The sequence below is a fragment of the Cataglyphis hispanica genome, chromosome 4 (assembly GCF_021464435.1).
Source record: "Cataglyphis hispanica isolate Lineage 1 chromosome 4, ULB_Chis1_1.0, whole genome shotgun sequence".
NCBI classification, from domain to species: Eukaryota; Metazoa; Arthropoda; class Insecta; order Hymenoptera; family Formicidae; genus Cataglyphis; species Cataglyphis hispanica.
Window position 1 is genome coordinate 6,134,957 of NC_065957.1, and position 144,179 is coordinate 6,279,135.

Genomic DNA, 144,179 nt, shown 5'->3' on the forward strand with positions numbered 1-144,179 from the left:
TATTTAAAGATATATTCGTAAAGATAGATAGAGAGAGAGAGAGAGAGAGAGAGAGAGAGAGAGAGAAAATATTTGCATAAAAATATTTATATATTTAAAAACTAATTACACTATTTTAATGATATATCAAAACTGCTACCATTAAATACAGAAGATGTATAGATATTTCTTATATATTTAAATAACATTTTACTTTAACATTTTTTTCTAACAATAAGTTTATAATCTTATTTTAATTTTCTTATATATCTGGCACAATATGATTCTATTTTTATTCATTTACATGCGTGTAAGAAAATGTTTAATATTAGATATCGGAATTTAATCTGGTATGTTATTTTTTCCAATATCGGTTATTTTTATTACTAATGTGTGTATTAAGTTTAGATTATATTTAGATTAAGAAAGTCTGTTTCGGTCTTGTTAGTATTATGCTTTATAGTTACTCTAGCAGATTCTATTAAGGTCTTTATCTTTACTATACTCATCAATAATCAACTATAAACAAATTAGATCTATCACTCGTTAGAGCATATCGATCTATTAGTTACATTTTCTATATAGTTTTTTATTTTTTATCAAGTATTCGGTTTATTATTATGAATAAAAAGAAGGCAATTTGTAAGGCAATTTAAGATTGTTTAAATGTTGATGTTATTTATTTTTTCTTTTTGATACAATAAAAATGATAGCTAAACAGAGATAAGTTATTAAAGTACAAAAAATATATTTAATAGATAAATGTCATTTCTTAAAGGATCAATAGAATATCTTATTTATTAATAATAGCAAATCAAATATGATTATATATCATATGATTACTTATCCATTACCAATAATATTTCAATTAAAAAATTTATTATAATTATAATATGTCTTTTCTAATCATTAAAGCAATATAAAAATTAATTAAATATTAAACATTGAAATTTTCTTTTATTTACTTATATTACTCTTATGACTTTCTCATTATTACTTAAATTATATATATATCTAACTTTTAATTGTTTTTTTCCAAATTTTTTGTAAAGATTCTCGGAATATATAATTATGTATGTAAGTAACATTTTTATTTTTTTAATGCTTTTTAAATATATTATATATATTTTTTATAAAACTTTATAGAGTATTATACGGGGAATTATAAATTAAATATTGCATCAATAATTTGATTGATTTTGTAAATAATATTTATTAGATAATGTGTGTGCTTACGAGTATTAGGTAACATAATGTACTCTAGGGTCCTTCATAGAAGGCGTACAAATCATTGTTCCAGCAATGTCTTCTAGATATAACGTAGATAAAATTGTCGCCGTTGCGATCGTCTTCGTCCTTGCGAAATCCGCTTTGTTACGCAAAGTAACAATTTTTTTTTTTAACGATTGGCATCTAAAATCGAATCTCTTCTTCGTCAAGGTGTCACAGATCACTTTTCGCATTTATCGGCTAAAGTTTGCAAGATTATCTATTTGTTCTAAACTTGATCTATACGCCGTAAAATAGCGTAATAATTCGTGTTACTTGCAAGCTTCATTCTTTCACGCGCGCACAAAATGTTTTTTTAAATACATTTTTTTTTAAACGCTTATCTTTTTTACTTGTAACGATCTTTACTTGTATATGTATATATTGCTAAAAATTCAATAATCATCTATTAGTAATAAGAAATCGAGAAATGTTGCTGATTATTGCTAAAATGCTTTATAATACTTGTAAAATTGAATTTCATAGCAGAATAAGAATGTCTAATTAATGTAATGCAAGCCGCTTAATTGCAGAAAGCGAATTACGATATATGATTCGACAAGTCAATGCGCAAGATTAAGAGAAAATTCTTTTTGCAAACTGCCGTTTGTCGCGATAAGGGTCTGATTTTATCATCCACGGACATGAGATCGTGGATTAATTGATACGATTCGATTTTATTGCCGCAATTTACGATCTACATGATGTACACGACGATCGACTCGACGCTCTTCCGGATCATTTCTAACATCAAACCAACCGAAATGTCTAAAATTAGTTTATACACGATCTAAATTTACTTTTCTCACTCTCTAACTAAAACTGCTCTCAAGTAAATGTATCACTTATAAATATTTCCCTAAGTTTGTGAGAGCCGGCGAGCGTGCGCTCGAAAAACGCGGCCCGACTTTTTTTAAAAAATTCTCAATTAGTTTATTCCTATCCTCTTTACATTCTCGCGCGAGTTGTTTCTCATTTAAACATTCACACACTTTTTTCTTTCTCTCTTTTGTTATATAGGATGCACCAGAACTACTGCCACTCTTTTTCTATAAGAATTTTTTGATCAATTTATTTTATCAATATTCCAGTTTTAAAATCAAAATATCAAAGCATTAATAATTTTTCATACAGTTATATGTATAAGGTTAAAAAAATGAGAAGCTTTTTTGTTAATATTTAATATTAAAATCTTATTTTTTTTACTTTATTTTGAGATTTATTATTTTATTTATTATATTACTTTAATAATCTTAATCTCTCTCTCTCTCTCTCTCTCTCTCATATATATATATATATATATATATATATATATATATATATATATATATATATGATATTTACTAATATCAAAATATCTAATCAAAATATTCTTTACAGTCTTTAATAGTAAAAAAGTTTAAAAGAGAGAGAATATAAGCTCAAAAATAATCAAAAAATCGTAAATAAAAAGAATGGCAATAGTTTTTTACCTGGACATCCTATGTATATATAGTATATATTTATCTGTTCTCATATAGATAATAGCAAGTGAGTTAGTCTCATGCACGTTTTACGTCCGCAAGTACATCGATGCCTAAATCTGCATAGATATTAATGTAATCACGCACATATCAGTATATATTTAAAATTATTTCATAGGATGCCATGTACATGTGTGTTTATGTTTCTCTCTTTTTTTTTTTTTACTTTCTCCTTTTTCCTCTCTTTCTTCCTCTGTTGCTTTCCTTCTCTCTTTATCTTTCTTCTTTCATCACTCTTGTGTAGATGTGTATATTCGCGTATATATATATATATATATATGCTATGTCTCTTAGGTAATAGGTATCAATAGTGTCTCTTGTTTATAGCGTTAAGAATTAATTTATTAAAACTTTCTCTATCATCTTCATTTTCATAGTCTCTTTAATTATTTCTGGCCATGCATTAATTTTTGCAATGTATTTTTACCGCACGGATCTTACAAATCTTTCTTTTCGCTTACTCTCTTTTGTTCTCTCGCTTTCTCTCTTTCTCACTCTCTCTCTCTCTCTCTCTCTCTCTCTCTCTCTCTCGCCCCGTCATATAGTTAAATTTTTCTAAAAACTTTTACACGCTGTATATAGTCACATCGAACAGCTCGAGGCATCCTGCTGATTGTACTTGTATTTGTTGATAATGAGATTTCCATTAAACGCCTCCCACTCCACCTTTCGTACCCGAGTTTTCGCAACGATAAACATTCTCCCGAACGGCGTTTCCAAAGTGCTCTAACTCGTAATCGTCACTTTTTTCTAGGATTCATCTCGAGCGTTCAACAAAGTGATAAATCGAGAATGCGAGCGGTCGAAAGTTTCTCGTCGTATCTTCTTGGAAGTTTACTGTAGAAATTTACAGCTATCCCCTCTTGGATCAACTTGTACGACTTTTCGGTATCGATTCGACTCTGCTGTTTATGTCGGTAACAATTTTGCGTCATTTCATCTCGAGAATCTTGATGCCAGGAGAATCTTTTATAAACTGAAATTATTTTATAATACTTAATAAAATGTTAGATTAGGATAAACTTGGCTAACTAAAAAATAGTCTTTATAATGACAAAGTCTCTGTGAAAAATAGAAAATGCATTTAATAATTTAGCGTTATAGAAACTGATTTTTCTTGCATTATTGAAGTGTCAAAAGATGCAGAGAGGAAGATCTGTGAGACATTCAGCTTTTTAGATTAATAACTTCGCCGAGATAATCGGTTAAGTAGCAGAGACTCATCGACATTTGTCTTGCTCGCATTGCTCGATGTATCGACGTTCGACCGCAAAACTTTTTTCGCGATGAGTAGTTGGGAATACATAATTCTCGCCAGATGAAGTGAAAAATCGTAGCTACGGTCAGAAACGTATTATGGTCTCTCGAGTACAGTTACGATTACTTATTCGCTCTTTCTGTCTGTTATACGGGATATCTCAAAACTACCAGTACTTCGATTGCGACTTTATTGTATTGCAGAGCTGATTTTTAGCGAAAATCTCACGAAATACAATTTTTTCAATTTTATAACATGTTGTGATAATTAAAATTTTATTGAGATAAAATCGGTTTAAATATTAAACAATAAGATTTTATCATCACTTTAATTTTGAAACTTTACTTCTCAATAATTATAGTTTTTGTATAGATCTTATAATGATGATTAAACTAATATTAAAATTACGAATATTTTTCATCTTTTTTCTCAACTTGCACGTGTGCGTGCGTATGTGTTGCCTCTGATATCTATTATTGAAAAATATTCCGGATAATTTTGAGATACTCTGTACGTACATTTCCACACATAATCATGATTGGATATATTCTATTTACATGCACGTCTTGTCTTATTAAACTCGCCCGTTGTTGTGCGTTTAGACATGTCATTATTAATTATATATAATATAATAAGTATAATATTATATATTAATCTGAGTTTCTAGGCAGTTGTGTGTTTTATGGTATATATGTTAAGGTTTATATAGCTAAGATTTTTCTTTTACTCTTCTCGCCATTGTCTTCCTCCTTCTGTCTTTTTCTCTGATTTTCCTTCGATTAAGTCATGTTAGAAAAAATTACTACATATATGGGTGATTGATCATCCTACATGTTAGGTTTTACAAAATGAACACGTTGATCTATCGAAAGAATAATGAGCGAGCTGTTCGAGAAAACAACGTTTACATTTCCATCTTTTTCAATTTGATTTTTTCATATCTCAAGTAAGTAATTGTATGATCATAAAACAAAATCTATATTTCAAGGCAAAACAAACTCGATGATTATAGATTATCGAAATGATACGAGGTACGGATATATTGATGAAATTGATTTCGCGCGCAAATAATTGACATTATTCGGATACAATTTTTGCGTTCTTCTCGAAGCGCTCGAAATTATTCCGGTCCTTTAATAATACATCTTTTCTCTTCTGTCTCGCTCACAAGTGACTTACTGATTCATACACATTCGAAATAGTTATCTATTATCTTGATTCAAGTCGATTTTCAGTATTTATCTCGGCATCTGCTCGCGTTTACGCGCGCGAGAAGGAAAGATCTCATAAATTATTTATAAAGAATAATTGTGACAGTCGCATTTGTTCATCTAAATGTGATAAATTACGAGGGTTTATATTACGAAAATGCTATGGAAAGAACATTATGTATGTGTCTCCTCTCCCCCTGATGTCCTAATTGGTGGTATTGAGCAAAGTGCCGTAATTACGTACTCATTAAACTTACTCCGTACGAATTAGAAATTATGCGTATCCTCCTATTGGTCGTTTATGCTATTTATCAGTAGACTATCTGGCGATTACTTGCGTTATTACTGCTAAAAAGGGAGCTGCGTCTCGCTAATATCGATTAAAATTGTAAATTTTTTTTTAATAATTTTTAAAATTGTATTCGCTAGATCTCTCTTGGGATAAATGCATGCTGATAGCTTTATTTCGAGAAAAAAACGGATTTTTTTTTTGCTGAATCGAGATTTAAATACAACCGCGGGGAAGAGTACAGCCAACGATATATTTTTAATTAATGACTAAGCATTTTAAATTCTTCTAATGTTGCAAAAACATGTTTCTCGTCAAGACTTTAGTTCTTTGACAGTTCGTGCGGACGAAAATTCCATTGCTCGTAAAATAACGCCGCGAGTCATCGAAGGCATCAATCGTTTTGCGCAATACATAATTGTGTATGCTTGTGCATCAAGAATATTCAGTAAAGCATTTACGTATGGAGAAGTTTCTCTCGTAGATGTACGGTCCACGATAGATTAAGCTATGTTTCTCGTCGTCTTCGCTACGAATCTATCCTTTGCTATCATTTAACGCAATATTACAAAGTCGTAATTTGAAGATTTCGGCGCATCTAAACTACTAAATGCACACGCTTCTCTTCTTGCATTGTCTCGCAATTCGTTCAATTAAAATGATATGATGATCGGTTAAGCTTATACTTTTTTCTATAAATTTTTTGTACAATTATACAAGCAGATTTATGGTTTGTAACAGAATACATGCGTGCGAAATAAAAAATTTTAGCACTTTTTTCTTAGACTTTGGAAATATTTCTGAAATATCTTCTACAAACTATTTTTTTCCGATTTCCTATTATATGTAAAAAGCATTTTTTTTTTTCATACGTAGTTAAACCGACTATTATATCAATTTAATGAATCATTGATCGTAACGTACCTATATCTTCGACTCGTAATAATTGTACATACGCGATTTTTTTCCACGATACGTTTTCTCCCTTCAGCGACGCGTTCCCGATTTGTTTAGGTGGAAGCACGAAATGTTTCACGAGGCCCGCGGAAAATATCACAGTCCTGAGGAAAGTCACGAAACTATTCGCGACGCATCCAGGAGTTGTTGGTCGTATAGTTATTTTGAAAGTAGCACGAGTCCAAGTTTGACGCGTCCTAAATTCTGAAATACAAATTCATGCAATGTACCTTCGTAAGTTCTTCTGAAAATTCTTCCACGCAATTTTCAATATTAACAGCTTACGTAACACAACTTGCGAAGAATATAGGTCGCGTTACGCGTTGCATGAGATTTGTAAAACCGATTTTGTTCTCAAAGCACTTATGGCTGTAGGACGATTCAAAATGACGGTTCGTGCAATCGGTGCAGCGAGTGAGCGGTGGAACTCGAGCAAAATGTAATGGCGTAACACCCACAATCCATTATGTTTTGATAAACCTGTCTCCGTAAATATATAAAAACATTTTGGTTGCAAATCATAGTTGGCAATTCTTTTATTGCAATTATTGAGATGTCAAAAAAAAAAAAAAATGTGTTGCTATATTTTTGAAACTGAAAATAATGTGTCATACATGCAAATCAAAGTCTTCGTAAAGTTCAGTATAAGCGTGGCTCGGCAGTGTTTAATATCGGCAACAAATTATGTTATGTATATATTTGTAAGCGTAATCATAAACAGCATGAAATTATGATACGAGCTGCGTGTTGAACAGATTTCGGAAATAGTCGACATTCTTTGGCAAATTGATTCAGCTGAAAGTGTCAAATGTCTCTACAATAGCATAGTATTATCTGGAATGTTAACTTTAACTTATTTTTTTTTATCTTTGACACAGTAAAAGTTAGTTTAGTCAGTTAATTTTTGTGCAAAAGGTGAAAATATAGAACTGATGCAAAATTAGTACGAAAATGCGATTCATTGCATTGCTATCAATTACAGAAGCTTGTTATAAAACTAGATTTGTATTTTTTTTATTGATACGTGGAAGCTATTTTCGGAATTTTTAGTTTATCACTTGGTATCTGTCTCATATTCTTAATTTTTTCCTTGGAGATTTCGTTATATTCGCACATTATAAGTGCACTTGACTAGATCATTATATATTATATAGAGCATTTTAAAACTGTACTGACAAATGCCATTGATAGCGAATTCATTGACAAACCTGGAGTTATTTTCTCCTTAAAAACTAATATCAATAATTTCTCAATTATAAGTAATTGGATATATAAGTAATTTTTTGTATATTATTTTCGAAGAGTACAAACAGGTATAACGAAATTTTTTTTTATTCAATATTTAATTTTAAACGAACTTTATATAAGAAGAATTTTTACTTAATATTTATTTAATGTTGCAAATTGAAAAAATTTAAGAAGTTTTTTATCTTTTATGTTTGATGTGTGATGGTAATGCTGTTTAAATTTGTTCTCAAATCAAGTTATAAAGAATAACAACAGCTGCAATGATAATTGTGCTGCATTCAAATACGTACTTCGTTTTAATGCCAGGAATTTTATACGATTAATCACGTATAGTTGTCACGTATAATCTGTCCATATCCTTGCATATTTAATACTATATATGACTGTCTGATTCTATTTCATTAATCTAATATGTGGAAATGCGTGTATTGCGTGTGCTGTAAACGCATGATATGAGAATCAGGCAGCCATAATTGATAAGTGTGCGCTGCAAAGTAGTTAGTCTTTATCTCTTTCAAGGAGAAATTTTTGAAGATTTTTCCAACCGCCTTGCGATTCAAAAAGTAACTCGAATATAAGCTGTATGTCTTTGTGAATTTATCTTGTTGCGTCAAAACAATGTAATTTATAAAGCAAAAGGAAATCGTGATTCATGCTTTTATTTCTGTATGTTTTCTGATTATTATTTATTTTAAGTTAGGTTATATAGTACGGCATATATAAAAAGCATGTGTGCTTTAATGCTCGTGATGCAAATTGCGAAATGATGAATACGTATTCGAATTATTAAGTTAAGTTTGAAGTCTGGACGGAAATGCCTGACAAATAATCGCAAAATCATGCTGAATAATTTATAAGCGTGCAAGAAGTACGGATTTAAAAAACAGTCATTAATCTTTCTTTAACATTAGGATGTTACTGCGCTTGTCCAATATTACAAAATTAAGTGACGTTTATAAGAGGCGGCTAATTATTTTTCAAATGTGACCGCAATTTACATTATCGTGAATGGCGTTGATCTTGACATCTTCTTTCCAAATGAGGTCGCAGGCGAACAAAAAGCTTGTTGTTTCAAAAATGATTTTTTTCCGAAGAATCCTCTCGACGTCATAATTTCGAAGGACCAATCGCGTTTTCACGCTGGATCTTCGTCTCTTCGTTAAGGCGCGATGGAGTCCCTGAAGTAGAAGTCGGCAGTTCTTTCGGTAGTAGATTAGTTGGTCGTTTCCGTTGGAAATATCCGTGGAACTCTTTTCATAGAATGATCTTTTGACGATTCAGAACACGCGTCCTCACAGACTCCAGTAATGCCACGGCACTCGTAAGATCCTCGGCGATCGCGCAAAGTCGAGAAATCCCGGCACGAACGTCCTCAAAGAGGATCAGGACGCGCCATAGACGCAGGCCGAGTTGTCTGGTGGACTGATCTTCTCTACGGGTAATACCGCCGCTCTGTGCCACTCGTCACGAACCTGTTTCCCGGAAATGATAATGATTGCATACTGTAGCAAGATAAGGGAGCGATGAAGGACGGAATCGATCTCGGTCAATATTATTCGTATATTTTCGGACTTCTTTTCTAAGATTATGAGGAAAACAAGTTTTTTGGCAAAAATATTATTGTTTGGTTGCTATAAAACTTTTAATTTTTATCTGCAACAATAGTTACAGTAATGCTTACGCATTATTTTATTATTATAATTTTTTATTTGTATCTTTTTCATCAATTTAAAAAATTTTTCATTTTGCCTATATTTAATTTGTTTAAAAAATCAATTCTTGTTGTTTTTATCTTTTTTATATAAGTTTATCTCTTTTATTTTGAATATAAAAACAATTTCAACAAAATAATAAATTGCAAAAGTAAAAGCAGCATTAAGTCATAATGCGCTCAATTAGCTCGGTAGGAGTACAAAGAGTGCTAAAACTTTAACAATTGTCCGATAAATTTAACATGCGCATGATTAATCTCAGACAGTATCCCGAATTATGAATTGTGTCGCTGCAACTCATCGTAATGTAGGATTACGTATTTTGTTGGAACAAGTAATTAAAACGCTTTTTATTTACAACTGTCGTAAACGGTGATTGTAAAAAATGCAGTCTATATCCGATTGAAAACGAGTCGCACCTGTTCAACTTTCGCAAATACTCTCAGTAAATTGAGACCGGCCAGTTTCTTGATGTCGTCCTCCGTCCATGCTGGATCTTCCAGCAGAGTGGCCAATAGTTGTGGATATCTCGAGACATCCTCTAAGCCTGTGGGAGTGCTACGGAAGGAATAAAAAGCTTGTGTGAGGTTTAAACGATTTATTTCGTTGAGTCGAGAGATATTCAGAGAACGAGGTTAAATTGAAATCATTATAGCAGTTGATGCGTTGTTTCCATTTTTGAAATAACGTGATTATTATGTAATAAACAATTTCATCGTTTATTTATATATTTATTTTTAATATATATATAAAGCTGGTCTTGAATATTTTTAATTCTCTTTTTAGTATTACTTATACAAATTTCTCACATTTATTGATTTAAATTTAAATTAATAACATAAACTATCGTGACTTTATATTAATTCTGTGAACAGTCTTCTTATTATAACTAAGCATTGAGCTCGAATACAGAAATATTGACTTTGTAAAATTAGTTTAATGTGAAACGTATATTAATTCAATTATAATAAAGCATTTGCATTAAACTTATGATTTTATTTGATAATGAATTTTGATAATGAATTTTTAAAATAATATGTAAGAAAAATATAAATTAAATTTCTTTGTGTCTAATATAATAAAGTTTAACATTTAAACATTTAAGTACCATGAGACAGAATAGAGAAAAGTTTATATTAACAGCGATATATTTTGTAATATACATTATGAGAATCATCATAAGTACTTTATGAAAGTTTCATGGCTATAGAACAAAAGCTGCTCCTTCGTCATTGTTTCATGCGTCCCCCGTAAAATTAACCTCCCGGGACTCTTCATACCCTTTTCAAAACAAGCAAAGCAATTATTCCGAGTGTTGTAAAAGAGTGGAACTCTGTGGGTTAAATACATATTTACGCGAGACCGTAGATTTATTGCGTGCGATTCGTATCTTTCAACAAGATTAATCATAAATATTATTGAATTGAGTTATATGACAACGCGTCCCGTCTCTGAATATCTCTGCCCCTTGTGTGTAGAAATATAGTAGAAAGAATAATTACAAATTTATCCCGTCGAAACCTGCTCCGATACCGACGTGATCGATCCCCGCCACCTTTCGAATATGATTGATGTGTGCTGAAACAGTGCAGAAGAACCTTAATCATTCCCCGTCATGGCTGGCGCGTAAAGCGTCACATAAAATATTTTATTATATTTTAATATAAATGCATATGCGCGCGTTTACCCGAGGGAATAAAATGTGACTGGGGAATAACGCGCGGTTATGAAGTAACGCGCTTATGTTTGTCACGCATGCACGCGTAAAATAAAATCCCTTTTTATTATCGTGACAACGAATTTTTCAAATATTTGCAAGAATTAAAATGGCAAATATATATTTCCTGTAAAAAGAAACTAAATGATTAAGATGAATTATAGTATTTTTATAAAATTGAGATTAATGCTCGTTTGAAGAATATATGGGAATCTTTTTTCCTAAAAGTGACTTTGAAAATGAGATTTACAATGAAGAAATTTTTTTGATATAAAATAAGACGAGTATGATAATTGCGTCTATCACATGCAATATTGAAACTGCAAATTTACATACCAATAACATCTTTTATAGTCGCGGTGTTGTTGCACGTTATGAAGTAGGTATAAAAAGGGACCATTGCTACGCCGCCGTTCTTAGCCTGCAAATAAATGCATTGATATCAAATATATTATGACTGTATTTCTTTCAATTCTTAAATGATAATAGAGAATATGTTGTAGAGCATCGCGCGTAAATTATGATATATTGTATTATGGATTATTCTACTATAATATACAGAACACACTTATGAGACATTATGGATTATTCGAGATTTTATTTTTAATAAAGCCACGCTTTAAAAATATTATATGATCTAAAATCTGAACAATAATTTAAAATGCATTTAAAGATTTATATGAACGATATATAATTGCATCAAGAAAATTAACAATAAATTATCATGGTTATAATAAACATTATTAGAAATAAAGTAAATATATGGATAAATCGAAGAATATTAAACTTTATTCAAGATAAAGTTATCTTTGTGTATCGGCGGAAGTCATCAAGTATTTTAAGAGACATAGTACGCAATTGTCTATTTGATACCTAACTTCGCTTAAACTACATGGGCAATGTTAATTAGGGTAGCAGGACGGCACGGTTAATAACACGTTACCGGGCAAGCCATCCGGCTTAGATCGTTGTTACTCATCCTCTCGTTCTGCGGGTATAATTAAGGGAATATTGATCGTCCGTGGATGAGAGGATGGAGTTTGTGCGAAGATGTTATACTGACTTCTCAAGAAACTGAAGAAAATGTCGGTTAATTAATTAGGTACTATCTTCTTTCTTGGAAATGTCGAATAAACCTTTATTTGTATTGTATTTTCAGTTGAAGACGCGTTTCAAAAAGGTAAGCATTCATGAGAGAAGAGAGAGTAATAAGCTTTAAAAAAGTGATATTAGTCTAGTAATAGTATCGTCTAAATTATCTTTTTATTATATCGTTTTTAAAATTAAATATAATTTTTTTTTTTAAATGATTATTAATAGCGGATTACTAAATGCAATAGATGCTTATCTAAATACTTAACAAATGGAGGGGAAGGGCAAGATATCTAACAATAAAATATGTGAAATATAAATGTGTCCGTCATTCTATATATCATCGATCTCATTGTTTTTTCGCTATTTTTATAATATATCGATTCTTATTTTTATATAATTTTAAATTGTTTCTGAAGAAGATAATAAAAAATTTATAAAAAATTTATAAAAAATTACTTCTCAATTAATTTTTTATATAATTATATTAGAATCTATTTTTCTTTTTCTTTCTATAAATTAAACTTTGATTAAGATAATGTATCGTTCTGATGATGTTGATGAATGACGATATGCTACATCACTATAGAATGTATTATAAAGCTTAAAATTTGCATTGTATACCTTTTGCGATAAAGTGTCGAAGTGTTGATCTAATCGGCAATAAGTTGAATTTAATTTCGCTAACTTAAAGCCTTCCCTGAGTTTAATCGTCAGTTCGTCAATCGTTAATCGACAGCCACGCGCCACGAGAATGAGATGAAATTTTAATGAAGCGTCGTTTAAGTCTTCGCTCAGCCAACTGTTACACGATTAATGAGACGTCAATTATTATACCGCGTTTATGCTTCCCGCGAATTTAATGGCCGAGGAAAAATTTCGATGTCGCGATCGAAAGAGAGAGAGAGAGACAGAGTGAACGAGATTAGCGCCAATTGGATTAACGCCAATCGTTGGTAATGGGTGTGCGCAGAATTACCGATAATAACGTGGATTAAGCTTCAAACTTCTAACACACTCGTGCTATTTTGGCGCGTTGTTTCCGGGGTCACCGCCGCTCGAAATCATTTTGACATATCTCTTCCGAACCTGGTTCCATCGGTTACGAATAGTTTGCGATTATCTCATTACTCGAACAATTTGAACACCCGATACTTTGTATGTTAATATAGATTCTGCGTTTCTCTTGTATGCTTTCACATGTACACATAAATACATGAACACACACACACACACACACACACACACACACACACACACACTTACGTATTGCCCCGCGTACGCTTTACAACTTTGTGGATTACAAACTATTCTCCTATCGCATTCGATTCGCACACACGGTTGGCTTCACTTTGCTTGCACTCGACGAATTTAATTTTGACGTTACGCATCTCGCTTTCAGAGATATCAGATCTGTCGATAAAACTTGTGTTTAATCACCAATACAGCGCGTATATCTTTCGTTTTGCTTTCACATCGTTTTTATTTCTTTTTACATACGTTCAAACGATTACGATATAAAAAAATAATATAAAAAAAAACAGTTGCCGGCAGTTATTTATTTTTGCACATTTTGTACGTTTTATTTCTTCTCATATTTGTGAATATTTACATCTTAGCTGTATCATATTTTGCTGTATCTTTACTTTTCATTATATCATTATTTTAATAGATTTCATTTTTTTTCTAATTATACAACTTTGCCAGATATAATACATTGTAATATAGTAACTTTGTCAATAAATTCTTAATGAGGCTATTTCGTGTTATTATAAAATTGACAATTGCATCCTGATTGTATTCTTTACATGCAGCTGCCGATTTTGGATTTATTTTTTTTTTTGTTTATATTAATTTCGCGGTTTTGTAGGCAAGTCTAGTGCCTTAATATTAACTTTTATTAAAATCGAGCTTTGATCTAGTTAGTTCGTAACAAATGTGTGCATATATTATCGGTTCCAAATTAAATAATTGCGATGAAATCAAATAATCAAAGAAAGATTGCATCGCGGCGGCGAGTAACTTCTGCACGCGCCGATTTACACTCTTAAGAACACGCTTTGATTTCTTTTTATCTGTCACTCGTTCCGCTTGTACCAAAGAGATATTTATTTATTTTTTCTGTTCACTCATACTCTGTAGTGTTTTCTAACTAAACCTTCGACGTGCATAGAGTGTCGAAAAAGATCCGAATAAATAAAAAAATAAATAAATCTGTCTGCATACACGTATTGTAGTCAACGTAATGTTTTTTTGCGACTGCACATTTTGCTATCTGTGTTCAGAAAATGTGCAATATTAGCATCAACGGAATGATCAAACTGATTTGTTTTTCTATTTTTTTTTTTTTGCGTGTTTAATTATATTTCTATATTTTTGTCTACGTGAAAAACTCACCAGATTTCTGAGCACGTCGTCCGGCACGTTTCTGGTAGAATTGCATAGCGCTCTGGCAGCGCTATGCGAGAAGATCACCGGCGCCCTCGTAGTCTGTAGAGCCGCTCTCATCGTTCTTGTCGAGACATGCGAGAGATCGACCAACATGCCCAGCCTGTTCAATTCTCTGACAACTGCCTGGAGAATAATGAAGCACGTTAAATCTCTTCCTTCTTTTATCTATATATAGATAATCTTTTATCTATCAAAAGATAATCAAGTATATTATTTAAAAAAAGATAGAATAAAGCTATGTGAATTGAAGGATTACATTAAATTTATGTCAATATTATATTAAATCGCATAACTCTTTTTTGCAAAAGATAAATTAAATTTAAATAAAAACAGTATAGATAGATAGATTTAAATATAAATGGAAAATATACAGTTCTTTTAGATTTTTGCCTATATTTTTCGTTTGTTGTCTTTGAAATATCGTTTTCTAAGCAACAAATCGATAGTGAAAATGCTCAATAAGGAAAAGTATCGAAACAATTCAAATATTGTAAGTGTTCCTAAACTCGAAGTGATTGAATTAAAATATCGGATGACGTGCTAGATTTGAGACGAAGTGCCTTTATTATGGCGCGAAAGCACATGGAAAGGATCGACCGGGAAGGGCGAGAGAAAAGTAGCACGAGAAACGATGGAAAGGCCGGCGGTTTCAGCGAGCGAACATTAGTCGGGAACGCAAGCAACCGCCCATTCCATCGTGCGATAGCAGTAAAAAGCTTCGACGTATTGGTGGTAATGCGCAGGATCGAGCTTCGCGTATTTGTGTGGCCTTCGGCTTTGATAAACACGTAAATTTTCACTTGCATCAATTATCTTAAGAGCGAAGTAAATTTGATTGTTTGTGAAACATTGCGAATTTCAACGACATATAAATTGCGGTGCGTTGATTTTGATCAATTACCCTCGAAACTTGATCGATTTTACTTTCATAATTAATAAATTATTATTTATTAATTAACCCTGCGCAAGATTGCTGAAAATAGTCAAATAACAAACAAATCAATATAAATCAATATAATAATAAATCAATAAATATAAAACAATTGACAATTTCTCTTCTATTATTTTTTTTTATCGTTTAAAATTTAATTAGATATAATAATCTCTGTTATTTTATAAAAGACAAAAAGTTACTAATGCGAAAAACTGTTAAATGTCAATATTTAAAAGAATAATATGAAAAATATTTCACTGATATTTATAAATATTATTATCTGATATTTAATTATTATTTTAAAGATTACGTTTGAATGTTGTGCGTGAATTTTCTACAGATATAACGGGCAAATTTTGATAAAGACAGCTCTGTCGACGCGAGCGGAAAAGGAAATGGAGGAAGGTGGGTGGAAGAACGAATCACAATGGTCCCGTTTTTCCGGCTTTAAGAGTGAGGGTAGCTTTTCTCGGCGCGCACGATTTCATCCGAACGATGCGAGTCTCATGCGTCGATAGCAGAAACGACGTGCATTGTTTTTGTGGAGAAACAGTCTTTGCATGTCGTTTTAGAGACGGATGATTACGCGATATAAAGAGGCTCTTTCTTATCAGCAGCATTAACAAGTGACAGGCAAGAAGAAACATCATTTGTATGAAATAAAAACATGCAAATAAAGTCACCAGTAGTGAAAATCAACGGGTAAATAGTGGATAAATAATATGAAATTTTGTTACAAATTATTTTTATTAATAAATAAAAATATACATCAGCAGATTATTTGAGAAAGAATTTGGCATATCGTATAACTAAAAATAAGCTATTTAAATATTACATGCTAATCTTTTCATCAATGTTTTAACTGTGATATTTTTTAAATTAATAGTATCATGCAATATTATTCATCAACATCGCACTCGATATCGTATACACATTCTTGCGAAAATCGAAAGAGAGAAACCAAATTTTAGAGTTGTCTGTATCCCGTATCGGATGAATGGTGAATTTTCGCGTGTAATCCGATGCCTGTTGCTGGGTATCGAGCGCGACGAGGCTAGACGAAACTAATCGTCACATCCAGAAGCCGCAATAAAATCAAGCCCACGTTGAAACCGTGACAAATACTACGCCGCGAGCTATCGCCATAATTCCACGATATATCACCGCGACGCGTTAACGGTGATTCGAAATGTAGGTGTGCGTGTGCGTGATGGGCGCGCTTGTATCGTACACGCGCGTATTCGCGCACCTGGTGAACGATGCCGGAAAATATGGGGCTCATTCGATAGAAATAACAGGATGAAGGAACAAGAGAGTAAAATGCAAAAATTTCGAATTGCGCGCGTTTGTGCAGAAACGTACACGCAGATTCGCATCGTCGCAGTTGCACGCCAGAAGTGTGCATGTCGCATTTACAATGGTAGGACATCACGATATATATATATATATATATATATATATATATATACACACGCCAAGGGATACGAGAACAATTTTCAGATTATTCCATCTATCTTTTTAAATAAGCCGTAGAGACGCGATGTTTCTCTTTGAAATGGCGTGCGAAATCTACTGTGCGAACGTACAAATGGATATCTTTAATATACTTACACTTTGATATATTGTAATTTAGAAAATTATATGTTAAAGTTAAAAATTTAGAAAATTATTATATCAAAGTCGTTTACGATTTTGTTATATTTTGTTTCTTTTTTTTAATTTGTATTTTAAGATTTAGAAAGTATAATGTGCAAGAATGAAAAGATCTTTATTAGAATCAATTTTTGTTCAAGACTAAACTCTAACACGCGTATAAAATATTTGCTAAAAATATTTCGATATCATAGACGGGGGAAATGATATTACTTTCTCGTAAATTATCGCAATTTTGTGGTAAAAATATAAAAATATTTCGCCAGTACTACTATGCCATCAGCAATAACATTTTTGTACCGCCGGTGTTTCGATATAGCCAACAGTATGCTGGAATAATCGAGGCAAGCCAGATTTTTCGCGCAGCAAATAATACAAGACAAGATTGATATTGTATTTCACGAGTGGAACATTCTTTTGTACAATTTATTGGCAATATGGCTGGGGACTCCATTCATTTTAGTAATTAATTAACCAACATATCCTGGAATGATATACAGGAGAATAATTTTGACAACATCTAAACGTTAATTCTCGTTTCTGTCTTTGATTTGTAGCAAAAAAATAAAAAATTAATATACATAAATAATGCACTAAATAAAGCACTAAATGATGCACTAAAATAAGATACACTAATTATAGAAAACAGCTTATTACAGTTAAATATATAATATGTAAAAATGAGAAATTAATGTTTAAAGAGATATAATATTTGGAAAGACATTATGGCGACAGTGAATTATTTCAAAGATTTAATTGTTGAAAAATTTCAGATGGTTAGAATATCTATTTAGCATTTTACGACAACGAACATCAGTGATAAACTATGGAGCATTTAGCGACGCGCATCGAATTTTTCTCTGGAAAACTTGTCATTTATTAATGCGAGATTTAGCCGTTGCAAGGGGTGCGAGATAACGGAGGTGGACCGTTTGATTTACGTCCTCACGCGCTTCCCTCGTCCGTTTTCCTTTTCCTTCTTCCTCGTATCTGTTCCTCCCATTAAGCTTTTCGTTTTTCCCACTTTTTAAATCAGAAGCTGCTATTGCCACGAGAGAACGAATTTTGACAAAAAAATTTAATCGGTGCGAAATGATCCGATGCGGATAGGATTCGTTTTTTTTCTTTCGTTTCATTTTTTTTTCTTTTTTTCGACGGATATCGGGATTCACGTAATGTCAGAAGGCGCGCGTGGTAGAAATCCATCCTGACGTAATCGTCGAACTTGTGCGTTAATACTCGAAATCCCTCGACGAATTCCACGCGTTAAAGTGGGTCGAGATATAATTTGATGAACGCGGCGGAGCGACGAGAGTGATAAACGGAATGTAGGTCGGACGCGATCGGTTGCGCGTTTGTTGACGATCATTTTCCCGGTTACGTAGTGGAAAAATAATTCGAGCAATCGGAATGGTGAAATCGCAAACTAAATCCTGCCACAAGAATTGAAAAGATCCCCGACATAATATGCGCGTCGTATCATCTTGTTTATTTAAATATTGGAAAACGTTAACGTACAAAGCTGAGACATAATAAACAGTTCTTATCGATGTATTATACACAGTAGTAACTAGAGTTTATATTTTGTGAACTTTTCTCTTGATTTTGGAATACAAAATTAATTTGAAACATTTCGCGCGTAAATACAGTAAAAAGAAATTATTTTTTAAATAAGAAATTTTGAATATTAATTTAATACAATAGAGCATATTATTGCGTATTATTAATGAGAATTATTATTCAATACGCGACTGTTATGGATGTACTTTATACAAATTTTGATCAGCGGCTTATCTCTCTCTTGTATTCCGTGTGCTGATATTATTATTTCCCTGCAGAAACCTCGTACTTGGCAAAAAAGTTGCAAACTTATAATGCAAAATACTCACTGCATTATATATTATAAACTAAACTGTCGCGCGGTCGTTTCGCGAAATAATAGCGGAGCGAGTCTTGGCCGGAAGTCTGCAGTATTATTTTTCTGCAGGATGTGTGGCGTAAAACCCCGTCCGCGATTGTAAAACGGAAACTCTTTCGGAAGCGTGTATGTGCACGTGGGTATTTTTTGCGAACACGATATTTCTCTGTTCGCCGAAAAAGGTGAATCCGCAGGCGGAGTTAGTACATAATGTAAATGTTGACTCACTTTCCCAAATTCACTGAGACCCGGTGTGGAGTCCTGAGTGTTGTTCGTCTCGCCAACGGAACAGACTGCCCTGCCAAGAAAAGATCTGTTAGAACATCGGTTTGCTTGCGAGAATCCAGCGGTCGCACTGCGCGTTCGCGTTTACTTGCTTTCTCTTTACATGAGCTTTAGACGAGCTTTTATGTGTAGAACGAATAATATTTTCTAAAGTAAAAAGTCATCTTGTGTAAACATCAAATAATACGCGGATATTTATTTTATCAAATTTTTGACATGAAATAAAGAAATATCCACAATGACGTTACAAATTATTGATCATGGAGGTTTATATATCATTAATTAAAAAAAAAAAATCGATTATCACAAGCGATATCCAGATTTAAAAATATCGAGACTGAATTAGATTTTTGTATTCTTAGTTCGTTAATGATTTAGATATGGCTTGAACTAGATACTCGAATAGGAGCGAGTGGTCTTGATCAAATGATTTAGGTCAGATCTACGTAAACTCTGCTTTTGCAATTGCGTGATTTGTTATTTTTTAGCATCATTAAAAGCTTTTCTTCAAGTTTATCCAAATTTTTCAAAAATAACGCCTACTTTTATTTACCTATTTATCGTAACTAGTTCTTGCTGTTTGTTAAATATAAATTAATTACTAGTAAAGACAGCAAGTCTCGCGAGGTATCTTTAAAAATTGCTTCTGTAAGTGCGAATGTGTAATGATCAATAAAATATTTTATTTAAAATATAATATTTTAAAATCATATTAATGGTAGATTTTTTATTGTTGCTGAGTATAATAGATTTGAAATTAAAAAAAAAAAAACTGTCATTTATCTATTACTTAGACAGTTCTCTTTAATTTTGCTCTATAAATGTCTCAGCAATCATATTTTATAATAAATTTTTAAAGTAATTATATTACCTGAAATTAATCAAGCTGTAATAACTCGTTATCTATTTATACTTTTGATACTTAATTGTCACTGTTTAACATCTGCATTTGATCTCTAATCTTTGCAAAGTAAAATATGCATTTTTATGTAAAAGTTCAAAGAAACTATCGAGATATTTTCCGATCATAATTTGATATATTGTGCCTTATTTTTTTTTTTCTTATGAAAAAGCGAAAGACATACAAAATATCGATAGAATAAAAGTGAAGATTAGAAAACAAGTGATATAAAGGCGCAAATGATATCGAGAATTTTCCATTTGCTCTCACACGAGATGGAAACGTCAGAGATGATTTGGAATTATCATCTAGAACTGTAGAAAATTCAATCGGGTCGACAATCTCGCGTCCCTGGAGGAAGAGAGAGAGAGAGAGAGAATGGCACGCGACCGAAACAGAAGAGCGATGATAAGAGATGAGAGAGAATAGGGTCAGAGACTGACATTAAGTCGCGGGTACACGTCGGAAAGCAATTCGGATATTGTCCCAATAAAAGCACGCTTTTCCTCATGTGGATGCCGGAAATCTCGGACCTCAGAGATGAAACCGCATTTTTATGACGAGTTTTCTTCAGATGCTCTATATGTTATAGTTTACACTTTCATAGGCATGCACTTTTCTGGATGCTCCAAATCACTTTGTTGTTCGAGCAACTACTATCATATGTATTTACTTTTGGTTCTCTTCTATAGGAATGCGTAAAGATATTTTTATGAAAAAAAATTACTTAGATTTAATGTAATTAATTTTAAAATAAAATTATGATCTCTGAAAGTTTTTATAATATTAATAACTGAGAGAAAAAGACAGGGAGAGATTGCGAGGAAATTCACTTTCTCAATTTTTAATATATTATATGTTTTCAATTTTCCAATTTTTGCTCGTTGTAGAAAGTTTTATGATGACATACATAATAATATCTCTTTTATTCACATTATATTACTTGATTACACAATTTATTTGTGAATAATAAATAAAAAAAACATTTGATCTCTTCTTCCTTTATCTCGAGAAAACTTGACCCCATGCCGAGAAAAGACTATCTCCCGTGTCGTGTGTTGAGCAAGACAACATTGGCGTAAATTAGGGAGTCAGACGAGAGAAATATGTATTGTACTATATCCGAAGAGAGATTTGCACGTGAGAACCCGACGTGACTCCGATTCTTATTTACTGTGGTAAGCATCCTAGTGTCGAGGGAGACATAAAGCAGGTGAAGATCGAAAAGTGCACGGCAAACCAGGTCGGTGCCCATTGTCGTATAATACTTCGACCTTAAAACGGCGTTAGAGTTAGTGACATCGGCGGTCACTATTGTAATTTACATCCCGAGAGCCAGCGAGTGAGGTATCTAGCGCCGTTCCTCCAGGTGTAAATCCTATTTCGTGTGGTAGGCCACAGAGGGTGAAGATTATTATGGTTCGAGCATGAGTCCCTTCCCTCGTAAAAGATACAGTGAGCGATGGATTCTCAGTGAGCAAAGGATGAGTGCGGTTGGTATTCTCCAAAGTTCTGATCAAAGAAAGAAATACAATACGGTAGCTGAAAAAAATAAAAAAGAATTGCGATTGTGTGCTGCGAGAGGTATACTTCTGAATTTGATATTTGTTTGCATTATCTCGATAACATCGGTGTCAGCATAATAATGATCGTTTTGTAAAGAAAAAGTAACGCAAATGTGTTCCAAATGTGTTCTTTCAGTTATCTTTCCGTTATGATTATTATTATGTCGGAAGGATAATGGGAAGTTTTGAGAAAGTAGAAAAACTCGAACGAAATTGTTTTACATGGTTGCGAATAAAATTACTTTTGACGAGGAAAAATTTGTAAAGCGACCACGACTTTGTGTGTACTAATTTATTGAATACAAAGACACAGGGGAGTCGAACGTCGTTGTTTTTGCGCTCGTATCTATGGCTCGCGCAGCTCACAAATAACGTACGTTGGATTTACCACAAAAAGGCGACTCGTCGCGGGTCACGTGATTCAGGATCGAATGGATACATAAAAGCGGGGTCTTTATTTACAACTCCATGCGGCACTCGGCATCAGGGGATGCATAAACTTCGAGTTAAGAATCGATGTTTGAGGCAAAAGAGGAGAAGCGCTTTTATTCTCCTACCCCCTCCCTCCCTCCCTCCCTCCCCCACAGTGTTGTTCCTCTCACAGTCACGGAGATGCGAGCGAGCATGTATAATAATATACTGCGCTACTTGCATATTTTTAAATTTTGATTATACCATTGAGAATTGAATAACTTTTTCAGTATTTTCTATTGATATATTGCTGCGAAAAGAAATATGGAGTTTTTCATTCTAAAATTGTAATAAATAAATGACGCCTTTAGAGAGCAATAGTATATAAAATAACATAAAAACAGGAACCAACCAAATTTATTGCTTTTATACATGAAGATTCAATATAAAAAAGATGCAAGTGCGAGAAAAAAGTCTTATTTAATTATAAATATTTTATTTTGAAAAAATGTGCAAAAGAATATTCTCTCCTTTTATGTGTACGAGCATCGATTTTTTAAATATTTTTGTAACTAATAAGTTATTTAGAAATTATATAATATTAATATAATAGGCTCAATTAAGCAAGTAGATAATTAGAAATCAACAAATGATAGAATAGATCAAGTGAAGTCAGATAAAGCTTGGCAAAATTCGAAAAGAAAGTCAGAGCAATGTAAAAAAGATGCCTTTGCGATAATAGATTAAGGAAATGAAATTAAGTAAGTTGATTTCTAGGCAATGTGGAGATCGGTTTTCTTGATAAGGATGCTATTGCTCTCACTTTCTCTCTGCGAAACGAATTTCTTCTTCCGCTATTTTTTTTTCGGATGCACTAGGAAATAGATGGTGGCTTTGGGGTGCTTCCGAAATTACTGAAAAGAACTTCCGAGCGTCGAGATTTCAGGCTCTCGGTTAAGCCGATCAACCGTGGAATTGGTTTGCCTCTAAGAGTAGATCGTGATACGAAGCACAACGAGTCCTGAGTAAAAAAACTGGATGCTCGATGAACGAGCGGCTTGTATATCGAGAAACTTCTTGGGCGCGAGGTAAGAGGCGATAAGAACGATGTCGAAAAAACGTAACATCCTGCAGAGTTTTGATGATCTCGTGAATGAGAAACTGCAGTGTCCTAACTTTAATGAAACGTACATCAGCACGAATATAATAGTATCGAAGATTACATTAAAATGCGTTTTATAATAAAGCTCAAGATTTAGGTAGAGGTAAATAATTTAGATAATTTAAAAAAAATTATATGAATTTTTAATTTCTATTAAGTTTGACGATTTAAATCGAAAATAATATGTATTTTATATATACAAATATGTATGTATATAAATATTTTTTATTTTAAGTATCATTTCTTTTTCAATATAAAAGTGCTATAATCTACATATCTATAATACATAGTCAATTATATGCGCAATGTAGAAAATAACATAAGAACATATTAGTTTTTATTATTACTTTAGTTTTGCTGATAAAGAATAATTTTATTACAGTGAGATAATTCTTTATTATCATGTTAATATTATAATGATAATTCTTTATTTTTGCGCGCCATGTAATCGGCTTGTTATAAGACTATTATTTCTTGTTGTGATTTAAAAAATTGTGCCAAGTTAATTACGTAATTTTCAAAAAAGATTCTTATACACTCATGATTCATACTCACCAGGAGGTGTCGCACGCATGTGTCAGGGTAAGATATCGCGCTCCCAGACCATAAAACGTCCTGAGAACACCCAAGGAATTTCCCAGGGAGTGACCCCCTTCTACTCCGATTAGACTTGCGATTTTTCCTTCTCTATGAGCCTCAATGAGACCTATACACATATATGTCATGATGTAAATACTTGTTGCTGACACTGATAATAAGCATGATATACAACTTTTCAAAGAAAGAAATTATTTGATAAATAATAGAAATTTTTTATTTCTATCATTTTTTTTTCTCGAGATGATACATTGCAGTAATTATGTAAAAATATTTTAGGACTCAATAATATTGATATATAACATCATATTCGACTTTTAAACATAATTTAAATCGCATTTATAAATACAATTGTATTGAGACTAATTTTATTAATAACATTTTATTACTCGTTATATTATTCGTGGATATAATAATATTTATATTATTATTATTTTAATAACTTATCAAACGTCATACTTTTACAATATGTTCTGGAGTGTATTATTGTTTTTTTATTTTACATAGCTATTCTACGGTTGTATAGAAAGTGGGTCATATGTTTTAGCGATTAAACGTTGTAAGTACAACACTAAAAATTGCGATAGTATAGTATTGACAATGAAATTGCCGAGAATACTTGAACCTCGGGGAACACCTAAGTACACGAGTTATTTGAGGCTCATCCTCTCTCGTAAAACTACGAATCATCTTCGGTGAACTTTGCTCTCGGCCGAATTATGCTTCTTCCGTGAATCAGCGAAGTCTCGTCTGTTTTTTCGTCGTGCCCCGTCGGCGCGAGTTTTATAATTCCTTTTTTCATCCGGCTGAGATTAAAGTGACACTTTATGAGATTAAGCGGGACCTCTCGGGTTCGGGGAATTATGGTGTTCATAGATTATTTACGATCTTCGTCGGTGAAGAGATCGGATGAAATCTCGGAAAGTCGATCTCTCTCCGGGCCGTTTTGAAAAAGTGAATGAAAAGATCGGTAAAAATCAGCTTTTAGATCCGCTTTCGAAAGTACTTTCAGGAGTGCTGTCGATCGTCTCATTGAAACTTTCAGGCGGCATTGAAACGACGACGTTGGGTATTAAATCGCCTGATTTATCGTATTTTACATCGAACATATCGATCCGTGCGAATTATTTATTTAATCGTACATCCTGGATTTAAAGTTTATTTTGCGCTGCGGTATTAACGATATATGTATGTATATCTATAATTCCAGAGATTAATGATAAATTCGTCAGATACGTAAACTTCTTCATCATCCTGTTGCTTTTCATTCACTCGCTCAATAAAACTTTTCACGCTGTACTTCTTATTACAGAACCCATGCTATTCACGTAGTTTTGTTTATCTCTTTGCACAACTGTCGGTAGATTATTATTGATGTGTTAGTTAATAAAATTGATATAATTGAATTTGCAGACCGTACGAGAGAGTGGGATAAATTTTTAAAACAATTTCAAAGATATGAATATCTCTCTCTCTCTCTCTCTCTCTCTCTCTCTCTCTTTCTCTCTTTTTTTTTTACAAGATTGATCTAGTTTTGATAAGTTTTCTGAATTTAATCTTTTATTTTAATTGCAATATGTTGTAAAACGTTTTATAATTTTAAGTAGAATTTAATTTTTTATTTGTATTGTTGAAAGAAGAAGTCAATTAATATGACTCAATTGCAGAATCTCTTAATTAATGTAAGAATGTTGAATTAATGTTATAGAATGTTCACGACATAAAAACTGTGAATATAATTTGAGAATATCGAATAATTCTGCAAAAAGGTGCAGAACAATTAATATTAATTTAAAGTTTTTACATGCGTTTGTTTTTTATTCAATCTTTTATCATAGTAGAGTACACTTTATATAGCATTTAATATGATTTAATATCTTTTATCTCGATACAAGAACGCTGTCTATCGAGAAACGCGCCACTGATCTCGAAAATTAAAAAGCTGGTAATCTCCTCTTGTAACTGCTCTCTGCTTTTGCTGCTTTGAAAGAAGCTCGCGCGGAAGCAGCTTGTTTCTACTGAAAAATAAAACGGATTTAAATGAACATACCTAGTGCTTTAACGAGATTCCCATTTTCATTATTAATTACTATATCTCCAACCGAGTCTTCTACCACACACGACGGTGTATGAGTATAATATAACTTCTAAGAGCCGGTTTGCCTAAAACAATTATATTCTACATTACATGTTTAAAAGCTGTGGTAAAATGTTAAAATATAGTAAAAAAAAATTTATATCATTAATACAAGTCATTAATTTATCGATACATTTTTAATTGGATTACTAATTATATTAACTTAATAATTTTGTTGCTGTATTTTTTCCTCTATGAACTAAAAGTAATCAGACAGTCTGCTGTACAGTATATTGTTGATTATTAATTTAAAAAATTTTAAATTTGTAGCCTTTTTTGTAGTGAATTTCTAAATTCTGTATAGCGAGTTGACGACATTGCGGTTTTGACCACATCCAGCCATTTGTGGTACAGGTTCGTGTGCATAAGTCGCTGGCTTTTTCACCTTTTGCCTTCTTCATGCCACGACCTCCTTTTCACTTCCCACTTGGCGAAGTTTCTTCGAGCTTATGAAAATGGCTGACAGCTTTCCAGACTGGGTTACTCGCAGTAAGTTCCATTGCAAGGCTTTCGTTTGCAAGGCAGTGCTCCAGTCGCATTTCTTCGCTCGCTCTTCATATCTCTTTCATATTTCAGCGGCGTGCAACTTGATTTTGAATACACAATGCATGTCTAACCGATTATCCATTTACATAGGTGTAACTATCGCAAAAAAATTACATTTTCCTTTGTCAAAAAATTATAGTCATCAGTCATAAAAAAATCTATGCCGTATAGTCGATTGTATATATATTGTGTATTCGTAATCAAATTACATTAGTAATAGTGCATTCAAATACTTTAATAATTTTATTAAAACAATTTTTTTAATAAAAAGTCGACTAACAATTCCTCTCAAAAGATTGCGCCCTTATAGTTTGAATCTAATCTTAATTTTTCTAGATGGATTATTTATGCAACGTTTGCAAAAGTTTCCGTTATATTCTTATCTCTCTTTCACGCGACCTCGATTTGATTTCAACAAGCTTATGAAAATGGCAGTTCGGATTTCCGAAGCAAGTTACTTGTCGCAAAAACTTTCACAAGCTTTCGCGTATCTTTCTTGCCATCCTCTCCTGTTTGGCATTTTCTTTTCTTTCAGATTGTGTGCACAGTTTGTTCTTTATTTTTGTGCTGATGTTATTCCGATATTTTTTTTTTTTTCATAAATATATCTCTTTCTCTCGTAAAAAAACTATTGCATATTCGATGAATTTTATCCTCCATTAGTTGGTTCCACCAACATTCCGCAAATTTTCATTAACAGACGATAGATTGACCCATCAATTTAAAAAAAAATTTTGTAATCAATTTTCGTTAAAAATAGAGAAGTTCAATAGTCATCGGCGTGAATGCGTGTGTTCGTGAAACAAAAAAAAATTTGCATGCAATGTTTTATGCAATCTTTTTATCTTTTTTCTGTATTGAAATAAAATTTCAATATAGTGGTTTATATATATATATATATATATATATATATATATATATATATATATATATATATATAACATATATACATATAATATATATATAAAATTTATATATATATAAAAATTTCTAGAAATTTGAAACAATAAAAATATTTACAGTAAAAAAAAATATTTTTAAAAATTTTTATAAAATATGAATATATACATATGTGAAGTGTAGCGTTTTATATGTTTCACGTTGTATGTAGTATGACAGAAATTGATTACTACATTAAGCAAGAAATTGATTACTGCATTTAGCCCGATAACATTAAAATTTTAATAACATATTGTTCTATTAATGTATCAAGATTAGTTTAAATTAAGGAATAAAGATTCGAAGATACAATGTGGATTAAATCTTTTTTAAAAGTGTAAGACTCTTAATATCCTTATAATAACTATAATATATTTGAATATTATAGAGTCAGATCTCGTATTATCTTATGAATCAGTAAGAATCTTCATCGCTATGGATAGCTTCAGCGATAGCTTCATCACTTTTGTCCACTGACGATAAATCTTCCACAATACAAAGTTATGCCATCGAATCGAATCCAATAATGACTTTCCTCTTCAACTTCAGAGAAGTCGAGCAATTAATAGCGACCCTTTATCCTCTTGAATCGTCTCGATGAGAAACTTTCTCTAAGACGTCGCTCTCATATCTATTGGTACTGGTGGCTAGCGCGTTACATTTAATAACGTAATACGACGGTCACAAGAATTCTTTCGGTTACAAAAGATGCTCCTCAAGTTAACCGGATTGCCGAAGGACAATGGAAATTCCTGGATAATACTTATATACCAAATTCATTATATGCGCTTTGCTATTGTTGAAGCTTCTGTTCAAGCTCGTAAATAATTTTATTTTTCATTTTATCTTGTACACATATCATATTATTTTTATAATATATGAATTAAGCGTTATCATTTCTTTATAATCTTAAAATTAATTTTATTATAATTTTATTATAATTTTATTATATACGAATTATGGCATTAAATATATTTTATATCAAAGTAAAAAGAGAGAAAGAATATTTTTACGCTTGTAAAGGAATGGAAAATAAATACATATATTTTACAATAAAAAATACATAGGTGTCAGGCTGTTTAGAATAAACTTTTTATAGTTTCTATTATACTGATATTAGAAAAAAGAAAAAATGCATTAATGTGTTTACATAATAGTACGAAAAAAAAATTATGACGGTAATTCTATCGTGTAATATGCGGTGGGATTACAAAATTATTACAAAAACATTGTATGTGGATCAATGTTAATGTATGTTACTCACCTTTGACAGAAGTAACCAGAGTTAAGTGTTGAGCATTCATTTCGGCGAGTCGACGAATCACGTCGATCTGTTCCAGCGAGAGTTGGACTGCGTTTAATTGAGCTGCACCGCAAGGAACGTAGGCGGACCAAAACTGAAAACAAACGTATCATATCGTATTAGATTGTTTCGAAATAGTCGATCATTATTTTTAAAAAATTTAAAAGGATACAAATGAAACTTTTTTTTTTTCTTTTCACATAAAAAATAGAAAAACACAAATAAATAAAACTGATTTTATATGATTCCAAACATTAATATATAATACTTAATAAAAGAAAAAAAAATAAATATTAAAAGATACATTAAAAATATTATTCATTATTAAACGATAAAAGAGAAAACAATATTGCTAATTGATATTAAAAAATTTAAAGCGCGTGCAGTACTATTCAGTAAAAATTCATTTATTATCGACATTTATAATTTTGATATCTATTTGTAATGCAATTTTAAAAATGTTTTATTGTAAAATGTTTACAAAATAAAAATCTTATAAATCTAAAAAATCGATTTTATATGGAATATATCTTTTAAACTATTTCTTTCGTAAATATATAATATTGATTAATTAAAAATGTTGAAAAGGACTGAAAAAAAGAGGAAGTAAGGAAAATTAATAAGTTCAAATGTTGATATAAATTAATCATATCAAAAGTAAACGCATTTGGCAAAGTTATGTAGAAAACTTTTTTTATGAAGAGGAAATCCATCTACGTGAAATTATGCATTCCTCTGTTTAACATTTCATTCAGCTTTGGAGTTAGCAATGGTAGTAAAGCATCGCGATAGAGTATTTTAAACGGAGGATTATTAACCTGCCGCATATTCGCGTGACTTTGATATAGCGTGACTTCATATTATAATGTAGTATTGTCACGTTCGTAATTGTTCACACCATTTTGCAATTGCCGAGCAAGATAAATATTTGTCTAACACTTCACATTAAATAATCCAGGTTTGATTTTCACGAAATACCTGTTTTATGAAAAAGATCGATATAGTTCTTTATCAATAAGAATACATTATATATATGTTTTTATATTTTAATTATTCCTTTAAATAATAGATTAAGTAGCTAATATTATTCTACTCATGTTCTACACCAATACTTTTTTTCCTGCGTTATATATCGGAAACATGAATTAATTGAATTAATCAAAAATTTTAATATCTAATGTCAGAAATTTCAAAATCTAGAAAATTAATTAGGATAGAGGAGAGAACTTTTAAAATCTCTGTTTCATATCTTTTAATTTATATTAAAAAAAACAGAAAAATTGGTAAATTGATGTAAAAATGTAAAAATTTTGATATCCATGATCGAATATCGATCAAGGAAAAAACTTAATATTTTGCAGAAGTTGAGATATTCGGATATGTAAGATTTCTAATTACTTCTTGCGATTAAATTGGCATAAAATATATTTTTGAAACTCGTATTCTCACACTTGATTTTAATTTTTATTCATACTTGGCGTAATGTAATGTAATCTCTAAATATGTTTATCTATTCGCAGTTTATGTTACGCAGCCGCTCGCGGCGTTGAGTTAAACGCTCGCGGTACTCAGCGAATGTTGAATTTCCCAGATCGGTCGAGCATCCGACGTGCGTCGTCGAGTAATCGAACGTCCATATCGTCCCAACGAGCGGAGAGATGCGTAGCACGCAGCCTAGTTGCGGCTATACGGTATTCGGCCCGAATTTCACTGCGCTCTCCCGGCTTTGAGAGAGCTAGCGTTACCAATTACTCGGTGGTCTAATTAACGCCGAGTTGCCGCGCGCTGGCGTAAATATTGAATTTCGGTTCCGGGTATAGTCTAACGCGATTGGCATCCTCGATTCTCGCGCCGCCGGTCTTCTCTTTCTACGTCAACGTTATTATACTAATCGCATGACGACGTATAGGATGGATGGGATGATATGTCGGGACACCGCGACGGACAAAAGGGAAAGAACATATGTGAGGAAAAACGTCAGGTCAGAGAGAAAGAAAGAGATGAGCAGGAAGGGAAGCAGGAAAGATGGGAGATGGAAACATTATTCCACCATCGTAGCGTTTCACGAACAGTTTATTTTTTTTATACCTACCCCTCTCGCATAATCGCGCGTTATCGTATATACATTTTTTTTTTTTGATAATGTTTAATAATGCGAGTAAAGGCATATTTATATGACACAGTCATTTCAATCGCGCGATTACAGATATTTTTATATCTGTACATGTATGAATACCACATCGTATTTTTTTTTCCGAATAAATTGGGAAATTATGGCAAATGTCACAAATTCTCGCGCGACATTCTCGTATAATCCACGAACCTAAATGCATACGATTTATTGCCCTCGGTAGTAACGAGCTGCAAATTCAAATAATCCGCAGTATTTTGCGCGCAGTAATTTACACGAGTGCGGATGTGCGTGACGCGCGTGTAGACATCTTTCCGGTACATCGCGCGACAGAGAGAGAAAGAGATATAGAGATTCGCGCGATAGGGGGTTATTCGTCATGGCGAAATAGACGCGCGGGGATGCTAATAATCTGACGCCGTTAACTGATGGAGTTAGCATCGCGAGCAGAGCGAGCGGAGAGCGGATCTGATGTTTCCCATCTTCCGGACAACCCCCTCCCCTCTCCCCCTCCCCCGCTGCGGCAGTTTGCGCAAACGATCGTATGGTGGAATCGCAGTTAATAATGATATCAAGGGGTGGGAGGGGGCAGGGGGTATGACAGATAAAGCCGTCCGACCGGAAAGCTACGTGCCTTCTTGCAGAAGGAAAGCAGATAACACCGACGAGGCACGAGTTCAAAACATGCGACGGCTGCCAACGGAATATCCGCTCGATAGCGGCGCGACGTTTCGAGAAATCCGGGGGCGGAAACGTTATTTATCGAAGAAAACGTATCTTGAGAGCGTCAGCATAAACTGGATAAACAACGATGCGGATTAAATACAAGCCGCTTCGTCGTCGCTTCGCGGAATAATGTCAAATCTTGTAATTGCGTTAATAAACGCCAAGATACTTGAATTTATGGGTAGCTGAGAGAAGCGCAAAGGGTGCATGTGCATCTTCGGCTATCTGTGACATTATACGCCTACGTGTAAGGAGTCAACTAAATGTAAAATATTATATTTTATTTGTGAAAACACAATCGTATTTTATTTGAGATATAAATGAAATATTCACATTTTCTTTTGTAGATTTTTTCTTTAAAGTTTACGGTTATTAAATATTAAATGATATCTGGAATTATAGTTTATATTTTTTTTTAGTCGAAGCTTTCGGAACTTGCCGGAACTCAATGAATGTATATTATCTGTGTTGTTCATATAGGGAGAATTACAATATATATTTTCTTTGCTAAGGCAAAGTCGCGCAATGGAGAAGAGCTCTCGAAAACAAAGCTTTGATGCGTTTTGCGCGCAAGTGCATCCGCAGTAAGAGTTCTCTTGTTTTGTATTCCCTCGAAACGGCTTTTTCCCGACAAGAAAATCACTTTCTTACAGCCTGTGCCAACGGGTATTTTCAGGAGGAAAGTCGTAGAGAGACAGGTGGTAGGGTAGAGAGTAAATACAACGGTGAGACGGGATTGTTGGTCCAGCGTGGCCGACTTCGCGGATGAAGCTACCAACCTCGCTGATTATCTTTTATCGCAATTGTCTTGCTGCAAAACTTCGGCAATCATTTCGCGGTCACGGTACTTTCTCCGCGTTGTCGTCGGCAGTTAAAGGATAGAGGGAGGATGGTAAAGATCGAACGAAGGAGTAAGCAGGTCAGGAACTCGCTTTCCGTCTCTGTATATGCATCCCAACGAACTGAAAAGATACGAAATTTCGTCGCGCATCCGCTACAGCGAAATTTCTTCGTAAACAGAATTGTCATTGTTAAGGATATTGACCTACCTACGTAAAGTACATACGCGCAGCGAAGTTTCAGTGGCTTGATTCGAGAAACAAAAACCGAATTTGTTGTCGTCTTCGACTTATGAATGCATCTCGATACACTCCCGCGAATTACAGAATTTTTTCTTGTTTTGTTATATCGCTTTTATAATCACACTTTTTCCACGATAATTCGAGCGGCGGCAGAACGAACAAAATGGCTGTATATTTTTTTAACACGATCTTCATGCGTATTTTTGTAGAATTAAACAGAGTAAATTTCCTTGAGAAACTCACAAATATTTATTTAGGAAATAAATGTTATTTCTGCTGTAATTTTGCGATAAACATTATGCTGCATATTAACTAACTCTGCGTATAATATAATGTATATCGATAAAGATTTTATTCGCGATACAATACGCAACTGATTTTAAATTGTACGTAATTAAGGCCATATTTTTATTACCACAAATTGAGAAAACATATATCGCAAAAATAATAATATAATAACGTTATATTCAATTTTTTATTTATTATATTTTATTCCCCTGAATTATTATTTTTATGTTATTATTGTTTAATTGTGAAGATGCTAAACAATTTATCGATCATTTTATTACAGTTTTAAATGCATAACGCATTTTCGTTCATCGTAATCGTATATACTACATTGCAGATAAAATTTATTATATTAATTTCTAATGACAAATGCTATATGTTATGCTCCATTCCTTTTTATTTAATCTTCTGGCATTATCGGTGAAATCATACTGACGATAGATATTCTTGAGCCAAGAAATAATTAATTAATTTTTATTAATAAAATAATGTGAGAGAACATTTTAGCGAAATATATTAAATTCAAAATACCTCGTTAATTCATGAATCGAAACGTCCGAATTGATCCATTTGTTAACACTTTATATATTATTAATAATAATATTATATGTTATAAGCCGCATGTTACATACATATATGTGTCAATCACAACACGGTCTTTATTTATTTATTATTCATATCAATATTTATTAGAAATCATACTATGTGATTACTCAAAGATTAATTTTGAATTCATAATTACGTTATATCATATGTGTATATAAACACATCTTTCTCTTCTATTATTTATATGTTTACATCGTTTTATTGCAAAATTAATATATATTTATAATATATTATTAATGTATTATTGTGATTATTTTCTTAAAAGTACTCCCAGAAAAATTGTATAATGAAAAAAAGCTTTTAAAATATTTTCTGATACATACACGATTCTCACCATATATATATATATATATATATATATATATATATATATATATATATTTTTACATTCTCTGTGTTATAAATTCATCTTGTTTCCATTATACCAGTTTTTCTCTCGTTCAGTTTTGAAACAAAAATTACTAATTTGTCACGCAGTGTGCAGCAACCTCTGTCCTTCGTAAAAAAAAGTAGATCAATCATGTCTCATCAAAACGCAGTTAGTAAAATTTCCGCCGCTGGCGAAAACTTTTGTGCCAACTACTTCGCGATTCCCGGACGCTTTTCTTGTGTGCCGCTTCTAGTTCGCGGCGCTTTTTCATAACGTTTTCTTCGGCTTGCCACAGAAAACGTGCGAAAACCATTTTGCCACCAAACTCCGCTCGCCATTCTCTCTCAGCGTGCTTTTATCTATGCATAAGTACCCGCCTTGAGCCTTGAACTTTGCCGCGGATGCGGATTTTCATCGCGCGTTAATGCACCTTCGATTCGTTCCCGAGTTGTTTCGTTGTAAACGCGAAATGAAAGCGAACATCCGTGCGGTATGATAAATTGATTTTGTAAAGTAAAATGATTTGAGCTATTTTCTAGAGAAAATTTAATGCGCGGTTCTTTGATGCTTTGAGGATAATGTAATGTTGGAGAAATTACCGTGATAAAAATTATGTGAAATAAAATATTATGCAAAAATATTATAACAATAATAAAGCAAAATACTTAAGCGTTTTATCTTGATAATCGTTTTCAAAAAGTTTTAAAAACGAGTATCTATAGGAAATCAATTTTATGTTAGAGAGTACAATATTCAACTACGAGAGTTTTATTATCGATGGTTGCACTTACATAGTGGCCATCAAGATTATGGGTTTTATCATTGAAAGTTACTCTTACAGGATGGTAAAATCCTCAAGCGAACATCCATCGAAAATCAGTCTCAGGAAATAAAACTGTCAAGTGAGTTTTATTGATAGTCGCTCTTGTAAAGCAAAACTCTCTCTCTCTCTCTCTCTCTCTCTCTCTCTTATATGAACAATCATCGAGAGTCTCACTTATCATTAAAGTCTACATCTACCGCACACTTTTATCAGAAGGAATCGCTTTTGAGTGGACATATGCTTACATTAGTAATATTGATTTATAATGAAGAAAATATGAGTTTTTCCGCAGTTACAGTCTCTCCACGCTTTTATCGAGTTTCGAGGAAGAGGCGGAGGCGGAGGGGACACGATTCCGCATTCAGTTTTCGAGCTTTCTCTTTCCCTCTCCATTTTCTGAGCAGGCTTTTATCTGCGGGTGAGCACTCAGGGGGAACGAAGTTCGTCCGTATGGACGTGCTTACCGTTTCACCCGGGGCCGCCATTAAGGGCGAACTCCTGCTTTAACCCTCGATGGATTTGTCGTAGGGTTTGCGCGACTAGCGGCGCGTTATTTATATTTCTGCCGGTCGTAAAATTGCTAAATAAATCGCGTCGTCCGTAGATACTGCAGTAAATCATAGTTGACAAGTGCGATGCGACAGGACTGTAACGTGAACGATTGTGCGTAAAATTTATATTGGGTAACGTCAACGCGTATATCTGCAAGGGACTCCACGGCGCGGATCGATACGCTCTAGATGGCGCATTGTTGTTTGATAAATATTAATGGTTCAAAAGCGCGTATCGCTTTTTATACAGAAAAAAAACCGCGTTCCTGAAATTGATACGCAAATGGTACCCGTTCTTTTTACATCGCCACGTTTTCTTCCATCTTGGGGAATAATAACGCTTGGAACTCGCAACATTTCTCTGCTGCTCTTGTAATTGTTTTACATTTTCATCTCTTTTAGTTTCTTTTGTACAAACGCTTTTTATCTTCTTGCTTAAATGAATGGCAAAGTTGCTTATTAATTCCTTTCATTTATTTTTAGGTAAGAATTGTAATTTTCATATATTATTTTTTTTTTATTTATTAATTTATATATTTTTATATATCTTATATATTTTATAAATTCCCGGGAAGAAAGTCCATTTTTATAAAAGGATTTTTTAACTATGATGAATTAAATATGTGATGAATACAAAGCATGCTTAATTCTTGATTTTTTAAATTGATATCCTCATATTTAAGAAGTAAAATCACAGTTTCAGTTTTAACTTGAAATGTTTAAGTGATACACATGTATATGTTTTTAATATCATATTAAAATCTTTTACATTAAATCAGTTAACATCAGCATCATTTATGTTTTATATTTATTGTTAGTTTAAATAATTTATTCGTTTACTTAGTTTCTTTCGCAACTCTTTGTTGCCAAGCTTTATTTGGACGTTTCAGTCTGATTTACAAACGAGGCCGAAGAGCGCAAGGGACGAAGTTTTCTTTTACCAAGCTTTAATATTTATTTGAGTCTAGAAGAGAGTGAAAGGGCTTAGACAAGCAGTCTTGGGAACTAAAAAATTGAATTTCACGAGCGCCGCTGCTTCGTGTCGGTGACAATGGTCGCACCTTTTGTCGAGATTGTTTCGATAATTGAATTAGAAGTCGCCAGTATCTCTGGTAGGGGTTACCAGAAAAACAGATAGAGAGAAGCTTTCGCCACCCTTTCATAACGTGCCCGGAATTCTAAATCCGATTGTTCGCATTGTATTTCCTTCCAGGTTTTCTTTAGTTTTCTTCTTTTGTAGTCTTCGACCATTAATATGGCCTAGTACTCGCGAGAATTTTCACTTAATCCTCAAAATAATCCGACGATTATTTACAAATATATACTTAAATTTTTACATAAATACGCTTATATAAACTATATTTATATATGTGTTACACATCTATATTTATATATTAAACCGATTAAATTATATATATTTATTTATTTTGTAATTTTGCTTAAAATAATATTAGAGAAAGTTTCAAAAAAGAAATTTTATTTTTTTTATTACTAAGTTTCTCTGCATTCTTTATTGAGAAAATAATAAATGCAGTCAATCAGCGACATAATGCATAAAAAGGGTAATTAAACTGTGTACTGAAATCATGTATGAAATGAAGATTGATTATATGCGCCGAATATGCATGTTAAGTCCACTCTGCAATATGTTAACATTGTAGCCTATAATAGTGATACATATAATTTACAATAGCATTGCTGGAGTGCGTTGTCATTGGAAAGGATCAATAGTCCGAAACTTTGAAAAGATACACTCCAATATTTAGCATATATCTCCCAATATTTATCATGTTCAATCAATCCATTTTTATTCATCACTGTAACAGTTTATCTGACTCCAAAAAACATCAGTTTTGCATAACATTTAAATATCTTGCTTAGTTTTATTTTTTTTTGCTTTATCAGGCTTAATTCTAAAAAATAAATAATGCATAAAATAAATTTTTTGATATTCAGAATTGTTCCGATTAAAGTTGCTTATAAATAAACATAATTTAAAATAAGATTGTTATATATCCAAGTTTTATATACATTTGCATATTATAAATTTGCATATATATTATAACACTATAAATTTATTATTAATTAATAAGTATACGAATGTAATATACAACAAAATAAAAGTTATATAAAATTCAGCTCATTAGTAACTTTCAATATTTATTTTACAGAAAAATATTAGGACTTTTTGTAATCGCGCACAGGGTTTTAATTTGTAACATGATTTAAAAAATGATATTTCTTATTTCTGTATCATTTGCTTTGCAGCACGACAGCACAAGATTTGCCTTTTACTCTTATGTGTGTATTTCTAGTGAAGTTTTTTATTTTCTGAGTCTCTCTTTTTCTGAAAATATTGTTTTAATTTTTTTCGAACTGTCTATACACACACATACATATATTTCTGTCTTATATTACTCGATTTCGAGAAAAGAAAAATTCTCAACGCATGTTCAGTCTCATTGTCATAGAGAAACCACCGTCAATTTGTCAGAACATCGCGAGTTGAACATCGATGGTAGGAACGAGACATAAAACTTCCGCGCGCAATAAAAGAATGACGGCATGAGGATAAAAAGGTGATGCGGAGATCACAAATGATACGTCGCTGCAAACGAATCAGATTATGGTGCAACCGCGTTTTATTCGACGTCGTACGACGAATCATGATGAGCGCGATTATCCTTTGTCTTTTCCATTCCATTTCTCTTATTGGTTTTATACGCATGTCATTTCTGTTAGACATTTTTCCGTTAACGAAAGAAAGAAGGTAGCTCGACTATTACATCACATCAAAATTTTGTGATAAATAATTAATATTTTTTTACCAATTGGCGAATTTATTGGATTCACATATTAGCTTGCGAATATATATATATATAAAAGTCTCGCTATAGAATCGATATTTCTAAAATATATACATATATATAATTTACACTCTTGTTTATTTTTGTTATTGTTGATATACGTAATATGAGTAATGATATTATTGGTGTAAAATATATACGTATGTACATCCCAATTTTTTTATTCAATATTATCATATTAATACTAATATTATCAGATTAAATTTACGGAACAATTTGAAAGACTTTTTATAAAATTTAAATTAAATATGAATTTTTAAAATATATTTTAAAGAAAATAAATTTAATTAAAGAAAATAAATAAGCGATTAAAATATATATATAAAGTAAATTATATATATCTTAATCGCTTATTTATTTTCTTTATATCATGGCATTAAATCATTCAAAATAGCTTTCAGTGCTTTGACGATATAAATCGTGCAAAACATAGGACCTCTCAGCTATGAAACAAACGAGCGATTATCATCGCTGCGGCGAGCCTTCGGCTTCATCTATCGTTCTTCTTCTCCTGTTCGATGGTGTAATTGAACGCGAATGATTCATATCGTATATCAAACGCTTTTTGTTTTCAGCGTCGCTCGATAGTCAGATGGAGAGAGAGGGGAGGCAAGGTTATGCATCAAACTATAAAAAATACCTTTGCCTAGCTATAGCTAACAAAGCGAGTGTAAAGTTATTAAACCAATAAATGGAGAACCACAATTGTTAGTATAATATGAGATACGTATTTCTTATACATATATTATATTTAAGATTGTAATAAAATAATAGATATGATAAACATCAAAAACTGCGAGTAAGTAAATTTTGTTAGATTTTTAGAGAGAAAAGGTAGTGTGTATGTGTGTGTGTGTGTGTGTGTGTGTGTGCAAGAGGACGAAAAAAAAATGAATAAAGTCATGCATTTCTCGCGAATTTTTGCACGATATTTCGACTTGATTCTAATCTCGAAAATAGAACTATATATAATTTTTCTCTTTTCTTTGGGATGTTTATGATATTAAATTACTTTCATTTTTATTTCAAATTATTATCGATATTTCGTGAATCGATATCTCGTTGCAATTTGTAAGAGCATCACATTTAGATCCATAATCAAATAATTTTTCTCTCGATATATTGTCTGAAATATTAAAATTTGAAAAGTTATGCTACATTTTTTTACATCATCTATATAGCAACTCCATTCTTGCATATACTTTGTATGCTAGATGCATCTGCGTTTGATGCACCAGCGAGTCTATCGTGTCTGGATGCATTCATGCGATCATACATTGTAGTATGTATTCCGAAGCTACAAGAAAGCAATTTTTCGATACTAGGAAGAAAGCGCAATTTTCCAATGCTGAATTTTCGATATTGAAAAGAAAGTCCGTTCTATGCTCTGATGCATCGTTTTCGACATTAAATACGCAATATTATATAATATGCATGGTGTATATTAAATATATTTTATATCATATAACATAATTTTTGCATGTACACACATATAACACACGTAGAACATATTCGGAATTGATTAGAATTATGTCAATTTCGGTGAAGTCTCTTTAATGAATTAGCTTTAATTTATTCATACAAAATAATAGCAAATATATCTGAAATGTAAATTATATATTGACGCGCTTAATAGAATGATTTGTAATTTCTGGCTTGGTAAATAGACAATTCGAAAGCGAATGACGCGCACCTGTTTCCATATATACGGTGAATCTCCCAATTTCGGATTTCCTTCCTAGCAAGATCGCGCAAATACCGATTCGCTTAGTTCGTTTCGTAAAATGATAGTATGCACACTGTATTATGAATTACGCTACGGAGATGAAAGTGGATTATATGAATTGAATATTCGAGAGGAAATCCGAAATTCAGATTGCAAACTCAAACTGTATAATTGTTATTGTTTAACAAAGTAAATTACTTGAATTTCAGAGAAATTGTATAATTAAAACAAAATTCACATTTGGAATATTTTGGACGCAAAATAATTTAAAGCAATTTTTTTTGACAAGCTTTATTTAAATTACTTGTTCATTTTATGATTATAATTATTATCGTTATCGTTAATATAATATCGAATTATATTATTGCAGTAACTTGATGCTGATTGTGAGAGACATTGATGCAAAAATTGTTTTGTAAATATATAGATATTTAAAGATAGATATTTATATATAAAGGTATTTAAGAATTAATTAATTATAAACATTTATTATGTTTTGTAAATTACATTCGGTATGAAGAATTATTTTGTTAATAGAGAATGAATGTAATCATTATTATATATTTTTACAAAACGAGACAAATTTTTTTTGATTAAATTTCGATGTCACACAGAAAAATGACTCTTGTACAATTTTTATGTAACAAATTGCTTAAAAAAAAATCTCTAAATTTTGTGTTACTAATATATGATTTACATAAAGTACGGGTTTGTAGAGAAAATTTTGTATTCATAATCTTCCACATGTGTATCACGTGGTATAAATATTTCTATAAGTTTAGTTATTTATTAGGCGATATCTAACTGGGGTTTTAGTTTGAGGAGGCAGTGTTCATAACTGACGAGTGAAAAACCAGCGGATTTCATATAAATAAATTCACAGAGAGATATACCATCAGAGGTATATAACCCTCGGTGGGAGTTTGAAGACTGCTATCCCTTTTTGCGAACTTATCCTTCCGACCATGTTTCCTCTGCTCCTTATTCCGTAATACAAACATTGAAATGAGTACCCATCGTATTCTGCATGCGTAGAGAATTCTATATGAGTATACTATCCGAATGGTACTCACGCGAGTAATAATCGTCCAAAATATAAGCATACAAAACAAACTGACATTTCTGATATTTTTTGAAATGCGTTTCTGTAACCACGAAAGCGTTAGAGAAATTATTGATGAATAAAATCACTTAGTATGCGTCGTATGATTTTAATTAAACAAAAGTAAAATAATTTAGATATTTATAATTGTTGAGAAAATGATATTTTTTTGGCTCTTGCGGGATTTGGTCGAGTACTCTTTTAAATTAGTAGGAGGAGAATTAGAAATGCTGATCTATATTTCTTAGGTTCTGTCTCGACGTCTTCTTGTTATCCCAGCACAAGAAATCGAAAATCGAATTTTACCAGCACGCGAAATTTTATTTGCGACTTTAAAGCGAATGGTTTCAGTGCCAAGTTACAGATCGAGGTAAACAACGATTTGGCTTGTTCTTAATAGGCAAGAGAAATAATAGCGTAATAATCTTTCTCTCTCTCTTTTTCTCTTTTGCGTTTTAATGCGAGGAAAGTGAGGGAATCTTTTCACTGCTGTTATTCCAAGTTTATGCAAAGAGATCGAGCCATTTCATGTTCAAAAAATGTCTTGTGTCCCTTCCGATGTCATGTACCCGGTCAGTTAAAAAAGCGATCGATATAAGTCGTCATCTTTCGCGTGATAGAGGAAATGAAGTTTTTGGCAGAAAGCCTGGACAATCGATACTTTTTAGAAACGGCGCGCAATAAAATACACGGCTTGTTATTAGCACGGCGCGTTTTATGGTCGGGAAATAGGAAGAACAACGGAAAAATAGCCGGTAGCTTCGATCAGTTTCACAGACGAGGGGAAAGAGGAAGTTGATACGCTTCGCTAATTCGCCGATAATAGTACATTCGAACTCGGGATGGTCTAAATGAAACAGCTTTTTGCCCGAGCATCATTCTTTGCTCATTTATGGACATTCACAAATAACGTTCTTCCTCGATACTTGAGTATTGGTCCTTACAATCCGATCAATTATAACGTCATTTGTTTATTAATGTTACGTGGCAATATGTTCCTCAAATTTAATTGTGATTAAACGAAAACTTTAGTAAAATGAAATGTTTTCCCGTTAAGTTAAACTTTAAGAAATTAAAATATATAACGCCAATATATATTATAGGTATAACATATATATGTATCTATAACATAGAATAAACACATATAAATATTTATGTATAAGTTATAATATAATATAAGGCACACCAATAGAGCAGCGGATTTTATCTTTCGTAAATTAAATATCGACTTTTTCACTTTTAAAAAAATATTAATTTATCTTCTGTTTAATTCTAATTACCAATCGTCTATGAACGCAAATTAAGCGAGGGATGCAGCCGACTGGCTCGTTGATCTAATATGCATCTTTTCGGGAATACCTCCGGGAGATCTACATAGGTCTCTTCTCCGTTGGAATGATCAGGTGTGGCATTATTATCCAATATGACCTAATTATGATAGTGGTACACCGACCGAGTGCTTTGCGTCCACTATAAATGGAGGCGCGTAAACCAGTCCTGCGTGTACCAGCACACCGACTATAATACCCGTCTCGTAATAACGGCCAATTCGCGTCCTCCTCCTCCTCCCATTCCCCTCATATACGCGACGTTCCTCATTGGCTGAGGACGCGTATGCCGAATCCTATCGATTTAATAAATTGATTGACATATCGACACCTGTCGCCACCGATTTTCGTAAAACTTCGCGATCACGCCGGATCACAATCGATCGGACCGGCAATCGGAAAAATATCTCCTCTTCTCTTCCTGCACGTTGCGATATATAAATGTCTTTAATTTTTATTAATATAGAAAATAAGAGAGATTAAAAAACTTTTAATATAAAAAATATTTATTAAAAATGATTAAAATGATATCAATATTATATGCTTACGCGTGCGCATAAAAATTAAAAATTTGTTAAATAATGATAAAATAATATCACTAATGATAATTAACTGCATATTTATTTTTGCCAATAATTATAACGTATCATATAACTTTGATGTAATTTAACAATGAGAATAAAATATATCGTGTGTATTGCTCGAAGACTATTGTTTGTCAAAGATAGTCGATCTATATAATGCTGGAGTTTCTCCTCCGTAGAAACCAAAGGTGACATGAGCTAAAGTCTGATGATTTTCAAAAGTGATTGACATATCGACATCTGCCATCCGGTTGATATCGTCGATTTTTGTGCTTTGCGCGAATTGGATTGTTACAAAAAGTCGGTGAAGCAAACAATTTTTCCATTGCTCTTATAATCAAATTAGCGAAACCAATTAAGACTTAATAACACGTCACTATATTTAACAGATTACGTTGTAATTGAAAAGAACGGGTCACTCACGGTAATGGCTATGAAGATTTAATTTAACTGCAGTTGCGAAATATAATAGAATTTATTCATTTATTGCGTTTAAAATCTCAATAAATAGAATACAGTGTAGCATCACACGATTTGGATAATAATGAATGTGATGCAGCCGCAGGTAAATGTACAAAGTCAAATGAGAGACAGATGACAAGAGAAACAAGCGATAGGTCGGCTGTCATTTTTGTCTCTGTAATCGAATATTTGAGAGAGACAGATGTATCGACATTTTTGACAGAACTGAACTATTTTTATCTACATTGATTTGTTTAGTTTCTCTGATTTTATTAATCAGAATTTAACATCAACAATTTCAGGTTTTAATTTTTTGCGACGCTAGTATAGCGTCAAATTCCATAATTAATAGAATAAAAATTTATCTTTTTCTCATGTGTTACATGTTCTTGATAAAGATAAATTAAGTTAAGTCTTAAGCGATGCATCGAGAAAAATAAAGAATTTTTATACGAGATTATAAACTCTGACTTTACAACGAAAATTTCATTTCACAACTTAACATTCTTTAATCATAAAGCTGTCTCTTTCTTCTCGAACAAGCTTATCAAACTTTTTGTTGATGTTTAAAATTTTATCCAAGAAGAAAGAATATCGTCAATAATCAAATTTTAAAGTTTTTAATTATATCACTTACTAATTCTTCGTAAATCACTAATAATATTTTGTCAAAGCGCGAATGATTCACGATTAATCCACCATAAGTTATACGAACAAGAAAATTAATAATAAAAAAGATGGTAGCAATAATCGATAGTCGATTTCTACAAAGTGAAGCTTCCTTTACATTTTAATAGCAAGAAAAATTGTGATAAAATTAAGACGAAAGTGGGCAATAAATGGGATCTGATTAAAAGTCGTCACGTGGAGTCACGAAGTGACTCTTTAGCATGATTGTAATATCAATAATATTTAAAAAAGTAAGTATTTGTATCACTAAAATTTTTAAACTTATAGCGAAATTTTCTACCTATATATAATTTAGCCTTATGTTATGAAAGTACTTAAAAATAAAAAAAGTTACATTTGTTGCAACTACTTTAAATGTAGACAAAGAGAGAGAGAGAGAGAGAGAGAGAGAGAGAGAGAGAGAATTTAGTAAATATATACGCACAATTTGTTCCATTTAATATTTTTGATAACAGCAAAAAAGATAAATATAAGAATTTTTGTTGAAATTTTATTCTGGGCCATTTTTGTGAATTTTAATATTTTTCGAAATCTAGTTTTGATTACATTTGTTATCAAAATTCGGACGCATTTTCTCTCTTTCTGTAGGTTAATAACAAATTTTAATAACTTGAGTTCTCGACGTGAGGCGCGAGTCGGCGTAATTAGCGTTTCGATAATCGAAGCCTAAAGTTTCCCCACGACCTTACCGGCCCATTGACACTGGCAACACCGTTACCAAGTTCGCCAACGAACACCTATCCCCCTTTTCACGACGCCCAAATAGTGTCGGTGCAAACTTGTCCGAGTTCCGACTGCAGCTCGAGTTAAGCAGAATACGTAATGAGTACGTGGGTTCTTGACTTCGGACTATTATACGAGCCGGGCCATTATGACTAATCGTTTGGTATGCCTCGAGTCTCAGCTAGATACTCGTCTGGTGAATGAAATTCGTACGTGTAAGAATCACAGTTGCAATCGTTACCGTAAATTTACATCTAAACAAATGTGATAACGTTTGTTCAAAACAAATGTGATAACGTTTGTCCAAAAAATGCTTTTTATTTCCGACTAATAAAAATCTTACATAATTATGAAATTGCATAATATATAAAAATGAGTTAACCATAATGAGGAAATCACCAATAAATGAATTTTAATTGCAAGTTATTGAAAATAATATATGAAATATAATGACAGTAATAATTTTATTTGTTTAAAATATTTATTATTATAATTATATATTTCAAATAGCAGTTTAATTAACGTACAAATAAATTATTATTATTAATATATGTTAAATTTAGTAAAAGAAAGATATTTCATAAATATTTTTATTGTCCATTTCAAATACTATTCAATTCACCTTTCGAGAAATAATTAATACTTAAATATATTTTTCATCTTTATATTTTTATCATTAGTATATATAGGTAATATATATAGGATATATCCTACAACCGTTCCGACTATCGAACATTCAATTCGAGTATGCTCGGATCAAGCTCTTACTTTACTACTTGACGTCGCTCATCATGAAACGCTTCTCGCACGATCGGAGATCGAAGATTTCTAGATAATTTCCCGTCACGCGATCGTGAAGTGGCCACTCACTCGGGCGCGACGGCGTGCGATCTAATTTCTGACTTAATCTCGAAGGCGGGTGCGGTCCAGCGATAGGGAACGATGCGAATGCGGTTGGTCATACGCGCAATCAGGATGCGAGAGAGGATGATGCGAGGAGATAGAGAGCATACGGCAGGAGGAAGGGGTAGTTTAGATATCGGCGGCTCTATAGCGACTCTATAGCTTATAGAGCCCGCGATTGCCGCCAGCAATCTCAGCCTAAGTGAATGGCTCAGCCGAGGGCCTTTGCTGATTATGATGTCGCCATTGATCCAGATCGAAATTGGCCTGCCTCTGTCATGGAACGCGCCCAGAGGGCCATTAATATCCTCCGCGGGCCAAGAGCGAACGTGCGCGACGCCCGTATTGATGAGCAGGAGAAGAGACGAGCTAATCGCAAATATAGCTGCAGTTCGAGGTGCGAAGCCTCTCTCTCGTCGCTCTCGGGATATGTCAACTCTTCGATAAGTTAAATAATCAGCATTCCATCATTTTTTGTATCTCTAGCAAGATTTTTTTTACAATTCTAGACATAATTAAGGATTTAAACTACAAAATAAATATGTCCAAAAAAATTAAATTTTTGATAAAAGAAATACTTAAGCGAGAATAATATTTTATGGGAAAAGCAAATGAAAAATATTTTTTTTAATTCTGTATTATAAAAAATATTCTCTATATAGCATTCTAAGATATATATCGCATAATCTTTTAATTTTTTTTTTAAGACTTTAAAAAAAATAGGAATGCTTTATTAATAATAAAGAAATTATGCTCTGATTTTAATGAAATATATAATTACATAAAATGTATTCTCCACACATATTAAAATTTTAATCAACATCATAGCAATCCCGGCATTCAATTACGAAGAAAATAGGGCAACTCTGATTCATCTCATTATAAGACTGCTAAATGAAAATTATTTATGAGGGACCGAACTTCTCTCTGACAGTAATCGATTCTTTGGCATTAAGCAGTCGGCTAATGATAAAAGAAGCTTTTCGATTTATATAAATCCATGATTAGGAGAATATCGGCCCGCTATTTGTCTACCTATCAGCACGATTAATAAATTGTCAGGATTAAAAAGGGCTCACAATCAATAACAAACGTAGATTTCCCGCTCCCGGAGATTGGATTCGACATAAATCGATGAAATTGAAGCATAATTCTCGCTCACTCTCCATCGCATCTCGAACGTGTTCGTTCACATTTCCTTTCACTTAATCGGTTTGTCGCCTGATTAACGAAGATTAAAACAATTTATAAAAGATGCTTCGTATTTGATAGCACGAAGTAATAAAATTACATCAAAGTATAAAATTTATGGATCAATTATAGCGTCTCACGCGATACAGATAACAGATTATAAATATCGGATTGGATACAAATGCCGTCTTTTATTTTTCCATAAAATTTTCCGATATAGATAAATTATATAGCATCGGAAATATGCCAATAATAGCAATGGATTAATTTAGATCATTTAAGGGCATTTATTACAAACTTTTACGTCAATTATTACTCTTTTTACGAAGAAAAACTTATTTGTGGCATAAATATTCTTTAACTTTATCTTTATCCAATGTAATAAAGAGAAAAAAATTTTAAATTTTCGCAATTCAAAACAAAGAAAATTGTATAAAATTATTCTAGGGATCAGATTATCTTCTATTATTGATAGTATTCAAATGTGTTTTACTTTTTGTATCTCACAGAAATTTAGGCTGACATTAAAATAAAATATGCCGTATAATAATATGCATATTAATTAACTTTTGTCATTTTATTGCAATCTATAAAGTTTAATAATTTATTAAAAACTTTCAAACTTGCATTTATATAAAACTATAAACTATATATATATATATGTTTATAATTCATATAAATGTATTATATATTTATATAAATTTCATGTTCACGAATGAATTGAAAGATGGAAAAAAGAATTATTAACATATAATAATAAAATATATAAACGCGTTATTAATCTGTGACCTACTTTATTTTAATTATTGGTTTTTTTAATATCGATTTATTAAATTAAATTGGAATTTGATAGAACACTGAAGCGCGATCTTTCGACTGCAACAGAATTATGTGGATAATGACATGCCTCTCACGCGAAGAATTCCGAACACAAAAAGTAAATGATATTACTTTTGACAGTTGATTTCGTTCTCGCTTTTCAAGTTATGATACGGCTTTGTGAGACTTTATCAGCTAATTGCAGATTGCAAGGATATTTGTTCGCTGGATTGGATTAAAAACTGACAATGAATAGTTTTTGGAGATCAAAGAAATCTATTTTCTGCTGCTCAAATAAAAATATTGCAACGGCAAAGTTTATACTAATCGGCAGTGCGATTGATGTAAAAAATTACTATATACATATATGTCTGTCAGATTTGTTGTCTTCTTTTAATTCGTATAAATCGGCAATCGATTTTTCCGCATTGAAAAAGATGAAGGGAGACGGTCATTATTTTTTAATTTACATCTTTATCTTTTGATGGAATTGAATATAAAATTAAATTTTTCAACAAATAAAAAAAAATCATAGAAACTAACGCACACACGTGGAGTACATACATGAATTCTTATTGAGATCGATATATATATATATATTTTTTCAGAACATTTCATAGACGCGGTGATGAAGATTCGAAGTAGATAGATGATAGATGATCGTTCTTCCGTCTGTCTTTGTCGATTGCGTCATATCTCGACAAGACGGCAAGAGTCGGCGGGATCGAACAGGCGGGATTCCTGGTTTTGATAAGAGTCAGTGCTCACTTGTTTACCCGTTTCAATGATCGTAACTTATCAAGATACAAGACCGGCGATTGAGAGCAACGACGTGAGGCCAGATGCTGAGAGTTTCGGATTTATCGAAAGGTTTTAATATATATATATATATATATATATATATATATATATATATATATATATATATATATATGAAACGTCGCTTGCACGTGATCGCATGAAGCTTTTCACGGCAATGTGAGCGATCGATCGTGCAATATCGACGCGGTCCCGCGATTTTCAGGAGGATCAGCTGATTGATATGACAATTCTCGATTCGTTAAAAATTCACGCACAATTGAACGTTGTCGTGTTTCATCGACAATCGTCGATAGTAAATTGAGTATACGCGGTTAATTGACTGTTAATGATATCTGATTCGTCCACAATTATCACAGCAAATCGAGAGAGTCTACGATCGATCGTTTGGCGGTTTTCGACAGCGATCCACGTAAAGCCATTAGTTAGTTACAGATCAACCACTTCAAGTGGCATTACGAGCGAGTAAATTTTCTGTTTTATCGAGTGCATGCAAATCACCCTAGAAAGGCATTTCGACACACCGTTTGGCACGATCTGATTGGATTGCCTGTAGTGGAGTAGAATTACAGACGCGGGATATGCCGATCAATGGCGATTCGTTACAATGGATAGCTATAGATGAAATTGATAATGAATTGGAATTGTTTATGTACTACATAGCCATTTTAGCAACAACACGAATAGCTATTTCGCGCGCGTAGTGACCCCGTTTGTATATAATATGTTTCGATAATTGGCAGCTTTTGCGCCCTGGTTCGATTGAGATATGTTTCTACGTTGATAGAAATGGGTCTATTCGTTATCGATAAGATTGCTCTGCTGTAGATGAGATGCCATATGCCGCGGCGAGCGTCTTTGTCTAAGTTGGATTGCTTTCCGCTCGTATCTAATTGCTAGCAGTTGGATCAGAGCAATCACAAGCATAAACTCGCTGCACCAAATAGTTTCAGTTCTGTTGAAACTTTCGTTCATCAAATGACGTGTCGTGTGTTGATTTCTTAATCTTCCCACCTTCCCCGTATTTTTTGGTGTTTGTTTCATAAACGTAGATAATATAAATGAAACATAAAAAACATAAATGAACATAAAAAAATTGTGTGTCTAAATATCTAAATTATTATAATAGGCAAGAGTAAAGTCTGTAATAGGTAGATTTTCAGTAGAAAAGCGAGATAAAAGTAACTATCGACGAAGAGAAAGAGTAGAGAAATTTAATGAATGCCATGTTGGGCTTACCTGTGCACCGACGAGGCCAGCGCGTAATCTAGGAATGTCCGTGTGACTCCAGTCTGATCTGGCCCAAGGGTCGACCCTGCCGAGGTCGCTGCTCAGGTTGACCTCGCCAAGTTGATTGTGTACGAACTTTCTGACGTTCCAGGGCAAATCGTTGTGCCTGCGAAATCGAGATACGAGTTATATAAATCAATATTATATATCTTACAAACAGTGCAAGATTATTTATTAATTTTTGAATTTAATGATTAATTTTTGAATTTGAATTTTATTTTATAATATGTACTTTAGACTAAGATATTTTTCATTCAAGTATTGATTATACAATATTATATAATTTATTATTATTAATTATATACTTGAGTAGAGTACGCAAAATGCATTATTTATATGTATGTGTGTGTGTATGTATAAATATTTTAATCTGCAAATTATAATGTAACTGGAGATGAGTAAACATTGAATCGAAACAGATTCATCTTGTATCGAAACAAAAGAAAGAAAGAAAGTATCCATATTATTATGCAAAATACGACATTTTGCAACAATTATTTGATATTAATGAGATGATACACATGTTCTGGGAAATTATACAAAACTGTGTAGTTAGAAAACTTAAAAAAAATTCATATCTTTTTAATATTTTTATCTACAGAAATTTTGTTTTATTATTAATGCATTTATTATTATGTGCAAATTTTTATCATCGCTTACACTCACCCATCGATCAGAGGCACTTCAGTGAGGATCCTCCTGATCACGTCCAGCCTCTGCTGGTGCGTGGCAGGCGCGGATTGAAGTAGAAACGGCAGACAGAGGCCTCCGAGGAGCAGGACGGCCACTAAGAACAGGACAGGCGCTAACAGCCGACATCTCCTGCGAGGACTCTCGTCTCTGCGATCCTTGCTGCTGCCGCTGCTGGGCGAATCCTCGCACGGCGGCGGTAGCCGTACGGTGCCGTTGCACGGCGCCACATCTGGCAGTTCTGTTAGGCACGTGGTCTGAAAAAAAGCCATATCATAAATGTAGTGTTCTATTTTGCTCTTTACTTCTATCGATCTCGATAAATTATCAATCTTGTCGCGAAGATCGTTGTTATAATTGAATAATCGAAAAGTTAGAAATATGATTGTATATTTTAACAATATATTTTAACAGTGTTAAATATATCACAAGTTACTCGGTTTTTTTTTAGATTTTTGATAACAGTATTATTTTAAAAAATTGTTAAAATTACATATGTATAGCCTTTTTTATAGACTTCTTTTAATAATTTAATTATTAGCATAGTTTTAATTCTAGAATTTTCTGTTTTATTGCTTTGACTTATTAGGACAATAATTTTCAAATATCTTTGTATATCAATTTTTCAATATTATATTTTATTTTAGCTTTAATAAGTACATAGTTATGCAGTTGGATTTTATTTTCTCTTCTCAAATTTATATATATATACATATTATACGCGTAGATAATATGTCTAGAAATCAAGTTTGATTAACAAATCTCGATCCATGTATCAAAGAGAGCTTTTTAAGTTAATTTAGTATATTGTACATATGTTTGAAATATTTGCTTAGTGAATTAATTAATCTAGTTAATAGCTGCTGCAGAGATTATACACTATCCAGTGACCGCATACGCTTAATCAATAATTATTCATCTGCATAATTTCGTACGTTGTAAAGGACGAAAAAATAATTTTTTTTTGTTAATTAAAATTGAACACAAATTATTACGATAGAAAGAAAAAAAGCAATCGAGTATTGTAAAAAAATTTGATTAAATATACCTAAATATATGTCATAGAACAAATTTGATTTTATAGTTAAAAAAGGTTTATTTTTTGTATCGTACAGTTATAAATTGATATTAAATTGATATTATCTGTGCCAGATGCATTTCTTTTTTGTTAATCAATATTTGTATTTAAATCTATATTTTTAAAGATATATTTATAAACATTTATTTGATCAAAATTTTTTTATATATATAGTATATTTTTATTCATTTTTTTACATCTTTTTGCAGTTACTTGTTTCTTTTATATCTTTTTGCGTTGATATTTGCAACATTGTTCTAACTCACATTTCAAACGTTGCTAATATGAACTTTGTAATTAAAAGAGATGTTAATCTTCTTGTTTCGCACACGTGTACATAAGACTTTTCGATGCGGGTGAACACATCCGGGTGAAGTTAGACAATCGCGTGTGTTAACGACTATTTAAGCGTCTCTTAGAAAGTGCATTACTAGTAGTGCATGTAGCGGAAACGAACGGTACGGTGGCTGCAACCTGTCCGCGGAAAATTACAACCAGCGCGGATGGAAGTGCAAGCTCTCGAGGAGGGTTGGAAGGAACGAGAGCTCCTTCGCGATGTCACTGCGACGTTCTGCAGGCAACTCGGCAAACTTTTGTTTGTCCTCCTTTCGACCACCATAAAACACGTTAACGCCTGGGTAAGTAAGATTTTCCGCTTATATATAGTGTGGAGCAGTTTCAACCGAAAGACACAGAGATACTTGGCGAGCCTTTGGGATTTTCTTAGCTTCTACAGTTGTCATAAACAACTCGTCCAAGTCACATCTCTCATGTGTATCTCTTCGTGATACTCATCAGATTTCATGCGATTTTATGATACAGTAAATCAAATAAAATCACAATTTTTCGATATGATCCATACTGTTCATGATAAGAGAAACTATAACGAAAAATGTGATTTTTTTTTATGTATAATTATTTAATTTCAATTAAATTTACTAACACTTATTTATTATTATTTTAATTAGTCATTTAAAGAAATTAAAAAATTGAGAATTTTGAGACATTTGACATAATAAAACATTAAGGCAAACAGTAATAATCAAAGACAGAAAATTGAGGACTAATGTTTTATTATCACAGATTAAAGTTAAAAAATAACTGGAAAAGCAATTAAAAAATATAATTGCAGTGATAGCTACAGAAAAATTTTGAAAGACACGTCGGCATATATCAGCTCCTCAATACCTACTTCTGCGAAACGTACATTGTTCTGATATCTCTTTTCCTGCGTACGACGGCGACGAGTTTCGCATATTTATGATGCATAATAATGCGAATACGAAGTTTTGTAAGAAGCTCGTACGCGGAGGAAGAAACTCGAACAAGAACGTCGGATGAAGCCGGATGAAGCGAATTCTACGGTGAGCAACGAGTTAAATCGCGAAAGTTATCGTCGGCATTACTGACGATTCGCAAAAGAAACGGCGGTATGCGTTATCGTCGAAGCGCGAAACGGCGAAACGCGATTCTCATTTCTAGCCGTTTGCCCGTTTTCTCGTTCGCGACTCCGCTCAGTGAGAATCGATTGTCGATACCGCGGATAATTAATAGCTGCCAGGAGATAATGAAACTGAAAGCTATGGTTTCGCCACGTTTTCGCGCATATAACTGACAAAGAGAAGAATTTTCGCGACAATACTCATAATTCATTGTTTAAAATCAAGATTGGTGATTATATAATGTAATAGTGATTAAATCTCTGTTTTTTTCTATCTTATCCTTTTTCAATATATTTACATTTCTGAACGATTTTCACTTTGTTCATTAAATATAAAAAAAAAATGAAATGTATAAAATATAAAATTGAACTTAACTTGCAACATTGGTGACGTAAGAAAACAATTTATTTTTTAAAATTTGTTTAATAAGTTTACACAGTGTAAAGAGAATAATTCCAAACTCCTGATTTTCCTCGCGCAAGCAATTGCCGACAAATTAATTCGTACTTTAGCACACTCCGGCAACGTTAAGATAATTATTGTCGCTCATGATAGTAATAATGGGCGACTGCCTTTTAGCACTGCTTCTCTGGAATTTAACGAAAAAGCGAATTCGACGTACTTTTATAACCGCGCTAAAAGTTTTTACCGCGAGCATAAACGTATTAATTAAGCGCGTTAATTGAATGCGTTTAAAAATGTAACGATACGTAAAATGATTATGAGAAATATGCATTGTCTTAGAATAAACAAAAATTTTTTATTAGTACAAAAGAGATCGGAGTATTTCTGAAAATATATTTCTCGCATTATTTTTGAACCTTTAAAAATAATTTTTACACAATTTATTTCTCGGAGAAAATAAAATATCATTTAATATGTCAATCATAAGAATTCTTTGCGGGATTAGGAAGAAAAGATAAGTTTATATTATATATATATATATATATATATATATATATATATATATATTTTATGGAGAACTCGAGAAATAACATTATTTATTTTCTTCAAAAAAATTTGTTTAATATTTTCAATTCTCGAGTTTTGATATTTTCGGCAATATTTTTGCAATGTTATTGCATGTTTATTTATAAATGCTGGATAAAATAGTAAAAGTGACAAATAATATGAATAAAAGATCTTGTGATTTCCATATTTGAACTGAATGATATATAGTCTTCCTATTTTGCAAATGAAAAAAACATCGTGATGTCACATGTACGCACTTGTCGCGATTACATAGTTTCACTCTGTATAGCTTGTACCACTCTAAAACTATAATAGAACTTCTTCCACATCTGACGTGTTCTTACGCGATTAAGTCTCAACCCGACTTCTCGAGGAGACGCGAATTGCGGGATTCGTAGTTGGCTCTTTAGGTACGCGCCAGGAAACCTTGGGGTGAACGCCGTCGCTGATTCTGTCTGGTTAATGGAACTAAGAAGCTCGTAAACGTATTAACTGCTACAAAGGACATTGGCTTTGATCCGTCAGTGACGGGCGGTTGCCTTTGTCTCCCCAGCCTTTGAAATATCACGATCGACGAACACGAATAACTCACATTTGAAAAGCTGCTTTTTTATATAAAATTATCGCATATATATATTTTTTTATTTTATTTTAATATATGTATAATATATAGTATAATAAGTAAGTATATATAGTAAGTATAATAAATGTTTCTGGATTGATAAGAAGTTTCTTACGAATTAATAACAGAAAAATATTATAAAATGATAGTATAAATCCTGATTTGAATTATGAGATGCATCTTTCTGGAATGATGATAGCAACTATATATATATATATATATATATATATATATATATATACATACTAAATATTGCATATTGATACCAGAATGATTTATTTAAACGGAGGAGCGCGTGCATAATTAATTTCTTTATGCTAATTTAATTCTTTTATTTTTAAAGAAGAAAAGATATTATATGTGATTATATAATTTTCTCTTTATAATATAAACTAATTATAATATATGAGAGATAGAAGTCTCTCAGGAAGAAAATATAATGCAATGTGAGGATGGACATTCTCTTCTATTTAACAAAAAAGTAAAAACATTTGCAGAAGATGAATCAAAAATTTATCCTGTCCGAGAGACAAGAGACTTCTCGTAGAGAGTCCTCTCTACGGGATGCATTCTCGTTAAATGAGTCCTATAACGAGGCTTCTCGCCAAACTTCTCTAACAAGGTCTTCCAGTTTTCTTGAACCGCGCCAAATTTTACATTTCGCTATAATGACGACGGGAGATAAAAGCGGGAGTTTGGGCAGAGACGCTTATCTCGCTGTTCATAATTTCGAAAATCGGACAAGTGGGACGCGGCTGCTAGAATGATTAGTTTTAAGCTGTAAAGTCCTCGCGGAGTTTACTCATCGTTAATAGCGCCGTTGCGGCGTTGTGGATCAAAATGGGAATAGAGGAAGAACTCCAATAAAACGAATATAATTTATAGTCGCGGTCGAAGTCGCGCGCCAAACATCATCCGCGAGCTTTTCCGCTAAGTTGAAGACGCTCTCCACCCTTCTTTATACGCGCATGTGTGTGTGTGTGTGTGTGTGTGTGTGCACGAAAGCACGTCGGAGAGGGAGAAAGGATAGGTGGGTGAGAAAAGGACTCGAGAGGCGGCGGGGCCACAGACCGAAAGCATTGTCAAGTTTTCGTATAAATTTCTCCTCGACGTGAATTCAAAGAATACCGCGGGAAGAGGGCGAAAGAGGGGATAAGGGAAGCTTGTATAAAACCGAGCCGGAAGGAGTAGTCAAGAGGAAACGAGAGCGGAGGTTTGGCCTAAAGAGGAGGTAGCATTTGAGTCTGTGTATTTCCTTATGTTCCCCTGCTTCTTGCCTTTATCTTGGCTCTTTCCTTGTTCTCTTAATTCCGGTGCGATTAACGGTCAGCGCTGTCGAGGATTACTCTCTCTTATTTCTGTCCTTTATTTTTTTCTCTCTTTTTTACTCCCTCTCATATCTCTACTACATCTTGATAGTTTCTATTCTTTCTTTCTTCTCTTCTCCAACTTTTTCATTCGTTTTTAAATGGAGGAAGTCTTCATCGTTGAATTCAATTTTATCTTTTCTGATTTCTTTCTTTTATAGATATAATTATATTAGGTACTCTTATCAATGCGTTAATATGTTAATAGTGGTATTCTGTAGGTGCATAGTCAAGGGATTGGCACGTGACCTCTTTTATTTTATGCGCGATAAAGTTTGCGCTGTATTTATTTTGCAACGAGAGCAGCGTCTCGATGCGGGTTTTATGTTAATTAGTTTAATCGAGTGATGCTGTAACGCTGTCAAGTGCGTATGTGTATGTGTGTGTACGTGTAATGTTGAATCGGCCGAATGAACCGTGAACAAAAGCAATTTTCTGGACGTTAAACAACGGTTCGTTCTTTAAGAAGAAAGTTCTAATTTGCCGGAAATTCGATTATCACCATCCACGGCACTTCGCACCACATGATTGGAAGGAAATACTCGATTTGAAATTTTATAATTATTAAAAGAATTGTGTGTCGGAATCATCAACGCGTTTGTCATCGCGCAAACTTTGCTCGTTTATTATCATTGCGTTTTCGAAACGCTTGTATTCCCTCGACTCTTTTAATCCCTTCCTCCCGGATCGAAATTTTATTTATCGAAATTTCGCTATTCTATCTTCGATCGTGTAAGCCGGTCGTTAAATCTAAATTTTCCGTGTGCGACAACAAGAGAGAATGACAGTCGTGCGCGCGGATTAGACTTAATGAATTTACGCCATTTCGGCGGTCCGAATGTCGACGATGTGCGCTAACATACGGGACATTTAGTCGGAATTAAGGACGACCTTTGTTCTCGCGCGAGCCGTCGCGAATATCATCCGCGAATTCGCACGTCTACATACATTTTGTTTTGAGTAATGAGCGCGTGCCGCAATTGGCACAAGCATTAACGTGAGACGGAGAGGAAATGGAACGAAAGAGCTTTTGTCTCTAGACGGAAAATGGCAGTGCTTCGTCTGTCAAGTAGCCAGACAATAATGTATGTCGTTGAAAATGCAGACGAGAGTAGTCGTTGACATATTGCACATGATATAATAAACGATGTATACATATATATATATATATATTTGTCTCTAATCTACCGCGATACATTTTAATGCTTTTTCTTTAAATTTAGAGTCGATTTCTTTCCATGTGTCAATAAACAAAAATTTGGATTAAAGTTGATATTGAGCAATTCTTAGTTTCGGCGTACATAGGATGTTTCTTTTTTTTTATATTATTAATATCTAATTTTTACTTGAAATTCGATCGCAAATGCATGATAGAAATTTTTGTTTCAAATAATTTCTTTTAGTTTTTTACGCACTTATACATATAACATAAACACACATTGGCTCTTGCTTGTCTTTTAGGTCACTTCCTTTAATGACAGTTTCTTCAATGCTTTTAGTTAATTAACAATTATAGGACTTTGGCGAATGAACAAATTGCCTTTGTAAAAAAAAGCTCGTCGAAGGAAGAGAGAGAGAGAGAGAGAGAGAGAGAGAGAGAGAGAGAGTCGTTTCTTATTGGAATTAAATAATTTAATGCCTTGCGTAATTCTGCGAGCTCTTCTGGAAATTCCAGCAAACTCTGTTCAGCATTTAAATTGAAACTTTGGCCTTTCGCGACGAAACAAACTAATGTGCATTGTTGAATTAACTTTAAAATATTATGATGCTTTTTCTACAGTCGCATTGCTCGACATTTCTTGTTTCTCATTTGTCTATTATTTCCATAATCCGATTAAAATTTTATAACTTTGACCGTCACGTTATTCCGACAGGCTATATTATATAATTAAATATATAATTTATATATATATATATATAATTATATAATTAATTATATAATTAAATCTATTTATTTCGCGCATTGTTTTATTCTAACGTCGATAGATATTTTATCGATTTTTATCGATAGATATTTTATTAAATAAATAAACAATAAAAACCATTTATCTTTTTAATTAAGAAAAAAAATATTGCAGAATAATTAATTATTTTTTTGATATTGTATAGGTTTTGTAAATCTGAATCAGAATAATAACTTAATCAAAAGCGTTTTATAATACAATGATTATTTTAGTATAAGAATTTTAATTTTAATAAATTTCGTACAAATCATTAAAAAGTGGTGTTCGTTCGAAGTTCGTCGAAGAAAAATTAATTTAAAAAATATAATCCGTGGAAAGTTCGCAATTTCCGATACACCGCGTATGTAACAGTCTTTATATCACCTCAGTATTTCCATTAAATTTGCGCGCTTCACGCTCTCGTGTATCGGCAGAGAGATCTTTTCTTCTCGCCTTGGCCCGTCTCCCATCTCGGTGATAAATTTCATCGAAGTTCTCGCGCTTGTATGTCATTTTCGCGATGACATACAATACACGATGCTTCATGCATCTTTGCAAAATCTTTCGAGAGCGCGAAGCTTCGTCGTTGAGAAATTGAAACACGATTCATGGCTATTTCTTCGCGTCTGTCCGAGATGTTTTCTTTCACGTCTACCGTGCGTGCGAGACAATCGATTTTCTCGATTTTAGAAAAAGACTTCCCGCAGTGAAGGTCCCTCTTGCTTATCGCAACGGCGAAATTAATTAAAAATGCGCTTATGCATCAATCGAATAAGCAAATATCTTTTTTTTTTGTAGACAGTTTAATGTATTTGCATCTCCATTAATCTGTCTTCATTGTCTATGTTATATTTTATTATTAAACGTAGCATAAAAACATATATTTATTATGCCAATTATAACAAAATTCAATTAAAATAAGTACACCAAAATACAAAATAAGTACCAAATTTTTAATTTTTCTAATTGAAAAGGCAGAATTGCGGCAAGAAAATCATAATTGTATATACGATAGAAATACAAGCATATGAAAAGTATTAATACATATGAAGTGTGGGCGTATTTTAATTTTCTTATATAATTAGAAACGGATATAAAAATTTTTCAAGCGCACTCTCACAACGTCCCATAAACTAGAGCATCTGCTTTTCATTGTCTTTCGCTTCGTTGAGTCCGTCGCGCATGAATTTCCATATTTTCCTCGTTTCCCGATTGGGCTATAACTTCTTCGAAGTGATGACTTCTTTTTTTTGCCTCAAGAGAGAGGAAACTTTAGTCTCTGCGAGAGTTAACTTCGTGCTGGCCTAAAGTACTTTCGACCATCACCTTGTTTTTTTCGCTCTCTTGCGAATCGACAATGAGAGATGCATAAAACATTACCGAGCTCCGATTTCCTAATCCTGCAGCATAGCATGACAGCTGTATTATCTAGGGTTTCCTTTTAGAAAACGTTTGTCGATGATAAGTATCTTGATTTATGCGTGATTTGTTATGCTCAATTTTAGAATATCAAAAATTACTGCTGATATTATCTTTATATATACTATTTAATAATTAAGAGATTATATATATATATATATATATATATATATATATATGTGTGTGTGTGTGTGTGTGCGCGCGCGCGTGTATATGTAATACGATATAATTAATCAAATCTTTAAATTAAATATTTAAACATAATAAATGTAATGGGATTGCATTTATATATGTAACATCAGAAAACTATTACACTCGCGAAACATAATTTCAAAAAATACAGAAAATTCTACACGCGCAAGCACGTTCGTGAGCAGCGAAGAGAGAATCGAAGTATGAAACTTGGACAAGCGAGAAATTAATCGCGACTGATCCGCCGCTCCCGCTTCTTCCCGTACTCCGTGGATGAAAGATGCATAAAACATTATCGGTAGTCGCTTCACCCACAGCATGACGTAATTACTGACCTGTCTCACCCTTTCGGATCGATTACCCTCGGCGTGACGTTTCGATTTATTTCTCGTAATTAATTTGCCGACGATGAAAATACGATGTGGTGGGCGATGGTTCAATGGTGCGCGAGATGAAAACGCGAACATGCTGATAATCTCATATCGCAATCCGGCGGGGAATCGTTTGAGCAAGTTGTCATCATGAGCAAGTTGTCATCGCCTAATGTTTGACGAGGATCGAAGAGCGAAGTAGTCACTTTTGTCCTACCGTCGACATCGAAATGCGATTTTTCTGATATGATAGAGAAAATGTGTGAGAGAGAGAGAGAGAGAGAGAGAGAGAGAGAGAGGAGGGGAAACTTCGTGCTGCCGTCAAGTCCGAGGGTCCTGATCGAACTTTGAAAAGCTCGGCCGACTCTTGCCCTCTTTTTTCCTGATGTTTTCCTTCGTCGTTCGTCCGATGATGAAAAATGCATAAAACATTATTGGCATTCTGTTAGCTGCGAAACCAGCATCCACCGTCTTCTCATTGAAAAGGTATCTTCCTTCCATTCCTGATTTTCGATTCGGCATGTGCGCGCGCACGCGAGTTTCTTTTCCACGTTTCCGCGTTTATGAAAAACGCCCGTGGAAAATGAATCGGGTTACGACCTGATCCTTACCGTCGTCACTTCTCGTTACGTTGCGTCGAGACCTTTCTCGTCCATTGACCTTATCGCGCTTGCCGATATCGATCACCTCGCTGATTTCTTTTCTTTATTTGTTTTTACTTGTTTCTTCCGTAGCAAGTTTCTACTTCAGACTCATGTCATCTTTTTATTTTTATTTGTAAGAAGCATCAATAATCGTTGTTATTTTTCACATATAAAACATATATATATATATATATATATATATATATATATATATATATATATATAAGTGATCTTTATAGATTTTATATATATTAAACTATTTTCTCTCTGTGTGGCATTTTTAGTTTATTAAATTATAATTTAGAAATGTGTTTGGTAAGTAAAATATCTTATTTTGAAGAATTACCCAAAAGAACACACACATACACAGATTTACATTTTAAAAGGTTTGCCAGAAATAGGTTCTAAAATTTTTATCTTTTAATTTATTTGCCTAAATATATTTATTGTTGAAATTTAATATAAGATGATCAAAATGATAAAAATTTATATTATATGCGCATATGTGATGTAAACAGAAAACAATTATACATACGTCGTAAATATATTTAAAAAAATCTGTATTATATATATATAAATTTGCAACTTCTGATTAAACTTTAGACAATGCGTAAAATATTTTGAAAATGAAATATAGGGAACAAGAGAAGTACAATGGATTCATAATAAAGCATATCTATACTGTACGCTAATGAGCAATATGAGTTTTACGGCAAAATAACATATATGGCTGGATTACAATTTTTTCCATTTTCAAATAATTGGAAAAATTCATATATTGCATATTTTATTCACATTATTATGTATTTAATATTTATTAATTTTATTTCACATATTATTATAATTCATTGTATTATATATTATTAAAAAAATTTTTTAATTAGATGACCCAAAGAGAGAGTAATAAATATAGAAAAAGCGGTAAGTATATAAATATTGAACAATTTAACAGAGATATTGAATGGAATAACAATTATTGAATTATTGGAATTTGATTTATCTTTGTCGAATTGCCTGATCGAAAATATCAATATATATTTTGTGATAATAATTAACAATTTTGTTTGACGATATTATTTTGATAATTTATATATAAATAATAAACAATATATACGAATACAATATATACGAAAAACATACATATAAATCGATGATTGTACGAAATGAATATTTTCACTAGTGAGTTTTATTCTGAAGAACTGGAAAAAATAGATAACGATAAAAATTGATACGATATTTCAAACGTCTTTATAAAACAAATGAATTTGGAGAAAAAATTAAAATTTTTAAGGAACAGATACAAGTACCTTCTGTAATGAATGAGCAGAATTAAAATTTTAGCATGGAATAATCCAACATGTTGATGAAAATTAATTTGTATAACTAGATTAACTCTATTTATAAATATCAATTATTATCAGAAGAAAGTATAAACGTTTTTCAATTTGTTTGAACAAACACAATTTTTTTTTTAAATATTAAATCAGCTTTTTTCTACAATTAATATATTTATTTTTATCTAGCTTCACGTGAATACAATAAAATGTTAACTCAAATAATTAATTACTTAAATTACGTTGTTTAAGACATTTTTTAAATTTATTAGATTATAACTTTTGCGTAATCTTGTTAAATTTATTGCTTATTTGTTAAGATTTGTGAGTAAAATGTAATATGGGTCATTGAATAATTTTGTCGTTAACATCTCTAGGATCTTTAATAGGAACGCAAACTGTTTTCCGAATGATGTCGATATTTTAAGTGGCAATTCCCGAATTGCTGGCGCGTAAATAATTTAGGCGAATAGATTTACTGTATCTGTCTGAGGTGACTTGAGAGAGTCTTGGGACAAATAAGCTGGCATTTCCTTTGCGTTAAATGCTACTTTAAGCAATCCTTGCACGGTATCTTACACGTTAAATACAAGCATTTTGTCATGAAATAAGATGTTGCTTTAACTTAAATAGAAAACATACATTAATAAAAATAAAACATATATCAATAATGTAATAATTCAACATATACAAAAATATATACTTACATGTTCTTGTTTTCAAACACATGATTATTTTATTAGAAAATGTGGAATTCCGTCTTTATTTGTCATAATTTTATATAAGTATTTTGTGCTTCTTATATATAAGAAAAAAATAGCAATGAATATTATCAATTATTAAATAATAAAATAATAAATTGTTTGTAAGTTTCAAGAAAATGGTAGAAAAGTAAAACTAGCAAAAAAATTATTCAGAGTTGTGCTTTGTTTCTCTTTCTCTCTCTTTCTAATGGCGTTAGTTCAAAATTTTTATCATATGTAAAATAACATTCTAACAAAAAGAAATGATTGTGATAAAAATTGTATAATTTAAACATTTTATTAAAATTGCCCTATTATTTCTTGATTTTTCAATGAAATACAGAAATCTTCTGAATTTTTTGTTCAGATTATTGCAATTTTTATCTAGAAGACTGACAACTTTGCCAAAAGTCATTCGTGATATTTAGAGCGCGTGAAAAATACGGTCGAGCGATTTCTCGAGAGAGAAAACCTCGCACAAAATTCTTGTGGTCGTAGGAGAATCGCCGCGAGGCGCGAAAATATTGTAGCGGAAAAAATCATCTCGGAACCATTCCCGTAAACGGCGACAACTGAAAAATCGATGCGCTCGTTAAAACGCTGCCGCTCTGCTGATTTCAGTCGCAGTCGTATTCGAGTGTGTACTTTTGTGTTCGCATATATTTTTTTCCGTTTTTCTATTGATTTTTTGGCTAATCTCACAAAACAGTGATCCCCTTTAGATGTTTAAGCATTTCCATAAAAATTAGTTTTTAATTATTCATAATTAGTTATTTAGAAAATACTATATAATATATATATATATATATATATATATATATATATATATATATGTATAATATTAGTTTTCAATTTTCTGTAAGATAGGCGCGCGATTTTAATTCTGATTGTGTGTGATAGATTCTGATGGATTCTTTTCCAGATTATACATATTATGTTTTAAAATACCTCGATTCGCTATATCAAAGAAAAGATTTGGCACAACAGGAATAATTAAGGTAATGTTAGAACCTATTAGCGAACTCGCCATTTTCAATATTGTAACTTGTTCCTTTATATACTATGTGTATCCTATTGTCATTTTCTATTTCAATGCATTTTTCTTTTAACGGAAAATAAAGAGAAAAAGATGGAAATGAAAAAAAAAGAGATTGATACTCTCTTTTTCGCATTATTTAATGAACCATAAAAATTTAAAATCGAGAGTTTAAGATTTTTATGCTCTTAACTTAACGCATTTGTGGTTCTCCGAGCTTTTAGTATAATTTTATGCTGTGTGCACGCTCAAAATAAAAACTGCATTATATAAGTATTCTCCTAACAAAAAAGAGATATTTGACAATTCCTTTAATAATTTGGGATTAATTTTGCTATAAGAAAATTTTTATTTTGTATTCAATTTTTGGCGCAAATTATGCTTTTCCTGTAAATTATCTTTTACCAAGAATTTATTTCAAATAATCTAAAGAACGCTTTATGTAACTACGCAACGTATATTATGCACTTACAACCCAACTTTAAAACATACTATAAATCGTTTAGCGCGAGAAAACATCTTATCCATATATTTAAGAACTTCTACGAAATCCACTATCTCTTGTTGGTTTGTCCACTATCGAATCTTCATTGTCAAAAATTACGGCACACCACTTTCGTCACGATTTAAACGAAATAGCCGCGCTATTTTACGAACTTTGTCGAGAAATGGTGTAACTTCCTTCTAAAGTACGCTTAAGCGATGCAGCTTTTGAATAATCTCGTGTATTTCCATCACGTAATATTTATAAATATTATTTATAATTTGCATTAGTTAAATTTTGAGTTTTGTTTAAACGGCAAACATATATTTATTTAATACAAAATGTATTTATATAGGAAAGAGAAAAGGAAAGCTCTTTTAAATATGTCTTTAAACTAAATTTTCGCACGTATCTGTTAAAATTTTACTATTTCTTAATCAACACATATATAAATCGATATGTAAAATTGCCAAAATAAGAAATATTAATTATACGAAAAAGCACAAATTTATTATAATTAATCAAAACATGTTTACGCGTACTTATATCAATTTGTCTCGTATACGGATTTTCCTCTCCATTCCTAGTTTTCTTCCTATCGTGGCTTCAGCCATTTACGATCCCTTTTAGACCTATCGGGACTTCCATGATCGAGCGATTTCCCGTTAAATCGTTCAGCAGGTCAGATAAATGAAAACGTGTTTTCCACATCCTTCGATCGTATTTCGGTTATTTCAGTGCTAATGATTGTTGCTTTTCCAACCGATACGTTTGAGTAACAATAGTTTTATTCGTTTGAAACTTTGTTTCTCAAAAAAAAAAAAAATAATGGTATTACTCGATATCCGAACTGCAAAAAGAAAAGGTTAAAGAATCCATATCGAGGGGAGAAATTTTCTGAATTGTACCCAAGATCTAAACGATTAAAAATTATAAAATTTTAAGAAATCAAGAGCTTAATAAAATATTCTGTTTTTTATTAAAGCTTATTTCTAGGTATTAATAGATATTTAATTTGCGACTTAATATATATGATTGCACACATTTAATTTTATAATTCAAAAAAGTTGCTTACAATGTTTTATCATTTGTAAGATTTTTGGTAAAAAAGAATCAATTATAAAAAATTAAAAAGAAAATTAACCGCTTTATTATATGAGCTTTGAGAATATGTTTCGGTAGCTTGTAGCGGCTTTATATTGATATATTGACATTATATCATACATGCAACATGATGTTTATCGCTACTGTATTAATATTTGAAATGTACATGTTGGCTGATGTTGATTTTAGCTGTGACATTTGTCGATTTTTCATATCGAATAATCACTATCGTGCGTATTGCTATTCAAAATTTTAAAACAATTCTAAAAAAAAAAAAATAAAAGCTTTGAAGTCTGTAATACTTCTGTAATTCTTCATCGCACCGTGCAAAATATATTGTGCCAGGCATCGTTGAACAATTCCGTGGTAAATTATTTACACATAAAATATCGAGATGTCGGGTGCAGCCGCAGTAGACGGATCTCCCGCAATGGTGAACGCTAATCCGAAGAGTAGACGAACCGCGCGCTTTCAATCCGGATTTTTCCAGTCTCCCTTGTGCACGAGACCGGCGTATAAAGGCCAGTGCTCACAAGCCTGACGATAAAACGGCGTCCCGAGATATTATGTAATACTCGCCGCAACTCGGCGAAGCGTGAAGTGTTTCCTTCCGCATGACGGCCATAGTCTCGACGACGCGATTTAGTCGGACACACAGCTGAACGAGGTGCGCCAGACACTCCTACAGAGGGTAGGTGCACGAGGGTCGACGATCCCTTGTCAAACTTTCGATACAAAAACTGCCTTTTGATCGGATCCGCTGAATCGCGTAGCTCGTTATTAAAAATGAAGAAAATACTTAAATGCATGAAACACGTATAATTGAAAGAAAATTTCGAGAAAAATTGTAATTAATTGTTATCGAGAATAGAAGAGTATAAATGGATAATGAATTTTGTGATACACACACATATAATAAGATACTTACAAGTTAAATAATAATAATAATAATTAAATAATAATTTATATGTGTACGAATCAAGTTGTACAGGGCTTCTTTAATATACATATAATTGGGTTCGATAAACTAAAAGCTATTTTTAATTATATTATTGTATTATCGTGATTTTATGAACATATTAATTTGTAAAATTTAAGCGTGTTTTTCGTTTTTAATCTCTCTTTTTCGTTTCTTCGATTCAATTGGATCTCATTGGCTGATTTTTATGAAATTACCGCGCGAGAATGCGACGTTACTGAAAATATGGCGCACGCGACAATCACCTCGTTAGCTCGACATTCACACATGAAAAGGACCCATTCGTCGCAAAGCTCGAAATTTTTCAGGGACAGAGAAAAGCGAGAAAAGAAAATTATGGGCGGCAGGGGGGAGGGGGAGGGTACTTTGTGCGCGAGGAGTCGCGGGGTGCTCTCGCGAACTTGTCGCTTTTCGAGGACGCTATTGTGCTCGCCTATTGGCTGGATCGCACACAATTTTTCACTGTACACTCTTCCCTCGGGACCTTAAACTTCCTTCCATCTCGTCCTACCATTTTTGATACCCTTGCAAAAATGATTCATTGAGAGCTTTGAGAATGACGCATGATCCTTTATTGAATTAAATCCACTGTAGGGGTACGTAACAATGAATATACAATATTTAAGCACTACAGCAAACGATTTTTCCACCTTTCGTATAAAAAGAGAATTACGTCTTTAATTTTTTTCTTAAAATTTATGCAAAAAAATGAAAGTATTTTGTACACTTGTATCTGTTTACATTGCTGTATTTTATAATCAGGATTTTTGGGAATTTCGTGAGATTTTTACGTGTTTGGATTTTTTATTTCTGCTTATGCATTTTTTCGTTTGTTATGGAATATTTAATTTTACATATATAGTACTTGTTATCAATATCACTGGTGAAAAATAAAAGAAATAACAATATACAAACTGGATTTTATAGATACATGTGAGTAACATATGAATCGAAACTTGATGCATAGTAGTCAGGTAAAGTGAAAAATGGTTATATTTTAAATTATTGACGACATAGATAGATGGTTTCGTATATGTAATTCTATTAGCAAAATCGCTCACTATTCACGCAAATATACATGTATAAATCATGTGTGTGATCACTATTTTTTTATAAATCTTATTTATTAACGACGTTATCAAGAATATGATATACGTGTTTTATGTATTTGTATGTTTTCCCTCTATCACCTCTCTATCTCTGCCAATGTGCTTTCGATTGAAATGACTTGCTCGAATGACAAGCAATAGGAAAAGATTTCATTTTTATGAGAAATATATAAGAAAATCATGTTAAAAGATGAGACATAATATTCAAAATAAAATTGTTACAAAAATTTATCTCATATAGATCACGTCGATAATATTTATTCTTTTCATCGGATTAGAATGCAATTCGAAACAAGTCGATTAAAATGAGTTCGTCTTTAGAAATTACAAAATGCTGTGTGCAAATGTTCGCAACGATACTAAAGAGATGCTTACAAAAGGTACAAGAAATTGAAGCGTTTGATTATACCTAAAGCTGTCCGTCGCCGATATTGCCTTTATCCTTCTATCGTGTTACTTGCACTGACTGCACTTTATCCGCTGCATTCTAGTGAAACGTTGTCCCCATTCTGCCTCGTCGGACTTTTTAAACGGGATTTTTAAATCGATCAACCGCAAGTGATTTGTATGTTCTCGTCAAACTGTTTTCAAATTTGCATATCGTTCACAATTTAACTGAATGTATACTTCATTTTCTCTCTGTAAATAAAACATGTTGCTCCCTAACGTGTATTAAGCCTGTTGTAATTGACGACATAAACGACGACTAAGAAAGAACGTAGTACTTTCCTGACGATTTTCTGACGATAGTTTAAGGAACTTCAGCTCTAGTTCTCGCTTAAAGATTCACGCTCGCAAAGTGCCAACTGCAGCCAGATAATTTCAAGCTTCTCTTCTAATTATTTGCGATCGTGTCTTTTAAATTCCACGTACGTTGCCGGCCACGTGAATGGAAACTCGAGAACTTAATTTCTGAGATCTGACAAAGAAACATTTTCAATTGACCGCTCCTTGATTTTGATGATTGAACTCTGAATGTAGAAAATATTATAATGTAGAAAATAAAAAATGTATATTATTTATAAATGTGTTCAATGTTATATACAAATTAAAAAAAAAGAAATCAAATATATATACATATATGTATATATAAATCAATATTTATTTAGTATACATGTATATGATTTTGAGTAAATATCGTTCGAAACAGTAAGATAAAGAAAAGTATTTCATAATAATACGTTAATTTTTCAAAAATGTGAAAAATGTCACATAACTGTACAATAATTTGAGAAACTGTACATACAACTGTACGAAGATTCGTATCAACAATAGCATAGTATTATATCTCATGACACACATCGTCTCATTTCATTTTCTTTATTTCTTATTTGTACTAACAAATAGAAAAGAAGATAGATATTATCAGATATCTTTCAATACCGCAGATCTCATCTCAAATGCACGGATGCAAATTTATTACAGTCAACTGAAAGCATAGTTGAAATATTAGCTGAAATACAATCTGCAAAACTATACGTCTACGGAATGCATTAACGTTAAAGTACGGAATCCTTTTCTTGCGCATTCCGCATAGAGACATTAAAACTACATTAAAGACCGAACATTCCTTATTCTTTCTTGACGCCGTCGATGCTTTTTTTCCCCTAGAACGATTTTAAATTAATCTTCATCGTAGCGTATAAATTCCAGATACAATTTAACACGAAAGTCCGATAAATACGAACTCGCGCAAACACGAATCAGTAGTAAAAAGACAAAAATTGTTGTTCATTTCTGTTGTTTTCATTATAGTTTGCGTATTTACAAATATTATAAATTTTCAAACGTGTCTTTTTGACGCCCAATATTTTTGTTTAAATACAAAAACAAAATTTAACTGAAAAGCGCCCTTATTTGATCTTTGATTTATGAATAATCTGACATCGTGTTTTACAAAGAAAACTTTATATATTATGATTACTGTATGATAAATATTTTATAGGGCAGTACTATAAAAAATAATATTGAAGAAGCAAGTTGAATATAAATTTTCTCATTGGACATCCGTTTTTGCAATCCCTTCTTTTTCTACCTCTAGATTTGGTATTGCGTATTTCCATATAGCTTTGGTAACCGGATAAATTACCAGAGATACATTTTCCTTCAGGAAATCAAGCGATCTGGAGGATTTCCAGCGTCGATGTCTCGAGGCAGTCGGAAATACGCGACTCGGTACAGCAGAATATCGAGTCGCGCAACGGGATCAATAAGATAGAGATCAAAGACTTCGAACATGCTTTCGAATCCGAGTGTGACAAAAATCTTAGCTGGCAGATCAATCGTGACTACACCATGTGACTACATACATATGATACAAATAAAAATACAGATGCAAAATAGATAGAAGCATATAATATTGTGATTAAAAAAACAATCTCATCAATTGGTCGACTGAAAATTAACCAACATTCAAATATTGAAAAATATCCAATAAAGTTTTATATTTTTTTAACCTCTTGCATTCGGCGCATTTATATGCAATATTGATAACCATTTATCCATTCTCTATGTATACACATGATCCTAATATATTGAATATATATTTCATATTTATTCATATTTCGTACATATATTTTATATCTTATACACATACTTCATATCTTATATATATATATATATATATATATATTAAAAAATTATTTTTATATAATTTATTATTTATATATTTATATTTACATATTTATGTTATATTTATATAATTTATGATTATTGCATTTGGTTTCTCTATTATATAATGAAATATAAAAATTAAATAAATTATAAGAATTCTGCAAACGTTTTAAAATAATATACTTAATATTTTTTTATAGCACATAAATTTAACTATATGATAGATACTGAAATATAATGATTAATATACATTTAAATATTTGCTGTATCTTTTAATTGTCATGAACGTTAATTGACGTTCTTGGCATTATTAATGATTTGATTTATATAAGTTAGGCTTTTTTATACTTATAAACATGACAAGTAAACAGATATATTTTATCATCTAGTAGAAACGATCCCTTAGGGCATATGAAGGAAAGAAAAACATAAATGGTACTTCCATACCTATCCTCGTGGTAGAAATAAGAGGAGCAAACTTATGAATAACATAATAAAAACGATCAGATATCAAAGTTACTTTATCTATATATATATATATATATATATATATATATATATATATATATATATATTTAGAGAATGCCTTTATATACATCAAAAAGTTCAGAAATGATATCTTAACTCGAGTATATATATTATTGAGTATATATTTGCCACAAAACTAGCCAAAAGCAATTCAGCCTATAATTATGAGAAAATTAATCAGGCAGCTAATTGCAATATTGCATTTTGTTTTACCTCAGTGCACAACAGTTTTATTATTTGTAATGGAATATCGATTTCCTCTCTCCTTCTCTCTCTCTCTCTCTCTCTCTCTCTCTCTCTCTCTCTCTCTCTTATGGTTCTTCCGTGTCACCCGGCACGCATGGGTAATAAAATCTTTCTAGGGCGTTTCATATATAGGCCACATTATGCAAACGGATTATATGTTACGCAGCGGGAACGTTGTAATGTGCAGCGTGATGAATAATAAAATGTATTACTGCCGGTTGCGCAGTAGTATCGAGAGTTCCTTGGGCGCGCTCGTCTGATATACGTAAAATCTCTCCGCAAATTGCATACTACCGACATTTCTTCGATGATAAGAAAAAGGACGGTGCGATAAATCGCATTTTATAGCGCAGAAATTATTTTATTGTCGAAAGATGCTGTGTCGAAAACTGCAGATAATATTACGGTTTCCGAAATCGGCCGAATCGAATAATTACTCGAATAGAATAATTGGAGGCGATTCATTCCGAACGTAATTCCACGGGGCATTGTTTGCGGGAATAAGAAGCTTACCGCTAACCGTTCAATTTTACTGCATTATTTCATTCCATGTCATTGCAGTTATATTTGCTTGCATATTAGTAAAACTCATTAGTTTTCGCATTTTATTTTCTGCAAGAGGCATTATTTGATATTGATTTTGGAGATCCTCCCTACGTTCATAAGAATTTGTACGAATTTTTCGCATTTATGTATTGTATTATATAAATAACAACGATATAAAAATTTTACATTAAAATTGTCGATTATTACGATTATTACGATTATTATTGGTATTATGAATTACTTTTATATGATATATGGATACGAAAATCATGAAGAATCTAATAACCAAATCTAAAATTAATTTAAATTATCTATAATGAAAATTAAGTTGTCTATCTAACCCTTATCTATTTATCTATCTCTTTGTCTCTGATTAAGAAACAGTTATAATATCTAATATTTTGATATTTCTATTTATTTTCAATATTATATCGGCAATGAAATCGATAAAATGGCTTAATATAATCGTCAATAAATTGTATAAAGTGTATAATTTGCACCAAATTGCATGTATAATTGCTGGGTAAATCGAAATAAAATTGAAAATTTGTTTTTTGTAAAAGAAATATACATGTAGCAATTGAGCATAAGAGCATTTTATTGCTTTCTGGCAAGTAAAAGAATTGTCAAGGCAAATCGAATTATGCAGCAGCGGAGAAATGTAATTCGACTTTAATTAAAAATTTAATAAAACCTGCTGTGTTTCAATCAGCCGTCATTTTTATATTTTATGAAGAGGATTAATTAAATTATCAGAAGAACTTATACACATAATTCATGTAGTGAATTAATAAAAAAAAAAAGATGCAACACGCGCTATCAAATCTGCATTAGTGATCTGAATCATTCTCATACAATGCCGAGGAATTAATTAATCGTCAATTCATTTCACTCAACTCGCCGAACAACAGCTCACATTGTTGTAAATCTCGTTTATATGTTGCACTTCTTCAGTAGCATATGATGTTGATGCAAATATCTTGATCTCCGTTATACATATATATGTGAAGGGGTTTCAAAAAATTCTTTTGTCACTTGATTCTTTGATAAACTTTGATTTTTTTCCTTAATAAATTCCCTAAATAAATCTTTGAAATAAAATATAACAATACACTTTGCTAAAATATAAATCTTATAATTAAATTGAGAAAAGGATTCTTAAAAAGCAAAGTTTATTTTGGGAAAGTACATATCTTGCGTATAAAAGTATGAACTCTGGGATCGAAAATTTTTTTGTTTACTTTATGTAAAATACTGCAGAAATTTCACGACAATCTATTTCTATCGTGAATCATTTTATCCAAAATATTTAGTTTGTATAGTTCATGTAACGTAAATATATACAAATTGATTTTACGATACGCTGTCATGCACTTTGCATCCCTATGACAACACTAACGACGTTTCAAAGGACATACTAACCAAACGTCAGTAAATACGCGTTAATACGTGTTGACAAAATCTAATAATTCTCGTCCGCCGCTACACATTTGCATCAACACTTTCGTTGCAATTATAATTAAATATATAGCAAACAATATAAACACATTCGCAAATTAGTCTTTCTATTCGTGTGTGTGTGTGTGTGTGTGTGTGTGTGTGTGTGTGTGTGTGTGTGTGTGTGTATGTGTGTCTATTAATCCCACGATGAATTGAGAGCTTAATAAGGTCCAAATAAATGCAGATTATTCTATTTAATATACAAACTATCAACAATAGAAAAGAAAATGTATGATATTGGAACCAAGAGCTTTATTTCTAGACGAAATTATCTTTAGATCTATGTTGACGAATCTGGAAAAATATATCATCGAGATGTCCCTCGTGTCGAAACGATGAAAATGTCTCGTGTCAAAACTTGACATAAGGGACACGTTCTTAAAGTTTTCCCGGACTTTTTTCGACATATTTTATACATGGCATGATTAAAAGTAGTGTATTCGGACTTAATTAAATATAATTCATAGAGTCGTTCAAGTACTTGCATCGTTATTATCAACGCAAATACACATGATTTGGAGTTCTCTTCTTCCGACGATTTGGTATAGGCAAACGAGAGTCAAATGGAAATTCGATAATAATTATTGCAGTACCAATGGGACCATCATCCTCCTTTCTCGTCTTTCTTGTAGATCGTCGAAAGCCATGCAGATCGCTCTTGTAGCGTTCATAAATTTCGTTATACGACATTGCACAGCTCTCAGATTGGTTAAGGTATGCCCGAAGAGTTAGACAAATGCTCGCATTTATCAGCCAGTCCCTCTATTCTTCGCCCGATAATTCGATTAAAAAATCATCGAACGTCACTGAGAAGACAAGTCCATGATCGTTGTTTGGTAACTCATTTAGTAGATTGACTCATGTATCCTTTAAGATATTTCAATTGTAGATAATCAGTTGCGAATTGAGATTGAACTTTTTTCAATATTGAACATTATTTTAGTTTTTCTTGTAAACACTTCTATAAATCTATTGCGAGATCTTGCAACCTACAAGCTCGGCGAGAAAAAAATTAGGTGAACCAAGAGAAAATATCGTACAGCAAAAATATTCCGACTATCCCGAAATAAAACTTCTGTGTGAAGCGTTTTATGTGTTTTATCTTAATATTGTATTAATGCAATTGTGTACTTTTGTGTACTTTTAGTTGAAATGCATTGTACACACAAGAACACAAATATCTGATTTTATTAGCTCTCTTTATATATTGTTTCACTTTCATTTACTCTATTCATTTTCCTGATCAAATTACTTTTACTCGCAATCAATATCTCTTCTCAATGAGAAACGTTGTTGAATTTAATTCCTTTCAATCTTTCATTTACTTGGCATTATTATATATTTATAAAAGAAATACATTTAAATAATTTATAAGAAGAAATATAAATAAACAAAGAGAGATTTAAACATTTTTAAAGCTATTTGTATGTGTGAGCACTTGATTACGTATTTAGTTCAATTATATTAAATTATATGAGATATGTTAATAATTTACTAGTTATTTTATATCCTACATTTAGACAAAATTATTATAGCGTAGAAAATCATATAACGGAAATTATAATAGTCTGGTTTAGAATGTAAAACAATTATTAACGTTATATTCGATGGCCTATAAATTCGCAATTAGAAAATATGTTACTGTGAGTGATGCAGCGGAAGATATTAATGGAATTATCGCAGCTATCACGAGTATTAAATACCTTGCGAGCGAATAATATATTTTGACGACTGATTAAGTCTGCGATTTGCATATGAAAATGCATTGAATAACGTCGGTAATAATGACGATGGCGGAATATGGTTATGAGCGCGATACGATATTACGGAACGGCATTACATCGACTATAATTTCGCGTCGTGCACTGACTTGGAATTACCATCCTGACTAAACATCGCTCTTAGGTGGCAATAGCAAGCAAATTTTGTTTAATGTTTCATGAATCCGTCTATCATACATCTATCAAACTCATCGAAAGTATATTTTCTTTGCAATAAGAATCTGAATAAATCTAACATATACATGATGAAGCAGTCACTATATTTAAATTTCAGCATTTCTTGTCGAAAGAATATCTATACTTTGAAAAATATTGCTTTTAGATCGAGAAATGGAATTTTACATTTGAATTAGAATTACACAAAAGATGTAAGATTTAAAATTGGGAAATAATTATTTGCTGATAACATTGATGATAAGGTCCAAAGTGACAGCAACTAAGAAAAGTATTTATTTTTAAAGGCATTTTGTCTCTTAACATCCAAATATAAGCTAAATTTATTAACATATGTCTAAAATAAAATTCGTATTGATCATACATAAGGTTGAAGCAAACTTAAAACTTTAAAATAGACCATTTTGTCCAGACGAGAAATTTTGCACCGTAGACTCTTTTTGACTTTACCAATCAATACAAGCGGTACGTTCAACTATCAGTGAAAACAAGGTCAAACGTTTTCGACCCGACGATAATGTATTCCGTATCGAGATGAGTCTCTGATTTCAAATATCGAATAGATTGGTTTTCTAAAATAGTATTATGACGCGTAACTTCTCTTAATCCGAGATATTATTATTATAATTCTTGATATTTGAAATATCGTCGCAATGTGTGCAATGCAGATCAGTACATATCGCGACCGAATAAAGCACCGTTTTGAATTTACCCAGATCGGTAAACGTACGGTTAATGAGGTATGTTTGATCACGATTTCGTACAGCCACTCTTGGCGTACATACGTATCCATGTACATGCATCAAATTTATGCCTCAGGCACTGGTAACGATTGAACGCGTGTGGCCACTTTGATCGATTTAAGCTTACGCGCAATAAAACTTCATCTTTCAGATAATCTGCTTTTATCTTCGTATGATTATTCTCAATATCTCGTGAGATATTCTTGAATCTGAATTATATATATAAGTATATTTCTTCTTTCTGATATAAATATTAAAATTTTTGAAAAGCTGCTACCTGAAAGATATATAGAATAAAAATAATATTAGAATACATTTTGTTTCTTGATTATTTAAATCGCAATTATTATTTATAGGGAAGAGATTTAATGGAAGCACATTTTTTACAAATATGTCGTATTTGACTTAAATATTTAAATATATCGATTAAAAAAGTACAAAGAAATAGTAATTAGTTGAATGAATTTAGTCAAGTTAACAACTTTTTTTTTTCAGTGTGTATAATAAAAATAATTTAAATATTCTACTTGTGATCGCAGAAAATTAAATTTCTTTGTAATAGGAGAAGTGCCAAACTTAATAAGTTATTAATAAAATAAAATTTCTCTCCACTTCTATCTGAAAGGTACAAGATTGAAATTTAGTTAATTTAAATTTTTCAATATCGTTGTTAATTTGTTTATTCCCCACGGCTCGTTAACGATCGACTGCGTGTGATGCGTTTTATTATGCAAATGAAGACTACATGTTCAATAGTTACGTCAAACTTAACGAGTTCGTTTACAAGCTATTACAAAATTTGAAAACAAATACGATTGATATTATTTTGTAATGTCCTCGTATTATATTAAATACATTTCCATATATAAACTCTATTTACTCAAAAAATTGATTAGAAATTTTAATGAATAATAAATTGATGCACTGATTTTAACTTGATCACTATTTATTATTGATTTCACATTAAAAATTTCAAAAATTAAATTTGAAATCAACAACATATTCACTGAAAAATATTATAATTCTGATTGGAAAACAATTATAAATATTTGCGTTTAAATTTATTATCTTTAATTGTGAATTTGCCAGTGAATTCGTCACAGCATCTACCTTTGGGAGAGAAGACACCACGTGACATCTTTTACACATTGCCAGTCAATAGTCGTATTAAATAAGCAGCGTGAGTTAATGTGCCGGTAACGAAATCCCCACGTGATTCTGCGGGCAGAAAGTCGCGCAGGAATGTCGCAGAGAAAGTATCCCTGTCGGGGGTGCGTTCCGCCACCGCGCGTTCCCCAGGAGTGGAATTTTAATTTTTTCCCGAATCACCGCGCCGGCTGCTCCGTCCTTGCGACGCGAGGATATCGCGTAAGGAATTACGACGGAAGGGAATAGGGAGGGCTGGAATATAGCCGCGAGCAGGCAGAGCCGACATATATGGGGGTTGGGGAGTAATTATTTAAATATACGTCGTTGGAGGCGAGAGCGCTTCGAGCGCGCGCGGGAATATTTCACAGCTCCGCGCCATATTACGCCAGTAACTTACGTCCGGCCCAGATGTTTCTCTCGGAGACGCCGGGATGGTGAACGAGCGGAGCCGAGCGATACGGCCTCGGCCGGCTTCGACGCGCCGCCGTCACGTGGTGGTCGCCGCGAGAGAAGGGTAGATTTCGCCCGCGCGGAGGGATGAAGCGGACAAGCGCGCGCGACGCCGCCGCCGTCGGCGTTGCCTGTTGTGCCTGATATTGATGTCAAGGTCCTTCATCTCGACCGTACTCTTCTCCTTCGGCCTGGCGCGCGCGCGCGAAATCAATAGGGATAAAACCATCTCCGATAGGCAGCCTCGTATAGTCGCCTTACGGACCATCTCCGCTGTCGCCGTCGCTATCGAGCCTGTCCGTCGGCAATTTTAGAAATCGCATGCGTTGAGAATAGAGGATTTTAAAGGGGCAAGTTATATTTGTTTACTTTACTTTTTTTTTTGTGAAAAAATGTGCTCGAAGCACTACTCTTAATTGATAATTAAATTATTAAAGGATATCTCGTAAGATTAATTTTTTGGACAATATAATTACCCACAAGAAGTCATCATTATAATAATCGTATATCCTATTTCGGTTACACATATATATTGTTATCAATTTTTCTGTCCAGGTTACAGTTTCAAATATTTTCTCAGAAATCACCATTACTTGGACGCTAATCATATTCTAATACTAAAATTATAAGATTGAAAAGGTAATCAAGCTCTGAGAAGCTCATTTTTAATATGTTGAGTATAATAATAATTATATAAATATAAATTTATGTGTATGTATAATTCCTATAATCACATTGCGAGCTCAGCAATCGTTGCAAAGTTGATCTTGTTAATTATCTAATAATAAGATATTAGTAATTATGCAGATATATTTGCTAGGGTTTTTAAAATTTCTAATGATTATTGGATCTATCCGTACGATCATCGATCATATCTTAAATAACTGAAAAGGAAAGAAGCATTGTTATAATGTTTGTATCTACTGAAGCTCGAGATTGCATTGTGATTATGCATTGGAGATTAAAGTATGACCAATATAGGACTCAACTGGTTTTATTCTCATTGTTTGAACTCCAGTTTCCAATGCTTATACTACAATGCGATCTTAATTTCGGCAGCTGTAAACTGATACGAGATTAACAATGGACGATGTGATCGTCGGAGCCGCTCGAATTTCTAGCAATTTGCTACGCTCACTTTAGTAGTCTCGCGGTAGTAAACAACGCGCGACATAATCTTAATGGACAAATGTGAATAATATCCCTCCGGCGTTGTAAGCCCTGAAATCCACATGCCTCGCGTAAACACCGTTACGGACGGACAGTATTACGTGCAATGTAAAATTACAACGTCTCGGCGAACGGGTTACTCTGTCAGCCTGACGTAAGAAACGAGAGCGAGAGACGAGTCGCATCCCCTTCAAACAAGAGATGCATCGCGTTCTCTCAGTAGACTTTCGGTTAAACGCGTCTACTGAAAATGATTTTTATTCGCAGTAACACCTAATCAACGTGACACTCTTTTACGATCTTCGCTTGTTTTTCCATCTCGGGGAGAATAGATGGAGTCCTGGGGTCGCTTCTTATTATCGCATTCTTACGTCCGCGCGCGGCTACGCTTAATCACCGCGACTCTAATTCCAGTGTTATCACATGCAGCTTTTTCCACCGATCCCTCCAGTGGGAGGCAGCCGTCGCGTGTGATAAATTATGCCTCGCGCTTTGCCCTTACGTATCTCCCCGATTGTCCCCTCTTTTTACGCTTCTCTCTCATTCTTTGCTTTCATTTCATTCCTCTCTAGAGCGTTTTCAGCAATACGAATTGTGTCTGACCTTATGTAGCCGTGATCATCTTAACACTTTAACAATGACCTGAAAACTGCAAATTTTTTTCTTGTTTTAACAAGACTTTATTAATTCGAATTTTAATTGATTTAAAAAAAAGGGGGAATACTCATTAAGGAATATTTATTAATTTGTACCCTCTGATTTTCGCTGCATTATTCATAAAATTGATAAAAAAGTATTGTAATTAAGATGCTCTTTTACATTTAAAAAATTTGAAGGAATAGCTGATAATTGGATGATATTAAAACGATTAATTTGGTATACAATATGATGGATCTGCTGCTCTTTGTGTATATATATTGTTTTTTGTTATTTATCGATATAAATTAAAATGTAGTTACATAAGTAGGTGTATATGTAAGCTTGGTACATTGTGATGTTTGTATCTATATAATACATGATTATACGTCGGCCAAAATATGCAAAGGTAAAGCTTCTCGCGCACAAATTTACATAGAACTACAAGCATAGCATATAAGCGTCTTGACCAATGGGATGCCCAGCATAAATTACGAGGGGCAATATAGCAAGACTTATGTTATTAAACGTCGGACTTTATATGTTATACGTATGCTAAGTTTGTGCATGATAGAATTAATAGTCGATGAATTAAGTTTGGTGTTCTCTATTAACGATAATAGGATTTAAATTGTACGCTTTGACTATAATAATCCATAACTACTTCGTCTTGCAAAACTTTTCTTCGCAAAAATCATATTATATAAGATTTTTTTGTAATAATATAAGAAGATGATACATTTAACGGTTGAATAGTTTGTTAACAATCATTAAATTTAACATTTTTTTTAAATTAATTATCTTTCCTCCAACAAAGTTAGAAATCATCTTTTTCTTATGTTAGAGTTAGATTATTTAATGAGCCGGATTTTATTTAATTATCAGGCATTATTATTGAAAATAGGACTATTAATTCTTACTTTGTCTTTTGTAAACGAGCAGAATGATTCAGGGGCTATTAAATAAATAATGTCTTTTCCTTCTCATCGATCAGTCGCGCGAAGCGATTTTGTCGGCAACAGGTGCAAGAGAAAAAAAGGTACGAGAGGCCGTATCGGTCCTGCGAGGTTTTTCGATTAATGGGGTAACCTGCGGGGTAGCATGATTCGCGCGGAGAAAAGAAGAGAGAAGTTTAAAATTTCAGGAGCTTTAAAACTTTATGGATTTTGCGATCGATACTTCTGTGGGAATGTGCTTACTGTCACGTCGGAATTGCGATCTTCTTATAAACTTTCGGTGAGTTTTCAGAAATCCAGAAATGAAACGAGGAAAAGATCTAAAGACGGTGAAGATTCGAGTTTTTATGATACAGACAATATTCTGATAAGTAACCGCGAATATATATATATATATCTTTTCTTTCTTTATAGAAACTGATTACAGATTATTAAGAAAGGAAAAAGTGAATATATAAACCAGCAACTTAACGAAGGTAGAGACATATTTTATAAAAAAAAAACAAGAATATATCTACTACATAATGTTTCCACTACATAATTACCGCACAATACACTAGTATTTTCGTTAAATGTGCATTCTTTTATTTATTATTTACTTTATAACAAATTGTAAAAAAATATGGACACATTTTATATTTTTTTCTTTGAATCAGTACAATACTTATATCAATGCAAAGTGCTTGGAAAAGATTTTGCATTGCAGCGATATATAATTATGGTATTCTAGAATTCAAAGATATCTGTTATGTAATTGCATGATAAGATCCAATTATTCTTGCATTTTATGCAGATCTCTCGATGAAATACAGCTGCCATCGTTTGATTTTCCACGACGAGAATATTTCTCTATGAACGACGAGATAGAATTTTCTACAGTCATTCTGCCAAGTATGTACGTCGTAAATTGTGCGATTCTCTCTCTTTCATGTACTTCATTTTTCCATTAATGTTTCCCCATTATTCGTATCCGCTCGGCTCTTTTCATCCATTGTCTCTTTCGTTCAACGAAAATAGGCTCGCTTTCCTGACGTTTCAACTCTTTACGGCAATACTGGCCTCTACCGCGGCGCTGAAACGCTGCAACGTTTCAGATGTATTGTTCGCTTTCACACGCGTGTAACTTTTAACAAAAATGTCGAGCAAGTATTCGGATTTAATATCCCCGAACGCTTCTTTCTATACATCATTCACGGTAAAATTTAATTTCCTCAACGCTTTTATTTGTGTCCGCGTTGCAAGGGCGCTAAAAGCCTGTGTGTGTAGCTCGCAATCGCGATAACAGAGTGTTATTGCTGAGTCGCTCTGCCATAACGAATTTGCAAATTACTGTTATTGGAGCCCCTTAAATTCGCCGCTTGCACACAAGAGAGAGAGAGAGAGAGAGAGAGAGAGAGAGAGAGAGAGACAGGGGGGGGAGAGAGGTTTTCACCCCGGCGCGACTGTATTTTCCGGTTTGTACGCATGGCAGTAATCCAATTAAAAGGTGATCGAAGCGCGGAAGAGAGACAATTTGAGAGACAGAGGGAGAAAGAGAGAGGGAATACGAAGGTGGGTGTGCGGGTCTCCCAGCGGCAAAAATGGCGGCTCCGTACCCAATTAGGCTGGCGGTAACAGCGTCGGTTTTGAAAAATTCGATTAGCCGTCACAATGCCCGTCGCTGAACTTCTGCCATTTCCGCTCCGCTTTCAGTCTGGCGAACGCGTCTCCCTACTCGTCGATCTTTCTCGATCGAGAATTCCTCGTCCGCTGTCAAGCGACGATTCTTCTTCTCTGCGCCTCTCGTAGCCTCTTCAGTTTTTCACCTTCGGGCTAAATATTTAGCTCGCCATTGGTGGTCGGAGGATGAAAAACGACAAGGGTGGCAAGAGGGAAGAAAGGGTCCGAGAGGTTTCCGGGGGTGCGAACAAAAGGCGCAACCCTCGTCGTCTCAGAGGCACTCGCGCAGAAAGAAAAGGAGGGTCGTCGGCACGGTTGGAGACTTGAAGAAAGCGAAAGACAGAGAAAGGGAGAAAAAGAGAAATAGGAGGGGCGGAGGGGAAACGAGAAATAGATTTCGTCGCGGCGCGTCGGTGTTTTCTAATTTCCGCGCGCGCGCGAGGGTAGCGGATTCGTTTTCTTGCTGTGGTCGTTGTTTTCGACGAAAGTATGCGGAGTGGTTGATATTGGGCGCATCGAGTGTGCGGTGACCTGGATGAGACAGTCGAAATAAATTATTTTACATTTGAGAGAGGGATCGTCGAACTATTCGATAGCTATCGGAGTTTCTAACGCTTAATATACTCAAGCGAATTTTATATAGCCTGTGTGGGCATTATCAATTTGGAGACTTTAAACTTTAGGAAGCAGATTGATAGCAAAAATCTTTATTCAATATATTTCAAGCGGAAAGTTTTACTCTAACAGAAAGTCAGCTTGAACTTTTATTACAGAAAAATTTTCAATACAAAAATTACCAAATTGCAAAAAAATGATAGTCTTTCACTTTAAATTTTTATTATAGAAGAATCAACTTTAAAAAGCTTCATTAAGATCGGTAAAATAATGTGTGCAACAGTTCTATTGTTCTATACAGATTATTTAAATTATTTTATTTTTCTTCAATTGTTTTTATTTTGTTGGAAAAGATTTAATCTTTCTTTTTATATTTGACGCGCACTTGTTTCTCGTCTATAAAGGAAAAATGTTATGGCTGACATATTTCAGTCTTTACTACTACTATCTGTTGACTCCTATAATTCTGCGTATTCTTGTTAGAGAATTGAATATCTCAGAGAAAAGGAATAATAACAGAAAATTATACGGCTCAGAGAGAGAATATTTGAATATTTTTCTGTGCATTTATAATTCACGCTATTTTTTTAAATTAAGGTACGATTAAATACCGTGAACGGCGAAGGAGCGTGTGTATCAAGTTCCTTTCTAAATTTAAAGTGTTTATTGAGGTAGTATTTTCTACAACGGATTACCACGTTCAAACGTCGCAACGGATATTGGATTTTTCCGTACTTCTATGTGTTTGATCGAGGTTAACCCGAGTTAACAACGCAGAAACAGCACGACAACTTTTTTTTCTCAAGCGGTGAACGTAATGACATTACATAGTTATATAACAAGATGCATGTATATTAATATGTTTTGAGATTAATACCGTTTGTTTTATCAATATATACAAAAGATTCAATATATTAATTAATTTAAAATCTACTATTTTTACAAACATTCTATTGGACATCAGCTTTTGTTCTTTCGTTTTTAAGCTTTTAATGTTATTACGTGGTATATGTTATTATATAGTTTTAGCTGAAATATGTTTAATTTATAAAATTTTTTACATTTTTGCCGATAAAGACATTTCTGAGATTATTTTTTTTTTCATTTTATTTAAATAAAACTTGATTAAAAAATAATTTTAAAAAATTAAATAAAATTTTTGATATAAAAAAATGAAGATAATGATATCTGGACATATCAAATATATCACTATACTATAGGTTGATGGAAATTAGAATTCCTTATCGTAAAAACATTGCGATAAAACAAATAGATACGATTGGAAATGATTGTATTTGTCCTATTTCTTGAATAAGGTATTTTTCATTATCGAAATGAATTAATCAGAAACTATTTGGTTACATTTCTCATTTTGCACCATGTCACGTTTTCCTACTCTTGTTACGTTAAACAAATATAATTATATAGTGTATTGCCAATTTACTGATTTGGCATTTCTATCGAAGATAGAACAGACTGATTCTGTCGCGTGCTAATGGAATCTCTATACTTACGACGGCGTGTCATTGTCTGAGCACTTTGGAATTGTAATTTGCATTTATTATCTAGAGTTTCGGTATGTTATACATCGAAATCTCTGACGTCCCCAACTTTCCGAAAGACTAATTATTTCGCTAATGAAGACAGATAAATTTTGGTTAAAATCCTTAAATTTATGAACGTTTTATCGAATTCTTCTTTCATATTTTTTTCTATACATTTATCATTTTTTCTGCAATGTACATACAATTATTCTTATTTTATTATCTTAAAAGAAATTGAAATAATCAACTCGCGAAACACGCGAGTAAATTTGCCGCAATAGTGACAATCTATTTAGCGACATTTTACATATTCAATATGTACATTAATTCTTAAATACAATACATAACTATTTCTATTAGTAAAATAAATATAATAATTAATAATAATAAAATAATATTGTCTTTCTCTGTTTTTCTTTTTCTAGGGAAAAATAAAAAAAAAATATATGATACACATTGTGAAATAAATATCAGTACTGCAAAAATCAATATATATATATAAAATTGAAAGCGTATTAAATATACACTGTGATCTCCGGGATTAACATTGGAAATCTTGTCCGATTATTGTGTTCATTATACTACCAAATGAAACGAATTATTCAAGCGTTATGGAGAGTATCTTAAAGTGTAATCGTTCGGCGATTCCAGTAGCAATTAATAATTAATGATAACGATGCAACCATTTAATAACTCATTGGCAATTAATATAACATTCTAAATAAACCGATGATGGTTAATATCGAGCGGTTAGACGGCGGTTCGTATTTATTCGGCGGTTGCTAATAATTCCCAAGTCGTTACAATGAGTCGTCGCATAATTGCATTGCATGTAATTATAGCGACATGTGTGGTTATGATACATATTTAAATCTGACTCGAGCTTTGCTGCACAGAGAGACAGACTCGTCCCGATGACTTGTAATTTTTTAATACGAGAAAGGGAGGAGGGTGATTATATATCATTAAACTATCTTTCGATAGGAAAACAACTCTCCCTTGACGTTATTATTCTGACTTGTAGTCTCGAGAAACTCGAGGATCTTCAGTCCGAAATCCTCCAAGAGAAGCTCCAAGTTTCCGAATATAATCCATGGAATCCCTTTACCTAATTCCCAAATACACTCGGAATGTCAAGATCTACTGCTCGGCCATATATTCGTCATGTTACCGCATTCGCGACGAAACGAAGGAGGGAAAGTGCATTCAATTAGATGTTCGTCGTTATTAATGTGACAAGAGATCGATTTCTTTTGCTTTTCGAAATTTGTTTACGTTTGAATAGTATGGTTATTTTAATTGCATAATTTAAATAGTTTGATTATTTTAATTGTATAGTTTGAATAGTTTAGTTATTTTGATTGCATAATGCACGAAGCGCATGTTCATTACAATTTTTTATATTAGAAAAAAGGATTTTCGTACACATTGAATGGTAATTATATCTAAAAGTCTATTTTATTAAACTTGGTTAAATTTTATTTTTTAGTTAATTATATTTACTTATTATGAAAGTGGGTAAAAAAATCGATTAAAATAAAGTGAAATGACTGTTAAAGTTTTGTTTGCAAATGTGTATTATCTCGCATATTAAAAGAAAAAATATATATTCATTATCAAATTTTAAAAAATTAATACATACCAAAAAATAAATGTGATTATAGTCTGATAATTACTTAAGAGTAATGTTTTTATTTAAAGATATATTTGCATATATGTTCCGATATATTGCTGTACTTGAAATTTTATATTCGAAAGGAAGAGGAAAAATATAGTATATACTGGTTTATAAACTTTTATATACTAGCATACTCTTACTCTATACGGTAGCTCTATGTATGTTTTTGCCACGGAAAAGAGCCCGCATCGTGTGCAATCTATGCACTCGACGAAGTTTACTCGCCGCACTGCAGTGGTAACGACTCGGCTGCTGCGCGCCTTCTCGCACCGAGGATGGATTCTCCCCACCTGTTCTGTTCTGTTCGAAATGATTTTCCGAGAGTCTCGTGTGTACACGATTTTCGCCGCCACACACGCGCTCGACACACACACGCACACGCTTTCTCGAGCATACACACATGCACGTATGGTACACACCCGTATAACACACACACAAGCAAACATATACGCATACATCGTCGCACCTGACAGGTATCCTGATGATAGATATGCGCATGTACCGGTTTTTTTTTTTATTCGTTTTCGCTTCTTCCGATCCCTTCGCGATTCCCTGGCAAGCGGCCAGAATCGCAGTTCGACCGAACCAGGACGCGGGCTCTGAAGTTCGACGCGCGGCCCCGTTAGGCAGCACCCATTTCAAAATGAATTTTTCCCTTTCTCTCTCTTTTTCTATCTCCTTGTTCCTTTTTCTGCGCGAGATGTTCCGGTAGAATGAGGCCGCGCTGTCAAAGTTCGAAAACCCGCACGTACTTTTCTGAGTGAATCCGTGATTTTTTTGAAACGCGACGTTTCCATAAAAATAATAAATAGATAAAGTGATGAAGATATTTTTGTTATTCTTCTAATCTTTTAGAATCCGTGTACAGAATATAATATAGTTAAACAACTCTTGATTGACTATGCTATAATTATCTTATTCGGTTAATCAAATTTATGTTTTTAAGATAAAGAGGAATGATTTATTATAATCTATGAGTAAAATAAGATGAAAAATTTTTGCTTTTTATCGCGAATGATATGTATGTTGTATAACAAGGAGCACGATGATTGATCGAGGAAATCATGTAAAATTTAAATGTAATCTATTTTTCTTTTGTTTACTTTGACACTGTTGATGTAATCGTGAAATTCTATATATATTCAATACTTTTAATGAAATACGTCTATATGGAATATAATCATCAGTGCGCTGAATCCGCGGCATTAGATTTTCATAGATTTGTCATGAACATATGTTAGCATTCTCGTGGGAAATAACAGGAAGGACTTGGCGAAACATATATAATGCACATTCGTCTGCATATGCATTACGAACGTCTCATGGAGGCTCATTTATTCTTGCATAATCATAAAGACTTTGACGTAATACTGTCGGCTATTTTCTTCCGAAGAAACTTGGATGAAATTTACAAACTACATTTCTTTTCCGATTGTTTCTTCATCCCCTCATCCCTCCCACGTTTCTTTTCTTTTCTTTTGCCGTTCCTTATTTCTGCACTATTCTTTGACTCTCCGCAAGAGATTTCACGGACAGTTTGGTCGCACGTAAAAGATGAAACGCCAACGGAAGAAGCACACAGCGGGACGAGGTCTCAAAGCTGGAAGCTGCTTGTGAATTTTTCAAACCACGATGAATTACCTCTGATAGCAAGTACAGACGCGAAACACGGGATCTTCTAAGAAGAGCCGTCTTGGATGGGCAGATTCGTAATAATTCGATGAGCTTCCACGTCCGCGGCCATTACGTATTTATTCCGAAACGAATCGGAACGAATAGTAAAGTTGATTGTATCTTCAAGACAATTGATTCGAGCAAAATTCAGACGACAAATCAATTTGATGAAATATGATCATGGAGAACAAATAGAGGAAATTTGTTAAAAATTCTAATAAAGAATTTTTTGATTATTCCATTTCTATGTCAAATCAATTGCTAATAATCTTTTTATAAATACATAAAATTTTTGTTTGTATGAATTAAATTATTTGATTTTATAATTACTGTAATAGTAATTGAGAAATTGGAATAATATATGTTACAAGAATTCTTTTTTTGTGTCTTTTGTTAAAAAATAAATAAAAGAAAATATTTTTATTATCAATAATATTTATCCGGATAGTTAATTGAAATGGAGTATAAAAAATTTATTGTAACAACGAAAAAATAGCATGCTTTTATAATTCTCTAGCAGGATTACAACCCTTACTATAAAGGATTAACTTAAGGGCTTTAAATTTGCATCTCGGACTTTGTCGTCTTTTGTAAGTTTTATGAATACGTTAGCAAATTAGCTCGTCACAACGGTGACGCTGAATACATTAGAATGTTTCATAGGCGAAGGAAAACGAACCATAATGTGACAATTACACGATTCTTTTCTCGTGAAAAGCAGCTATTCCAAGTTTTTCATTTTAAATTTTGTAGTTGTATATTTTAAAACACATATTACAGAGGAACAAACTTTTTAATTGTGATATATTTTTTTTTGTATTCTCTAGATTTTTAAAACTTTGCACATAATCTCAAAATTTGAGATAAAACAACTTATAATATTCCAAGCAAATTCAGTTGCGAACAATGTTGACTCCAGTATATAGTTATATCATTTATGACAGAAAATCTAGAATCTTATCGTTATGCTTCATATCTGAAGATGTACCATTTTTTTTTTCTTCTATTTATGAAGGCTCACAAATGACTTTCCATCTCTCATCACGAAACGTTTGCGGACAGAGAGAAGCATTCCTCTCTCGCAGAATCATCATCGTCGACAAAACGCAATATCTCATCGTGATTACAAACTCGCGTGCATGCACTTACGTAACAAGCACGATATTACGCATGATTCGCAACAAAGCCCAGGATTTCGTCATTGCGCTCTGTTTGAAACGTTCCTATCATCAACAAATCGAAACTACACAACGAACGATTAAATTTCCTCATTTTCTTTCGGCAATTAACTTTATAATAAATATAGATAACAAGGAGCGTTGTGTACAATAACACAAAAATTATCTTCAGGAGAGACGAATGTATCTTTAATCAAAACGCATCTCACTTTTTCCAAAGAGCCTCTTCGTCCAATGATACATTTACCAGCGATGAATAAAACTTTTGACTCACCTGATAGTCCATGTAATTCCCATAGCCCATGTGGTTGCATGTGCAGGCGCAGGCCTGAATGTGCCTCCGCATGTCGAGCTCGACCTCCTCGCCGCACACACCTCTGCTCGTCGCCATCATCGTGTCCCCCATGCAATAACCACCGGTGCAATACATCCTCGGGTCACTTTGATCCAGGTAACCCCCACCGGTGTCGTCGTATCCGAGTCCGCTGGTGCACCTGGAATCCGAGGCGTATCCCACCCGGGACTGAGGACGCTCATCGTAGCCCAGTCTAGACTGGGGCCGATGGAATGTCGAGGATACATCCTGAAAGGAAAAGGAAATACAAATCACGCATGTACGCCTTTGATTCGATTACAGGAACACATTCGCAATTCTTTTTTAACAATCATTTTTTGAAAACGTATCAAATTCTTTTTTCTCGTTGAATTTTAAGAGAGATACGTGCGTAAATCATTTGAATTTAGAATTTATTTATTCATATATTTATCTATATAAGTAGCATATTAGCATATTTTTGTCGAAAGCATAGGCAATCTTGTTGTGCTTTAAATATATAATCTTATTTAATTAATTTTATATTTATATGGCTATAATCCGGATCTTAATGAGAATTTTATTTCCTTACTCGTACAAGTTTTCGCTGTTTATAATCCGCAGAATTATATTTTCTGCCATTTATATGTCGTAGGCAAATAGTTGTTTTAGGAAAATAGCTTTTGACTAGACAAATGCTATCTGCCTGATCAAATGGTTTTTGTTCGTTTATTTTTGTGTTAAGATGCCATTTTTTTAGGCAAATGCTATTTTCCTAGGCAAATATTATTTGACTGAATATTATTTGATCGCTGTTGGTATTTGTTATAATTATTAATAAGATAATTATTTAATTTAACGCTTTCACTTCAAATATCGATAGAAAAGTATATGCGTGAAGGCAATGTGTTCTGTCCCCCTCCCTACGGGGGCTCCACTACTATTAAAACTAGACACGTAAGTTTGCTTTGAACCTCGCTTTGCGTGGAAAGTTGTAAACCCATGTAAAATCGTTTCACATGGGTTTACAACTTTTCACGCGAAGCAAAGTTTCACATATTATTATAATATAAAATAAAGATCGATAAAAATTAAAGATTAATATATAATTATTATTTCTTTTTCAAGATTGACACGCAATAAAAAAGAATATAAAAAATAGATTATTTTTAGCTGAAATAAAACATATTTTTGCATTTTGTATGTATCTGCCGGAAGCAATTCGGTCAATTAATCCATCTTTGTAAATGTTTTTATAAATTGTTTTAATATAAATTTAATTGTAAGATATTAAAATATCTGAGCTTGTGCGTGTATGTGTATTATTAAATGGTTTTTTTTACAAATACATGCTATTATTTTAAATTTTCTTTGAATAAACATCCGTTAGAGATTAAATGTATCGCGAAAAAATACAAAAGGGAGAGAATTTTATTCGCTGCGTTTATCTCTTGTTGCTTCTTTTGGTACATTTGCGGTTATCGCGATCGCAATGCTCCATGGCTTACGAGTCATTCCTTACAGTACCTATGCATCGCATCCTCGTTCGATATGGGGGCAATAGTGCGGCAACCGTCATCGTGGATCGTCGCGGCGTTGTATTGCGCTATCTTTACACTTCGATACGGGGGCCTCTCCCTAACAGTAAAGTATCGATATCGCTAAAATAACCGGAACGTATGTGCACGGCCTTTGAAGCCACGTACAGGATCCTGAAATTCGCGCTGGTAACGTTTCGCCGTCATCGCCTCACGATTCCAAACGATAGAAACTGTAAAAGCAGAGTTGGCACCTTCCTCCGCGATTTCACGAGCGGAGAAAAATATCTCGTCTGACACTTTCGATCGACAGTTTGCCGATTTCTGGAGCTTTGCTTTCGAATCAGTGAATTTTGTAAACTCTATCAAGTCTTGAGAGAAAGAGAGAGAAAGAGAGAGAGAGAGAGAGAGAGAGAGAGAGAGAGAGAGAGAGAGAGAAATTATATATATTTAATATAACATAATATAATAATCTCTCTCTCTCTCTCTCTTTCTATCTCTTAATTTTTTTGTCGCGTAATAATATACACGCCAATTTCTTACTAAAATTTATCAAGAAAAATGAAATAAAATATACGTTATTATTTATGATAGATAAAATAGCTATAATAAAATTATTCTCAAAAATCCATATATCTTTTATATTGAGAAAAGTTAGTGTTTTTAATTAAATTGATTTATATTTTGTAAAATTTTGAAGATTTATTTAATTTTAGTATAATAAAATTTTTTAGAAAGAAAAGCGTATAATGCGGCATAGGAAGATTAAGTAGAGAAGGTGCACGTTTAGGGAACCATCTGCGATGATATCGCTTGGAAAGGAAACATTGAGGAATAGACGGATGATCTGCGCGTGATCGCTTTGTATATGCGTTATGCATCCGCGAAATTGCATCCGTAGGCGCGATGCGGCCTGCGGCTAGAATGCTAAAATTTAATAGGATATTGATATATATATACTTTTATATTTTTTTATGTCAAATACCGACATTTATATCAAGTATCGACATTTTTCACATACTCGATATTTCTTTCATGCATATTCATATCATTATTTGCGGTAGACAAGGAGGAAGACTTTTTGCGGCAATTAAATTCATAAAAATCGATTGCAGATTAACATCTCCAATCTCTATTCGAGCGTTTCAAAGGCATTCTCAATTGCGATCGTAAAGATAAATAATCGATGATAAAAATGCTCAATTTAGAGAATGAAGTATCGATAATACTCATTTACGTCAATTCATATAAAAAATTAATAATGAACGCGAGGAATAATACCGATTTATCCTGGACGGTGTCATTTTCGCATGATTCAGCGAGATTTCGCGATCTCTCTATTCGGTGAGAACAGCCGCTGAATCGATAGTCTGCGGATGTAACTTGGAGAGCTGAAGCGCCGGGCCAAATCAATTTTCGGATACTGAAAATCCTATAATGGCTCTTGGAAGATTTCTGCGGCCAAGTTGAAGCGGACCTCGTGCCGAACTTGTGCGAGCCGAGAAACTCGTAACTCGTGTGGCGGCTACTGCGGATCTCCATCTCGTAGACGAGAGATGAGATTCATTTCTATTCTTGCAAACGCGCGTACCGTATTCATAAACGCGTCGAATTAACGGAAAAAAATAAGAAAATCACAAATAGCAATGCGACGTTTTTAGCGGCGATATTGAATTAAACTTCTATCCCTCTAGAGTATTTCGGGTGCGTATTCTTTTTTTTTTTTTTCTTTCGTTTTGTGTTCTGCTTGAAAAGTTTTAATTGTAACAATTTGTTTTTTCTGTACTGCCTTAAAATATGATAATGTATGTGCTCCGAAATTTTGTTGATAGAAATGTTATAAGCGCATCGTCTTTCATCAAATTAGAATTCAGCACGTAAAATTTTTGATCGAACGTTATTCTGGTACATGACATTATTGTCTTATTATTTTGATTACTAATTTGCGCGAAAATATAGCGAATTTTTGTCTGCATGAGTAACATTCAGTCTTCACGGTAACTTGATCACATTTCATATGTTAAATATTGTAATGACAATGTCCCTTGTGTATATTTCGCATAATGCAGTGCGATATTTTTATTTCAAAAATAATCTTCCTTACTCATTTTTATCATTTCATATCTGAAAGTGAATATTCATGCATGAAAAGTACTACTCGCGATTCATATTATCGATAGCGATCATTAATTCGCTGAATCGTGGTGATCTTAAAGTCTGCTCTTTCCGCGCTAACTAAGCTCCTATTTCCTTGGAATAGGCAAAGTCAATTTTCGCCATCCCATAATCATAAATACGAGGCTCCGGCAGTGTGTTCGTTATAAAATGCCGAACTCGTTCGATTTTATTAGATAATTATCGTGTAATATTTGCACCTGGACTCGATATTAAATTTAATCAACATCGAGACGTGTAGCGGCAAAATATAATATTAGATTTTACTTTGAACTGCGATCAATCGTTCTGAGATGAATTGTATATTGGTAATTTCATTGCCAATATAAAATCGAAAAATTCAGTTTTAGCGAAATATCTTTACCCCATGCATATATACATAAATAAATCATATTTTATTTACATTATATAAATTATTTACATAATATAAATATGTATAAAATATATAAACGCAGAAATGAAACATATTTTTATTATATAAATACAATGTTTTAAAAATTGCTTCTATAGAAAAGTTGCTATGCATTTATTCTAAAAACATTTTATATATGTCATTTGATGAATGCTTTTGTGCAATAATGTAGTATTATTATAATTATAATATAATGTCAAATGGAAAAGCTATGTTGTTGAAATTTTTAAAGAAATACTCGACTCATCGTTGAGAATTTTGCCATTAGATATTCAGAACTTTCTTATAGGCTTTATAAAAAATTCTAATTTTTTAATTAACAATAAGCTTTTAGTAGTTTATGCAAATATTTGCAACTATATCCAACATTTACAATGTCAACGGTCTCTTATTTTGTCAGCACAATTACGGAATAACAAAATAACGCGCTAACTAATAAGAGCATATCTTTAGTATTAATAGTGAAATGCTGTTATGAGTACATACAATGTAAATTACTGATAGAAGTGCTTATACTTTAAATATTGACGATAGTAACAATGTTATAAATAGTGAATTGTAATCACGAACGTATCGATTATCGTACATAATTGGGTAATAATTTTGATATTAATGGTATTCAATGCGTTTACACTTATTGTTAACAATTGAATTCCCTTGTAATATCTAAAAAATATTATTTTTTTTAAGTATAATTAATTGATTCAGCTGCCTGATATTTGCGCAAATGACGAAACGAATCGATGCATGGATGATATTGAATATTACACGTTTCAAAATAATAATAATAATTATTCCTCGTAATTTTTTTGAATGCTTAATTAATTTAATTCGCGCTTAATTTAACGAAATCTCAATGTCATTGACACACTAATTTATCCCTATATGACAAAGAGCCTTAATTCTTATTAAAGATGCTTTGAATCAAGAGTCAAAAGTATATGCATACCTGAGAATAGGATTCCTCCTGATACGGCGTCCTGCGATGGCATTCGTCGTAGCACCTGCCGTCGTAGCCGCTGGGCGGTCGTGAGTATGGATCCTGGGCCGCTACCGCGGCCGCGCAGCAGTCCGGGATTTGCGCCTGGTAGGTCTCGTATGGACACTTGTCAGGCTGGACCGGTCGCGGAGCCTGGTGCACACGCTCCTGCGGTCCGCTTCCGTAACCGGCGCCGCCACCCCCGGCGCCGCCACCCCCGCCGCCGCCGCCGCCACCGACGCCGCCGGTGTGATGCATCGTCGTCGTCCACTCCCGCGGACCTCCTCCTCCTCCTCCTCTCGCCACCTGACCTCACCGCACCACCACCTCCCCCGATCACTGCATCCTAATCTCGCGTGGTGCGCGACGCGCGATCGAATCCGCGGCCTCGGCGTGCCTCGTCTCTGTCGCGCGGCCCTCTTCGCACGGGTCCATCCTCATTACACTCTCCGCACTTATACACCGCGAGTTTTATCCTCGTTGAATATTCCGGGTCGCGTTAGCCCATCTTCGACTCGTACCTGCATAATTAAGCGCGTTAATAGCGCTGACAAGGGTGTCATCTCTCTCGAGCGTACGCTCGAACTTGCGACAATGTGTCGGATACGAATTGGACGGAATTGTCGTCTACCCTTTACTCTCGCATTTAGTGCCTGCGCCTCACTCGTATCAATGCACCGCGATACGGATCAAACTTGGAGAACCATATGTATTCTCTCGCAACTGCCGAAAGTAAACTGCCGGCTCTCTTCTTTACCTACTTCGCGTGTGTATTTACGAGTCGAGGTTTCTTTTTTTGCATTATTTACTCGAGCCCCTTTAATCTTAGTCCCTTCGAGCGCTTTTTCAGTGTCGTCTCTCAGTGTAAGCTTTTAGATACTCGTATTCGGGGAACGGCGATGCTCGATCAACATGCCAGACTTGATCCACTCATTGATCTTGTCTGACCCCTTGTCTGGCGGAGCGTACGATGTTGCTATGTAAACTAATGAGTTTGCAAGTAGAGGAATGAAGAATCGGTCCTCTTGGCAAATGCATTTTTCACGTATTAAAAACGCGAAATATATAGCAATGGATAATCGTAAAGTAATTTTGAAACACGTGTAAAATTGTCGACAGACGACGATTGCGAGAATATCTTATGAACGTGATCCACGATGAGTTTTGGGAAGGCTGTCTAGATTCTCTATTGAAAATGTGCCCGTAAAGGATGCTTCGCCGTTCTAGAAACGACATGGACTTTCCTAATCTAAACTTGGAGAGTTTGCGTGGCCTTGGCTCTCTCTCTCTCTCTCGAGTTGATGTATATATCGATATAGATCTCGTTATAGATCTAAAATATATGCACAAAACTGCATAAGCTAGCTGACATATCTATATGTATGAATCGTAATTAGCGCCTCTTAATTTATCGCAAGAGCCAAACAGGCACGCCCGGCTAAAACTTTGATTGAGTGATAGAACAGCGTTATAGCGAGACTATGTAAAGAGACCGTAACACGTCTGCTTGAGACACTTCTCTCTTTCTCTCTCTCTCTCTCTCTCTCTCTCTCTCTCTCTCTCTCTCTCTGTCGCTACTGGATAGACAATATTATATAATTAACTAAGATGAAGTGAATCAATTACTATATTTGGAGCAATTATTTAATTTTCTTTGTTTGAATAATTGCATGCAATTTAATTAGTATTGTGGGCATCAAGGATCATTTTAGCTTATATAATATTTGCATTTGTATATCAATTGATGCTTTAACATGTTATATCACGTAAATGTTTAAAATACATGCATGCAATTACTCCTCCAGCAGTCTGTAAAATTCAACAATTTATTGTTGATATATAAATATGATATAAATATGTAAAACATATGTAATAAAATATTATTTATTATATATTAAAAAATAGAAATACACCTTTTTCTATCTCTCTCTTTTATAACGTAATATATTAGAAGAGAGAGAGAGAAAGAGAAAGAAAGAAAATAAGATATAACAATTATTCTCAAGAGCAAAGATCGCGAATTAAATGAACTGTTAAAGTTTTCAGATACATTGGAGGACTTAGAGTTAAAAAATAAAAAATATATAACGTTTGTTTGAAATATGTAAACAACGCTTCTATTCTGCTTGTTCGCAAATATACAAAGAATAATTTGTTTTTGTTTCGATGGATGAAAGCAAAAAACGTGGTACCTTTTAAAATTATATTTTAAATTCTCAATAAAATGAACAATTTTAAAATGTTTCTTTTTACACAACGCGCGAATGTTTCTGTGTTATTAAACTAACATAAAAAATATCTTCAATTTTTAAATATATATTTTAAATTCAACTATTATTATTATTATTTAATTTTAATTACAATATTACTTATTCAGTCTTCATTTTTAAATTTAATATTGTTATCAATTTTAGTATCCGATTCAACTATCAATATATACGATGTCAATTTTAAATTAATATATTGTTCACTATTGTGGTTATAGGTGGTAGATCAGTTAGAAATAAATCAATTAAATATAGATCAGTTAGATATAGATAGTTAGATATATATCGAGCAATTGCCTTTTACGATCTTAGCTGTAAAAGCGCTTTGTTGCTTCCTGTAATTTGCACTTAATTCGCATACAGTATATATAAGATGACAGTCATCTGCTGCATTTAATTCGAATAGTTTCATCATTTTACTCAGATGTTCACTGAAAAATGATTGGAGATTGATATTAATACGAATATTATTCTTCACCTTTCAGTATTATTTTTACACAAATTAGGCTGCAATTTTGTTCATGTATTAAATTAATTTAAGAGATATAATTAAACTATTAAATTTTATTTGAACCAAAATAAAAAAGAAGATAAGTCAAAAATGTTTTTTATAATCAAAAGAAAGAAGCAATTTTTTGGTTTTAATATTTAATTAAATATATGAAGGACAATTTTTGCACAACTATGAAAAATAAAGGTAATAAAACAATAAAAATTACAATTTGACGAAATAAAAAAAATTATTGTTTGAAAATATTGCCGATTTAATATTACAGATTTATAGATTTAATTTTATACATTTCATATACATAATCACGCGTGTGATATTAATTAGGTTCGCTTACTGCAACGATTATTTCTTTTGCAACGATTCGAGACAATTGGCAAAGCGCGATTGATATTCGAAGCAACCTCATTATTATCCACAATACGCCCCTGCTTTCATCTACTCGCGCCGCGTAGCACGTTACGGACGTTTGCCGGAAATCAAAAATCCCTCCGCAAATACTTGGGAAGATATCAGCGGCGATTCTACCTCCGCTGTATCACAGGCAGCATAACTTGTTTCGACCAACAAACTCGAACGTGCTTGGAACTGCAAATTCGTTGATTTTCTCGAGTGAATTAGGCGCTAGGAGGGTTTCGAGGGAAAATTCTTCGCGGTGCACAACGCGGATTTCGAAGATTGTAAGATAAAGTTCCAATATAGAGTTCACAAGTCGGAGTTCATTCTTTTTTATTATAATAAGAATAAAAGGACAGAATTGTACATATAGAATATAGAATAGATATAGAAGCACATCTTAATTATCAGTTCAATTAACCATTTTTTAAAGATTATTTCTCTTTTGTTTTATATATTAAAACTTTAATTAATCTCAAAAGCAATTTTAAGATAATCTTTGAAAGAGGATTGGTCCAATAATTGTATCCTTAAAAATAAAAATCTATTAGAGAATTAATAAGGATCTTTTAAAACGCGAAATCAAATGTAATCAAATCTTTTTCTTTACCTATATTTATTGAATTTTTAAAGTTTCAATCTAAAATTTAATTTCTCAGAGATATAGAGAATATTGAAACTTATAAAGGATATAATTTCTCCATAAACTCTTTTTTTAAAGATAAATTGATCCAAAATTTTAGTATTTTTCTATGATTTTAGAATAACCTGTGTATTATTAAAGAGCAAAAAAATTATCATTTAATCAATACAAAGATTTCTTAGGATTAACCTAGATTATTTTTCGCATGATTCATAAAATAAAAATGGAGCAGAGTCAGAACAGGAGAGGGTCAGAACGAACCTGCAGTCCCGGTACACGCGCGCGCAATCCCGCTTTCCCGGAAACCCGGTTCGATCACGAATTCAGTGTGTGCGCGCGCGTAGCGGCCTCCTGCTGGATTTAGTTCACCCTTTTGTTTTACTTCACCTCTCATCTCTGACCGCTTCCCTCCTACCGCATTCTCGAGACAGCGGTGGCAGGGGGCTTTCCATATACGTGGTGTTTTTATTCCCGATGTATTTTTCGTCCCCACCCGCGAGTTTCGCCGTCCGGTGTAAACGATAAGCGCGGTCCCCCCGTCCATGAAAACCAAAGCTTTTTCGGATTTTCAATGATTAGCTGAAACGCGCGATGGCCGAGAGTAGGGGAAATAGAACGAGATGATACGACGAGCTCGTCCGAGAGAGACTGCGACTTGCCACGCGCGTACCGTTTTATTCATTGTTCGTAGTCACGACAATGCTGTCTGACTTTGGCTCTGTTCCGGTCGATTTCACGGACGCTCGATTAATTGATCGGAATTTTGTTTTCCTTTTGTTTTATTCTAAAACTTGGACCAGAGGACAATTGTTTCGTTAGCCGACATTTTTCTATCTCTATTCTATTCTATCTGCTCTTTCTTCATAGCACGAATCTCATAATTTCTCGCTCCTTTTAAACATGTATAGAGATCTTCCATAAATATTAAAGAAGATTCTACCTTTTTTTTTTCATTTATGAAGTTATTATTAAATAATATGATGGAATGCCGGGATACTTTCTCATAACAGAAATATCGAGATAGAAATGATCAATTATGAATTATGCTTCAACGAAATAAACTATCGGATTACAAGTTACCGCAAAATACGTTTTACTTTTACAGATAACTTTTCTAATTTACTTATCAATATTTGATATCAGAATTTTAAGCATTGCGAGGAAAAAGGATAACATCCGATAAATAATTTTCGTTGAAAAAAGAAATCAACTTTAAATTAGTTGAAGAATCCGAAAGAAGAAAAGGAGGAAGATGAAATTTGTGGCAAAATTTCAGGCATCTCGTATATTTACGAAAATCTTAACAATTGTTGTCGAGAGATTGTCGATAGAAGAGCTCGTTAGTAATAAGACTCGGGCGCGCAAACTTGAGAAAGTTTCAATAGACCATCGAAATCTCCTCCGACCGCTTGTAGCTCCATCGGAATGTATTTGCCGACATTTTAATATTCCATGATGGAACGTGACTACCGCAGTGACGTTTCATACATCTATTTACTAGACGGATTTTTATGCGCTTTTCGTGCTGCGATACGACGCAAGGGTCACGCGTCGCGCTTTACAACCGAACTTTAATAAAATATCTCCGACGACGACGACGCGCATTTAAGCACGGCGTTCGAACATTTTCCGTTCGATATTTGTAAAACCTTCAGGATCAAGTTCCCTCACGTGGCATGCATTGTATCGATGTGTACGTGCGCATATAATATTTACGGAATTTTTCATTAATCGAAAAGTTAATTTACAATAATGATGAATAATTCAAAAAATATTGTTTTTTTTTAAGAGAGTAAATTAAAAATAAATTATTCAGCAAAATCAAATGAAAAGTCTTATATAAATAAATTGATTAATTAAATAATTGTAAACTGTTTAATAAAAAAGATTTTTTTCATAGCATCTATCAATAACGTTGTAAAGTAAACATTGTAAAAATTCAAACAATAATTATTTGAAATTTACTTCAGTTGCAATAACAATACTTGGCTATTTATATTTTTAATTATTCTTATATATTAATAAAAATTGAATAAGACGCAATTAAACTGCGACGAATGCAAACTTGTTGCACAGATGTTTTTCACACATATATATATATATATATATAAAATAAAAAGAAATATTTCTCACTGTTAAATTATATTATACTTCCGTGTAAATATCATCGAGGTAGACGATACGAAGAATGACGTTTCTCGGCCGAGGCAATTTCTTCATCGTTCCATCGTCGTGACGAAATTGCCGTTAGATCGGGCAGATAATTTTCTCTCTTCTGGATGGATCCGAGGGTGGCCCGCCGGTGGAGCGAGAGGAATCTTCATCATTTAAGGACGAACCGGGTGCCCGACTCTACATCGGACGCGATCATCAATCTTCGCGAGGCAAGGGTAACACGTTCATCTCCCAATTACGAGGCCTCTTCCTTCCGGGAGGGAAGATTTGCATCCCAGAGGTGGGTGCATCTTTTGGTTTGAATCGACTCTCAGTGAGATTACAAAGACATTTAGTTTATATATCTTTCATGAAGAGAAAACTGTTTTATGTAAATGACGTTTGTAAGATTTTTCCATCCATGTATGAGGCATATACTTATAATATTATATATATATGTATGATCGAATACTGTAAATCAAATACTTGTAAGTCAAGCTAAGCCTAAATGTCAATAATGAATAAAGCAAAAAAGAATATCCCTTTTTTTAATTTTAAATGCAAATTGCAAGCGATCAATTGACGGTTAAATTGCACTTCTTTAAATAATAATAATAATAATAATAATAATAATAGATCCCTTGATTATGACTGAACTACACGCGACAATAGAGTCATGTCTAAAAATCTTCTACTCAAGAAATGAAAGTAGTGACGAAAGGGAAGCCTTTTTCTCACAAACTACAAGCAATGTTTCTCTCCACAATAGGGAATATCAATAAGAAGACCGTATATTACTAGGCATACTTCCGTTTAAGCGCAAGAATCGATTAAGTCTCTAGCATAATGTAGTGAGAGAGAAAGCAACCGCTATTATAATACAGAGTTTGATGCTAGTTACGATCTTGCGTAATAATATAATGAGCTATTTCACGATGTAAGATCATAAACGCGTTATTATAACAAAGGATTTCTCTCGTTATTTTATTTAGTGTCTGATTTTAGTTTAATACTGCAATTTTCCCGATGTCTGATTTTAGATACAGAATACTTTTCTCGGAATCTGTGCTGTCTCTTTCAAAATATCGATGAATGATTATAAAATTCATATCTTGTTGATTTAAGATTACATCAATGGATATAATTATCATTCTAGTCGTGCTTTTTTCTTGTTATCGAATTAATTAAAATATTTTTGCTCATTTCTCTCTTAAATTTTTCATCTCTCTCAAATCCCTTCTCAAAATTCCTATAATAACTAACAGCGAATATTTTGGAAAATTTCTTGTTAACTACATATTTCGTCATGATACGTTTAGTTGCGGCATAAATTGATTGAAAAAAAAAAAAAGATAAAGATCGCTTAAATTGGGTTTATCAATGAAAGAATTTACGCCCCAAAAAATATCTTTGCCAGGATGTAATCTCGTCTAGTTGAACGCGCCCTGATTATAAACGCCATATGTTATACACGCACAATTCGTACGTGCACGCAAGAGATATGCCATCATGCCGTTACGTCGATAATGACACGCTACAACGTGTTATGTTCCAATTATGAATCGAAGCTACTCGAAATCTATGTCGAGAGCTGCAAATCTGTGATGCAGGACATGATATATTGGGCAATTATTAAATTTAATTTTCACTTGTCAAAATGATTTTTCCATAAAATTCAATGTTAAACTCAAATAAATTATTTGTCTTAAGAGAAAGCTATATTATTTGAATGTAAAAGTCACATAAATTAAAAGAGATCTATTTTTGGAGTAAATTATTGGACAGAATTATTAAACAGAAATTGATGCATTACTTTCTATTTATACAACAATAAAAATAATGAATAAATTATGTAAAATTAAATTTCTGTTAAAAATAAAATTTTGAATTCTTAATTAATTTGAGTATAAATATTTTCAGCTTGTCAGAATTTCTCAGCGTGTTATTTTCCAGATAGATCGAATGAATCTGCAATGATATCTTATTTGAAGCGGCGATTCGAAATGCGTGTGTTACATATCGTATGATATAACATATCGTACTTCGCTCGCTCGAGATGTAAATATGTAATGTAGCAAATATTATCTGACAAGCCACGTGTAGAGAGAACTTTTTCCCCGCGTCGACTTGCGGCGACAATATATCGACACTATATAATTTACATATTCGGAATTACCGGCAGCGCGTACTATATCATACTTATCAATGCAAATCGAAAAGCCGCGTTCGCGCAAAATCGCACGTAACTGAAATTTACGATGATTCACGATCGGTTCGAACATACGTTGCCCCGGGAGTATACAGTTTGTTAATTTAAATGTTAAACACAGATGATCTAGCCGTTGCAATGATTGTATCGAATCGTTCTCGCCGCAAATTACACAATGTACAAGTTCGTATCGCTTTGTAGGTTGCGTGTTTTATTCGCATTTCCTCGACGCACGCTAGCGTCAGCTCTCCTTTTTTCCGGTAAGAAAAGACTCGCGCCCCTGACAGGACGATCAGTCAAGATCGAGCAGGGCAAGACGTTTTATCCAGAGCCAATTACTAACCTTCGCCTCAAAGAGGGGCAACAATTTGCCATCGTTTTTATCGCTTCAATGTATGTTTTAATTGTTTCTTTATATTTTACTTACTTAATATTAAAATAAACAGAAAGTGTAATATCTGTCAACTTTCCCAAGTTATCAGCTGAAGAAGGATTAAGAAGAACTATAATAATATCTTGACCCTGCCATTGCAGCGGATTAAAATTTGAAGCAAACTTCAAGTCGGGGGGCTTCTCGCGAGGCTCGATTATAATACCGTCGCGATCACAGATTTGAACTATGCCGATAAGTTGGATTAATTAATGGGCCGACTAAGCGAGCGCGCGGCAAGATTATCTATCCTCAGGGGATGCGAAAATGCGTCGGATACTTCCAATAACTCACCGTTTCTCTTTGCAACGCAAACAAGATAGAAAATCTTTTGTCTTCGTTTGGCAGGTTATCTATTGGGCGATCTTCTAATTTCATTTTCTTATTTTTTTTTTTTTTTTGCATATTTCGTCGCATAGCATAGCAGCAGCGTTATTGATTTTAGTTACGAAAGTTTAAATGTAAGGAGTCTGAACGCGCTCTCTATCCGCGTTAATTACACGCCGTTTCTTGAACGCTGTGAAAGAGCGTCTTATAACGGATGAAACGTTAATTGCTACCGTCGAGTCGAAGTGCATGAATTACCTGTATTGCACTAATGACCTCGTTAGGGTCAGAAGTTGCGAGCGGTATTCTTATCACGATGATATATTATGCTATTCTAATCTACAAGCTGTTTCAAAAATTTCTAATTCTTATCGAAATGTTCTCGTTATATTTTTTAATAAATTTACAGTCCATTTGATGCTATTGGCGCTAAAATTTCGATTAAATGCATTTTTAAAGATCTCGTTTTACATTCAACACGCTCATGCAACTTTTAGTCATTATATTACAATTGATAGGTTCGCAAGCTTCGTTTTCACAAACTCGTTGACAACCCTTCGGTTTGTTTTGACCATCATCGGCCAATACGTTTGTGATAACTCGCCACTCGATCCCGATGCGGCAAGAGTGGTGATAGTCCATTTATTTATTTTTTTTTTTATTTTTTTTTTCCCCGCTCCGCTAAAAGCCCGGCTCCGATATCCTGCAGGAACTTGCGTCTATATCCGCGCTTTCACGATGACGCCGTTATAACGATGCGCGACGAAGTCGCGAAGATATAACGGCGGTGGTGGGTCGTTTCGGAATCCTTACGAGATCTTTACGAGTACCTTACGAGTTTGTCGCGAAGAAGAAGAAGACAGAAAGAGAGGGAGAAAGGGAAGGCAGCGAGCTCACCACATGGATGTAGATGCGAAACCTGTTTATCGAGAATTCGCGTTTCTCCTGCGTTGCTCGCTTCCGTCGTTTTAAGAAGCGCGCTAGACACGAGCGTCAAATAACGGAGCACAGAATAGCATTCTTCGGCGGATACTAACTTCTGAGAGAACGTCTGTATCTTGTTTCACGTTCTTTCTTCATTTTATTGCTATTTTCTTTCTTTTCTTTTTTCGCACTTTTCATGAACATGACAGCTGTGAAAAGTACTTAAATAGTTTTCACGAGCCCGTATCATTTTTTGATAATATTATTCAGACACTCATTTCTTGAACTCATTAATATCTAATATTGTTATGTGTTCATACGTGAAAAAGGAGTTTTTTTATTCTTATAATTTTTTTTTCGAATTATAAGATAAGATAACAAGACGATCTAAAAAGAAATCTAAAATAATGATAAGAAAAACAGAATTATCAGAAATTTATGTCTGACAGAGGAAGAATTAAAAAGATTGTTTTATTATAATGATAAACTCCTTTTCACATTTATATTTAGTCAAATGTCTACAATTTTATCGCGAATATCACGTTCGTTTTATTCAAATAGAATTACATTAGTTCGTTCGGGAAATGTGAACGCCATTGATGGACGAGCCTATTCCCTTCCACCAAGAAGAAAATTCGCGCAATAACCCCCATTTTCTCTGCGCGAGTGAAACGCAAAACTACATCTTGCATGCTCGCGACTTCAGAGTCAGCCACGTGACTCGCAGCTCGATCCGCTCGAGTAAGAAACTTGGGGATATTTCGCGGGAATTCCTGGGAATCCCACCGATAACTCTCCCCATATCTGCGCTGACTCGGCCATTTCTCCGCTTCCGCGAGAACGACATCCGCGAGAAGTCCGATAAAATGGGTAACAAGAAAGAGAGGGACATTTATTTAGCGCTTCACGATGTAGTTCCCTTAATCCCGTGCAACGAAAAATATCGGATATGTTTGCGCAACAATTCTCTTGGCATAATATTCCTAAATCTTGTAAGCATTGTTATGCGGCCAATCTTTTTCGAAAAAAGAGATAATTTCTTAATTTTTACCGTTACAATAAATATATATTTTTATTTGTTAGGTACGTTTACTAAATCATAGACTGAGATTTTTATGGAACAATGATCTTAGTCTATGTTTCAATTGAACGTATCATATACATTATATATGACTAGAATACTATAAATGCGCGCTACGCCATTTATTTTATGTATATAATTACTTACATATTAATTCTAGTTTTCTACTTTTTCAAAATAAATTAAATAAAAATTACACATCCACTTAATATTTAGACTATCAAATGTGTCGCTCATTGTCAGTTATGACAAGCTTTTATTAATATAATGTTCAGTGCATCGTCGAGATAACTAATCAGCATCGCGAAAAAGAGGTAACAATATTGCCAGTATATAATAAACTCCTTGATTTATAATTTAAAATACATGTATAATTTAATATTCCGTTTGTATATACGTCATAGTACGGAAAATATTTCGGCAATGAATAATCAAAACATAACATAATATACGGCCTTGACGATGTAAACATTAGCCCGCTAGTGTTATGGCTTACGGCTTTATTATTTTCACGGCGACACTCGAACAGTAAGGAACGCGAAACACTCCACAAAATTTCTCTACTCAACGCGATCGCGACAAGTATCGGGAAATAATTTGATATCATAAATAATTAATTATCTTTCATATACATTAAATTTTGAATAATTATATACGTAATTATATCATAATGGATAAATTTCGAAGCGCGTATTTTGCGCGATGTTTTAATCAAGAATCAAAATGATTAGAATCAAAATTATAAATTATTGTTTTATCGCGATTTTTCTCTCTCTTTTTCTTTTTCTCTCTTTATAAACAATAATTATTTCTTTAAAAATACTTGATTTTTAATTATATTTCATTCGATATTTTATCGTTATTCGATTTTTTGATAATTTAAATATGATTCGGCTTGAGAACGCGTAATAAAATAGTCAAAATGCAGGTTCGAATAATGATTAATATAATAATAAGCTCCATGATATATTAATCGTTTATTAAATAATTAATCTATAATTTAAAATACTATTTAATATTTGACACCGTATATACGTCATAGTACGCAACATATTTTCGACGCGAAAACAATAACATTGTATTCGGCCTTGGCGATGTAAACATTAGCGCGCTATTGTTAACGTCTTACGACTTATAGCCTTCTTATCATTCATACAGCAACGCTCGAGCGATAAAGTAGTACTTGTCGACTCGCAGTACGATTTTCGTGTAAAACGGGATTCGATCATGCCGAAAGTGCGGGAGTGTCGTTCAAAGTATCGCGCGTACACGTGCGGAAATATCTTTTAATAAAAGAGCGGGAGTGCCGTTTAAAATATCGCGTGTGAATCAACCTGAGAGGAGAAGGCCTAGGAGAGGCATCCTGCACCGGCGGAGCAACCCAAGAGTGAGTATTATTATTTTTATATTAATTATTATAAATCCCGCACAAACATTAATTCGATTCGATCATTGTTTGAATAGTTTAAACAAGAGAGACTCATACCAAAAGTTTTTATTTAAAATAGTTTTCTTTTTTAGAATTTATAAAATTATTTTATATTTATATACCTTCTTATTATTATACGCATCGTATATAAAATTCGAGGCGCACAATAATAATTTTTTGAAATATTAATAATTATTTTAAACGTTGCTATAATTTGGATTTTATATTTGTGTGTTGCAGACAACGTAGCCTCAAGACCAAATCTCCGCTGTTGCGCATCAGTGATGGTGAGTGATAAATTTTATTTTATTTTGAGGTGACGGATCTGTAGATATTGTAGATTGTAAATGTAGATTGTAGATTGTAAATAAATCCGTTGCCTCAAAATTGATGGGCTAGAATAAATGCAATCAAATAACTTTTAATAGACTTTTTAAATATATATTAAAACACATTAGAAATATAATTTAAAATATAAATTAAAACAAAAAATTGAAAAAATATAAACTATTTTTTTCAATAGAAATTTTATTTAATTTATTTAAGATTATTTAAGATTATTATGTAGAAGACGCTAATAACTTTATTTCTTATATGAAATATTGATAATTATTGTGATGTTGCGCCAATTTTGTCATAATTTTTTCATAGCCCATCCATCTTTATTATCATAGCAATGAAAGTTTAGATAGTTTGTCACGCATCGTTTTAATATAATTTTACTTTAGTCAATCTAATGCCAAGTTATCAATCAAATTTAATCATTGTTTGAAGTAATAATATTTAATCTTGTAATAATATATAATATTTATACATGTAATTTATATTAAAATAAATTGATAAAACATTTATTTGTCATATAATTTAAATAATTTGACTGAAAGTCAAATTATCAATCAAATTTAATAATTGAAGTAATAATATTTAATCGTAATAAAATAAAAATTAAATAAAATTATAAAAATATAAAATAAAATTAATAAATAATATAATATAATATAATATAATAATATAATATAATAATAATATTTGTAATAATAATATGTAAATATTATTATATTATATTATTATATTATATTATATTATTTATTAATTTTATTTTATATATTTTACAATTTTATTTAATTTTATTTTATTACGATTAAATATTATTACTTCAATTATTAAATTTGATTGATAATTTGACTTTCAGTCAAATTATTCATATGTCAAATTTTGCAATTTATTAAAACGATGCATGACAAACTATCATGTCATAAATGAGCATAAAATTATGCTCGTGTATCCTGGCGACAATAATTAGTCGGCAACGGAAGGAATTTTTTTTCCTTCATTGATCTCTGGGGTCGAAGCTACATCTCTGGCTAGACGTAACCAGAATTAATAGGGATCAACGATAGGTAAGTCCAACGGAAACAGCCTACGGTGCATTATATTAGGGCACGCGGTTAGGGCACGCATCTATTATAAAATACATATAACTATTATAAAATTAGTTATATGTAATATAATAATATGTATAACTAATATGTATTATCTGGTTTTTCCAAAATCAATTAAATCAAAATTATATATATATAATATTTGAATTGTCAAATATACGCAGCCATGACAGATTTTTATTAATATGAAGTAATGTACAGCATAATAACCAATCAACATTAAGAAAAAGAAGTTACAATACTTGCGAGTATCGATTTAACATGTCTTTTTTAAGGGTGGATTTTATATTTTTCAAGTCAAACTTACAAACTAGAGAAACTTTAATTCACTTTTGTTCCGAACATTTCATGTGTATCTTCGCTGTTGCCGCGAAACGTCTCGGTCGCGAATATCTCAGAAATCGATGACGGAGCTTAGCGTAACCCCGTTTGAACCTCGCCGAAGTCGTTATACCGGTAAATGGAACGGGACTGGCAAAGAGGAGTTCTCATCTCGAGGAAAAGCACACATGTCGCCTCCTCGAGGATCGAATTCGACCTTGTGTGATGGAAGCTCGCACACGTGAATAATAAATTTTGGCAATTGTCAAAAGCGTAGATATATTAAAGAGTTATTTTTTTTTGCGATTGCGTATTTTTAATCGATAAAATCCTAAATTGTTAAATTTGTGTGTGAGCAGAAATAAACGCATCATCAATCCAATATATCGTATATTGCGGTGTATTTTAATATTTGAAAAAGTAATCTGGATAAAGCGCGAGTGTATTTAATTCGTTGTCGAAATATTTGTTTCATATCAATAATCTTCGATCAAATTTATAGAAAAAATTAATATGTTTTATTAAAACATAATAAAAATAATTTTCTTACTTTTTGAGAAGTTATATCTAGACATCTTGACAGAATGAGAAATAATTTTTTTATATATAATTAAGGTTAAATTATTGAGAAAATAAAAATCTAAAATTTTATTTCAGCAAAATCTGTTTGAATTATTATTCAAGTAAATCTCGTGTAAATGTACATTTCAAACGATCGACTCTCGTAAAGACCTATCGAGCGGAACGATAAATCGCCGAGGAAACATGGAAGATCACGAGAGAATGGTGAAGTAAAGTAAGATGGATGTAGAAGAAGAATAAGAAGGAAGAAAAAATCAAAGACGAAAAAGACATTGCACTTGAATTCGGCGAACGGAAGAACAATGGCATAAGTCGATATTTGCCGAGTAGAGACTTTGTCACAAGATATTGTATGAACTAAGAAAAAGAGAGAAAGAGAAACAGAGAGAGAGAGAGAGAGAGAGAGAGAGAGAGAGAAAGAGAAAATCATACAAGAGCATGTTTTTATATATACATCTTGTGTGTATTAATATATGGTTGTAATTGCGATCAAAAACGAAAACATTTCTCTCAGAAATGAAATATCGTGAGGCGAAAATAATAAAAAATCTTTTAACGATTCATGATACGTGTGATATTATTTGACAGCTGTTTCCTTACACTACTGAATTGATATCAATAAGACAATTTTTTATAAAAATAAAAAACAAAAGAATAATACATTCATACTTCGTATTCAATGCAAAGTTTCATATATTTTTAATTGATGATCTTAAATGAATAATCTTTAATGAATAAAAATAAGAAAAAGGTAAATGATTATTAATTATTAATTTATGTTTCAGGCATACCATGAATCGTGAAAATATTCCACGATTTGCATAATTTTTAATATTCTCTGAAAAAATATTTAAAATTCAGAAAAATGAATAAATTAGTATTTATTTTATCTTCAAGAAAAATGTCAGATTTCTTATTTACATTCTTAACATATCAAATGATTGAAAATAAAGTAGCTAATGCAATCTTTAATTGGATTTCAGCAATCAATCTTTTCTTTTAGAAATAAAATTTGACAAAACATACTTCATATATAATTATAAAACCTTGCTTTATGTAATGAAAACTTAGAAACAACAAGTTAATTTAGATTAATGATATTTTACATCACTAAACGTATTAATTTTGCTTTTTCTTGGGATATAATAAATCTCGGAAATAACATTGCTCGAAAGATAAAACATGCGTTTGCCTATATACACACGCGATCGCTTTCTGTCGTAACAACTTGACGGTGTTTAATCGTTAATTAGATGTTGTCAAGTTTCGTTAGTAATTGGATAAGTTTGCGACGACGAAGACACAATGCGTGCGACGCTTGCAAAGGTAACATGGTCGTGAGCGAATAAACTTCGCGTTCGAGACGGTGAATTCGACAATGTGCGACGATTCATCGTATAATATTCATCTAGGATAAACATATCTATTTTTGAGCGTTTTCCTATTTCGGCTTTCAGTACACCTCGCGACAGTCTATTACGAGATATCGACAGTTGTTGAAGGTGCGCGTCGAATTGTGCGCGCGAAACAATCAGACTCGCAAAACTCTTATAAAAATTCTCGAAACGAATTCTCGCTTGCGTAATCTGTATTATCTATACTAAACAAATCTGCAATTTTTATATTTTTACTCTTTTATAATGAATCCAAAATATCCTGTATATCTTTGACCTTAATAAACTTTTTCCAGCTTTTTATTATAAGATCTTTAAGAATGTCGCGAAATGTCAATTTAATATTAAGTGCTCTAAATAATTCATTCTCGAAATTTATAATTTAAATATTGGAATATCTTGTATAAGAGATTTACTTATAATAGATATTTTATTTCTTTTACTTATATAAGTATTTTTTTGAAATTTTTCCTCCATTTCACGATGCTATTACGGCAAATTCGGCTGAAGAAATTCACGCTTGCCGTGCAAATTCCATTCGGTTTTCCGCAAGTCGTCAGGACGAAGGAGAAGGGTTTCGCGACGTATGCGGATTTTCTCGCGATTTCCACGTGCTAACGAGCTCCGAGTTTCTTGCGTGAAATATATCGCTGGAACCTCGCTTAAGCGGACTGTGGTAAGGTTTCTATCTAGGCTATTTCTGCGAGAGCTCGCGAGTTTCCCACCCGATTCCACCGTCTTGTCCACGGCACTACGGCGTTTTTCTCCCTCGTGGCTGTTCTTCCTTCCTCGACCGAACTCTCGGAATATGGGAGAGAAACGCGTGTCTACGACATGACGAGGTTCATTAGAAATCGTTATTAATCCTCGTGTTTTTATAATCCACGTAATATACGTTGTGTTTAGGACACTAATAAAGCAAATTTATATTTTATCAGATTCACTTTAAATAAACTCAGTTCTTAAAAATTGCATTTGTAAATTACAGAATTTCATAAAAGAAGGAGAACGTTTACTTTATATTCTGGAAATCTAAATTAACTGAATTTTAATGTTTTATTGTTCATTGAAATTTATCAAAGCTCTCTCTCTCTCTCTCTCTCTCTCTTTATGCGAGACGCGGTAATAGCGTTTTCCATGAAAAATCTCAAACTCCGTGCAACATATTTCAGTGAGCGATATTCCAGTGAGTCGAGGCAACCTCAAAGCCTGCGGTTCACAAACTGCCCCAACTTTAGCCTCAACTTCAGTGGAGACAGGCTCTCTTTGCACACGCTGCTCGATAATCGCGTAATTAGATAATACCGTCTATAATCGGTGTCTATTTAGTGCCTGCCGCTTTAAAGCATTTACTATACTGCCGAAGTAGATTAAACTTGCTGTTCGCAAGGAAAAAACTGTATTCTGTTGTATTTTAATCCGCTACTGTCGAGATGAATGAAAGAAAAATCTAAAATTCTTTGAAAGTAGATCGGTAAATCAATATTTAATCACGCACATTTAAAAAGACAATCAGTTTATAACATTATATATAGTTACACTAATAATATACTGTATACATTCAGTGTACAGTTTTTAATTTGCGAAAGTTTGTCTCTCAATATATTAAAGTTGCTTTATAATATGATCAATATTATATATATGATTGATTTATTTGAAAGCAATAAGGTGCAATTTTGTTCAGTGGAAAAACAAACATGATCGCTGCTTAAATGAGGTATTTATTTAGTATAACGACAAGTTTGAAAATGATTATAGGCTTGAATAACTTTTGAGATCAAAGTCATCCCGATCTGCGCCGTGGAGTCTGATGTAGACAGAAATTAGGAAGATACATAGGATTTTATATATAGACTATTGACTCAAGTGAAATTTCATAACTGAATTTTATAAAGCAGAAAGTCGATGATACATCGAGCGCAACTTGATTCATATTTCACAGCTACAAGGCGTTAGCCATGAACGTCACGTTTCGCAAACTGCGAAAAATTTGATTTCGCGCATGATTAATGAAAGTCTTGCAATGAAACGGACATGTCGAATTCAAGATCGTTCGCTGTCAAAGAAAGTGGCACGAAATTAATAATAAAATTCCATCTCTAGTATTCATTGCGGATTTTATGTGAAATTAATTTTTCTTTAAGAAAAATTTCGGAAAAAATCGCTATTCATCGTAGCTTCCCAATTTCCATTAATTTTTGTTTAGTCTAATCTCTACTATATAACGTGATATATTCTGTGAATACCCTGTAGAATTTGTGGTTCGTGATGAAAAGCTGAGCATTTTCATCATCTCGGAAAATCGATGCCGATGAAACGACGCGAACGGTATTATCGGCCACAAGAAGGAATTAAGTACATTATAGACGGTGTACCTCTTTCTTATACAGCGTTACATTGCACATTTTCTCTGAAACCCATGTAGAAGACTAAACTAAACAAGGTAGTATGTGTATAAGAAGAAAAATTTTTAAGTAATAATAAAATTTCTAAAATAACAATTAATAATTTGTTTTCAAAACAGCGTTTTTCTCTTTTTCAAAGAATGTATATAAATAAAAATGTCTTCATTATATTTATAATATACTTGTAAATTTTTTCTGAAAAGGTTTTCAATGGCTTACAATTAGAATCGTTAAGCTACATGAAATAGAAAATTAAAAAGTTGTAAATAAATTCTTAATTAAATTTTTTTAATATTCAACTTGTATCATTTGCTTTAAAGTTTGAAAGATTTAGATAAATTTTATGATTACTAATCGAATTGTAGGCGTTCAATGGAATGTTAATCAAATTCTTTATATCCTGTGAGATGCAGATATATTTTTCTGCAAATATTGCTTTTAGAAAAAACTCGAGTAGCAATATTTCAATTTACATATATTCAATATTAAATATATATTGTGCACGTACATTTAATTCCAGATTATTGAAAACCTTCAATTTTAAGAGAGAGAGAATTTGAGAAATTATATAAGTTTGTAAGGAAAGTGATTTGCATCATGAACGACTGAATTACCTATTATCGCGCCTACGTTACTCACGACAATTAGTAAATATCTGAAAAAATATCCGGATTATAAAATGAATATCCAAAATTTTATCCAGGACGATTTATCCTTCACGGATATCGCTCGATCGCTTTTAGGATGCGATTCACTGGTCACGATAGTATCACCGCGATTTCGTAGGATTCTGGAGTCACGATTCTTACCCGAGTGTAAATTTCTATTTCTCTTGAAGATCCGGAGGATATCTTCAAAGGATAGCGCTATCTCGAACAGGATTAAAGTTCTCGAAATATTCTCTCTCTCTCTCTCTCTCTCTCTCCCGCTTTTGCGCATACGCAATAGGCGCGTTCGCAGGAGCGGAAACTTGTTTATGGCTCGTCGAGAGAGTCGCAGACGACTCGCCAAAGGTAAATTGAAGATCTCGTTTAAGTGTTCCCGTGCCGCGCCGCTCTGAGTAAGTTTTATCGCTACGGGGGTCGAGCTAAACTAAAAGCACGGTATGGCGTTCCTTTCATTTTGCGCGAGCCACGACTCGACGAATCGAGCCGTCGGGACATTCTCGTCAACGAGCTCAAGTGTTTCGGCTGATTTAAATATCACTCCTCGTATCTTTCGAGCAAGTGGATCCGCCATGTTATAATCCTATATTGAGAATATTTCTTCGGCAGAATAATTTATGTATTCGCAAAATTTCGCATTGATCGTTTTCAAAGTGATGGAATTATTTATAAAGCGATCAAGAGTACGACAGAAGAATATTATCGGAATAAATTTAAAGGTTTGTTGAGAATAAATTTGCGAATATAATTTATTTTATGCACCTAAATTTTTGACAGTTATATAATTATTAAGCTGAATGTTTTAAATTTTAAATTAATGTTTAATTGTTTGTTGTCATTATTTTTAATTTTTTTTTTTTTAATGTGTGCTGTACGTATGTGAGTATCAAAGTATCGACTAATGAAGAATACGACTAAATTAGAATAAGAGAAGAATAATATTTTCTTTTATCTCGATGAAATAAAAAGCAAAGCGATGCTGCTTTGTAAGAGCAAGTGGACCGAAACAATCTCAATAGCTCTTCCGCGATAATATCATTTCAAGGTACTCGCGCGAGACACATTTCATGAATTCTATTTAATTAAATCTTTGCTACAAATTTACTCATGATTATCACGAATCGACTAGCAAATTAGATCTTGAAAAATGTGGAGGATTATTCTGCTTGTAATATAAACATTAGACATGCCAGACTCTTAATTTTCTTTTTTACGTTATTAAATTACAAAATTATTTTAATTAATTTACCCATCTGGATAAGTAAATTTTTCAAAGCTAATAGTGAAAAAATATTTTGTGAATAAAATTTATTTGAAAATTTAAATCTTAATAAAATTTCAAATATAAAATTTAAATTATTGTTTTCTTTAATATAAATAATCATGGAATAAAGCCCGATAAATGAATTGACTTTAATAAATGTCGCCGGATAAAAGCATTTTTGTAATGAAACGAAACTAATTTGTGCGAAAGCTCTCGCAATGTTTGAGAATGACATATTTTTGACCAAATACGAAGGAAAAAAAAGCAAATAATAGACATGTTTAGCCATTGTACACGGCAATTACAAGATGACGATTTATTCGGTAACAAGCTTGGACAGTTGTAGAAATTCGTTGCATTGTATTCGGAACGCAGTTTGATCGGAAGTGAGTTTAGTCAGGGCGATTCACTTTGACAGAGGTGCGATTCGAATCGATTGCTGAATTGTGCAGTAAAACTGTTATTCTCACAACAATGTTTCCGCTATTTTTATCTTTTATATAACTGTTTTCAAACGAGCTTTTTGTTCAAGTCAACAACAAGCTGAAGCGTACAATAATTACCAATAGAAAAAATAATTACAATAGAAAAAAATTGACACGTTGTCAATTGAATTGAAGGAAAGTAGAGAGTTCGTTTTCATTGTTTTTTTTTTTTCTTTTTCTTTTAATGCTTGCATAATTTTAGATGTGGTTATTCTTTTGCCCGTTAGGAAGGTAAGTGGCGAGAAATGGGGAACAAAATGTAATTTATTCACCCTAATCTAAGGACTGTGCGTTTCATGGTTAAAATCGAGAGTACGTTCGCCGTGATATATTGTATACGATTTACATAGAAAGCGACTTATCTATCGCGTGCAGAGCGAATCCTTCCTCTTACAAGTAACTCCGCGTCGTCACCTTGCCGATTACTTCCCGCGAATACATATTAAATAGGTCGCTGCTCTCGCTTGTCTCGTTTATACGCAGACGTAAATCGAATAACAATGGCAAAAACATTGGCAAAATCATTTGCCAAATTTTCACGATGCGTTTGCGTGCGTTTTGCGTGGGATATACACGTCTTTAATTATCCAAGATTTATAAAAAGCAATTGTATTGATTTGCATGAGACAGAAGGAATTGTCGGGATGAATATCTGCTTGGCGATTCACAAAAAGTATTGGGGATCCGCGATAAATTACGACCGTCTCGCGACTTAATTAAATTAATAATTATATTACTCCGATATCTATGGCTGATGAAATTTACAGCCGAATAAGAATAAAATGCCGTTCTTCGACTTCGTTTAATCTCGCATACGAAGCGATCTTCGTGCCATTGATATTCAAACTTGGTTTCAAAAATCTCAAGATTTAATGTAGCCTCGGTGACTTTAAGCGAGTCACGCGCTATCATTGAGTTTTTCATATTTAATCGTCTCATTTTCATTTTCATGTCTCGGCTGTGCAATAATTTTGCAACTGATATCTAAATATTTAAATAGTGTTTGCATGCAATCAATGTTATTCAAAGTATCCTTCTTTTTAAAAGTAAGACTTTTACTCTTAAGATATGTATGACGCTCTATATAAACATTTAATGATGTATCCTTGAATTATCGTATTGTGAATTTTTGTAAATTTGCCAGCAAGAAAGAAAAAATATCAGGATTAAAGAACCAAACAATTAAGAAAATAATCATTAAAAGTATCTGATGAACATTGAAAACTCAAGGATTTTAGTATTTTAAATTAATGCAATCATCGCATTGTCTATTTAGTGATAAATTTAACAATCTTATTTTTAGTTTTATCGATTTACATCATGTAAAAGTGGTATTATTGCGAGATAAGAATCAAACGATCGCATTTAATACAATACTAGACATAAAAGGAGAGAACGTGAGCCAAAGGGAAAGGGACGACACCTAGGGTGCGAGGAAGGAGAGAAACGTGTTAAACGGGAATTCAAGACCCAGCTGCGAGAATCAGTCCCAGCAGCAAGTCCACTTTTTCAAACGTTACAAGAGTGCCAAGAAGCTGTCCGAGACATTTTGAAATTTTATCGAGCATTTTATCGTATTCCATTGAGAGGTGAATGCCGAAAGTGCTTCACTTTTGCGACAACGTTTACGACGCACTTTGATTGCTGCAGAAGCCAAGTATACCTTCAAGTTACTTTCTTTCATTCTACTTTCTTTTGTGACACTACATGTCAAACGTTTTTTTGTTCTTACATCCATTGATGGCTTGTTATTGCTTGACTGATGAATGATTGACTGGTAAATTGATCCTTTAGTATTTATTTGATATGAAATTTAATTTTCGTTTGTATTACTTAAACATTGAATCATAAATAAAATTCAGAATACTATTGGTTGAATATTACATTTTCGATTATCGGAACGATGAATGAAAATAACTGATTATTTTATATGGCATTAATTGAATATTATTTTCACTGCTATCAATCGATTACCGAACGGCGCATAGTAGAAAAAGGGGGCTTGTGTTTGGTTCTTACGCTCACAGGTTTTCAATTTCTCATCATGAAAATATTCTGATAGGAAAAAGCGAAACAACTGGTTGCGTATGCGAGAAAAGGAAAGGAAATATATGTAACGCAGGAAAATGTAAAGCCATGACGGCTACGCGTAGAAAGTGTTGAAACCCCTAGCCGGCATTTGCATTTCTTCCTACGACGTCCTTTGAATAACAAATAAGCTCCCCCCGGCCGCAAACGAATGCGTGCGATATCTTGCACAAGGATGCGGATGATAATAATAATAATAATAAAAGCAGAGAGAGAGAGAGAGAGAGAGAGAGAGTTTGCTGTTATGTTTATTCCGATTCTCAGAACGCAAATTATGTAAGTTGTGTTACAGTTGTAGAAATACGCGTGTATAGTTAAATTGTTTTGAATCTTATTTGATTACTTATTTACATTTTAAATGAGAGAGAATTTGGCATGCTTGCGTGTATGTGTCTATAAAGCACTGATTCTAACTTACAGCTTTTGATAAAAACAAAATGCTCGCGCGTTTAAGGAAAGTTAATAGAGCAAATATTTTATATATACATATATACATATATATATATACACACATATATACATGTGTTATATTAAAAAAAAATATATAAAAATTACTTTTTTACATTTCAATTTGAAATAATGGCATAAAGACAACTGAGAAATATTTCATTAAAATAGTATATTTCATTTTTGATGTTATTAAAAAAATTGAAATTACAAATTATCTTAGATGTACATTGATATTTTTGACTTATCAAAAAATTTTGAAGATTATATAGAAATGTCATGATAATAATAATTTGAATAATGAAGAATTACTTCTTTGCAAACTAGTATCATGCATCTTTTTATTTTTCGCTGTTCTATCTTCCTTATCCACAAATCGTTGGTGGCACGGTAAAAGGAAGAAGGTGGTTGTGGATTTGAAGAATTTCTGGTACTGAGTCCCAACGACTATAATCACAAAGATTTATTATCACTGAAAGAAGGAGAAGAAAGTAGCAGGTGCAATTCCCACGATATTCAAGAGAGAAATTAAATAAAGAACAGGACTTTTTAAAAAAACGACAAAAAACATTGAACATTTCTTATTTTTCCTGTTTTTAGTTCCCCTTTCGTAGCTCATTCCTAAACTCTCTTTCTCTCTTTTTCACTTTCTCTCTTTCTGCCAAATTTAAAGAAATTAAATTTCTATTTTAAATATAATACTTTGTTTATTTTGCTCGAAATCGAAAAATCTGTGTGAATTATAACTCAACAAAGTTATCAATTTTTTTTAAATTGATTTTTCCATCTCCAACAAGATATTTTATATCAATAAATAATTATTAACTAGTAAGAGAAAAAAATTTTCTTTTACCAGATATAATAATTTTTCAACATGTGGCTGTTAATTTTTAAAGTTTTTCGAAAATATTCATAATTGAGGCCATTTTAATTTTACAAATTACTAGCTCGACTACTTATCCGTGGCAGAGAAAATCGGGTGTAGTTTCCACCCGAGTTGCATAGTGATCTTTAACGAGGTGTCCACTCCGCAAAGTTCTACCGACGCGTTTGCAGTAAATTTGTCAATCCGACGACGTACCGGGAAAATTGCGCGTCGCGTTTATGCAATATTCATACACGGTACACAAGCGGAATGCTGTTGATCCAATAGAGAAACGAATTAAAACGTCGCTATGAACAACAGAGAAAGATTCTAGAGCAATTTTTTTTTGTAATATAATTCGAAAAGCTAGTACAGAAAATATTTTGAAAAACTATTTTATTTAACAATTAAATTTTTTCTTAAATTCAGTTTTATTCTACGATAATAAGATTGCGCGGAGAAACATTGCTTTAAAAAGTTGTAATAAAATCATTTAATATGAAAGGAATTAAAAATTTATTAAAAACATGCAACTTTCTATAGGTACTAAATTTAGAAACGATTTTTTCTTTCTAGATATTTATAATAAGACGATACAGTTAGATCTATTGTTAAAGGAGAAAAATTGGGCATTAGATGGCAGTTTGAGAGAGAATAGAATCGCGAACTTGTTAAGGGGAGCCGCACAATCGAGAGGATGAAGACGTGTAGCGGCATAGAAAAGAAACTTCCGCCGGGAATCCTAAGTATGCTAGCAATTAAATTCTCGAGCGTGTTCAAAACGAGCCTCGGCGTTACCTAGCGGACGCTCGCGCTATGAGCGGAATTCACTCTTTACTCTCTAATTTGTCTTGAGGTAAAATATATCTCTCACCCATCCATTGCGAGCCGCTGCCGACGACGTCATCAATCTGCGAGAAGCCGAAGAGAGTAACGGAATCGCGGAGCACTGTGCACTAAAGTATTATCACTCTGTCGTTTCTTTCATATCCAATAGCGTCAAATAATTTTAATCAAGTGTTTTAAATGTTTGCAATGTATCGTTTGCATTTTTAAGATTCATAGAATAATATATTGCTATTTTTGAATATTAAATATAGCGCAATAAATATCGATATAAATACAATTATTATACATGTATAAATAAAAGTTAAAATATTTTACAGAATTAAGTATCAGGTATAATTTCTGCAAAATTAAGTATCATTTAATTTTTGCAAAGGATTTATTATAATGATAAATTTTTACTTAGAACTTAATATTATAACATTAAGGATATTTAATGTTATTTAAAAAAAATACCAAAAAATGTGGTTTTTAATTAAGTTTTTAAAAAACAATAATCATTCCAACTTTTGTAAAATTCGCAAAAATTGATAATTTAAAGTAAGAATATGCAATTGTTTTATACATGTATAAAAATTGAAAAGTAAGTAAATTGTACTGGAGTTTGAAAGCTTAACGGTGCGATTCGTGATCGTAATCAACTACTGCAACTGCAGTCGTGTCGAGACTCAATTGAGAGAACCCTTTCCGCGACCTAAATTCACCTTGACGAAGTAAATCCAGATTGATTGGAGTAGACAATACTTTTTCCCTGTCACGATTACGCAAGCGTTCATGGTGAAGCATCACATCGAGAATCATACCGAATGCAACTGAATGCAGATATCGACGGCTAGAAACATATAGAAAATTATCGCTCGAGAATATATCTCGATTGGATAAAAATTTTATTGATTGACATCGCTGAACGTATCACGACGGTAAATCCATGTAGGGATTTACTGTAGAAAATTACACTTGGGGCTCAACGACACAAAAGGCACAAAAATCCATTAATACTTTTTTCTTTTTATTTTTAATAGAATTTCTATACAGCTTTGGATATAGATCGCACACATACGCACAATAACTAAAATAAATTTATTACAGAGCATGCTTGTATGTCTAACTTTAGAATTATCGACATTTTTCTTAGAGTGTTAAGGAAAAAATTTTATAATACACATTTTCCGCGATTGGATGTTATAATTTTAATATCTTTACACAATAAACTTTATGCAATTAAATTCATATTTTTTCCAATACACATTTTCTTTGATTAATTTATAATTAATTTCTCTTTTCTTTTCGTATGCAAAGCTTTAAAAAAATGATGTCTATGTTTGTAGAAATATGAGCCAGCAACAATCAATTTAGTTGCAATATTTATACCATGAACTGTCAACAGGAATATTCATGTGTGTAGTACTGTATTATGAAATGAAAATTAGAATCGCAAAATGCACAAGTAACGAATGATATTTTGATGTATCGCTTATAATGTCTGTATTAATATGAATGAATGTCAAAGAGCATCGCGTATTTTTAATTACGCTAACGCAACGCCATTTGATCGGAATTAATTAATTAATCAATTAGGCGAACATCCGATGAACGTTTATTTTATCGCTTATAAAAGGCGTAAAATTTTCATAATTTCCATATTTTAAGTTATTTCTTTGAAAGTAAATGCAACATTTACATGCAAGTTTTGTTATTTCAAATATTGAGATATTTGATAAAAATATTTTTTTTTCTTAAGTTTTATATTATATTATAAAATAATTTGTCAATGTTATTAAAATAAAATTGATATTCTCTTATAAACTCAAACTCACTTCTTTGTTTTCTCACTAATATTTATATCTCTTTCATAATTCAAATTATTCAAAATATTGCCAACAATTTATTTTTACTCGGTTGCAATCAAATAAATAATATTGGAGAAATAAGATTGCAAACGTAAAGAAAGAGCTTCCAAGTTTCAAATTTATCTCCCGAGATTTATTTCTCGAAAAATTAGATTTAGCTGCACATTACGAGTATAATCCAAGTTGTGAGTAAATGTTGACATCTCTAGAAAAGTTTATTTCGGCAATTGTTCAACGAGATTGCGATCGAAGAGATCGCGTTTTTGCTTCGCGAAATGAAACGAGAGCGATCCGATCGTTCTAATGCGATTGGCGTTATAATATCTCGCAAGTTTAATTTCGTGCGGAATAATGTCCGCCGTGTGCGAGATTAATATCGAAATATCATGCGGATTACTTTGGAGATATCGTATCTGAATTCGCGGCGCATTATAAACTTTCATTTCGACCTCGGTTGCATCGGAGGAACACGGGAGATAAGAGTAGGTCACTGCGCATTCGACAAATATCGCGCTAACATAAGATGCGGCCTGGATTTACCGCAAGGAAACCTGACTGGTGACCGTACATTAACTGTACGCGACGATGTAAATTTAATTTTTCTATGAGCCGAGATGTTTCAGAGAGCATTCTATGAGGATTGTGGGACTGATGGCTTTTCAACTACAATCTAACGATGATTTGTGTGATACAATTTTACGATCAGCTATATATTAGCTATATGTTTATGTATTAACTATATCTATATTAGAGGAGAAAGATCCCAAAATTAACATCGATCTCTCGTAAACCAATGCATGTTTCTCAGCATTCAAGTACTGTATTTTATTAAAGTTAATATGAATTTAGTCCGCTTAACTCACCTATAAAAATCTATTAGTTTATACATTTAAAGCTCGTTTATACATTTAATTAACTTGCATTAAAAGTTTCTAAATTTTAAAAGATTTTCTCCTGTGATTTTTGTTGGCCAAAATGTAACATGTAATCCATATAGCGTGCTTATCCAGTACTAATGGACATCTTTATTTAATAATATTACGTTATTGGATATTACGTTAATGAATTTTATATTATAATTATAGAATTCTTACTCTGATTCTTTTCTTTTTATTTTTTGCTATATTTTTGTAATTTTCTGTGAATATACAAAGTTCTAGAAAACAATTTTTTCCAAGTTTTAATTTTCGTCCGCTTTTAAAAAGCATCATTTTTCAAAAGTTTGGAACAATATTAAAAATATACAATCTGATAAGAAGCAATCTCTAATAACTATCTGTAGATACAATTTTTCTTATTTAGAATTTTTAGCCCACATATTTTTTATATAATTTAATTTTATATATTTTATATAATTTATTTTTAATTATATATTTTTTATAATGTAAAAAAATTGGATTGTATTATTTTTTTTTAATTTTATTATAAAATGAAATATATGATGTATGCATATCAAAAAAGTATCGTAAAAATAATGCAATTGTCTATATTTTTATTATAGTTAATTGTATATTATCTGCATTAAATGTTATACGCATACATATATATATAACACGCAAACTATATTATATTAGGAGTAATTTTATTAACTGTAAATCAATATTTATTACGATGAGCATATTACGCGAAATCTCAGAAATATTTTACAATAAAATATAATGGTATTTTTTTTACACCCTATTCCGATAAATAATCCATTTGAAGCAGTTGCCGAAATTTTGAAATTTTATACGAATATTTCTTGCCACTGTGCAATCGATCTAAGGGCACTGACTAAGGAAATGAGGAAAAAAACAAGAGATAGAATCTCTTTGCGCTTAGAGGCACGCGTTGCAAATTTCATCCATGATCCACGTAGGAGGATCGAGGAGCACCGCGTGCACGAAATCGAGATCGCGAATGCGAGCGTTTTTTCGGAGCGCGGTTTCAAGGAGCGTTAAAATTTACAGAAAGAGATCTCGGACTTTCCCGTGGACAACCCGACGAGAGAAATGTCGATCGGGTTTTCCACGGCTGTGAGACCATTACATTTCTGTCGCGGCGAACGGCTGCGTGCGCGTCCGTTAACTCCGCTCACACAGATTCCCGCGGCACCGTAAAAGGGTTGACTTTCACCAAGAATCAAATGCGCGTAAGTGGGCGTAATCAGAGTTGTGTCACACACAAAAAAAAAAAGAGAGGCAGACGGAGAGATAACCGGACTTCTCGGTTCGAAAGCGTAGAACGAAGCGACAAACGAGCAGCAGCAACGACGCGAGGGAAAAGGTAAACAGAGCCGTCGCGCACTCGGCGACCGCCGCGGCAAGACTGGGGTCTGCTGTGCCCGGCCGGGGTAGCTGCCATGGCAACCCGACCACCCCCGAAAGCTTCGTCTCTTCTCTCCCGTCCGTCTGTCCATCCCGTGTTTCGCGCACTCGCCCTCGCTCGTGCTCTCCTCCACCGCGGCGCAACGCGTGCGGCGGCGTCTCTTCCTCTTCTCCGCTCTCATCTCTCGCTCACTACCCCATTCTCTCTCTCTCTCTCTCTTTCTCTCTCATTTGCTTCTCTACCGATGGTCCTCAAACCGATACCCATTCGCGATCCTCGAGCAAACGGAGTGCAGATGCTCGTTCGAAAAGGGATATCCCCGTTTGGGATACATTTAGAGATGCTGGTGGTACTTGGGAGCACCAAGTATTATTCGGACCGATACACCGAGTAATACAGTTTGCAACGAGGCTTAAGGTATTGTCTCGACAACTTTGCCCCCTCCTCCCCTCTCCTCATCCGCTGTCATAACGATCTCTCTTTCTCGAGCCGATATACCCACTCGATATCTTCGCTAAAACGAAGCGCAGATGCTCGTGCGGAAAGAGTGTATCGATGTATCTTTGCTTTGAATATGTAAGGATCAAAAGAGATGCTCAAGATACATTGACACTCCCATTTCCGATACCGAGAATGGCTGTTGTGTATCGTGATAACTCGAGACACTTTCTCAGAATATCTCTTTTCCGGGAGGCCAGTTTGTCTGGCGGTGCACAGCTGCATCCGACTCTTAAAATATCAAACTTTTAAGTATCAATTTATTCTCTTTCTTTCTCTCCATCTCTTTCTCATAATTGTAACAAGTTATAATTATTATAGGAAAGATAATGTAGAATGTACGGATATTAGGTCTCATAATCTCTCTTTTCTTTTCATTTTATCTCTCTTCCATCTTTTATCTTCGATAGCATTCAAACTTACATACAGATAGTGATAGATTCTCAAGGTATTAATAAATAATGCATGGCTTTATCTCTGCGTTCATGTTTTCCTCTCAAATATCTAACATTATTTTTAGAGCTTTTTAGTTTTCGAGTGTCGGGAGAGAAATCGCGGGAAAACCACCGCTACCAAGGAGAGTTCTGGTCTAGCCGCTTCTCTCTGTAACCCGCTACAAACTCGCCATTCCAACATCCTGTTTGTCTTCTCCGAAATAATGCTCCGCGACGTAGACGGCGACGTAAAACGCTTTACGCCAAGTTTTGTCCGGGACGTTTAAGACTTCCATTTGAGGCAAGTGACAAATTTCGACAAAACATTGGAGGGAAACGTGTTCAAAAATTACTTCGATAGGACGATTTGCACTCTTCGTATCACTTTGTTTGCTCGTAAGCTATTCAAGTTTGAGCAAATCGCAATTATTTATGGATGAAGCAAGCAAACATACAAGACAATGGTTTGCATCTAATTTTTAAAATATCAAAATCTTACGTTTATATTTTTATATTATTTCCCTTTTTTACAATTTATTGTTAGATTAAAACACATTGGTCGTCACAAAAATTACAAATAATCTTCAATTTTTATTGTTAAATTACAAAGAATATTAGATGTTATCCAGATATATTCAATTCATTTTTTTTTGCAAATTTCTTTAAATTTAAGAGCTATCGTAATACTATATTATTTTATAATATATTATTTTTTTCTTTTCTTCCTTTGTTCATGATTCTTAATATATCTAAATATTACATTAATATTTAAAAATTATTAAAGAAATCTTTATTAAATGTTTAATATTTTTCTAGAATATATATATATATATATATATATATATATATATATATATAACATCTTTTTTTTCGATAAAATTCTAAAAATTATTTAATTATGAGATTATTGAATTTTATAACTATGTTAAATTGTTAAACGAATCTGGGATAGAGATAATATTCTTTGAGAACAACATTTCGAGATTTATTAAAGAATAGAAGAAAAAGGAAAAAGAAAAAGGAAAAGAAATTGAGAGAGAGAGAGAGAGAGAGATAAAGAAAATAATTTTTTCATGGATTTTTCTCGTGACTTTCGATTTTTATTCCTTTTCTGCAATTTTGCGTCTGGTTCCCTTTCATACGTCCTGGTGAAAGTCATTTTCAAGTCTCAAAGACGCGCGCGATATTTCCGACGATCTTAGATCCTACGTAAGAAACTGTTACGCGGTTTCCTTTTAAAGTAAAATTCCCTGTGGAATCCCGTGGTTAGCTGAAGGGTAATCGAGAATTTCCGCCTTGTGGAATCTTCGATCATCATCGATAATTGAGTTATCGTTTTAACACTATTAAATACATCTCTATGGACCATTTGGTTGACTTCAATAGCACGCTTGTGAAGTTTACATCAAATACATTTTGCAATTCTCTCCCTCTTTCTCTCTCTCTCTCTCTCTCTCTCTCTCTCTCTGTCTTTTTTCTTTTTTTGCTCTCTCTTTTTTTAATCTTTCATCTCTTTTGATATTTTTTCTTTTATTTAACTCGTGCTTGGTTTTAGATTTTTCATACCTTTTTATCGTTTCTTCGCGTAACCAAAATATACTGCACTCGAAAAATTTGTTGTAATAAAAAAGTTATGTGCAAAGTTTATGAAAACAAATTTTTTTTTGCATACAACATAACTTACATGTCATGCTTCTGATATTTATTTAATATAAAATTCGAGTCTATTTATCTAATAATTCTACCGTTTATTTATCTAAATGTGAAAAGAAAAATAATTAAAAATAAAAATTGAATGTCTATTTGCGTTCGTATTTCTATATTCACTCATAAAAGCGATGAACTACACTTGAATGGATTTTCAGTTTATGAATTTTTCAATTGATGTTTTTAGTACTGCGGTTTAAGCAACTCTCGCGTTGCGATAATAAGATTCGAGTTGCTTCGTAAGATATTCGGGGATATTATAGAATTTTTAAGCCAAGGGCGAGAGCATCGCTACACCGATACTTTCCTTGTTGCTTTTATTTCGTTGAAGAATAATTCAGTACTACTTCTCGTATTCTTATAGTTTACGACAAAGGAAAAGAATAAAGTGACGCAATGAGAGTAAAAGGTAAGAGACATTAATATAAATTTGAAAGGAAGATCTTCCATTTTATATTAAATAAAAAGCATTAATTTGTTGCATGCGAATTTAATATTCTCGTATTTTTTAATCGAGAAATAATTTATTTCCATATATATTTATCAAATTTATTGAATTTTTAAAGAAATAATATATTTATTAACTTTTTTCTTTAATATTGATTTTATTTTGGTCATGTAGAGTGATATCATTATTACGTACAGATAATTTAAATTCCGGGACGTAAAATTTTGCAATATTTTTTAACGAAAGACTGATTGTGTGTGTGTGTGTGTGTGTGTGTGTGTGTGTGTGTGTGTGTGCGATATCGGTAAAAATTCCTCGCTATTCAATCATTATTTTTAGTATTAATGTGAGTGCCTCTGTAGCTATTGTAGCTATGCATTGCATTGTGTTGCTACGCGCGGGGCTTAAAGCGTTATCATTGAGCACATTAGCCTTACCGAGCTCAAGGTGTTAATGGACGCAAGATCGATACATATCTTCGGTCAATTTTATAACAAAGAATTGCTATAAAAAAGAGTGAAAAAATGTACCTAGAAATATACGCTAAGAAAAATATTAAAATTATACATGCTGCGTGAGTGTGTATGCGTGCCCCAGATGCGTCATATTTTATTTTTATTGCAAACATCAAAAAAGACAAACTAAGAAGAATTGATTTTTAGTAATAAGTATCGCTTTTATAAACAAACGACAATTATAAAGTCTTGAAGGAACTTTTTGAATATAAATTATTAACTCAATCTTCGTTTAATATAATATATGTGTTGCGTAATATTATTATAATTGAAGAATCGATTATATTTATACTGTTGAAAAAATGAAAAAATAAAGAAAGTGAAAGATGACAAATTTATATCAAAGAAGAATTGCCTTCAAACCCTTCAATACGTCTAGGAAATATACATATATCTTCTTAGTTATATACATATGTAACTAAATGGGAATATATATACACTTATATGTATAATATTTCTCAGTTAACACTATCGGCGTATAACGATTAACTTAAATATAGAGGAAACACAAAATGAATGCTATTTTCGCTTTTTCAGTTAGGAGCAATATAATCTGGATTACCATGCAATTTTTTAAATTTATCATTCGAAATAACTTGAAAATTACATTACGGGTAAAACGCGTGTCTTAACGTTACGATTCACGGTTTCCATATTTTCATAGCTCTACGCTGCCATTTATGCAGGATCGGCATTATAATGTAAACGCAAAATGCATTAGCCGCGGCGAGGCGGGCGTAAAGCCCGCGAATTTATTCGGAGATTCTACTGGCAACGAACGAGTGATGTGATACCTGGGAATGAACAGGGCTGACTCTAGTATGCCTTGCACCCTATTCGTGCTGTTGAATTATTGAATACAATAGTGTGGAAAAATTGCATCTACCTTATTGTTAATAATTAAGAGAGCTGCTCTTATTATCTAAATTTTTTAATAGATATTATCTCATCATTTGTTTTGGGCATAATTATCGCGAATATTTTTCGTCCTTCACAATAAAATTTTCCTAGTTATTACATTTCCAATGTCCTGAATCTTCTGAGGCGCGCTATAAAGTTTACATTTCTTACTTTCGCCTCTCTTGTCGTTCCGAACTGACTACTCGTGCATCCACGGAATGCGCCCAGCTCCGTCGTTTTATCGTCCCCAATGAAAAAAGGATGTAGGTTCGAATGGAGCCGCCTCGCCTGCTCGCCCGTTTCTCCTAGTCGACCGGGATGGATTACAAAGAAACAGCTCCTAGGAATGTCGGCTGTTCCATCTCGTGCGTGAGCGCTTTTTCTCGAGTTTCTTTCCTCCGCGAGATGTTCGATACTCTACGTCGGTCGGGGCGAACGGCTTTATTGCTGCGAGTCAGGCCGTGTATCTAAATATTCTCTGTTGGTCTCTTTTATACGCGATGTTCCAACGTCAATTTTCTTTTCCCGGATCTTTATTTCCGCTTTATTACGAAACTCTAATTGAAGGTACACGGTCCGTTATTTTCTTGCCACGTGAAAGCTCGGAAAACTCGCCATTTTTACGCGACACAGTGTGAAGTTTACTTAGAACTGATCTCTCTATTTTACACAAGCCTAAATTATATGTATATGTATACGTGTGTGTAGCTTTAGACATTATTCACATTATTCAATAGCAGGAATTTTCAACAAACGATGAAAGCTTCTTGTTAAATAATATACAATATTTATATGTAATTAAACAATATGTATGTTTTTCACAAAATTATTAAATTTTTTATTAGATTTCTTTTACAATTCAAAATTATTTTTTTTTTTTTAAAGAAGAAAATGTCAATAAAGCATTGATGAATATGTATATTGTATATATTCTACATAGAGAGTTGTATGATAAATATAGTATTTTTTATATATGTTTAAAATAAGAAACAATATTTATATAAATAAATTTTTATATAAATAAATTTGGAAACAAATCAGATACAGCATTTTGTTAAAGTTCTGCACTCGAATAATAATTAATATAGGGATATATTATGTTAAGTTTAACATATTATATTTAAACATATTTGTAAATAGAAATATAATTTTTATTTTACTAAAAACTTTGCTTTGTTATATCAAAGAAAAAAAATTGCATAAGCGACAGTAACAAAAGATGTGATTTGCGGACAAACTTTTATATACAAAATACCGTCGCAAAAAGCGCGGATTATGCTTTTATCCGCAATATTTCGACACCGTTAAAAGCTCTTTTAATTGACTTGATTAGATTACATACATAACGAAGTTTCCTACAAAACATCGACCTGTGTCAATGTGTGCGACAAATATGATCATGCCTTTTATTTGATGGAAAAGGCGCACATAATTCTTTTATTCCAGTAAAAAAAAAATATTTTTTTTAAATTAAAATAACAGAAACTGTATGAGCAGCAGTTGGAAATGATTCGCGAAAAGATTTCTATAGCGTATAGTAAAAGAACATATGATAGACAATTTTGTTTTGTGAATGCTATCGTTGAGATTTTGCGCAATAAGTTGTTCTAAAATTATGGCAAAACGACGTTTGTATTATCTCGACGAGGCATGTGAGCAATGTCGCGCGTGCAAAATACGGATTTATTTCAATCCGATTGTTCCGGTTACGATTGTCTTAAACGTATCCCTCGCTCTTAGAAGGTAATTATTACTACGGCGTGATAAATATATCTTAACGCTATGTCTGAAATGTCCTTCCTCTTCCGTTTACTAGTAGAAGTAGCTCTCTGTTTCTCCAGAGTCTTCTTCGCTCTCCTTCGACACTCAGTTCTCTTGCTCGAAAGGATTTAAACGCAGATGTACGAAATTGTCCAAGCAACTCGGGTGTAATCCATGCGGATAATCAAATAGGCAAATTTCCGCCCCTTTTGCGTCGCGGCGCGAATCGAGCTCCCCCAACATCGCTTAGTTCGCTGCGATCGTTTATACCGAATAAATAGATTTCGGTCTGTAGCACAAGATGTAGCAAGAACAGGTGAAACCGCAATAGTAATTTTCCATTATATAAGAGAGAGAGAGAGAGAGAGAGAGAGAGAGAGAATTCTGGATTCTGGATTAACTGAATTAAAGTCTCAAGCATATTATACACATGAGAAAATTTACAACTGGATAAAGTAAATTTATACCAATTTTTTTTCACCGCAATGCATTACAAAAGATTTTATTTTTAGAGAAAGAGCGGGAAAAGATAGGAAACATACCAGTTTTTCGGACCAAGTAGAATCAGTCAGATTCTAGTCAGGCAACGCAAGTAGAATAAGACAAAGATAGGAAACGTACTAGTTTTTCGGACAAGTAAAATTGCTCGGATCTTAGTCAGACATTTTTAAATGAGATTAGGCTGAGTTTGTCTAACATATCGCCGAGAAGAAATACGAGCAAGTGCTCTTAATTACCCCTTAATTATCCTTGCCGGAATAGTCATTAATTTTCACTGATCGCCGAAAGGCCGCAGTCGCGAGAGAACCTGTCACTTTTTCTATATATTTATAATAGCAAATATATTTATAAAGTAGCTCGACCATATACACATTTTCCAAAGAAACCTCAAAAAAAAAAAAAAAAGAAACACGAGAATTTACGTGATAAAATTTACAAATTGTTATAAATACAAAAAAATAACGTATTACTTTTTCAATCTTTTAAAGATTTAAGAAAATAGATGAAACACATCTGACATTTTTCATGTTAAATGCGTGATCCAAGTATAAAATTTCCTACGAAAGAGAAGGAATAAACGTGATATTTGTGCAAACGTTAATATCTGCGCGCGAACCAAAGCAATCCATTCTCGCATAAACGTGAGAAGACAGAGGTAAACAATTAATTTTACCGCTAAATATACTTAAAGCTATCGTTATAAATGGCACACTTATTCACGGTAACACATCGCAATTATTCGCCGATATACACGTGCTTGCGTGCTCGGTGTATATTAAATTCTGTGTAATAAATAGACTACAATGGCGGTACATTTTCGAGATTGTTGACGTTGTTCGTCCGCATCTAAATCGCATAATTAGATTTTCCTATGCTGTCACTTTGCGGCAAATTGATTGACGTCCTTTAAAAATCTCCTTTAATTGATAGAACGCGTTGCATGTTTCAATATCTTGAACGCCCAAAGAAAGCATAGAATATGAATTAATAACAGGGGAAAGCAGTGGAAATTTAATAAATAACAAGATGCAAAACTATTTTATTTGACATAATTGTTATAGCAAAGTGATCTTTATGAAGTAGCATGCACATATTTTCACGTAAAAAATATTGTTTCAGAAACAGAAAATATATTATATTGTACTATTTTTACAATTATTATTTTTACTAACAAGAATATTTATATATAAATATAAATTTATCTACAAACGCACATTTTTTTTTTACTATTATTTGTGCTATTTGAATGCAGATTGCAAAATATGAACAAAAACTAGAGAAAAAATATAATTTGTGAGAGGAAAGCATAGGTGGAGATAATAATTAGAAATTAAAATCTACTAATAAAGAGTTGTAAGTTTTGATAACATATAAACTTATTTTTTATAACATCTTATTAAGATTGTGTATTAATTTTTCAAATTTTGCCTTTTATAAAGTAATTTCGCGACGATGATATTTGCTGATTTATCTTACATTATATCTTTGAAGATGCTAGATAAATTATAAAATACTCGGCTAAACAAGAGTTATCGAAACTTTACAAAATATCTCGCAAGCAGATTAAATTTGATGTATATTTGTTAATTACAATTATGGATTCACAATGCATATAATGATAATGTAAGTAAAGGCAGTGCTATATATAAGTAAGTAGTGATATATATATATATATATATATATATATATATATATATATATATATAATTTAATGTAGTGATATATAAAATTTATATTTATTAATTTCAGTTAGTAACTAATTAGTAAATCCATGTATATATAAGATATGAATACACATGATGTGTGTTGTTCTCGAGCATACGGTTTCAAATCAAATGAATATTTTGGCATGATCGATTATAATCTTGTATTTGAGTATTTCCGCTGTTATGTACAAAGTAAATAGCCTTTAACTGTAATACGACGTAACGTTGATCCTCTAATGAATTCATTACATTAATGCTCCACGCAAATCAATACATAGGTGAGTAAACATGGTCTAATGTATATATACTCATCGATCGTTGAAATTATGACGATTTCCCCAATGAATCCGGTCAACACAATATTCTTCCGGTTGCAAAACTATTATATTTATCATTGAGTAAATTGTGTCTCATATGGATACATATTCAACATATTATCACATATCCCAGCAAGAATTCGCTATTCTGTCACCGCTCTATGAATGCGTCACTTAAGAGACATCGAGCAGAGAAATTCGCATGTACATAGTTGCGGCGCGAAACAATGTTCCCTAACAAAGTTATGGTGGTTTTACTGGCAAATGTGAGAGATATGACAAAGATTATAAGGTTCCGTATTCCTAGAACATAAAAAAAAATTGCAGTATATTCTCTCTTTTTTTTATATTCAAGATGTAGAGTTTCAAATAGGTTTCGATTATTTAAAACACATTTAGTTTGTTAGCCAATTTTGAGCGGATCAACAAGTTTCTAAGAACAATAAAAGGGATAATTTTTTTTGAAACAAAGTATCTGTATTTCTTTTACAAAAGAGAAAAAGAGAGAGAGAGAGAGAAGAGGAGAGCGAAAGATAAGCCATGGGAAATTGGCTGAACTGCGACATCGGTTCTTTCAGTTCCTCACAATAGCACTTGCTGTTCACGTTGTATTACAAACTCCTCGGTGCGGCGGCGGAATCATTCCACGTCGATGGAAGTGAAATTTTGCCCGTTCGTGACGACCCTCGCCTGCAACCTGGCCGCACGAAAGCCCCCGGCCACGGTCGAGTTAAGCTTTGGAAAAGCTCCGAAAGCGCGCCCGGCTGCGGTTTCCCATTGCAATAAATAAAGCTGATAAGCCGGCCTCGTTGTTTGCGAACGTTTTGCTATTACTTTTTCCCCCGTCCCCCGCCTTTGCCACTATTCTTCATCGTTTCCGTGTCACGATGAACGATCGAGCCGGACCCGTAACTTCGATTCGACGCCCGATCATTCCCAGTTTGTTCGCTCGCCTCTTCACACGTTATCTGCAAATGCTTTCTCTCTCTCTCTCTCTCTCTCTCTCTCTCTCTCTCTCTTTTTCTCTTTTCACAAGGGCAGTGCAGAAATATATTTTCAATTTTAGGCTATCGATTATGATATCCGAGCAATATCGCAAATAGCGAAAACTAAAACTAGGAAGATAATAATTGGGATATATCAAAACATGTTCACATCATATAACTTTTATTTATTAAGTCTTCTCGATTCTTTACAATTTTGATTTTTGCGTGATTGTTTCTACACGTTAAGCTGATTTAAATTTTTCTGGAAAATATTTTTTGCATGTTTTATGAGAATGAAATTGAAAGAAGAAAAATATTAAGACTTACATATTATTTTGATTTTAGGTTTTAGTTTTTAGCTAAAAATTTACAATAAATATGTATATTCGCATATTTATTAGATTGCTTCTTGTCAAAATTTTACTACAATTTTGATATTATGTTTGAAATTAAAAAATGAATTTTTTTTAATTTTAATTAAAATTAAAGTTTAAATTTAAATTTAAAATAAATTTATTAAATAAAATTAACTTTTAATTTTAATAAAATTGAGTCGTTGATATCCAAAATCAATATAGCAATTAAAAAAAATTGTATAAAAATATAAAGATATAAATATAAAGATAAAAAAAATAAAAAAAAGCTAAAATAGATTTAGGAGCTATAAACATATATAACAATGTATATTTTATCAAAAGAAAGATTTCATTCTTACCGCGATTTTGAGATTACGTAATTCACCAAAGAAAGTCACAGGAAAAACACTTTTAAACTCCAAGAACTGTATAAACTGATTTAGCATATAAACGAAGAACGAATACGTAAACTATGGGCTTCTGGGTAAACTATTATAATTAAGCTCGCCAATTTCATATAGGCTTTAAAAAGAATGCAACGCTTAATTGTTGAAAAATAAAGTCAATTCACATCTATATATATTGATTTTAGATTTTTTTTTTTCCTTTAATATTATAAGCAATACTGTATGCGAAAATTTCAAAGTATTTTTTTCTCTTTTTTTTATTTAATAATATCAACTTTGACACTTAGCTGGCATTTAACTTGCCTCTAGTTTAATTGTACCCATAGAGTGTGCGTCAGGTGTGTTCGCGGCCGCGAGGAAGTGTTTGCCCATAATCTGCGGCTATCATCGGGGTTATCTTCGGTTCCTCCTGGAAATTCCTCCCGGTCGCGGCGAAATTCTGGTTACCAGACCCGATCGACCTCAAACTGACATTTCGTTCGATTGTACGACGCGCATACACACGTGCACTTCACACGTGCAAAATGGATATTAACCGCGCTCGATTATGCCTCGACACGAAGCGCTCTCAGCGCATCCTTAATCCTTCTATCTACAGACTGCGTAAGGGATTGCAGTTTGCATTCCCTCGAGAAAACAAGTTCGAACAGAGAGGCCGTCGTTATTTCGTGTGCGCGCGCGCGCGAACAGAGTTTTATGATGCAGCTTATTGATATCCGTTGTAAACTTTATAATGGACTCGTTAGTTTGAGTAAAAGAAGTTTCAAGCACGGCCAGATTTTGAAAAAAGACTTAGGCTAGCGCTTTTCATGCACTTCTTTCAGAAAAGAATCCTCTCAGAATTTAGGCCAGTGCTGAATTATTTTCAGCTTTGGTAAAATATTATATATGAAGCTCGTTTAAATGCACAAACAGATGTCGATGGTTGTTCGAATAAAAAATCACGAATAGATATCATTCGTGAAAAAACAGGAAATATATTTTTATAGAAAATCTGATAAGATATAACTTTGGTCTTGTATAATTTTCTTATCATTTATTTTATTTTGTGCTCATTAAGGTTTTACATATATAATAAATAAGATAAAGAAGTTCTAATGTTCTAAATTATATAATTAAAAAAAATAATAATTGTGCCTCAGAGAGTTAAGACAAAATGATATACATACATTGGAACTGAAAATTTCGACAATAAGTATTTTGACGCATTTGACGTTCTCAAATGCTGTAAATTATTTAAGGCACTCATGACACGCAATGCGAATAAATTTGCCAAATATATTGAATAACTTCAATCATTCTATTTTCACGAAATTAAATCGAACGCGTGCGTTCCCTTCGAATATTCCACGTCACACATGCACGATAAATCCTCTCAAAATGCCAAATTTGATTTGCATGCATAGTTATTCAGTTCAAAGAACATTAAACATATAAGGAAATATATTTTCAATTCATTCGGCATCATGCTCTTTTTAAATATTTTTAATTAATATCTTGCTGATTTATTTAATAACAATTTAATTGAAAAATTCAACTAACAAAAAAAAATCATAATTTAAAAATTATCTTTAGACTATCAGATTTTATATTTTAATTTTGCAATACTTTTATATTTTAACTTCTTTTTTTTTCTGTTTTTCTTTTATAATATATCAAATTATTATTATTTAAATAAATCTGCAAAATACCCGCTATATTGCAAAAGCATCTCATAAAGATATTGCACGATGCGATGGACATCTAGTTTGCACACATTTTCATATGAGGCTCATATTATCGTTACGCGATCGAATGAGATTTATATGATTCATTAAAGCTTTCATCGGGTATCTGGTGATATAAAGCCACGTGATTATACGCTGCCTCGATATTTTCTAGCAACCGCTTATATTTGACAGATATAAAACAACATGAAAATAAATTTTGCGATTTACATGAGCTTTTGGTGTGATGAAAACACGATATTTTGAATATTCCGCTTAGCAAATAGCCGACATAACAAAACCTAATTGCGCAAACTCAGTTTAATCTCGGGTGCAATATTATGCAACCGCATCATGATAGCCTGTAAACATTAGATGCAGTTACACAAACGTGGCAAATTGGATGTATAAAAAGCGCCGATAATGAAACATTTTATTTTTCTCAATAAAAATGCAGCACATTTATCCATCATCTTACTTTACTCGTTTGTTATAACTGCAATATATTTATTTCACATATAAGGGAAATATACCAAAGCAACACATACTTACATTTCTTATTAATTAAATATTATATTTTATCAGAGCTAAAATATAAATTTAATTCTCTTAATCGAATAATTATCAAAAGTTTGTGCACTCGTTATTCATTTATATGCTAAATATTACGACTTGTATCGAGAATTTTGAAATTTGAAAATTTCTTTGACAAGTTATATTATGTATAATAGTGGCATATCTCTTTGTTTATATTTTTTTCAATCACAATTTTGAAAAAATACTATTAAAACTATACAATCTGAGCATTCAGAGAGCAGTCTTTGTGATGAATATTTATGGATATAAATTTTTATTTTGAATTTTAAATTAAAAACTAAAGACTGAAGATAAAATGATATACCGGTTTAGTTCATTATAATAATTCCTTTTCTACAATATTTAATAAGATGGTAATTATGTAATGTGAAAAGTAGTTAACAACAAAATTAATAAATATTATTTAAATGTGAAGTGGTTTTATTTTGTAATTCAGAGATAACGTGTGTCACTCATTTATATTGTCTAAAAAAAAATTTATTTTGCATCGATAGAATCCATTTTATTTTGATTGATTTTTCAGAAACGCCCATTCATATTAAAGTGCGTAAATTCGCTTTTACGTTCCGCTTGTTCATCCGGATATACAGTGTGCACTCTGTAAAGTACGCGTTCGGAGAAACAAAACCGCTATCGATTTCGTTTGTATACGCTCCATATCGCGCGACAATAAAAGCCATCGACGATATCGCCTTGCGAAACGCGACCGATCTTTTTTCTACTCTGTTGAAGCCTGCCGTGGCATCATAATTATTGAACCGTGCGAGTTTAGAATTCTATCGTAGACGTTGATAAGAATTTTTTTTTTTTCAAACGATACATTTTCTTAGAGATCCTAGCAGAAACTAACTTTAACGACTTGGATAAAATTTATATTGAATATTCATCGCAGTTTAATTAATTTTTTTTTTTCGATAAAAAATGTCTAAATTGTTGTCCTCTTCTAGAAAAAAAAAAAAGAAAGAAATGGCACAGGTGCATCATTGTTGCAACATCTGCTGTCAAGAAAATATGTATGCATATATATATATATATATATATATATATTTTTTATTTAAAAAAATTTTTATTTTTTAAATCTTCATTGATATTCTAGATATATGAATATGATGCACAGATAATATATACATTATAATAACTAATTACGTTATTAGTATCAAGCATATAATCGAATATATATTCATATCTACCTTACTGGCCATAACTGCGTGATTCTCCAACGAGAGGCGTTTGCTGAGAATGCCACCTTGTCAGCGATAGCCGCATCGGGAGACATAGTTGGGCGGGCGGGTGGCCACTGAGGGGGATAACTGGGATGAGGAAGGATGCGCGGGTAGTAATTAATGCTGCTGCAGCGGACCAAGAAGCTGCGGGACAGGTGGCAGCGGCGGTGGCGATGCTAGCCAAAAGCAAACATTCCTAGAGTCACGGTATCCGGTATCCCGAGTATCCAGGTATTGGTTCGACACGTACCAATTATAAGCCGGCACACCGGTCATTTGTAACGCGCCGGAATGCTGCGCGGACTTGTCGTGGGGAAGGTAGCGGCGGCTGCGGCCGGTTCTTACCCCTGGAATCGAGCGTCATTTGACCCTCATATTGTATACCTATCGCGAGGGTTCTGCGCACCCTTCGCAAAAATATTTTAGCTAGCCTAATGAATCAGAAGGAACACGAATATTACTCGTTACTGCCCCCGTTCGTGAGTTAAGCATCTCTCTCTCGGGATAAGTTGTCGTTCGCACCGCAAGATCGCCGAGCTTAAATTAATTAAGAACCAAGCACTTTTTCACGCACTTTGTTTAATGTCAAAACTGTTTCAATGACAAATAGCAGACAAACTAGTTCACACTGATTTAGCCTTGTCATAAAATTGCTTGATGTTTAGTTTCCCTCGCGTATGCTCTTTGCATCCGGAAATAATAATTCGATTTGCCTAATCTGATAATCGCGCGATTGTATTGCATGCATCGAGTTCGGCCGATAACTTCGTGCAGCTGGAAACTGGAATAATTGATCTCATTGCACTTACGGTGAATCGGTAGCGTTAGGCTGGCAGACAATGCTAGGCAAAACTCGGTCATTAGTTTCGATACGCAGACGTTTGACAATACCGATTAAAATTCAATTTTCGTTCTTAATAACTCGATTTCATCGCGATCTGCTAGTTCATTAACTTAGTACAATTAATCCATTACTTCGATTTAAAATACTGAGTTTTATTGAAGTAAAAACCTATTAAATATTTCACAGTTTGATGCCATAAATCGAGGATCTATGTAATGTCTGTTTTTTATTTCAGCAAAGAATTTTTAAACTTTCATGATGTAAGATAAAGAAAAATAGATTTTATAGATGTATATATATATCTCTGTAAAAATTTTATTTCACATCAATATTAATATAATATTTATTCGGAAAATTTTAATATTATTTTGTTGAATAAAGAACTCTATTGGCTGTTATATTATTTATAAATTGATGTCTGTCGAAATGCAAACATGTCTTTTACGGATTAATTATACCGAGTCTTATCACTGAAATGTACAAGCGGCTTCACTCTCTTACGTTTCCATCTACTATATTTCAAAAGCTCGAGACCGTGCACTTCTTGTATATATATATCTAGATATGGAGTTATAAAGCGGGCGAACCAGAGTGATTTGTTTCGCACGGAGACAGGCGGAGCGGATGTCGTGAGATTAAAAGAGCGAGAATATCTTCTTCCCATCGCGAGAAGCACGAATCATATTCCCGATTGTTCAGTGTTCTGATTCGCAGATTTGCAGAACTGATCCCACGGATATTCGCGGATTTCATTTTTTGAATTCACTCTGCGCAACGATAGCTCCACAGAGTCCCTAATTCTCTTTCCTTTTGTCTATATTCTTTGATCAAATTGGATATGATTTCTTGGATTTTGCACAATTATAATGGCTTATCGAGATTCTCAGAAATCAAGTTTTTAGGAAATATAAAAACATGTATTTTATTCTTTATTACTCTTTCGCGGATATTAAAGTGGAATTTTAATTTTAGAATTAGAGAGAACATGTATAATAAATAAAGTAAATATTAAAAAAATGTAATTGAATTAAACATCTTTTGACATTAAAGTAAGGATAATGCAAGGTGAATATTTAAGATAATTAGACACAAACATTCACAAGTTTGCTGGAATTTGTAACGGCGGTACACGGCAGGAAAAATGCTGCGTAGCGCTGCATCATTTATAAATATTCACGACATCGTAAATAAAGAGATACAAAATAAACTATATTTGTTTTCTGCGGTCGTTTTTATTATTGAAAAAATGCTCAGGTATGTATGTGTATATTTAAAAAGGATGAAACAATGAAAGAGTGATAATAGGTATTAATATTTCTAAAAAAAATATATCTCATAACAAAATGTGATAAAATTATATAAAAGAATTACTCATTTTCAATAAAATCATAAAAATTACATAGAAATTTAATATTTGAACGAGTACAATTTCATAGAGAATAATAAAAATTGATTTACATTGTTTTACTTACAATTCATTGATACTGCTTTAAAATTGTATAATTTTATATGCGTTGAATATCTTGAATTAAAAATTATTAAAAATAAATATAAAAAAATAGATATAATAAAGAATAAATATTTTATTTTTTAAATAAAGCGCATGTAATTGAATGTTGATTTCTGTATTTCCCTTTATCTTGTAAAGTAGAGAGCGATTATAACTTTAGGAAGATATGAAAGGTGTCGACGTTTGAACGACGTTGATGGATAAGCGTCTTGAAAAGGCTGAAATAATTTCAATCGTGAAAGGCTCGCGAGGGAAAAGTGAGAATCGAAAGATGGGTGTGCTTAAAGCCAATTTACAAGGTTTACTTTGGAAGATGATTGAATTATCCAAATTGAAAAAAGGAAGTAGCAAAAGATGTTACATAAGATGTAACACAATTTTTATACTTATTAAAATTTATATTAAGTTTTAGCAATAATCGCTTCATAATCTTAATGTTATTTTATCAATTACATTTAATTGAAAATAATTTGCCTAATCAATTCTTAATTTTGAAATAAAAACAAAAGTAAATGCACATAATACTTGTACCGTAAAGTCAAATATAACTGAAATAGCATGGAAATGAAGCAGATTACAATGATTTTTGACGGTGACATATTAATAAGTAATATATTGTGTTATAAAAGGAAAATCTGAGTATCTATTTAATAATAATTAGAAAATTATTTAGAAATAATAGGCAGTATTTTAAATTAATTTTATTATTGGAAGAAAGACAAAGGAAGATTATATTAATCTTAATTAAACTCCCGTTTGCTCGTAGATCAATTTTTACATTAAATCCTAATTAATTTTACCGTATAAAAATAATGATATACGTTAAACGATAAATGAAAGAAGTGAGCTCATGCTTCTTCACATGCGTTTGCTTTGCGTAAATACGCAGAAGATCAAGGAAATTAAAACGTGTGAAGTTTTAATTTTATAAACGTAAAGGATTCCATTTGTATGAATTTTTATAATGTATCTCGTATTACGCTATGGTCTTCTATTTGTCTATTACTAGTCGAATTCTAAAGAATGCGTAACAAAATTAAACTAATTATAAGAACGACAAAAGAAAAAAGAAAAGTTGTAATGCGATTAATTATGATCTTAAAAGAGCTAATAAAATATATAATAAGTGAAAGGTAAGAAAATTATATACGACAAAAGAATTTGAAAATATCTGTTTTTCTCGAGAAACCGAGAGTTGGCGAACGTGATCTAATGACGTGATTTAATTAAATGCATCAGTAAGATTTGTGTAATTTGTGTGTTTATAGTACATATTGCTACCCCTTCAGAATAAATCTTCCAGGTACTGAGTTCTCCCATCAATGTCAAGATGTACTTGTTGAAAGAATTATATTTATTATATAATTTTATAATAAAAATATAATTGGATAAATGTGTGAACTATTAATTATTTTATAATTATGAGATTATAAGATTATTTGTAGTGTATCCCTTTATCTCGACAAAGAGAAGTTTAATCTCACAGATAAATGATAGGAAAAAAATAGAATCACAAAATGATGATTTATAATTTTTATTCTTATTGCTTCAATCTAGTTGAAATTATAAATGTGAATGTCTTACAATAGATATTCGCAACTGAGTGATTCATATAAAAACATACGGTCCTTCCCTCTGTTGCTATGCGTATCTCAGAGTTGACATATTACCATGTTTCTTGATGATATGCATTGTCAAATTTACAGGATTGATAGAATTCTGTTGTAAAATATAAAATAAGGTAATTAATTCATAATTTTTGCTTTTTATTATCAAATTAAGTTTGAAAGTGCTAATATATTTCTCTGCCCAAATTTAGTAATAAATTTAATAATAAATATTTAAATATTATACGTCACAATGATGATGATGATCATTTTTCTTTACAAATTCTCTGAAAATAATATTAGATTTTAAAAAGACAAAAGAGAGAGAGAGAGATTCTCTATGTTATATCGCGAATATCGCATACATTGCGATGTCATCTTCTCGTGTGCCGTTTTCTATTACGTGATTTTATATTCTCGAGCAATCTCCGCCCGTACCTGTGATGTGCACACATGCACGTGCGCGAGGACTTCTATCTGCCGGTTAGAAGGAAGTACGGAGTACATACAGGGATGAATTATGATCGAGATTTTTCATCCAGTGGGTCGCTACGTGAGTCGCATCGCAGCGCAAAACTTGTCGGAGTGTCAATCGCTCGGCTTTTCGCCAAGGAAGTATGACTTTCGCGCAAACCACCGAAAAATTATATTGCGACAACCAGAAAATTCGTCAATTTCATGGCGAAAAATACGATCAATGTTTCGTGGTTTATAAAGCGATCGCGTGATTTTTCGTGAATGATGTGATCGGTTTTACATTTTTGGTGAAACGCGCGTCCAGTTTGGGAGCAGTTAAGCGCGCTTTTTGATGATAGACTTTAGTAGTTTAATTAATCTGCGTGTAAACGAATGCTGCGTCGACCAACGTTATGATTATCGATCGGTGTACACTTCAACCGTATTCGCCACGAATGGGTGTTCGTGAAAAAAAGGGAAATAAAAATAATCTTGCAACGATGGCGCTACTGCAACGTTTAACGGAGAAACCAAACAAAAATCAACATCGAGAGCACGTTATCAGAGAGCTGTTCATCTATCGGCTCGCAGTTCGGAAAAGCGGGCTTCCGCCGGCGACGGCACTCACTTTGTTTACATTCTTTTCAGACTGTAAACGCTTTTCGGATCATCGAATTCACACAGTACTGTCAAATACATTGTGATACAAATCCATCGTTGATAAGACGGTAGCAAAAATATGAATATTTTTTTGATGATAGATCTCAATAGACTTTAGCTCAACATTATAATAGTATAATTTGATAGATTTAATTTAATATAACAATTAATATTTAATTATTACAAATTATTACAAATATACAAATTAAGAATAAATCAATTTTTCTTTAACAAAAATTTAATTACGAAGATAAAAGCATAAATTATTCGATGCGTATTTAAACGAATTTAAACGAGTATTCTTTCAACAAACATTCGTTGAGCTAGAATTAATTTTAAATTTACACAGAAATCCTCAGAGAGTTGTGGGACGTTTTGTATAAAATAATATATCGCAAAAGAAAAAAGAAATTATTGATGCGTGCTCCCAAAGATTTCGCATGAATATTATTACAGTATAAAATATGCAAATATTAAATACGACACTTCTCGCGCATATTCGACCAATGCGCGTCTGCATATTTTATAGTAGCGGCCTCGGGCTTTAATTAATTAAGTCAATCGTATCTCGCGCGCAGATTCTTCTTATCCACGTGTGCTGCATGCATACGCGTTCGTTTATCAATTAAAGTTTTGTTTTTCTTCAGCCGCGAGACACATAATATTTTTGCTCACATTATTTCCGCTAACAACGGCGGAAATTCTGTTTTTAATTAAAACTATGCCTATTGCCGCCACGAATTATGGCATCGCCACCGTCGCCCTCGTAAAGTTTCAACCGTCGTAGGAAAAAAAAAAGTCGTATAACCCTTTTATTATTGGCCGTTACTGTACTTTACGCACCGCGCCGCTGCATCCGGTGATATTGGCAAAGACGTATTTGCCCATCGATCACTATTTCGTGAAATACCGAGTGTCCAGGCCAGTGTAAATCCGTCTCGGATTTATTTTCTGTCAACAATAAATTCGAGAATCGCGAAATACTAAACGCATCCTTTATTTTATTTGTTCCTTCGATCGTGAGAAGAAATGTTGTTTGACATGTTGAATAAATTTCACAATAACATAACGCGTCCAACAGAATAGCTTCAATTTTTTTTTTTTTTTTTTTTAATGGCTATGAAAAATACTAGCTTTTATGTGCGACAATAAACTCTGATTCGTTTGCCATCACTTTGGTAATAATCGTTTCATCGACGGCGCTCACTTTAAAAATCGTGGAATTTCTATTAGATCCTCTGAAAGCCGGCCCGACGTTATTGCCTCTCGTATTCTCATTAAATATTAATTACAAACAACGATTGAGCTTTTAACGCGATTTATTACCTGTACCTTCTGGTTTCGCGTAGATATCGTCTGCGATAAATAAATAACGAAAGCATAATCTTGAATTATTTATATCCGCGTTCAGTGCCGCAAGGGAATTACCTCTTGAAAACTTCCCTCTCCCTCCCTCTTTCATTACGCTAACTTCAAAACTATCGACAAGCAGCTCGTCACGATTAAATACACGTTAGTCGTCCTCGTCTGCTTGACTAACCCCTGTCGGTCTTCGCCCACTTGGAGAAAGCGGTTAATGCCCAAAGGGCTGAGGCTGACGAAGGGGCGTCATTTACGACCCAGCGACATGCTCGGCAAATCGATTTTTGTTTGATTATCTTGTTAGAGACGCGACTGGAACCGCGCTGTGTCTGTGTCTTCATTAAAGCCCACTCGACCGCGCGATCGTCCCGAAGAGGACAGAGTCGGGGGATGGATCCATCTGGAGAGGCCACCGGAAGAACGAC

General features: G+C 32.8%; 1 protein-coding gene across 1 annotated transcript; it reads right to left on the reverse strand.

Moving 5' to 3' along the window:
* Positions 1–8,951: 8,951 nt before the first annotated feature.
* LOC126849297 (dipeptidase 1-like) lies at positions 8,952–94,182 on the reverse strand. The gene is made up of 12 exons (XM_050590989.1): positions 93,895–94,182; positions 88,782–89,090; positions 50,805–51,085; positions 50,088–50,244; positions 29,019–29,151; positions 24,091–24,241; positions 19,440–19,509; positions 14,653–14,829; positions 11,500–11,584; positions 10,949–11,024; positions 9,866–10,004; positions 8,952–9,206 (listed from the first exon to the last, which is right to left on the reverse strand). Exons 1-12 carry the CDS (start codon positions 94,180–94,182, stop codon positions 9,117–9,119), a joined length of 1,956 nt encoding a protein of 651 aa, XP_050446946.1. The 3' UTR covers positions 8,952–9,116.
* Positions 94,183–144,179: the final 49,997 nt, after the last annotated feature.

Excerpts from the sequence above, each read along its gene's own strand:
- LOC126849297 (XM_050590989.1), bottom strand. The coding sequence starts at position 94,182 with ATGCATCACACCGGCGGCGTCGGTGGCGGCGGCGGCGGCGGGGGTGGC. Across the intron at positions 14,830-19,439 it reads GTCTCAGTGAATTTGGGAAA|GCAGTTGTCAGAGAATTGAA; the intron begins GTGAGTCAACAT and ends ATTATTCTCCAG. Across the intron at positions 9,207-9,865 it reads TATTTGCGAAAGTTGAACAG|GTTCGTGACGAGTGGCACAG; the intron begins GTGCGACTCGTT and ends TCCGGGAAACAG.